The sequence below is a fragment of the Gymnodraco acuticeps genome, unplaced genomic scaffold, assembly GCF_902827175.1.
Source record: "Gymnodraco acuticeps unplaced genomic scaffold, fGymAcu1.1, whole genome shotgun sequence".
NCBI classification, from domain to species: domain Eukaryota; kingdom Metazoa; phylum Chordata; class Actinopteri; order Perciformes; family Bathydraconidae; genus Gymnodraco; species Gymnodraco acuticeps.
The window spans coordinates 693,240-805,936 of record NW_022992122.1 but is presented as its reverse complement, the minus strand read 5'-3'; the positions used below and the strand labels follow the sequence as shown (position 1 = coordinate 805,936).

The window sequence follows — 112,697 nt, the reverse complement described above, 5'->3', positions numbered from 1 at the left end:
TTGGTTGCTCTGGCAGCTCTCCACCAACCAAAGAGCCAGACATGAGTTCCTGCTGCATGTGAACCTCTGTGTTTCAGTCGCTCTGCTGCACAGAACTTGGCATTAAAGCCTCTCTAAGTGGATGTTTATGTCCCGGTGACACGCTGCAGGTCACTGAGAACACATGAAGCAGTTATGGTTCCTGAAGCCACCCTCATATACTATATATCAAACAGCACAGAGTCTCTTTTCTTGTATGGTTCCTGAGCGTAATGCACGGGACACGTGGCAGAAACTCTGTTGATGTAACGCACTCCGGTCTTTAGGATTTGGGAGAGGTGGTTCAATGTGCTGCAGAGAGAAATGATTTATGGAAGGAAGATTGCTTTAAGTCCTTCTGAAGGGGGGGGGGGGGGGGTTCTGTCTGTGACTAACATATGCTGGGAGGAATGCAGACTTACTGACTTAAGGTTAGCCTTTGCAGACCATTTACATGCACAGCAACATATATAACACACACACACATAGAGCGGTGCAGGGACGAGTCCTAAAACCAGGAAGTGAGTCAGCATTTCACCACTTCCTGTTCCCTGGTCTCAGAGCCAATGGGATCTCTCCATAGGATTTTGGAAACTATCTGAACTAGGGTCTGAGGTTGAGACGCATTGAAGACACGGATCACGTTTTGTTCTAGGACATTAAATCATCAGCAGTGACCCCACTGGTGATTTCTGAAGAGTGGACGTGTCTGAGAAACGATGGTTGTTACCAAGTGGCTGAATAGGACTACAGAAGTCGTGGAGGCCGTTGTACGTCATTACGCCGAACACGTGAACACTCCTCTGAGTTAGTTTCTGTTCTGCTTGAGAGCAAGTCCCTGCCTCCTGCAGACTGTTCAAACTAACGCTTCAACTCGTTCCATCTAGAGTCTGTGTGTTTGAATCTGGATCTGAAGTCGGCGTGACGTTGAAGTCGTGCTGCTGGACTCGGCTGTAGCTCCTTTATAGCATAACGTTAGCATTTAGCTTCTGGACATTAGATTTATGATTAGAACATTATAAAAGTAGACATGTGGAGATGATCCTGAACAAAACGTGCAGTCATCAAACAGGTTCCTTTTCCACAGACATTATTTCAAGCTATTCTCCAAAATCCTATGGAAGAAATCCCGTTGCTTTTTTGTCGAGGGAACCAGCAGCTTCCTAACGGGTGAATACGTCATCCCTGCACCGCTCTATAAACATTTACTTATGAATTTGTGTTCAAATGACTGGAGAACATTTCTACATTGGTTTCAATACAGTGTAAAGGGAGAGGAGGGATTACAATTAAAAAGGGTAATTTTTCTGGAATATTTAAACAACAGATTACAAAGAGTCTTAACCATATGTATTTCCCAGAAGAAAACATTATAATTTTAAGGTTTTGGTTTACATTTTTGTGTTGTTGTTTCATCTCGTGTTGTTGGATGTCTACCTTTAGACATGGATTTTATTATGTTAAGTTAAGTCTGGAGATATTTCACCGATATATTATAGGGCGATGTGATTGGATGTATACAGCACATTTCTGAGAGTTCTGCCTTAACATCTGCATTTAATCTGGTTTATATTATTGGAAATACACCCAGTAAGAATCTGTGAAAATGTGCTTGTGATCCTCAAACTCTGCTGGAATATTTCTCGAGATGTGTATCTGCAGATTCAGGACATTTTGAAGTGTTTTTTTTCCAACATGGCTCCTTCTTTTCCCTCATCTCTAAATGTCAGTTTGCATTACAGCGAGCCGAATAACTGACGTGTCTGTGTCTGTGTGTATGCGTGTGTGTGTGTGTGTGTGCGTGCGTGTGTGTGTGTGTGTGTGTGTATGTGTGTGTGCGTGTGTGTGCGTGCGTGTGTGTGCGTGGTGTATGTGTGTGTGTGTGTGTGTGTGTGTGTGTGTGTGTGTGTGGCCTAGCATTACTATACTTGTGGGGACCTACATCTGTTTACACAGTCACGTGTGGGGACTCGCCTCCCTTATGGGGACAAAATGGAGGTCCCCATGAGGGGAATCATTCATTTTAGGGTGAAGACTTGGTTAGGGTTAGGATTAGGGTTAGGGTTAGGCATGTGTTGGTTATGGTTAAGGTTAGGATAAGTCTCCAGGAAATGCATGTAAGTCAATGTAATGTCCCCTGAAGTGATGTATACATGGTATGTGTGTGTGTGTGGGTGTGTGTGAGAGAGTCTGTGTGTGTGTGTGTGTGTGTGTGTGTGTGTGTGTGAGAGAGAGTCTGTGTGTGAGAGAGTCTGTGTGTGTGTGTGTGTGTGTGTGTGTGTGTGTGTGTGTGTGTGGTGTGTGTGTGTGTGAGAGAGAGTCTGTGTGTGAGAGAGTCTGTGTGTGATAGAGTCTGTGTTTGTGTGTGTGTGTGTGTGTGTGTGTGTGTGTGTGTGTGTGTGAGAGAGAGTCTGTGTGTGAGAGAGTCTGTGTGTGTGTGTGTGTGTGTGTGTGTGTGTGTGTGTGTGTGTGTGTGTGTGCGTGTGCATGTGTGTGTGTGAGAGAATGTATGTGTGTGTGTGAGAGAACATGTTTGTGTGTGTGTGTGTGTGTGTGTGTGTGTGTGTGTGTGTGAAATACACCATCAGCATCAGTGAGAAACCTCCACTGATTCCATATTACCCTCATTAGTCTGTAGCCAGCTCCATCTGCATCCTATTACACACACACACACACACACACACACACACACACACACACACACACACACACACACACACACACACACACACACACACACACACACACACACACACACACACACACAGCTCTATAAAAAGTTTCCTGTGTGTCATGGAAAGTTGTTAATGTCTGGGTTTTCTTTCCCTGAGCGACACTGACACCTGCTGCTGATAGAGGGGGAAATGTGAGATATAATTATAATTAAAACAATCTAATAATTAAACCTTATAATGTATTCATGTAAGGATGTTATAGGTAAAGGCGCCTCAAGGTTATGTAACTGTGTAATACTAATTTGACTGAGTTAAAGCTGTATTAAACTGTACGTTTCAATCAATAATCTGTATTTTATTATTAGAATCTTTATAAAACTATCACACCAATGTTAACATACATATTTATACAATTTATAGATATTGTATTATAATGTTAACATTTCTACTTCAAGTTATAGCAACATTTTATTATTATGTTTTTTTTTACATTTAACTTTTTATTTATTGTTATTTATACTTTTATGTAAATGCGTTTATTTTTATCTGCACATTTCTTTTTAATTTATTTTATGTCACTATTTATCTTATTTTTTACTTTAACTTCCCATTTCTTTTTTTTTTGTATTGTTTTTTTTTTTTGTTGTGTTGCCCTCACAAAAGGGACTTATACAGATACAAATTATGTAGACAATACAAAAAGAAAAAGAAAAAAGAAAGAAAGAAAAAAATAATATATATAGGGAATCCCTTTCCCATGCCACCCGTCCCCTCTTCCCACACATCTTGCCATTTCACAGAAAATCCTACATGATGTTTTTTAGCAATCGTCTGAGTTCATCTATATATTATATATATATTATAGCATAACAATTTATAGCATAACAATTTATCCACATAAAATACATTCATTCCTTTTTTTTTAATCTGTTTAAGCTGAATTGCGATTGACTCGTAATAAACCACAATTGCACCAAGGTGTGTGTATATGTACAATCATCATTTACACAAATGATATTACCCGATCAGCAGCTCTTTGAATAGCCTCTAATGTTTCCCCCTTAGCCTTATTAGCCTTATTAGCAGAAGCGATTGACAGCTCTGAAATTAGTAGGTCATGGAAGGATGATATCCATTGCTTAATAAATAAAGTATGTGGGGGTTTCCATCGTATTACTATTATTTTTTTGGCTGTTGTTAGACCAGCGAAAAGCACCCTTTTCTGATGTTTCTGTAGATCAAGAGAAGAATCATCATTCAACACTTGGGAGACAGGGTGTGAACTCCAATAATCTCAGATACAATGTCAATAACCTGTTTCCAGAACGTTCTTACTGCAGTACATTCACAAACCATGTGTACATATGTGCCAATTGTGAGGATTTGCAGTATCTCCCTCCTTCTTCTCTTCTTTGTTTTATGTTTGTTATGTTCGTTCTGTCTGTCTGTGTGTCTGTCTCCCGGGCTGGGTGTGGCTGACCCACTTCTGATTCCCTCCAACTCACCTCCGCAGCTGCTGCTCATCATCCTGATTACACTACTCACCTTCACCTGCTTATATGCCCGGTCCTCTCATCCAGTATTCACCAGTTCGTCGTTTCACCTCGCTGGTAATTCGACTTGGTACATGTAGTTTATGGTAAAACTAACTCTCTGTGTTCCTGCCAAATCTAACCCTTGTGTTCTCCGTCAGAATCCATCTGCCTACTCCTCTGCCTGCCACATCCAGCCACGTTCCTCTTGTCTGAGTATCTCCGTGCTTCCACGCACACCAGCTCCAACCTGTCAACTATCGCCAGCTCTGGATCCCCGGCTTCCCTCGCCAGTGTACCTTCGTGCTTCCACGCACACCAGCTCCTTCCTGTCAACTCTCACCAGCTCTGGTTCCCCGGCTCTCCTCGCCAGAGTATCTCCATGCATATCCGCACCACCTCAGTTGACAAACCCTGGCTTTGGGTTTATTGGATATTAACTCCCTCGTCTGACTCTATATAGGTTTTTGGTTAATAAACCTTTTTCTACCTCAAAAGCTCTGTTTCATCGTCCTGTGTTCAGCATTGTGAGTTCACTCCTGTAACTACCGGTGAGCGTAACACCAATAGTCTGTTGGTTACAGAGAAGGCATATGGGGCTTGGAATCATCCTTAATTGACAGCATTTTCTGGTTGACAGGTAATATCTGTGTATCATTGTATACTGTATCAATTGGTGATTGTGGTTACGCGATGTTAAGGAGATATTATTCCATATTCTCTTCCAATCAATAGTCTGTGTATCATTTTTTAGATCTGCGTTCCATACTGCAGAGATGCCAATATATCCGGTTAATTTATCTTGCAGTTTTTTATATATATATGAAGTAGTGCCGCTCACACTGTTTGGACTTAATATGACCTTAACCAATTGATGTGTTGGCAGAGGTTGATTCCAAGGAACTCCATATGTGCGCATGGCAGTACGTAGTTGTAAATAGAAAAAGAAAGAAGAGCCAGGCACATTATACGTATCTTTCAATTCTTGGAAGGACATCAAGCCGTTGTCGTTGGTTATGTCAGAAAGATAATGTATTCCTCGGGTTTGCCATTGTGGGAATTGGATTGCTTTTTTCCCAATACGTAGTAACAGGTTATGAAAAATGGGTATGTTACTATGCCAATCTACAGACCAATTGCACAATTTCTCTACATGTTTCCACACTTTCACGGCTTGCCCAATAATTGGTCCAAATGTTTGCATACAGTCATATGGCGACATGGCAGAAAATAAGACATCACCAAGTTTAAGGGGATAGACTATACTTCTTTCAATTTTAATCCAAGGTACATTGGTGCTTTCATCAATCCAGTTTTTTAAGGCTCGAAGCGTGAAGGAATAATAATAGAGCTTAACTTCCCATTTCTATATATATTTTCTATATATATTTTATTTTGAAAAACAGCAACCGTCACAACACCAAATTCCCCCTGTGAAATAAAGTATTTTCATCCGGTGATACTTGCACAAAAAGTGTACATTTTAATATTTAAATTACTTATTTGCATTAACTTACTGACGTGAGAAGAAAATGTTTTGTACTTGTAAAACCTATGCTGAATTCGTCTCTGAAACATGATTTATTAGAAAAATGTTATGTGTTTGTTTGATCGATACGTTTTTACTTGCAAAACTAAATGCATTAGTTTGTAGATGGTGTTTTGTATTTGCAAACCACATTGTGTTTGTTAGTGAATCATGAGGCATTTGTAAAACTTGTTTAGTTTGTTTGTGGAGTTATGGCAGGAAATAAGCTCCATACGGCTCTGTCACATTGCTGCTGCTTGCCTGCCCCACCACCACCCCACCACCACCCCAGCTTCCACCTGTAGGCTCGGGGGATGGTTATCTAATCATCACTCAATGTTCTTTGTAAATCTGTGGAGTGATGAGGCCCGAGCCTAGACGCCAAACTCAAACTATATGCTGCTTATAATAAACATATTAAGAAACGAGGGGTTACGTATGGTAACCCTTGTTATATAAGCACAGGCGGAGCCCTCTACTGGACTCTATGGGTACTACCCCTTGATCATATCATGCAAGCATTCATCCACTGAGACTTCTATAGACGTAGCCGGCCTCGGGGCGGGCCTACCTGAATGCTCGCGCATCCCACCGTATAAAAGGAGGCCTCGCCTCCTGACTGTCATCCTACACTTCTCTTCAGCAAGCAGCATAGGACAGACAGGGCCCTGATGTATACACGCGCTGTCGTCCAACAACACAGTTCCACCTCACTGTCCCTGACCGGCTTTCTGGTTAGCAGCCGCTGCACCTCACTCACCTCTACCTCAGTTGTAACCGTGTAGAAGTCCGGGCTGTGGCTGACATAGCACACTCTGACGCGCTTACCTTGCGAAGAGTGTGCTCGGAAAACAGTGCTGAGGGCTCCCACCCTCCACCCATAGGCGGACGGAGAGATTCCTCAGCCCCATATGGGCACACTGTGCACCACCTCCCCCGAGTCCCTAAGGAGCACGGGGAGAGCGCAAGTGCCCCATGTCCCCCAATCAGACACGCTTACCCCGTGAAGAGTGTGTATGGACTATAATGTGGAGGGCTCCCCCCTCCTGCCCTAAAGCAGGGGGAAAGAGTCCTCCAGTCCTGTATGGGCCCAGTGCGCGCCCCGGGACCGGGGCCCGGGAAAGACTTAAGCGCATTAAGCCCGGGGAGGGGGTCAGATGCCCACTGACCCACAGCCCCCCTCCCTCCTCACCAGTAATGTGTTGCCCCAGCAAGCACAGACGATGAAAAGGAGACAGACATGTCCAAGAGATAACATTTTATGAAGGGGCTTTATGCATATGTCCTCCACACTGAAAGTATATAGGCCCTCGTGAGGCGGGTAGAGTCCCCTGTCGACTCCCCTTACATTCCTCCAGAGCGTTGTGCCAAAACTGAAGAAAAAAGAAAATAAGTAGATCCGGGCCAAAAGGGTGAAAATGAAAAAAAGTATCCAAAAATAGTGCCTCATAATGCGGGTAGAGTCCCCTATCAACTCCCCTTGCATTCCTCCAGAAGCACATTTGTCAGTCAACTTTTGTGAGAACCAGGCAAAAGGGGTGAAAATGAAAAAAAGGTATCCGAAAATAGTGCCCCATGAGGCGGGTAGAGTCCCCTGTCAACTCCCCTTACATTCCTCCAGAGGCACATTTGTCAGTCAACTTTTGTGAGAACCAGGCTGGGGGGTCTTGAGGCACAAAATAAGGCCGACCCAAAGTGCATGGTTAGCGGACACTTCACCTCCGTGTTTGCAGACAGCCGTTTTTTTTCTGAGTGCACCCAAAAACCGGGTTTCCGATTTCGAGCAGACTGTAGTCCAAAATGTATGGATGAATATTTTTGACGGAGAGGGGGAAATGAAGCCCCGGACACATTTCCCCTTCTCCGTTGCAACTTACAACGGAGAAGGGGAAAATAGGGCCCGAAGCCCCAAAGGGTTGAGCTTTTAAGAGCCCCTTCTCCGTTGGCACTTAGTCATTTTTTTAAACTTCATTTTTGATTATTTTAAGATATAATTAACCATTTTCCTCACTTTTTTCTTCTTTCCACGGGTGGGTGCGCCTGGCAGGCCACCTAAGAGCACCCAAATTTGGCCTGGAACCTCCAGGATGTCTGGGCTAAGCTCCATAAACTGACAAAATTACCCAGAAATGTCACTTTCCTAGCCCAAAAATATATAATTAAAATACAATTAAATAGTAAAAGGTACAATTGTGCTCCAAATTACCCGGAATTGGATTTACATAGCACCATGATAGTGATTACAAATATTTTTCATGGAAAAAAGTGCTAAAACACCTGATTAAAGCACATGAAGGGCCCCAATGAGCTCCAGAGTATGTGCATTGTTTCAGGGAACCATATTAATGATAGAATACATGCATTTAAATGCAAAAATAATGATTTACAATCATTTTAGGGGGAAAAGTGTGGAGAGAATGTCACTTTCCAAGGCAGAAATAGTGATTAAAATGCGGGGAAACTGTCTTAAATAGGGAAATAGAGTAGTGAATGTAGTGCAGTAGAAGTACATGTAGCATTATCGGAGAAACCCTGAGCAAACGTTAGCATTTAGCTCGTTTTGAAGCTTTGAAACTCTGTCTTTAGTTATTGTTTTATTGAGAAAACACTCGGGGCAAAAATAACATATATTGTACCTTTAATATAGACGGAGGGAAACTACATGAAATGGGTTTGTTCCTTTAAAGGGGTTTTGATACGAATGAAGGTACTTTTGAAAGATTATGAGTGTCTTTAGTCTAAATGATCCTTGCAGAGGCGGGAGAAGTACTCAGATATTGTACTTGAGTAAAAGTAGAAGTACTCAGATATTGTACTTGAGTACTAGTAGAAGTACTCAGATCTTGTACTTGAGAAAAAGTAGAAGTACTCAGGTCTTGTACTTTAGTAAAAGTAGAAGTACAGTAGAAATCCTGCATTCAAAATGTTTCTCAAGTAAAAGTAGAAAAGTATTATCATCAAAATATAGTGAAAGTAGCGACAGTAAAAGTAGTCATTGTGCAGATTGGTCCATTTCAGAATAATATGAGGGATGGGCAACTTGGATGGTGGTGGGGGCCAAATAATGTATGTACTGGCCACCAGGGGGCCGCAGATTCACTTGGAACACAAACACACAAATTCCATGTATTGTATGTAATTATTCACAAAAATACTAACTGACGTCTTCATTGACATTTTACAATCTTTCAGGAAACATCCTCCAATAAGCTCACTAAACAAATATCAGTTCACAGAAATGTTATTTAATTTTTAGAGGTGGCATGTTTGTGTTGAACGGGTTATTTAACAGTGGAATAAAACTTTTTTAAACTATTGGAAAGCACGGAAAATGTGTGTGTATTGAGATTAACCATTAAGATGACATAAACATGAAATCATGAACACTAACCCAGACATTAGTTGTCTAACTTCAACCTCAGACACTTCACAGCCTGTCGCTGCTGACTCACAATAAGGGGAGTGTCAACACAGGCAACTGTCAACTGTCTGCTGTTCCTCAGCGCCACTCCCCCTCCCTCCCGCTGAAATTATGAATGAAAGGCGTATGGTAATCACAGCAGCAATGTGCAATCAGTGCAGGCAGAGGCCCAATTCCAAACCACACCCTACCCACTCCCACTCCGTGACTGAGTGAACTCCATGGAGTGCCACTCGCAGCTTAACGAGGCTCCTCCTGTCAGGTGGAGGGAGTAAACACAGCAGCAAGCTTTGGGACAAACTCCCCTCTCTCCGCAGAAACAGGAAATGCCGTAACTGTATGTAACAACGGTTTCAAATCAGCATCTCTTAGACAAAAAATACAAATTAATAACTAAAATAAAACTCTAAACATCTTTAGATACGTTGAGAGCGGTCAGGTAGGGCAGCAGGTGAAGTCAGGACTGACTCGCTGTTTGAGGGCTCGATAATCCACTCCCCCTCAACACTCGTTGGTTTGGAACAGCAGTTAGTGTGGCGGACCCTCCGTGCGAACGCGCAAACGGAGGGGTAGTGTGTCAGGCAGTGGTCACCAACCAGTCGATCGAGATCGTGGTGCGGGTAGATCGCGCACCGTTAAAAAAAGTAACGATAGAAAGAAAAGTAAAACAATAAATATAATAATATTTTTTTCTTAAATAAAGTTTTTAGATGTAAGCCTATCATCCACCACCCCGTTAGCAGGTGCCACTTGATTGACGTATCTTTGAGACATTCCCTGTCGCTCCCGAAAATAATAGACTGACTTCAAGTGATGCTGTATATTTTTGAACTCACTGCACTTATGGTAGATACCAACTACAACAAAATGAACATATTTTAATGTGATTTAATTGTAATACACGTTTCAAAATGATGCCAGAATAACAACATACTGATACCGGTTAGTAAAAACCATGAATTAATGCTTTGACAAGTCTGCAGACAGACGGCAGGCGAAACACCTTTTACAATGCTTGTTTTCTGAATGGAGATCGGATCAATCAGGCTAAACTAACGTTGTATATGCTCCGACCACACTCACAACAACATGATACAGACACAGATACAACAGTGACTGTATTCTCCATGACACAGGCAGTCTGTGGTTTGTACTTGTTTAACTTTCATCTAGTTTCTGAACAGATATGAGGAGCTGTGAGCTCTGAGTGCTAACAGCTAACAGCTGCTGTTTTGGTTTTCTGGTTCAACGTCAGTGACGGCAGGCTGAGATCCTCACCGCTGATTGGGTACCGTGCGAACGCATCATTCGCATTGTGTCCGGTGTGAACGCACCAATGGTCTATGCACGGATAAATAATTTTGTTAGAATTTTGAATTTGTAAGAATTGTGTTAAAATAACTAGTTTTAATGTTAATGTTAAATGTTGCATGCAGCTTCAGTGGATAAGCTTCACAGTTAAAATGACACTTTCTGTTATCTGCTCTCTGCAAGATGTTGTTTTTGTCTTTGTTGTTGTTGCTGTCAACAAAATAATGTACTCATTCACTCAAACAAATGGAAAATAAGCTACATACCTAAATATTTAGGATTGTAATGAAGGAAAGAATGGAACTTAAAATTATAGGTATGATGTAAATATATATATTTATCCTTTTTGACTTGTTAGTTATGTTGTGTCCTTGGTTTAATCAAATGGGAAGTAGCACCAAATGATTTGATGTAATTCAGATGCAATTAGCCGACATAAAAGGCCTCAAATTGGAAGTACTGTCTGGGCCGTCTTTTTCACTCAATTCGGCAATAGGTAGATCTCGCCTTTCACGACGGCCGAGATCGGGGATCTTGGGCTTGAAAAGGTTGGTAACCACTGGTGTAGGGTATGGTTTGGAATTGGGCCAGAGCCTCACCTGTCATACTCCATATGACATATTATGTCCGGCAGTGGCTCAGTCAGTATAGGGGCTTGGTCTGTGAGCCTATGCGTGATTTGCTCCCAGAAGGAGAGGTGGATTGTTTGTTTGTGAATCTCTTTTGTTTCGTCCAACCTATAGTTTTTGTTTGTTCATAGTCCCCCCCCCGAACAGCCTTGCTGTCTGGGGGTTTCCCCCGACCCGTGTGTTTTTCGTTTTGATGGATATAATGGCAACGAAAACTGGAATGGCTTTATCGACTGCGTCACGGATCACGGACATTGATACATTACAGCGGAGTGTGGAGAGGGACGGGAAAACTGTGAATGAACAAGGAAAGGACAATGACAACGAAAATGCGAGCGGACAAAATGGAAAAACAGGAGTAGGAAAACAAAAAGAGGTGAGAGAGGAGTTGGAGTGGGTGGTGGAATCTATCTCTGTTTCTTACCGGGTCTTGATAGATTGAGTGGGGAAGTTCATGAGATCTTTCTAGAGGGTTATCAAGAATAACTTTTATCCAATGACCTTCTCCCTCTCTGTCTGTGTCTGTGTATTCTCTTGTTCCGATTAACCCAGCCAAATCTTTGTTCTTGTTTTGTATCTATATCTACGCCGGGATCCGGAGTTGAGGCTGATCCTCTTGCTGTAGTCCTGTGTCCTGGATCCTCTATCCTGAGTTCTGGATTAAGTCGTGGACTTCGGGTCGTGGCTGAACCTGTCTCTGCGGTCCTGCCTTGGGTCTCGTCATGCTGCTTCCCTGATGGCTTCCACAGGATTGTAGCTGACATCCTCGTGGATTCATCTTCTTCATACAGACACATGCATTTCCTAACATTCGGTCTATATGCTGTCAAATGTATTATCTCTTCGATTTACACACGGCATCTATTGCACGTCTGTCCGTCCTGGGAGAGGGATCCCTCCTCTGTTGCTCTCCCTGAGGTTTCTCCCATGTTCCCTTTAAACTGTGGGCTTTCTCTGGAAGTTTTTCCTTGTACGATGTGAGGGTCTAAGGACAGAGGGTCTAAGGACAGAGGGTCTAAGGACAGAGGGTGTCGTTTTTCTCATACTGATATTCTGAACAATCTGTGCTGTTGTATTTGCTGTAAAGTGTCTCTACTGTAGGGTAATTTTATTATATGTACAGCACTTTGGCTCGACCAAAAATCGTTTATAAATGTGCTATATAAATAAAACTTGATTTGATTTGATTTGTGACTCAGACATTGTTTGCTTGCAGGAGACACATTGGGATGAGAGGTGTGTGGAGGATGTAAGGAAAGAGTGGATGGGAGAAGTGTATGTAAATAATGGGAGTGTGGGTGCTAGAGGGGTGGCAATATTCATTACAGCAGGGGTGGTAACGAAGATAAGGAAAGTTGAGGATGATGGTGTTGGGAGAATGTTTGAGTGTATGGGGGAAACTTTTAGTTTAGTAAACGTTTATGCACCGAATGAGATAAGGAGGAGGAGGGGTTGGAGGGTAAATGTGGGGGAACTGTATGATTGTGGGTGATTTGAATGTATGGTGTTCGAAACTGGATGTGTCTGTTAATATGGGTTTTAATAGTGATTCATCACGTGGTGCTCTCAAAACAATAATGGGGACAAATGGGATGTTGGATGTGTGGAGGGAAAGGAATAGGGAGTGGGTTTGGGAATCAAGTGGTGGGAGGGATATTAAAACAGAGTAGATTTAGTGTGGAGTAATTTAGGGGAGAAAATTGGCAGAATTGAGTATATAGGCCTTTCCATGAGTGATCATAACATCTTGAGTTTCTGCATTGGAGCAGTGATAAAAGGAAGAGGGTGGTGCCTTAATGTCTGTCTACTGAATGATGATGGATATAAAGTATGGAACAAATGGGAGCTCTGAATGGTGAGGATGTGGGGTTGTGTTGGGAGGGATTTAAAAATGAAATAAAAGGGATAGGTATAGGATTTTGTAAGAATAGGAATAAAATGGAAAGAGAGAAAGAGAAAATGGTCCGAATCAGACTGCAAGGAATCTGGGTGTGATCCCTAGATAACAACCTGTCCTTCACTGCAAACATCGCTGCTACAACCCGCTGCTGCAGATACACGCTTTACAACATCAGGAAGATACGTCCCCAGCTGACACAGAAAGCCACGCAGGTTCTGGTCCAGGCTCTCGTCATCTCACGCCTAGACTACTGCAACTCCCTCCTGGCTGGTCTACCTGCATGTGCCATCCGACCTCTGCAGCTCATCCAGAATGCAGCGGCTCGTCTGGTCTTCAACCTTCCTAAATTCTCCCACACCACTCCGCTCCTCCGCTCCCTTCACTGGCTTCCGGTAACTGCTAGAATCCACTTCAAGACACTGGTACTTGCGTACCATGCTGCGAATGGATCTGGCCCTTCCTACATCTAGGACATGGTTAAACCGTACACCCAGCACGTGCACTACGCTCTGCATCAGCCAAACGGCTCGCTGCACCCGCACTGCGAGGGGGACCCAAGTTCCCATCAGCAAAAACACGTGGGTTTGTTATCCTGGCTCCGAAATGGTGGAATGAGCTCCTCATTGACATCAGGACAACAGATAGCTTACACACCTTCCAGACTGAAAACTCATCTCTTTCGACTCCACTTCGAGCGATAGAACTATTAACAAAGCACTTATATACTAATAAAGGACTGGCTTATCTAAAGCCAGTTGAGTAGCACTTGAAATGTTTGGCTCTATGAAGCCTGATGTACTTTATGATTCTGTTTTCTTCAAGGTTGTGTCTTCCTGGTCGAATGTACTTATTGTAAGTCACTTTGGATAAAAGCGTCAGCTAAATGCAATGTAATGTAATGGTTAGGGAAGAGTTAAATGTAGAGGCTAAAAGGGTAGGAATAGAAATAGGGAGAGATCTAGATGAATATAGTCGGTTGAAGGATGAGCTGGGGGAGATAGAGAAGAGGAAATGTAGAGGTGCTCGTCATCAGCTAAATGCAATGTAATGTAATGCTATAGTTAGAAGTAGAGCTGTTGAGGGAGAGAAAAGTAAAGGGGTTTTTTGGCTTTAGAGAAAGTAAAGCAGATAAAGAACAATATAGAACAGGTTGAGGGAAAAGGAGGAGAAATAATATCAGATTTTGTAGGGGTTGCCGAGAGAGTTGAGGAGTTTTATAGGGAGTTATTTGAGGCTGAGGAGATTGATAGGGAGAGCTTGACGCTCCGCTTCTGAAACGCGCCCGGTGGGGTTTTACGCTGTAGGAGGTCGGAACAAAACCGCGGCACAGACGGACCCGGTGAAATACACGGGTAAATATAATGTATACGTGAAATAAGTTCTTTAGAGACAATGGATGGCGAGGATAGGACGGATCTGAGGTGAGGCAGATCTCATCTCTGCCATTTGTTTCAATGCCATGCGATCTACCCCCACACTACCTTTGCGATTGACGTATTAGGCACCCCTGCTATAGGGTTAAGTGAGGCAGAGCTCAACCCTGCCTCACTTCTCATCGCCCCCATGTAGTTGTAGCGGAGCTCGGCAAATTTGCCGATTTGGACTACAAAAAGCGATTGGAATCATACAGAAATCACATTTACAACACAGATCAGTGGAGACATTTATTATTATTTATTTTTTTCCTTTAGTTTTTTTGTCATTACATTGGAGTATGACAGGTGAGGCTCTGGCCCAATTCCAAACTATACCCTACACCTTCACACTACCCCTCCATTTGCGCGTTCGTGCGGAGGGTCCGCCACATTAAGTGCTGTTCCAAACCAACAAGTGTTGAGGGGGAGTGGGTTATCAAGCCCTCAAACAGCGAGTCAGTCCTGACTTCACCTGCTGCCCTACCTGACTGGTCTCAACGCTGAGTGTGTCCATCAGGGAACAAGCTGTTTACAAACAGTTCCAGCAAAGCCTCGTTAAGCTGCGAGTGTCACTCCATGGAGTTCACTCAGTCACAGAGTGGGAGTGGGTAGGGTGTGGTTTGGAATTGGACCTCTGCCTGCCCTGCCTCCCCTGATTGCACATTGCTGCTGTGATTACCATACGCCTTTCATTCATAATTTCAGCGGGAGGGAGGGGGAGCGGCGCTGAGGAACAGCAGACAGTTGATAGTTGCCTGTGTTGATACTCCCCTTATTGTGAGTCAGCAGCGACAGGCTGTGAAGTGTCTGAGGTTGAAGTTAGACAACTAATGTCTGGGTTAGTGTTCATGACTTCATGTTTATGTCATCTTAATGGTTAATCTCAATGCACACACATTTTCCGTGCTTTCCAATAGTGTAAAAAATGTTAATTCCACTGTTAACTAACCTGTTCAACACAAACATGCCACTTGTTGCCATCTGTGAACTGATATTTGTTTAGTGAGCTTATTGGAGGATGTTTCCTGAAAGATTGAAAAATGTCACTGAAGACGTCAGACTTAGTATTTTTGTGAATAATTAAATACAATACATGGAATGTGTGTGTGTGTGTTCCAAGTGAATCTGCGGCCCCCTGGTGGCCAGTACATACATTTTGTGGCCCCCACCACCATCCAAGTTGCCCATCCCTGCTGTAGGAGGTCGGAATAAAACCGCGGCGCAGACAGACCCGGTGGAATCCCGGCGTTAGGCTCGCTGGTCTCATCATACAACGGCAATGAAAAAGCACCAGGGGAGGCAGCCATAACCTCTGCCGGTTCTTGTTGCTACTGTTATTCTACACAGAGACGGTAGACGCAAACAACAAACTAGACTTTAGAAAAAGTAAAAAAAGTAATAGAGATTTCTGTCCAGAAGGATAGCATGGACTTCATCTTCAATCAGGTAAGACCACAATTGTATTGAAAATGGGATCTTACTGAGAACAATCCAATATTTAAATGAAACTACATTTTTTCGGGTATCCTTTTGTTGAACGGTCTGTTTAAAATGAATCGAAACATCAGACCAAAAAAGCTTTTGAAAATAACAGAATATTTCGATTAAGCTCAAAATATAATATTTGTAAATCTGACTCTGAAAGTGTCAGTGCCTCACCAGCCATGAACCTCACCGCACGTCACTGAATGATAGATAACAGGGCAGGTTCTGTGACAGCTTGTTTTCATCTGATTAAAAAAAAACAATGTCTTGGCTTTTAGAATATTAAACATGTTTCGCCAAATTCAGATGACAAATTGAACTTTGAAACTTGTAAAGGCATAATTACAAGCTGTAACTTAACGTCACAGCAGGCATAACAACATCCGGTGTTTCTTGTGAGTGTTTCCCCGGGAAATAAACACAATACACACAAACGCATCAAAGATTCGTTCGTGGTATTTGGCTGCCCGACGAAATCATGTACGCAGCTCAGGACGTAACTAGGAGTCTAGTGGACGTTATCAGTACTACAAGTAAAAACAATGTAAACAAATTAAATTAATTACATTGTTTATAAATTGCCCCCGGACCGCCAATTGCCCATCCCTGGAATAGACGATAGGAGCTGATTTCTGAACTATTCGACTGCAGCCGTAGTGTCTCTACTTTAAAGAGTCCTCTCCTGCTGATGTTCAGGTGTATATCAGTATGTAGTGTCTCTACTTTAAAGAGTCCTCTCCTGCTGATGTTCAGGTGTATATCAGTATGTAGTGTGTCTACTTTAAAGAGTCCTCTCCTGCTGATGTTCAGGTGTATATCAGTATGTAGTGTCTCTACTTTAAAGAGTCCTCTCCAGCTGATGTTCAGGTGTATATCAGTATCTAGTGTCTCTACTTTAAAGAGTCCTCTCCTGCTGATGTTCAGGTGTATATCAGTATGTAGTGTGTCTACTTTAAAGAGTCCTCTCCTGCTGATGTTCAGGTGTATATCAGTATGTAGTGTCTCTACTTTAAAGAGTCCTCTCCAGCTGATGTTCAGGTGTATATCAGTATCTAGTGTCTCTACTTTAAAGAGTCCTCTCCTGCTGATGTTCAGGTGTATATCAGTATAGAGTGTCTACTTTAAAGAGTCCTCTCCTGCTGTTGTTCAGGTGTATATCAGTATGTAGTGTCTCTACTTTAAAGAGTCCTCTCCTGCTGATGTTCAGGTGTATATCAGTATGTAGTGTCTCTACTTTAAAGAGTCCTCTCCTGCTGATGTTCAGGTGTATATCAGTATGTAGTGTCTCTACTTTAAAGAGTCCTCTCCTGCTGATGTTCAGGTGTATATCATTATGTAGTGTCTCTACTTTAAAGAGTCCTCTCCTGCTGATGTTCAGGTGTATATCAGTATGTAGTGTGTCTACTTTAAAGAGTCCTCTCCTGCTGATGTTCAGGTGTATATCAGTATGTAGTGTCTCTACTTTAAAGAGTCCTCTCCAGCTGATGTTCAGGTGTATATCAGTATCTAGTGTCTCTACTTTAAAGAGTCCTCTCCTGCTGATGTTCAGGTGTATATCAGTATGTAGTGTGTCTACTTTAAAGAGTCCTCTCCTGCTGATGTTCAGGTGTATATCAGTATGTAGTGTCTCTACTTTAAAGAGTCCTCTCCAGCTGATGTTCAGGTGTATATCAGTATCTAGTGTCTCTACTTTAAAGAGTCCTCTCCTGCTGATGTTCAGGTGTATATCAGTATAGAGTGTCTACTTTAAAGAGTCCTCTCCTGCTGTTGTTCAGGTGTATATCAGTATGTAGTGTCTCTACTTTAAAGAGTCCTCTCCTGCTGATGTTCGGGTGTATATCAGTATGTAGTGTCTCTACTTTAAAGAGTCCTCTCCTGCTGATGTTCAGGTGTATATCAGTATGTAGTGTCTCTACTTTAAAGAGTCCTCTCCTGCTGATGTTCAGGTGTATATCAGTATGTAGTGTCTCTACTTTAAAGAGTCCTCTCCTGCTGATGTTCGGGTGTATATCAGTATGTAGTGTCTCTACTTTAAAGAGTCCTCTCCTGCTGATGTTCAGATGTATATCAGTATGTAGTGTCTCTACTTTAAAGAGTCCTCTCCTGCTGATGTTCAGGTGTATATCATTATGTAGTGTCTCTACTTTAAAGAGTCCTCTCCTGCTGATGTTCAGGTGTATATCAGTATGTAGTGTCTCTACTTTAAAGAGTCCTCTCCTGCTGATGTTCAGGTTTATATCAGTATGGAGTGTCTCTACTTTAAAGAGTCCTCTCCTGCTGATGTTCAGGTGTATATCAGTATGTAGTGTCTCTACTTTAAAGAGTCCTCTCCTGCTGATGTTCAGGTGTATATCAGTATGTAGAGTCTGTACTTTAAAGAGTCCTCCTGCTGATGTTCAGGTGTATATCAGTACGTAGTGTCTCTACTTTAAAGAGTCCTCTCCTGCTGATATTCAGGTGTATATCAGTATTTAGTATTTTTAGCACCTCTTTTCACCCTCTGTCTGAAACCAGAGCCCAGTCTGCTCTGATTGGTTAGCTGATCGGCTCTGTTCTGATTGGTCAACAGCTTAAGATGTCCCGCCCCTTAGCCTAACAAATGGGGGCTCGTCCGGGAAATCTATTTTCCTGAGCTAAAAACAACCAATAATTGAGAAGTCATCGTAGGTGTTGTACATAGGCTGAAAAATGGGTTTTGACTTACAGGACTTTATTGAAAGTCCAAGTGTTGATAAGTTGTATTGCTGTCGCAAAGATGACATGTTATGTATTGCAGCTCACTTTAACATTTCAGTAGACAAGTATAAAGTAAAAAAAGAGATGAGAGAGAAAATCCTGCAAAAACTAGAGGAGTTAAAGATTCTTGTAATCCCAAGCATGTCAACTCAGCCTAGGGCTGAAGTGTCTATTGAAGATGATAGGGAAGGTGTATTAGCTACACCTAGAGTTGACAAGTTTAGTCCTGAAGCTCCTCCTGCAACGCTTCCTAGGTTTGAGGCTTTCTCTCCGGGTAGCTTAGGTGCAAGTAGTAATGCCAAACTAAAAGTTTGTCTTGCCCGTCTTCAGCTGGAGTTCCAGGAGAAGGAAATGGTGCGTAGAGCGGACTATGAACACAGACTGCAGATTCGCAAGTTAGAAGCTGAGAAAGAAATCACGTTAAAGCGGCTTGAAGTTGATGCCCTGAGAATCTCTTCAGAGCAGACCTTTGAGAGGTCAATACCTTCGCATACAGTCTCTCACTCTGGGCCTGTTGCTGATTGAGGAACCTGCAATTGACTGCAGTGTTTAGCAACTCACGCTCCTGGTATTGTGTGACCCTTTTGAAAGTGTGTGTGTTGAGAGGTGGAGGAGTTAGGTAAGTCTGGGGTACCCTGTACATTTCTCACCACGTAGCTAACTAATGTTTAGACACACTAGGTTAGCGGATTGTTGCCACCCCTGTATATTGTTTTGTCAAAGTCTTCGTAGTTTAGTTAGTGAGGGTTTTTGTTTGAGTTTTGGTTTCAAAGGATAGATGTAGAGATAGGCCTGGTTTTGTTATGCTTGTTTCTTTTGTTTGGTGCAATCCTTTGACTCCTCCTCCTCCTCACCAACTAAGGTTTCAGTTATATGTCTGTTCGGTTCTGGGTTTACAAAATAAACCTTTTGTAAACTGTTACGCTGACTCCCTCATTTTTTATTGGTTGTATGTTATTGTCTCCGGTCCCCTAGACCTTAGTGGGGACGTAACAAATGGGTAACAAAATAAATCATCAGTTTCTCCGAATACTCCTTCCACCATAAATATGATATTTTATATCACAGGTATGTTCTTGCTCCTCAGATCCTGATCTCACCAGAATGCGTGACTCCACCACGACTGCTTAACACCGCATTGCGTGGTGGAGTCACGAACTTTGCTACATTTACGTGTCTGCACCACGCAAACAACCCCAATGTAAAGTGAATGAGGCTCCTTTGTCGTGGTGCACACACGCATTTCTACAACGTCCAGCAGTGAGCTTTTATTCTATAAAACGTTTTTAAAATCTACTTTATAGCTTGTATAACTATAGCTTTATAACTCACGGGAGGCTTCTTTTATTTTATTTGTATTTTTCGTCAGAATGTATTATGGCAACCCTGTCTCCTAAAAATTACGTTCCGACAGAACTAAACTACATTCTCAAATACATTTATTTTCTACATATCTTCTAGAAACATATTTTCTCCCACGTTACGTTTCTTATGAACGTATCTTAAAGATGTTTATTTTCTACATATCTTTGCCATTTATTGTCTTGCTTATAATAATGATAATAGTCATTCATAAATATCATTTTAGAGCACACATTTGAAATCAGTAGGCGAGGCTGTAATTTATCCAGCTGTTACTCTCATGAGCGAGGCAGAAAATAATAGTTTTAACAAGCCAAAAAGCTGCTGTGTCGTTTATTGCACCTCAAACATTAAAACAAATCCAGATACCCCCGAAGCTTTTTTCTTATTTGAAAGAAGACCTTAACCTAAAGTATTCTTTAATGTGTTAATAAAGGTTAATTAGTTTGTCTGTTTTGCACATCCTCATATTAATATCTTTGTACATCCTGCACTAAACTGTTTTATTGTAGATCACTTGCAGTATCTTCTTGATTTTTTATATTCTATATTTCTATCACAGACCTTCTACTTTCCCCCTATGAAAGTATGTACTCTTAATATTTTTTTCATCAAATAACATTATTCAACAAAAATAATTCAATAACGTGCTTTAACCACTAGGCGGTGCACACAAGGTACACACAGCATACTAATAATAACTTTGTATTATTAGTGTAGGACACTTATGTATGTATAACATCTGAAGATGTGTAGTTTTATTCATGTGTTTACATAATTTTACAGGATATTGCTATACTATTTCTCATGTTTTACTTCTACACATTAATATCTGATTTGTAAAACATCACAGACAGAAAGGTATATCCGTCATTTAATGGTAAGCTAATGAAATTGTGATTCCATAGTTGTATCTCCCATCCCCCAAATCCCCTGACTATAAACTCAGTATTTACATTCTTATATTCAAAGAAAATCAGTAATATCTTTAAAAGCTACAAGTCCTTTTATATCAGCTGTGCACCTTTATGGTGTAAATACAGCCTATCTACCAATTGGATCAAATATAAAAGTCAGCCGAATTAGTGTTGATACTGCAAGGAGACGTATTGTGTGAAAAGAAATGCAAGATGTTGTTTAATTGCTGATATATTTATGATCCACGTCACGTTTTCAGTTCCTCATGTTTGTCCAGAAGTCTTCTCATCAGGGCTCTATAAATAGAGAACTACGGCAGATATGTAATATTGAATGCAGCCGAACCGTGTATTACAATGCCGTTATGTGATGACTTCCAAAGACAAAAGCAAGCACACTCGGAATAAAGTATTTTATTTATTTTTTTTAATGTTTTGGGATATCATATCGCATTAACATCATATGGCATTAACATCATATCCCAACATGCATTGCGGCTAAAACATCAAATCAACGAGCTTCAAGCTGAGGATCTTGGGTAATCTGTTCAGTGGGTGGTTTGTGGTGTGTATCGCTCGAAATGTCCCTTATAGGCCTTCATCTGTTTCCGGTGACTTTATTTACGGCTAAAAAGCCCAACATTATAGAATTAAACGAATAAATAAAAACAAGGATAATTGTGTGTTATTGTTGAGTAAATAACAGTGTGTTATTTAGAAAAGAATAACAAATTAGAAGGAAAAAAAGATTTTAAAAAATACAGATTTCAGTATTTTGAGGCTCTGAGCCATTTATTTTCCTCACAGACGGCAAAAAAAGTCAGACATTATACGATTTAAAATAAAAACAAATAATTAAAAAGATAAAACACTGGCATGTAATTTACGTTAGAATAAATAGAATGGTTTTGAATAATATATGAGAGTAACATCTACGTCACTTTACAGCCCCGCCCACTTTAGGTGAAACCAACGCTGTCATTTGAACGGCGATCAAGCCTGAAGCCACAGAGATCTTCTGTTACTGTCCTTTCTTCTTAGAGGAAGTACAGAAACATGTAACTCTGGATTTGTTTTAATGTTTGAGGTGCAATAAACGACACAGCAGCTTTTAGGCATCAGGCCACGCCAACCAAACACAATGCTGTAACCACACCTTCAGAACCCAATCCACTCATTTATGCTTTAAATAACTCTACCTGTACAGGCTTGCATCTATCTTGTAGTCCAATACTAACTGCACGATATTTACTGACACTGAGCTGTGAACATATAACACTGTGCAGACGTGCAACATTCTGCTGCAGTAGAATTCACTATTTGATATAACACTAACATTCCTGACAATAGACCTCAATAGTCATCTTTATGGTGAACATGCCTTTTTAATAACATTTTTTAATGGAACATTCATAAATCAAAATAAATATAACTTAAATATACATGACCTCTTAAATTAAAATAAAGTGAACATTAACACCAATATTATCATTTATAAAATGCTATAACAAAATAAATAACATAAGCAGCAGATTGTTTTATTAAATATACCAACTACAAAATAAGCGGGTATTAAAGTGTAAACGGACAACAAAACGGAAATGGAAGTGAAAAGGCCTGATGGTGGTGCTAAATCAGAGCCTATTACCTGTTCTCAGTCTTGTTCTCATCATGCATCTTGTGTGTAGTGATCCAATATCGTTACCATAGCCTTGCCCTTTAACAGTTATTACGAGCCCTGGCTCAGCCTTACTCACCAAGAGCCCAGCGCCTAGCCTTCTTACAGGCAAAGTCACTGATCAAGTCCTTGAAGTCCAGCTTTCTAGCCAACTGGACAGCATGGCAAGACTGCAAAGCCTTATGGGGGGACAGGGCTGCTGAGCCTAGAGATTGATCTGTTGGTCCTGGCACCAGGGGAGGGACAACTGGTTTAGTATGAATAGCGGCTAAAATGTACCTGCATTTATTAAATGTCAGCTAAAAGAGGAGTGAAATGAAAAACCTCTGAATTTTCGGTGAAGATATTAACAGTACGTAAAGGTGGGGTAGGTCATTTTGAAATTTTTGAATTTGAAAATACACAACAAGAACAAATCTGCCACTTCCTTACAGAGCCCCTCCTCCAACACACACCAACGCGCACATGACCAATGAGGGCACAAGATAAGTTTGTGCCCAGATGGAAGGCTGACAGGCAGGTAGGCCATCCAGTTACTTTAGCCGGCTCAGATGATTGGTCGTGCTTTTTACAGCGCTACAGCTTCCACAGATGACGTTTTTTTATGGATTTTTTGTCAAAGCACTTCAGATATTCATTGCTATCGGGATGTTAAGAACATTCCATGGAATATAACAACAAGTGTATCTCGAGCCGGTTTGTCAAACTTACCTACCCCACCTTTAATGTCAGCAAAACATTACAATTATTATTTACAATGGACTACGATTAGCTAACAGACTAATTACCACCACTCATGGACCACACCCACCTTTTCTTTTGAAAAACTGGTTAACATACTATCGCCCTTCCCTCTCTCTTGTCTTTCTCTCCTTTCTTTTCTTTCTTGAAAGCCTGACTTTGTTAGTCGTTGAGACATCGTTCACACGTAAGTACTAGCATCCCTCCTCACATGCTTTCACTCTCTGCTAAAAAGGGCCGGTGCCGCACAGCGTTTGGAGGCCGGACCAAACCATTACATGTAAATAGAGTTTTTGATGCTTTGGATAATTAACTTTTGGAAGAAAACAAGTTAAATGAATCGTAAGTTTAGTGAGTACATCATCAATATGACGTTATATTAATGTTAATTATTGATGATTGATGAAAGGTTACTTTTCATCAAAAAAAAATTTTTCTTAATGTTCTAAAAATGTTTGGGGCCCCGGTCAGTCACGGGCCCTTAGAATCGTCCTAACTTTTCACCCCTGAATGTGTGCTCTAAAATGATAGCCTATTTATGAATGACAATTATCATTATCATAAGCAAGACAATAAATGGCAAAGATATATAGAAAATAAACGTATTTGAGATACGTTCATAACGAACGTAACGTGGGAGAAAATACGTTTCTAGCTAAACGTAATTGAGAATGCAGTTTAGTTCTGTGGGAACGTAATTTTTAGGAGACAGGGTTGCTATAATACATTCTGACGAAAAATACAAATTATTATGAATACAAATAAAATAAAAGAAGCCTCCCGTGAGTTACTACAAGCTATAAAGTAGATTCAAAAAACGTTTGATAGAATAAAAGCTCACTGCTGGACGTTGTAGAAATGCGTGTGTGCACCACGACAAAGGAGCCTCATTCACTTTACATTGGCGTTGTTTGCGTGGTGCAGACACGTAAATGTAGCAAAGTTCGTGACTCCACCACGCAATACAGTGTTAAGGAGTCGTGGTGGAGTCACGCAATCTGGTGAGATCAGGTTGGTTCTTGCTCCTCAGAGTGGAAACACCCAGTTACGGAATGAAGAATCCCTGGGGAAATCAGGGAGGAGGAGGAGGAGGAGTCACTGTTCAGGTATAAAGACTACACCTGTCTCCTTCTGTCTGAATCCCTTTGGAGAGTTTTGCTCTTCTTGCAAATGGATCTTCTCCAGGTGTGGGGATTCTTCGGCTTCATCTGCTTCACCGCAGCCGCTAACACAACACACAGGTAAACACACACACACACACACACACACACACACACAGGTAAAACACACAGGTAAACACACACACTTAAAGGCTCTCTCTGAGGTTTATTTTCGCCAACAATTGATTTATCTTTAGTTTTCTTTAGTAATGTATTTCATGCTGTTTGACTGATTTTGAATGTGACTCCTTTAATGAGAAACTCAATTAAATTAAATGACATTTTTTCTAATTAGTCGACAAAACCATATGTGCTTTAGTCGACTGTCCATATCTTCAGACGGGGGAACCCATTTTCTGTGAAAAACATGAGGATTTATTCTGTGAGGTTTTAAATTAGGTTAATTGCATATTGTGTTTTTTTCATTCCTGTATTTGTGTTAGTTTTACGCTTGTATGAATTGTTATTAAGTGCTAAATAAATTAAATATATTCTCATTTTTTTATTATTCCTTAAAGAATTGAAAATGCTGTGCACTCGTTCCTCTGGATAATCCTCAGGAGTGGAGTGCACCAGTTGGGTGTAAACTGGGCATGACTCTACGTCCGACGTAGAACCGAAGGTTTAGACCAAACTAAAGTTATGACTAGTGCACCACTTACGGCACGTCCACACGGCAGCGTCGCGTTGAAGCTTGCCGGTGGGCATGTATGGCGTGCGACCAACAACCAATCACATTAATCTCCCGTCCCAGACACACAAGCATGCGGTTTGATCGGCTAGCGCTTGTACTGGCATCTAATTTGATTGGCTGCCGCTTCCGTCGACGCTTGAAAAGTTGAACTTTTCTCAACTTTCTAAACGAGCAACGGAGGCAAAGCGAAGCGATGGAACCACAACGCAGTTCGGCAAAGCGTGACGCCACCCCATTCAAAGTGAGTGGGAAGCGTCTCCGTTGAAGTGTGGACACACGTCAGCAACGCGTTGAAGCTTGCCAGTGGGCGTGTCTGGCGTGTGACCTTTTACGCCTAGTTCCATAGGCTACTAGGCGTAAAAGGTACATCCGGGTGCAACGCATACAGGGCTTGAGTCTAAGTGGTGCACTAGTCATAACTTTAGTTTGGTCTTAACCTTTAGTCTTAAGCAGGCGTACATCGGAAAGACAGACTCGTATCCATAGTAACGTAAAACAGGCAAGAAGGAAAATAACGATGGCAGTGCGCCTTGTTTACATTGTTAACAATGGAAGGGCATTAAGACGGTAAAGAGTCGTCCGTGATCGAACAAACCCACTGGACATCTATTCGGACAGTGAGCTGATAGAAAGGTTTCGTTTCGGCAGACAAGCCCTTTTAGAATTAATCAAGGAGATCTCCCCTCACTCCAGCCTGGATCAGACAGAAACGCTGCGCTCTCCCTAACCTTGCAGGTGCTGATTGCGCTCAGATGTTACGCTAACGGGCTGCTTTGAATGGAGAAGTTTGTGTGTGTGTGTGTGTGTGTGTGTGTGTGTGTGTGTGTGTGTGTGTGTGTGTGTGTGTGTGTGTGTGTGTGTGTGTGTGTGTGTGTGTGTGTGTGTGTGTGTGTGTGTGTGTGTGATTAATTCTAAAAGGGCTTGTCTGCCGAAACAAAACCTCTCTATCAGCTCAATGTCCGAATAGATGTTGTTACAGCCGCTGGCTTCCTGGTGCTATTAACTCTGTTTGTGTGTGTATGTAAATGAGCTGTGCGGTTCCTGTGATGTCATTGGATGTCCTGCCCTCGTTTCCGAAGAGTGTTTTTATACAGCCCTTTTCAGTTACGTATACCAGTGGTTCCCAAACTTGTTGTGCCCAAGGCACACCAAAGGACAAGTAAAAATCTCAAGGCACACCTATTGTGCAAAATAGCCCTTATAACGCGTGTTATCACTCATATCATGTAAAATATCTGTAAATGTGCATAATTATTTACTAATGCCAAATAAAATGTGACAAAGACAACTATATTACTCATGAAATATTTATTAACGAAATATTTCAAAAATTAATTTGAAACGTTATCAAATTAGGCTTCATCAAAGCAGCAACACACTCATTTAAACCAGACAGGTCACAACATTAAAAATGAGGCAAAGGAAACTCAGCAGAAATTCAGCACAGAGAACTGTCAATGCAAGGAAGCTGCATTGTCCATGGTCCTGAACTACACATTATAAATGTAACATTTCAGCAATCAGCATTGAAACATGTGCTATTGTAAATATGTTTGCCGATTTACAAATTAGTGAGATACATGTGCCTGTCGAGGCGCGCAGAATGTTTTAATCCTTGGTGGCACTGAGGAGAGGGCCACTCACAAGTCCTGTTCAACAGAGAGCCGTGACCTCCTGTTGTTCTTCATGTAAATCAGAGTAGAGAACGCCAACTCCAGAAATGGGGTCGTTACTAAAAAAATGTAATATATTACATATTACTTTAAAAAAAAGTAATATATTACACTACTTCGTTACTATCTACATAAAGGAACTCGTTACTCGCCGAGCACGTACGAACTGCGCATGCGTGAGTGGCAATAACTCTCCTTACCAGCAGGCGGCGGTAGTGTGTATTTGTCATTCAAACAGGCAACAACCGGAAGACAGAGAAGAAGAACAGACTGCGTGATATAAACAAACAACAAATAGGGTGTGCGGTAGCTTCACCTTAGCATGTGTTCTTTGCAGGTGTGTGTTGAGGTTTGACCACGTGGTGTTTCCAGCAGTGGATAACAGCTTCTGGCCTGGACACAGTTTGCACCTCACCGTCACATTCCTGTCTATTCTTCGGACGAACTCAAAGTAATGGGCATACCTCCACCCCTCGAAAGTTATCGCTGACTCTGCCATGTTTATGCAGCACTGCACGTGGAGATGTGGACGCGCAAATCGCGCAGATTACGTACATATAAACCTACAAAGTACTGATATAGTACATTAAATAATTATGTTTGTGTAGTTGTATATTGCAATAATAATGTATGGTTGTCACAAAATCCCACGGCACACCCGGACTTGCCTCACGGCACACCAGTGTGCCGCGGCACACCGTTTGGGAACCACTGACGTATACCACTTTGGAAGTGAGGTTTTTGTTTCCCTTTTGTGCATTATTCTATAGGCAAGGCAAGTTTATTTATTTAGCACCTTTCAACACAAGGCAATTCAAAGTGCTTTACAAAAAACGAAAGACATTAAGAAAATGGCATTTAAAATCAGTCATTAAAAAGAAAAGCTAATAAAATCAACATTAAAAGAAAAAATACATGGATCAAAGTTACAGTGCAGTTTAAGATGTGAATAGTTCAATTAAAAGTAGCGGCAAAAAAAAAAAAACTGTAGCCTATAACTTGTAAAACTCCCTTTTGGAGTTCTCTTTCTGTTGATTGTTAGCAATCGGTATTTGGCACTTTGTTTATGCCAGGCTGCCCGCCTTTATTATTTTGCTACCACATACTAAATACATATAATAATTACCAATTCCACACTAGTGTATGTTGTTTCTCTCTACCCCTAGAGAGGGGCGTAACAGGTTTTTTCGATCACGGACGACTCTTTCTCGTCTTAACCTGTTAGGCCCACGAGCCTGTTTTTCAGGTCTCAGGCTCGAAAATGACATTTCCAGAACAAATGACCATATCTTCTAAAAGGGGAAAATGAATCATCTTTTTTGTAAAAAACTGTAAATTATAGTGTTCATCCAAAGATTATTTTTTACTTATAGTGAAAACTAACCTTGGATGATGGGTTAGTAGACTAAAAGCTTTAGGAATCCAAAGTACAACATATAATAAGTACCCTGTATCAAGATTGATGCAAAACAAGTGACATTTTACCTTTTTAGAGAGATTTAGCAACACAAAAAACCCACTTCTGAGATCATTTGGGTGGATTTTCCATATCTCTGGCCCCCTTGGTCGATTTTGCCGATTGACATCTCTTTCTAACCGTCAGAGCCAATGGAATCGAGGGAAAGTTCCCCATACACACACAGCTTAACAAATAAGGAGTGAGATAGACGAGTAGAACAACCGGAAGCTGCACTAACCTCTGGTGGCTACCATTAGCAGCAAATTTTTCTTCTCCGATTTTTGCATACAAATTGAATTATAGATTATCAATAATTTTTTCAAAGTGACAGACACATTGCTATAACCTATGGATTAACCTTCAGCCGCGTTTGTTCTCGTTTTAATGGCATTGAACAAGACTTTGATCAGAACAACAGCTAAAGTGAGCATATCTCCGTGTTTTGCTACCTAAAGCTACTTGTGTGTTGTCTGTATTTGCTTCCCCTGTCACGAGTTCTGATCGCTCAGTGATGATCCTTATATTTCTATAATCTGTGGACTCTCAGGATTTTATCTTGTTTGTGCAGATCCAATAAGTATATCGATCGGTATGGCTAGAGTTCTGTGCTAACGGCCTTAAGATTGCTTCGCTCGTGGCTAATTCAGAGGCTCAGCGTTAGCTTTGTGGTTTTTTGTTGAAAAAAAAAAAAAAAAGATCAGTTAGCTGAGTTTCTTCCCATTACATGGATATAAAACATTCATACTTTATTACATCTTAAGAAGTCCTCAGACACTTTTGCTTGCAGATTTTTGTGGTTTCGGCCCCTTCGGCGGGTCCGTGGGGCTTAAGAAGAATGCCCTTTCATTGTTAAATGTCACGATCACAGGTACAGATCAGAACCCAATAGCACGACTCAGATACATCAAGTTTTTAGCAAAGTTCAGTTTATACAGGTCAGGGACAGGCAGGGTCAAAACCAGGAAATATGTCAGACAGGCAACCAAAACCAGACAGGGAGCAGGCGGGAACTCGAGATCCGTATACAGGCAGGGTAAAAAACCGGGCAGGACAAAAATCTAGGGTAGAGAATAACACACTGGAGAGCTTGGCGGAAACGACAAGACAATCTGGCAAAGGACAAGTGATAGTGAGGTGGTATAAATACTGTGGGGTGATGAGGGAATGAGTAACAGGTGAGGGGGAAGGGCTTGGAAAACCAGGTGAGGGAAGTGAGCTGATTACAAGGGCCTGGAGGGAGGCGGGATCTGAAATGACAGGAGAGTTAAGATGAGCCAAACCAAACAAACAACAATAGATGTGTCTAACTTGTGACAGTTACGGCCAGTCCACACAGCGGCGTGCGTTGAAGCTTCCAACGCTTCTGCCCATTCACTTTGAATGGGGTGACGTCACTTTTAGCTGAACTGCATTTTGGGAAGCGACGTGGAGCGTTGCTGGCGTTGCTCGCTTCAAAAGTTGAGCAATGTTCAACTTTTGATGCCTCGGCAGAAGCGTCAGCCAATCGAATCATATGCCAGTACAAGCTCTAGCCAATCAAACCGCGTGCTTGTGTGTCTGGGGCGGGAGATTCATGTGATTGGTTGTTGGTCGAGTGTCAGACACGCCCGCCGGCAAGCGTCAACGCACACCGCTGTGTGGACGGGCCGTTAAACATGTAAACAAGGCGCACTGCCATCATTATTTTCCTTCTTGCCTGTTTTACGTTACTATGGATACTAGTCTGTCTTTCCAATTTACGCCTGCTTAAGACCAAAGGTTAAGACCAAACTAAAGTTATGACTAGTGCACCACTTAGACTTAAGCCCTGTATTCAACATTGCGTTGCGCTTGGGTTTTTACGCCTATGGAACTAGGCGTAAAAGTTACACCCAGGCGCAACGCATACTATTAAGTCGAAGTGGTGCACATAGTCATAACTTTAGTTTGGTCTTAACCTTCAGTTCTACGTCAGACGTAGAGTTACGCCCCAGTTTACGCCCAGTTTACGCCCAGTTTACGCCCAGCTGGTGCACTCGACTCCAGATGACTGTTCATGACAATAAATAAAATAATATAAAACAATAATAATACAATTAAAAAATAAGTATAAACTAATTAAATTAAAATTAAATAAAACAAATAAATGAATAATTAAAAACAATAATGATAAACTGAGGGAAAAAAATAATAATTAAAAAATATATATATGAATAATAAGAAAAAATAAGAAAATTAATGAAAGAAAAAAAATTAAGTAATGATAATAATATTTAAAAAAAAATATATATATATATATATATATATAAAATGTAAAAAAAAGCAAACAATTAAAAAAATATATAATAATGTGAAGAAAGAATAAATACAAATAAAGTGAAATATACGTGTTGTGTAACTTGTGTCTCAGCCCGGAGGCCCCAGAGACCCCGGAGGCCCCAGAGACCCCGGAGGCCCCGGACCCCTCCTACCTGCTGTTGGTCCCCCGCTTTCTCCGCCCCGGGGTCGCGACCACGCTCTCCGTCTCCCTGCTGACCCGCTCCTCCTCCGTCAACGTGTCCGCTGTCATCCGCCACAAAGACCTCATCTTCAGCTCAAACTCCACCATCGTCTCTGGAGGTCAGACCCTTTTCAAATCATTAACATTAGACAATTATAAAAACGTAATTATACTTGTTCTGTCTGTTATGTGTGATTGCACCATTGGGAATGTTTGGATCTTCGCTGTACTCTGAGTAGGGACAATAAAGGAATCTAAAAGACAAGTTTTAATTAGCTTCGTAAGTGTAATTAATTAAATAAATGTGCTTTAAATTCTGGTTTAAAGGGTCGACCCAGCTGCTGACTCTGCCACCTGTAAGTATGACACATTGTTTATTTACACCTAGGGGAATTTATTTGGTGACCATTTTTTAAATTATTATATAAATTAAATTAAATAATAAAGTAACAGTTGCTCCATTCTAGAAATAAAATAAGGGTTAACCCTCCTGTTGTGTTCGTTTCCCCCCCCCCCCCCTTACTTTGGTGTTCGCGGTCAAATTTGACCGGTCCTGTTTTAACTGCTATAACACAAAAACCATTAATCACCAAATGTCATTTAACACCCTTTCAAACTGTACGTATTGCATCAGACTACTGGTATACATGAAACACTGCAGTAAATATATGCAGAATAGACACTGAACATGTATTGCGTGTGCCAGGTGTGATCCATGTGGGGGGATGGGCACATAAGAGTGGGAAATGTATCAAATCTTCTGTGTGTGTGTGTGTGTGTGTGCCAGATGTGATTCACATGGGAGGATGGGCACATAAGGGGGGGAACACATCTAGAGTGTGTGTGTGTGTGTGTGTGTGTGTGTGTGTGTGTGTTTTATCTGATCCGGATGGTTACTAATTCCTTCTCTTTATGGCGGTCATGTTTGACCGGGAACACCATGGGTGTTACAAAGTTGACTAAATCATCCAAAATTCAATGAAAGTGGTGATCAGCAATTGTATATGTTCAAATGCCTACTGTGAAGGATATCATGAAGTTTTAATGCAATCGAATGTAAAACTAAAAAGTTATGATTGATGAAAGTAGTAAATCGGTCAGATTGGACCCGAAGACAACAGGAGGGTTAAAAGATGAAAACATTTTATGAACAAAATAAGTTAAAGTAAGAATATGCAATAAAATATATAATACAAACATTTACATAAATGGAGTTAGTAAACATTTGGAAATTCAAATTCAAATTTAATTCAAATTTTTAAATAATAATAATCTTAACGTGAAGAAAATAAAGTATGACTAAATGTAATTAAAGAGGCTGAAGTTTAAGGAGCTTTTATTGACAAATCCAGCTCTCACAGTTTAGACAATTTAGGAATACAAAGCTCCCTTTTATAATTTCTATTATTAAATAAATTAAGTCAAAGTCAACTTTATTGTCAATCTTTCAGTTTGTGTGTAGAGACAGAGAGATCGAAAAACCGTTCCTCACAATCCCGAGGAATACAAAATACATGTATATAAAAAAAATATATACACACATAAACAGACACATTTATACATATGCACACATTAAAAGACATAAATAATAGTCAATATATATACAAAATAACAAAATAACAGTCACTTCAAAATGAACTGTCAGTTGATGAATTATTCTCCAGAGGTTTAGGGGATATCTCTTCTTCCTGGTTGAGTTGTTTGGATGTGTCCTCTCCTGCAGATCCCAGAGAGCGAGTCCAGTTACTGGAGCACGTACCAGCTGGAGGTCAAAGGTCACCGGGGCAGGGAGGAGGTTTTCTCCAACTCCTCTCAGCTGCACTTCAACCCCAAAGGCTCCTCCACCTTCCTCCAGACGGACAGGAGCAGCTACCTGCCGGGACAGGTGGTGAAGATCAGAGCCGTCTCAGTGCTGCCTGACGGGAAGCCCCTCCAGAGACCACTGAACATCACCATCAACGTGAGGACTTACTCACTACTCACTTAAAGTAAAATAAAGTAGAAATGTGCAAATATCGATATTTTTTCAGCAGCAGGTGTTGTGTTTTTAAAAGGGAAGAAAATAATATAAAACTTTATTTGAAATGTTCTTATCCTATTTTTGTCCTGCAGAATCGACATGATTTTGTCCAAAAACCTCCCCATAGATATACCAACACCAGATGTGATAAACGGACCCGGTACATTCAGTCTTCTGATTGAATGCACCTCTCCTGGTCATAGTCAGGAGGAGTAAAAGACACTGTTCTCAGTTTTAAATCTTGATTTCATTTCTCTGTTCCCTCGTTGCTCCAGGACCCCCGGGGGAATCTGCTCCGTCAGTGGCTGGACGTGGAGGGGGTCCTCGGGGTCGTCTCCACAGAGTTCCAGCTCTCTGAAAACCCTCCTCTGGGGCAATGGTGCATCGTCGCCACCATCAAAGTGAGTCTGGTTTTATCTCAACACTGGCTCTCAGATGCCCCTTTCACACCAACGCAGTCCCGTTCTAACTCCGTGCTAGAGCTTTTCTGGTTCGGAACCGGTTCTTCTTTTCAGCCCCCGTTGTGTTCACAGCCCCCCAGAGCCCGACTGGTGCTGCCGCTGCTGCGTCATGACGTCACCGTTTACGTCGCTGATTTTCTCCCCAACGGCGCTCACTACAACAACAACAACAACGGGGGACTGCGTCGGGTCAATGATCGTGTTGCTTCTAATCATACGAAGCCAGATTGAATTAAATAACAACTTCTCCAACCTTATACTTTTCTCCAGAGTGCCGTGGTTCATTGTTTATTAATGTGTTTCAGCGACATTTACCGACCGCTGCAGAGCTGCTCTTCCACGGGAGTTTAGTCTACTGTTAACTCACAGCAGCGGCTGCTGTAAAGTCTTCACTGTATGACTGTCACACAAGCAGCTGATACATATCCCCAGTTCCCCTAAGTGAATGTGTGTCAGTCTGAATTGACGCTGTTTGGCATCACAACGCTGTTATGAAAGTTTCTCTGGTATAAAATGGGTGATGTTAGCATAGCAACCGAAGCTAAACTGACTACTTGTTGTTGCTATCCTATTGTGGCATAAACCGTTTTCTACAGGCGCATTTTACCGACGTATTTTCCATTATGATTCTACTTGTGATAGTCGGACACGACAACCTGTGCAGCCCATGTATTGATTCCATCTGATAGCTGCTATAATACAAAACAACACGTCTACCTCTCTCCACAATGATCAATAACAGCGAACCGATGGTCAAAGTAAGGTACAAATAAACAGAATCACACGAAGCCTGGTTAGTGTTGCCTGACTTTATAAAGTGTGTTTTTTAATAAGTGTGTGGTTGCGTTCTGGTCACTTTGCTCAGCGCTACTGCTTGTTACACTTTTATTTGCCGTACTCGCCTTTAACTGTTAGCTCAGGTTAATCTCGCCCCCCTCCGACGTATGCGGTTCTTGCTTCTAGACCGAAAAAAATGTGGTGCTTGAAACGAACCGGATTCCGGAGCTTAGAGGCGGCTCCGCTGCGGTGTGAACAGGAAAAACTGGTGCGCTTCAGGCTCTAGCTCCGAACCGGCCCTGGAACCGCGTTGGTGTGAAAGGCGCAAGAGAGGGAGAGTGTTAGGCTGCAGTGGATCTGCAAGAGGGTTTTTTCTAGCTGAGAAAAAGACAGAATAAATGGATTTAAAGAAAAATCTTAAAGCAGTTTTTTAGGTAATGATATAAACAAACAAAATGAACAAACCTAAAAGCAGTTTTTTTTCAGTGAATAAATTAACAAATACATGAATAAAAACAATTTGTGAAGCAGTTTTTTTAGGTATTGATATAAATAAGTAAATCCTTTTTAGTAGTGTTTTTTTTCAAGGTGATTAAATTAATAAAATGTTTTAATTGAAAATGAAAAACAGGGAATTTTATGAAGAAATTAATTTAAAAATAATTAATAATCTGAAAGCATTTTTTAAGGTGATTAAATAAACAAATAAATGATTGTTTTTGTTTTTTATCTGAAAGCTGTTTCAAGAAAAACTAAATAGGAATTAAAAAACAGATCCCTGCCAGTGAGCCAATATTCACCAGAAATGTAATACATATATATATATACTATATACACATCCGACTTACACACACACACACACACTCTAAACATACACACTGACATGTGTGTAAAAAGTGTATATTTCAAAATATGCAGTGTTCATAATGGGACCTTAATAACACATGTTTATCGTCTGTGTGTTTACAGAGGGTCTCAAGTGAGAAGTGTTTCCATGTGTTATATTACGGTACGTACACTTTCTATATTTCTACACTGAATTCTTGATGAAATATTTGTTTTCCTGTTTGTTTATCTGTTGTGTGTCTTCTTGCAGATCTGCCGAAGTTCGAGGTGGTGACAAACGCTCCGAGTGTTATCCTGCGTGGAGAAACCCTGCGAGGCTCCGTCACAGCAAAGTGAGGACGTTTTCATATTTCATATTTACACAGAGGTGGGAGAAGTACTCAGATCGTGTACTTTAGTAAAAGTAGAAGTACTCAGATCGTGTACTTGAGTAAAAGTAGAAGTACTCAGATATTGTACTTGAGTAAAAGTAGAAGTACTCAGATCTTGTTCTTGAGTAAAAGTATAATTACTCAGATCTTGTTCTTGAGTGAAAGTAGAAGTACTCAGATCTTGTACTTGAGTAAAAGTAGAAGTACTGAGATCTTGTACTTGAGTAAAAGTAGAAGTACTCAGATCGTGTACTTTAGTAAAAGTAGAAGTACTCAGATCTTGTACTTTAGTAAAAGTAGAAGTACTCAGATATTGTACTTGAGTCAAAGTATAAGTACCAGAGTGTAGGAATACTCTGTTACAGTAAAAGTCCTGCATTCAAAATGTTCCTCAAGTAAAAGTAGAAAAGTATTATCAAAATATAGTGAAAGTAGCGACAGTAAAAGTACTCAGATCTTGTACTTGAGTAAAAGTAGAAGTACTCTGATCTTGTACTTGAGTAAAAGTAGAAGTACTCAGATCGTGTACTTGAGTAAAAGTAGAAGTACTCAGATATTGTACTTGAGTAAAAGTAGAAGTACTCAGATCTTGTACTTGAGTAAAAGTAGAAGTACTCAGGTCTTGTACTTGAGTAAAAGTAGAAGTACTCAGATATTGTACTTGAGTAAAAGTACTCAGATCTTGTACTTGAGTAAAAGTAGAAGTACTCAGATATTGTACTTGAGCAAAAGTAGAAGTACTCAGATATTGTACTTGAGCAAAAGTAGAAGTACTCAGATCTTGTACTTGAGTAAAGTACCAGAGTGTAGGAATACTCTGTCACAGTAAAAGTCCTGCATTCAAAATGTTCCTCAAGTGAAAGTAGAAAAGTATTCTCATCTAAATATAGTGAAAGTAGCGACAGTAAAAGTAGTCATTGTGCAGATTGGTCCATTTCAGAATAATATATATGATATGTTTTATAATGATTGATCATGAAAGTGTTCTCAAAGCTGGTGAAGGTGCAGCTAGTTTGAAGTACTTTGTATACTGCAGGGTAGCTGGTGGATTTACTCCAGGTGGAACTAAAGTCTGATTCAACACTTGATTAGATTTCACATCATTCATCCAGATCTGTGAAGTAACTAAAGGGATTAAATACATGTAGTGGAGGAAAAGTACGAGTACCTCAAAATTGTACTTAAGTAAATGTACTTTACACTTGTGTGTGTTTCCACCCTCAGGTACGTGTATGGAAAGCCCGTTCAGGGACACATGAATATAACGTTTATTCATAAGTTCAACCGTTTCCAAGATGCTTATACCGAAGAAGGAAAAGAGGTGCGTCATTTTATTAAAACATCCTGAGAGAAATTATATTCATAATATATTCATTATAATATGATTTAAACAAACAATTTCTACAGCATCCAGTGATTAAAAAAGAGGACTAGATCAATTTTAAATTGAATGTATTGAGTTGTTTGTATTATTAGTATACATAAATACGAAGCCCCTAAAGGAACATGGAAAAAAAAATCTCATGCGCACGAGATACTTTCTTATGGTTGGACACATTGAGCTGCCCGATTATTACGCCATACTATTAGTTTTATGAAGAAGATGTCCGGTCGCCAGGGCGTGTGTGTGTGTGTGTGTGTGTGTGTGTGTGTGTGTGTGTGTGTGTGTGTGTGTGTGTGTGTGTGTGTGTGTGTTGTGTGTGTGTGTGTGTGTGTGTGTGTGTGTGTGTGTGTGTGTGTGTGTGTGTGTGTGTTCATATCACCTCTGGAGTATCAGAAGATATATGATAATGGTGTTTGTTCCGGTGCACTCCGACAGCATTTAGCACTACATCGAGATTAAGATTAAACACATTTCTTTCACTTGGGAATACACATATGGAGTTAGCCAGATGTGTGTAAATTACTGTGCATGGTCATTTGAAAACAAATGCCGTTGTCGGACACACACATAGGCAAGGCAAGGCAAGGCACACACATACACCGAACACATCATGTAGCATTTCCCTCCGAATAATGGTCGAAGACTTGACTGATGATATGAATTTATTGAAATCTCCAATATCAAAGTAAGAGCTTGTGCCTCTTCGGGGGGTGCTAACACTTAACCATAAATGACAACGTTATCCTTTACTTTCTCCGTCTTTATATGTAGATATGACTTTTTTCCGTTGATCTACGCTCCTTTTCTCCGTCATGTTACATTAAGTAAAGTTAAGTTACAAAAACAATGTAATATCCTTTTCAGTTTCACAGAAAACTGGTTATTTACACATCATGCACCCTGGTGACCGGACATCTCCTTCATCAAACGAGTAATAGGGCAGTTCGATGTGTGTGTGTGTGTGTGTGTGTGTGTGTGTGTGTGTGTGTGTGTGTGTGTGTGTGTGTGTGTGTATGTGTGTGTGTGTGTGTGTGTGTGTGTGTGTGTGTGTGTGTGGTGTGTGTGTGTGTGTGTGTGTGTCCTAGCATTAATATACTTGTGGGGACCTAAATCTGTTTACACAGTCACGTGTGGGGACTCGCCTCCCTTATGGGGACAAAATGGAGGATCATTAATTTTAGGGAGAAGACTTGGTTAGGGGTTAGGCATGTGTTGGTTATGGTTAAGGTTAGGATAAGTCTCCAGGAAATGCATGTAAGTCAACGTAATGTCCCCTGAAGTGATGTATACATGGTGTGTGTGTGTGTGTGTGTGTGTGTGTGTGTGTGGTTAAAATGTAACAGCCTCGATCTCTATTCAGCTGTTCTAATGAAGGTAAACACAGTGAAGGCGGTTCGTAAAAGACAAAGCCCTCTCCGCACAGATAGCAGATACTGTGAGTCTGTGAGAGTCACCGACATGAATTCATAGATCAAGGCAGACTGGTTTACAGACTCTCCTAGTTCGCGAAACCGGTGCTTAAACAAATAGCTCTACACCTCTGGCCGTCATGTCCCTAAAATGAAGTCTGAGTTTGAAATGTATCTCAAATAATGTATGCACTGCCATTTCCCCACATCAACATAACAGTCTGCAATGAAACGGTTGTCTCCTGTGCGCTCCACTTCCTACTTGGCGCATCGGTAACTCTCTCATGCGCACGATAAAGTATCTTGTGCGCACGATAAAGTATCTCGTGCACACCATTTTTAAAACCTTTAGGGGCTCCATACATCAAATATGAGTTGATAAACCATCCCTTTGATGTGGGGTAAATTAAGAAGGGAATTCATAATAAAAAAAACATTTTAATAACTGTTTTTTATATGTTTAACAAATATATATATTTTTAAAACAGTATAAATAGTTTAAAAAATACATGCGTTATTGTACGTCTTAAATCTGTTGTATTTAACGTTGAGGAAAAATAAAAAATAAATGTACACATTTTTTATAATATTGGACATTTTAATAAAAATAATAATCATGATTAAAAAAATTATAAAGACATGTTTTTCAAATTAAATCAATACAAATAATTACAATATCAGTTTAATTCATTTGATATAAAGTGAAAATGGCCTCACTGCTGCTTTGTTTCAGATTGACGGGGAGGCGGACTTCCTGTATGAAGTTCCCGACTACAGCTACCGTCCGAGGAGCACACGACAGTCAGAGATGTTCTACCTGAGATATATGGAGGATAGTTTAGAAATCATTGTTAACGTCACTGAACACCTCACAGGTAATCAGTTACACCTACTGGAGTAGATATACCTATATAATGATGAAGAGAACTCTGAACGTGAGTCGAGCTCATCTTCTGCCATGGAGGAGGAGAGGACGCCTCTGGATACACCTGCTATTCATTCATAAAATCTGTATATAAGTTCATTCTACATAAATCAAATTATCATAGTGACATCCCGGATATATATATATTATATATCCAGCTTTGAAAATGTTTCGTTGTGCATATTATTGTGCAAATAATATCATTTTCAAAATCAGTTTTTATGTTTTTTTGCGCGATTTCGGGTCCAACATTTACATATAGTATGTAAAAAATAGCTTTTTGAACATTAAACCATGGAGACACTATATACTGATATACACCTGAACATCAGCAGGAGAGGACTCTTTAAAGTAGAGACACTACATACTGATATACACCTGAACATCAGCAGGAGAGAACTCTTTAAAGTAGAGACACTACATACTGATATACACCTGAACATCAGCAGGAGAGGGACTCTTTAAAGTAGAGACACTACATTACTGATATACACTGAAACATCAGCAGGAGAGAACTCTTTTAAAGTAGAGACACTACATACTGATATACACCTGAACATCAGCAGGAGAGGACTTCTTTAAAGTAGAGACACTACCATACTGATATACACCTGAACATCAGCAGGAGAGGACTCTTTAAAGTAGAGACTACATACTGATATACACCTGAACATCAGCAGGAGAGGACTCTTTAAAGTAGAGACACTACATACTGATATACACCTGAACATCAGCAGGAGAGGACTCTTTAAAGTAGAGACACTACATACTGATATACACCTGAACATCAGCAGGAGAGGAACTCTTTAAAGTAGAGACACTACATACTGAATACACCTGAACATCATCATAGGGACTCTTTAAAGTAGAGACACTACATACTGATATACACCTGAACATCAGCAGGAGAGGACTCTTTAAAGTAGAGACACTACATACTGATATACACCTGAACATCAGCAGGAGAGGACTCTTTAAAGTAGAGACACTACATACTGATATACACCTGAACATCAGCAGGAGAGGACTCTTTAAAGTAGAGACACTACATACTGATATACACCTGAACATCAGCAGGAGAGGACTCTTTAAAGTAGAGACACTACATACTGATATACACCTGAACATCAGCAGGAGAGGACTCTTTAAAGTAGAGACACTACATACTGATATACACCTGAACATCAGCAGGAGAGGACTCTTTAAAGTAGAGACACTACATACTGATATACACCTGAACATCAGCAGGAGAGGACTCTTTAAAGTAGAGACACTACATACTGATATACACCTGAACATCAGCAGGAGAGACTGAGGAACACTAAATACTGATATACACTGAACATCAGCAGGAAGACTTAGTACTACATACTGATATACACCTGAACATCAGCAGGAGAGGACTCTTTAAAGTAGAGACACTACATACTGATATACACCTGAACATCAGCAGGAGAGGACTCTTTAAAGTAGAGACACTACATACTGATATACACCTGAACATCAGCAGGAGAGGACTCTTTAAAGTAGAGACACTACATACTGATATACACCTGAACATCAGCAGGAGAGGACTCTTTAAAGTAGAGACACTACATACTGATATACACCTGAACATCAGCAGGAGAGGACTCTTTAAAGTAGAGACACTACATACTGATATACACCTGAACATCAGCAGGAGAGGACTCTTTAAAGTAGAGACACTACATACTGATATACACCTGAACATCAGCAGGAGAGGACTCTTTAAAGTAGAGACACTACATACTGATATACACCTGAACATCAGCAGGAGAGGACTCTTTAAAGTAGAGACACTACATACTGATATACACCTGAACATCAGCAGGAGAGGACTCTTTAAAGTAGAGACACTACATACTGATATACACCTGAACATCAGCAGGAGAGGACTCTTTAAAGTAGAGGACACTACATACTGATATACACCTGAACATCAGCAGGAGAGGACTCTTTAAAGTAGAGACACTACATACTGATATACACCTGAACATCAGCAGGAGAGGACTCTTTAAAGTAGAGACACTACATACTGATATACACCTGAACATCAGCAGGAGAGGACTCTTTAAAGTAGAGACACTACATACTGATATACACCTGAACATCAGCAGGAGAGGACTCTTTAAAGTAGAGACACTACATACTGATATACACCTGAACATCAGCAGGAGAGGACTCTTTAAAGTAGAGACACTACATACTGATATACACCTGAACATCAGCAGGAGAGGACTCTTTAAAGTAGAGACACTACATACTGATATACACCTGAACATCAGCAGGAGAGGACTCTTTAAAGTAGAGACACTACATACTGATATACACCTGAACATCAGCAGGAGAGGACTCTTTAAAGTAGAGGACACTACATACTGATATACACCTGAACATCAGCAGGACACTACATACTGATATACACCTGAACATCAGCAGGAGAGGACTCTTTAAGTAGAGACACTACATACTGATATACACCTGAACATCAGCAGGAGAGGACTCTTTAAAGTAGAGACACTACATACTGATATACACCTGAACATCAGCAGGAGAGGACTCTTTAAAGTAGAGACACTACATACTGATATACACCTGAACATCAGCAGGAGAGGACTCTTTAAAGTAGAGACACTACATACTGATATACACCTGAACATCAGCAGGAGAGGACTCTTTAAAGTAGAGACCACTACATACTGATATACACCTGAACATCAGCAGGAGAGGACTCTTTAAAGTAGAGACACTACATACTGATATACACCTGAACATCAGCAGGAGAGGACTCTTTAAAGTAGAGACACTACATACTGATATACACCTGAACATCAGCAGGAGAGGACTCTTTAAAGTAGAGACACTACATACTGATATACAACCTGAACATCAGCAGGAGAGGACTCTTTAAAGTAGAGACACTACATACTGATATACACCTGAACATCAGCAGGAGAGGACTCTTTAAAGTAGAGACACTACATACTGATATACACCTGAACATCAGCAGGAGAGGACTCTTTAAAGTAGAGACACTACATACTGATATACACCTGAACATCAGCAGGAGAGGACTCTTTAAAAGTAGAGACTCTACATACTGATATACACCTGAACATCAGCAGGAGAGGACTCTTTAAAGTAGAGACACTACATACTGATATACACCTGAACATCAGCAGGAGAGGACTCTTTAAAGTAGAGACACTACATACTGATATACACCTGAACATCAGCAGGAGAGGACTCTTTAAAGTAGAGACACTACATACTGATATACACCTGAACATCAGCAGGAGAGGACTCTTTAAAGTAGAGACACTACATACTGATATACACCTGAACATCAGCAGGAGAGGACTCTTTAAAGTAGAGACACTACATACTGATATACACCTGAACATCAGCAGGAGAGGAACTCTTTAAAGTAGAGACACTACATACTGATATACACCTGAACATCAGCAGGAGAGGACTCTTTAAAGTAGAGACACTACATACTGGTACACACCTGAACATCAGCAGGAGAGGACTCTTTAAAGTAGAGACACTACATACTGATATACACCTGAACATCAGCAGGAGAGGACTCTTTAAAGTAGAGACACTACATACTGATATACACCTGAACAACAGCAGGAGAGGACTCTTTAAAGTAGAGACACTACATACTGATATACACCTGAACATCAGCAGGAGATTACTCTTTAAAGTAGAGACACTACATACTGATATACACCTGAACATCAGCAGGAGATGACTCTTTAAAGCAGAGACACTACATACTGATATACACCTGAACATCAGCAGGAGAGGACTCTTTAAAGTAGAGACACTACATACTGATATACACCTGAACATCAGCAGGAGAGGACTCTTTAAAGTAGAGACATTACATACTGATATAGACCTGAACATCAGCAGGAGAGGACTCTTTAAAGTACTACATACTGATATACAACTGGACATCAGCAGGAGAGGACTCTTTAAAGTAGAGACACTACATCCTGATATATACCTGAACATCAGCAGGAGAGGACTCTTTAAAGTAGAGACAGTACATACTGATATACACCTGAACATCAGCAGGAGAGAACTCTTTAAAGTAGAGACTCTACATCCTGATATACACCTGAACATCAGCAGGAGAGGACTCTTTAAAGTAGAGACACTACATACTGATATACACCTGAACATCAGCAGGAGAGGACTCTTTAAAGTAGAGACACTACATCCTGATATACACCTGAACATCAGCAGGAGAGGACTCTTTAAAGTAGAGACACTACATACTGATATACACCTGAACATCAGCAGGAGAGGACTCTTTAAAGTAGAGACACTACATCCTGATATATACCTGAACATCAGCAGGAGAGGACTCTTTAAAGTAGAGACAGTACATACTGATATACACCTGAACATCAGCAGGAGAGAACTCTTTAAAGTAGAGACTCTACATCCTGATATACACCTGAACATCAGCAGGAGAGGACTCTTTAAAGCAGAGACACTACATACTGATATACACCTGAACATCAGCAGGAGAGGACTCTTTAAAGTAGAGACACTACATACTGATATACACCTGAACATCAGCAGGAGAGGACTCTTTAAAGTACTATATACTGATATACAACTGGACATCAGCAGGAGAGGACTCTTTAAAGTAGAGACACTACATCCTGATATACACCTGAACATCAGCAGGAGAGGACTCTTTAAAGTAGAGACACTACATACTGATATACACCTGAACATCAGCAGGAGAGAACTCTTTAAAGTAGAGACTCTACATCCTGATATACACCTGAACATCAGCAGGAGAGGACTCTTTAAAATAGAGACACTACATACTGATATACACCTGAACATCAGCAGGAGAGGACTCTTTAAAGTAGAGACACTACATCCTTATATACACCTGAACATCAGCAGGAGAGGACTCTTTAAAGTAGAGACACTACATACTGATATACACCTGAACATCAGCAGGAGAGGACTCTTTAAAGCAGAGACACTACATACTGATATACACCTGAACATCAGCAGGAGAGGACTCTTTAAAGTAGAGACACTACATACTGATATACACCTGAACATCAGCAGGAGAGGACTCTTTAAAGTAGAGACACTACATACTGATATACACCTGAACATCAGCAGGAGAGGACTCTTTAAAGTACTACATACTGATATACAACTGGACATCAGCAGGAGAGGACTCTTTAAAGTAGAGACAATACATCCTGATATACACCTGAACATCAGCAGGAGAGGACTCTTTAAAGCAGAGACACTACATACTGATATACACCTGAACATCAGCAGGAGAGGACTCTTTAAAGTAGAGACACTACATACTGATATACACCTGAACATCATCAGGAGAGGACTCTTTAAAGTAGAGACACTACATACTGATATACACCTGAACATCAGCAGGAGAGGACTCTTTAAAGTAGAGACTCTACATACTGATATACACCTGAACATCAGCAGGAGAGGACTCTTTAAAGTAGAGACACTACATACTGATATACACCTGAACATCAGCAGGAGAGGACTCTTTAAAGTAGAGACACTACATACTGATATACACCTGAACATCAGCAGGAGAGGACTCTTTAAAGTAGAGACACTACATACTGATATACACCTGAACATCAGCAGGAGAGGACTCTTTAAAGTAGAGACACTACATACTGATATACACCTGAACATCAGCAAGAGAGGACTCTTTAAAGTAGAGACACTACATACTGATATACACCTGAACATCAGCAGGAGAGGACTCTTTAAAGCAGAGACACTCCATACTGATATACACCTGAACATCAGCAGGAGAGGACTCTTTAAAGTAGAGACACTACATACTGATATACACCTGAACATCAGCAGGAGAGGACTCTTTAAAGTAGAGACACTACATCCTGATATATACCTGAACATCAGCAGGAGAGGACTCTTTAAAGTAGAGACAGTACATACTGATATACACCTGAACATCAGCAGGAGAGAACTCTTTAAAGTAGAGACTCTACATCCTGATATACACCTGAACATCAGCAGGAGAGGACTCTTTAAAGTAGAGACACTACATACTGATATACACCTGAACATCAGCAGGAGAGGACTCTTTAAAGTAGAGACACTACATCCTGATATACACCTGAACATCAGCAGGAGAGGACTCTTTAAAGTAGAGACACTACATACTGATATACACCTGAACATCAGCAGGAGAGGACTCTTTAAAGTAGAGACACTACATACTGATATACACCTGAACATCAGCAGGAGAGGACTCTTTAAAGTACTATATACTGATATACAACTGGACATCAGCAGGAGAGGACTCTTTAAAGTAGAGACACTACATACTGATATACACCTGAACATCAGCAGGAGAGGACTCTTTAAAGTAGAGACACTACATACTGATATACACCTGAACATCAGCAGGAGAGAACTCTTTAAAGTAGAGACTCTACATCCTGATATACACCTGAACATCAGCAGGAGAGGACTCTTTAAAATAGAGACACTACATACTGATATACACCTGAACATCAGCAGGAGAGGACTCTTTAAAGTAGAGACACTACATCCTTATATACACCTGAACATCAGCAGGAGAGGACTCTTTAAAGTAGAGACACTACATACTGATATACACCTGAACATCAGCAGGAGAGGACTCTTTAAAGCAGAGACACTACATACTGATATACACCTGAACATCAGCAGGAGAGGACTCTTTAAAGTAGAGACTCTACATACTGATATACACCTGAACATCAGCAGGAGAGGACTCTTTAAAGTAGAGACACTACATACTGATATACACCTGAACATCAGCAGGAGAGGACTCTTTAAAGTAGAGACTCTACATACTGATATACACCTGCACATCAGCAGGAGAGGACTCTTTAAAGTAGAGACACTAAATACTGATATACACCTGAACATCAGCAGGAGAGGACTCTTTAAAGTAGAGACACTACATACTGATATACACCTGAACATCAGCAGGAGAGGACTCTTTAAAGTAGAGACACTACACACTGATATACACCTGAACATCAGCAGGAGAGGACTCTTTAAAGTAGAGACTCTACATACTGATATACAGCTGCAGATGTAATTCACAGTGAGGAGACTGAAGTCCTCTTTTATTGTGATTTGTTGATTCCAGTATGTTTTATCTTCTAATATATTTATATTGTTCTATTTTTAGGCCAACAGATTCATAGATGAATAAAGGATTCATTATTTAAAACATGTTGTTAAAACAGCAGAATACAATCTCATGATGAAACCAATGAGTTCCCGTGGCATCGCCCCAAATTGTTGGCTCACAGGGTATCAAGTTAATCCATATATATGTATTTTTTAGTAACCGTTGAGTTTTATTGTTCCTAAAGCTCTTAGGCTCAAAGACAATCAGTGTTTTATTGTCTTACAACTAATTAAATGAACTTTTATTTTTGAAACCCTTTAATAATAATAATTCCTTACATTTATTATAGCGCTTTATCAATGACTCAAAGCGCTTTACATATACACACATTACACATATATGATACATGCAATGGTCAGATACTGTGGACAATACCCACAGGAGCAAGTTCAGGTGAAGGACACACCGGCTTTACAGACGCAGCAGCGGCGGGTTTTGTTTTGTTTTTGTTTATTAATCTGATTTTAACGATGCGTTTCCTTGTTGTTTCAGGCCTCACATACAGCAGCACGACAAACGTGTCGTTGGCAAAGTACAAATATGAGAGTTCATTTCAGGACCATCCAATAATACTGCGGCCCTCTCTGATGCTCCCTGTCACGGTGAGGAAAACTAATCATTTCGTAGTTTAAATCTATTTAAAATAATACACTTTAAATATTAGTTTACTGTATAAACTCCATTTCCCTAATTTAGTTTGTAATATTTGTTTTTTTTATGTTGAAACTTTCAAACCCGAGCTCATATAGCCTACATAGATTTCTTACAAAATAACATCTATGAAAACTTGTATTTTCAGATAAAAAGCTATAATGAGCTTCACCTTTCCCCTATTTTCATTTCTCAGTACAAAAAGCATTTTTATAATTCCATATTATGTGATGTACCCAACATTTATTTAGTTCAAAAGGCATATTGTCAAAGGTTGTCTTTGTTTTATAGCTGAAAATCTCCACGTACAACGACGAGCCGCTGTCAAGGGAGGATCAGAGAAAGACTGTTAAGGTGTCGGTGATGCAGCGAAAGCGAAATCCATGGAGCTGGATGTTAGACGAGAGAGAGATAATGAGACGTCCACGATTAGAGAAAGAAGAGAAGATGGTGCTCGAAGAAATGGAGTTCCCCGTCCCAGCAGACGGGTTAATTCCCCTCAACATCCAGATAAAGAACGACACTGAAACGCTCAACATTGATGTGAGATTATGTTTTTATCACCTTAAAACTTGCCCTTTAACAATGACTCTGTCTTCAGTCTAACCAGTGCAACGTTAAGTCAAAGTCAACGTTATTGTCAATCTTTCAGTTTGTGTGTACAGACCGAGAGATCGAAATACCGTTTCCCATAATCCAGAATACAAATATATATATATATGCACACATCAAGACATAAATAAAAGCACAACAATCAATATATGCTAAATAACAGTCACTTCAATATCTTTGAGTCTAAAATGAAAAATGCAAAAATAATTATTGACTGATATTGAGTGGCGTATCATCTGCATAGAAGCTTAACAAAAACGTTTTTTTTAAAATAGATTTCTGGAGCAAATTAAAATCGATTAGAACCAGTGCTTGAATTGGAATGAAAAAGGTGCCAGTACTCTAAAATCAGCAACTTTTTCAAGTCAATTTTATATATACAGCCCACAAACAAGAATTTGGCTACTATAATGCTGGTGGGTTTGTCTCTTTACTACTGTATATTTTAGAAAGGTTCACTGTACTTAACATTTTTTATGATAGGCAGCGGATATGGCTAAAGCTCAGTAAGGTCAATATTAACTGAAAATATAGCAATCAAAGTCTAGATCTTCTGCTGAAGACACATGAAGCAGAGACCTTCCTTTCAGGTGAGAGCCCCTCTGGTGGTGTTCAACATTAATGACAAGGAAACAAAGCTCTGGTCAGAAGCATTTTTTATACAAAACTTTAACAAAATTAAGTATTTCTGTACATTTTGAATGCAATCTAACTTTCCAACTCAGAAAACGAAAAACGAAAAAGTGCCAAAAGTCTTCTCACATGGCTGAGCTGCTTTGCAATATACTTCACCACTGAAGAATACAAATATGTATAAAGTAAACTATGATGCAATCTAACTTTCCAACTCAGAAAAATGATAAAGAGCATGAACAAAGAACATGTAAAAACAAATGCAAAATTTGCACAATCTAAAATGAGAAACTGTAACTGCAAGTAACAAAGTCTGAGCCATGGTAAAGAGTTACATTGAACACCAAGCTGATCAGATAACTCCCTGGTTGGTCTGAAGTCCTTCTATCTCCAGGATCTGTACAAATCGGCACATTATGCCAAAAGTCTTCTCACTGGGTGAGCTGCTTTGCAATATACTTCACATTGTTAGAAAAGGCTCCAGAAGGCCTTGGGGACATCAGTATCAGGGGCTGGAGCTGGACAGGCTCTTTCATCAGCACTTCTCCTTCCCTTTGCCAGCCAGGACCTCACATACTGTTCCGGATTGAACTGTCCTAGTGATGGTCCATTACATTTAATGAAAACCAGGCTGGACAGTCGGCTGACAGAGAGAGCATTCCTTTTTGCAGTAAGGATATCGTTCATGCAGCTGAATGCCCGCTCACACTCACTAGTGGAGACAGCGATGGTTCGGACTGCTTTCAGTAGAGGCTCCATGGCAGCAGGTGTACGGGATGCCCTGGTTTCCTTGTATTCGCGAAAGCCCTGAACAGTCTCTCTTCTGTCCACTTTCAGCACTTCGCACAAACGTAGCACCTCTACGTCCCCATACTGTACGTCTAACTCCTCTTCAGGCCAACTTCCAGGATGGATAACTTTCATGTCCTGGATTAGCTGATTGTCCCGGGCCTCCCGGCCATGTAATGGGATTTCTCTTGTGCTGACATGAGAGGAGGTTGTGGAAGTCATTCTGTGTCTCAGATTCTCTACCATACTGCGGAAAAACTGACCTGCATGAATCTGTACAAGCCTGCCATTCTCACGCAGGGCAACACCCTTGAAGGACTTCTCAGCTAGAGCTGTATGAACTGTAGTCATGTGTGGGCCAGGCATGGTGACCATGGATTCAAAAACTCGTATTTCTCGAGTTAAGAGCCTATCTGCTGTAGGCAGTGTCATCTCTCTTTTTTGGAGTTGCAGAGAGAGGTCGCTGAGCTCTGTGAGCGCATCGTACATCAGTCCCAGATTGCTGACAAACGTTGCAGATGTGAGCACATCATCCAGGCCCTTGTACTTTGCTCTGTCTCTGGAATCCCTGCTCGTGTCGTTTGCAGCATTTGTGAAGTGATCATGAAGCACTCGGTAGTTTTCCCAGACTGCTCTGACGCTCCTTTCACTTGAAGCCACCCAGCGGATGGACAAAACACGCCCTATCACCAGGAGACGCTGTCCGACTGCTTGCGCACACTGCGCTAACTGCCTCTGATTTTTGGGGGAGGCATGGAACAAGGAATAGAGTTTGTCAAAAAAGATCTGGAAATGATTGAGCCCTGAGACCTCCTTGACCACATCCCCAACTGCCAGCTCTAGACGATGATTGGAGCAGTGCCACACAAACAGGCTTGGGAATTTACTACACAACTGGGTAGCAACGCCTGTTCTCTTCCCTAGCATGACTGAAGCCCCATCACATGCAAAAGAAACGAAACACTGACCTAAAAAGTCCTCGTTAAAATCTCTTCCAAGACACTCCATTAACGCCTTTGTGATGTCATCAGCCGTTGTTCCATCCAACTCGATCAGCTCCCAAAAAAAACGTTTCGGGCTCAGCATCAACTAATGCTGAGCGTAGACACACAACAAGCACCGTTTTACCACTAATAGTGGTAGATTCATCGACCAAAACACAGAGTTTTCTTTGGTTTTCTGTAATGTCTTTTGCCATTTTTTTTTCTTCAGCTCATGAGCTATGTGGTCGATGATTTCGCCACAGGTTTTATTGGAGTGCAAAACCCTGCCACGTTCAGCCCATTCAGTTTCTGTACATTCAAATCAATTGGCATGTCTGTGAATGGCCGGCTATGTTTGCCAATTTTATATGCCGTTCGAAAAACTCTGATAGTGGTGTCTAATTCAGATTTATGCATAGACTGCACTTGATGTTGAATAGTTTCACGTGAAGCAGATGTAAGGATGTCAGCAGCTTTTACATGGGCTTGTGATTCTTTATGTTCTTTGATTTTTTTTCTCAGGCTAGCTTGTTGTTTGCCCTTGTCAACTCCGAAATGAGACACTGCACACTCACCCCATTCAGTTGACAGTTTCAGTCCTTGTCCAGTGTGTATTCCCAAATATTTGACATCTCTGCATATCCGACATCCTAGCTTCTTATCTTTAAGAAGGAGCCATGCATTGGTCTTGCAAAAATATTGCACCTGGTCCGTTGTCCAGCAGTCAGGTGCATCGCTTTGCCCGGTGTTGGTGGTGGCAGTTGCGCCAGCAGCAGCAAACTTTAGAGGCTCTGGAGGAGGCGGCGGAGCTAATGCTAATGCTAATGCACTAGAACTTGGAGCAGGAGGATCAACCAAAGAAAGCTCCCCATCAGACACAATTTCCAACACAGGCACAGCATTCTCTGTATTTGAAGTTTCTTCCGGCGACAACCGCTGTCTTTTTGCACTTTTATTAATCCACGCTAACGTTTTAGAAATGCTAATTTGTGACGTGACTTGCTTTCCTTCTCTCGGGGGCGTGCCTGCTCTGTTCTATCACTCTACATAGCCACCCACTGGGTGGGAGTTGCACTGCATAAACACAACACACGTGCATCTAGGTATGTAAATTGTAAAGCATTAAAACATGGTTTTACTAACAGTTTTCAGTATGTTGTTACTTCGGCATTATTATTATTATTATTATTTTGAAACGTGTATTACTATTAAATCACGGTCAAATAGGTTAATTTTGACATAGTCGTTTCCACCACAGTATTTACATGGAGAAGATAAGCCCCGCCCCCTCTCCAGCACGTTCTGTTTGAATGACAGGAGTAAACAGCTGACAGCCGCTGTGAAACTCCAGCGGTTAGAGCGATGAGAATGTCCGTTCGGCACCTCATGACGCATCTACTGAGTACCGGGCGGCTGTATATATATATATATGGATGTATAATAAGAACGGCGGGAGAGTGTTGAGTACTGGCACGGTGCATGAGTACCGGAGTACCGCCAGCATACCGGTACTGAGCAAGAAGTGCCGGTACTCCATGGGTCAGAACCAGAAGTGCCGGTACTGCGTACCGGTGAGTACCGGCCCAATTCCAGCACTGATTAGAACGTTTAAATAATGATTTGGATCAACCTTTTCAGACCTCATCTTTTTCCAATCCTTTGCTTCCTGTTAGCAATATGAAGGTCAACCAAACAGGCATCACACGGACGATTTAGTAGAGTTTTTAACGTGTAGTAAGTTATGTAGTTAAGCGCTTTGAGCACCAGGAAAAGCACTATATAAATAACATGTATTATTATTAGTAAAGCTATGGAGCATTTTTTGTTTTATGCAAAAGCAACCTTTTTGTTAATCACCTGCACAAGAAGCTCAGGTGACACGAGTACAAATTATTTTCAACACAGATGCAACAAATTAACTGGGATGTGTAAGTCAGCCGCAGACAACAAAATAACGTCAGCAAGATTTTGTAGCACCATGAGAGAAAACTAGACACTAGTTCAGATATTTATGTTGTTTGTTTGTTTGTTTGTTATCGTGAAATGTAAACGTGAAATTAGAGACCGAAGCCTCCACAGTCACATGCATTCCGGGGGCCAGAGCGGGCGACGTTGAGGCGCATCTTAAACTGCTGGCTAAAAATAAACGTAAATACAGTAGGATCGTTATTCACGTCGGTGGTAATGATGTTCGTATACGCCGATCAGAATGCACCAAACTTAATGTGGAGTCGGTGTGTAGTTATGCTAAAACAATGTCGGACACCGTAATCTTCTCTGGTCCCCTCCCCAATCTGATCAATGATGACATGTATAGCCGCATGTCATCATTTCAGCGCTGGTTGTCTTGGTGGTGCCCAGCAAACAATGTGGGCTTCGTAAATAATTGGACAGCCTTCTGGGGAAAACCTGGTCTGATTAAGAGAGACGGCATTCATCCTACTTTGGAAGGTGCAAATCTCATTTCGGCAAACATTTCAGGGCTTTGTGGACTTAATCCATGACAAACTGGAGTTGAGACCAGGAGGCGGAGTCGCAGTCTTACACGCTTCTCTGCGCTCTCTCCTAGGCAGTCATCCATAGGAATCCCGAACCCAATAAAATACCCAATATTAGCGGTGTGTGTGTCTGCCCAAGGACAAGTTAAGGTAAAACCTAATAGAGGTGTCATACATAATAACCTAATAAAAGTAAATGTAACAACTACTACAGTGCAACAAAACAGGAATATTAAATGTGGTCTCTTAAACATAAGATCTCTAGCATCTAAAGCAATATTGGTAAATGATTTAATATCAGATTATAATATTGATATATGCTGTCTCACTGAAACTTGGTTGAGACATGAAGAATATGTCAGCATAAATGAGGCCACTCCACCCAGCCATATCAATACTCATATTGCCCGAGGCACGGGCCGAGGAGGTGGAGTTGCAGCAATCTTTGACTCAAGTTTACTTATCAATACTAAACCAAAATTAAATTATACCTCCTTTGAAAGTCTCGTTCTTAGTCTTACGCATCCGACCTGGAAAACTTTGCAGCCAATCTTATTTGTTACAGTGTACCGTGCACCAGGTCCTTATTCAGAATTCTTATCTGAATTCTCTGAGTTTTTATCAACTTTGGTTCTTAAAACAGATAAAGTAATTATCGTAGGTGACTTTAATATTCATGTTGACGATGATAAAAATAGCCTTACTGTTGCATTTAACTCTATATTAGATTCTGTTGGTTTCTGTCAGGGTGTAAATAAACCAACCCACTGCTATAATCACACTCTCGACCTTGTTCTGACTTATGGTATTGAAATTGAGCAACTATTAGTCGAACCGCATAATCCTGCTTTATCCGACCATTTCTTAGTAACTTTTGAAGTACTGTTACGAGACTACAAAGCATTAGTCAAAAGCTCCTGCAGCAGAAACCTATCTGTTAGTGCTATAGCCAAATTTAAGGAAGAGATTCCACCAATACTTAACTCGATAGCATGTCTGCATGTAAGGGAGGAAACGTATACAAAATGTACACCACCCCAAATTGATCATGTTGTTGATAGTGCTACAGATGCGCTGCGAATAAAATTAGACTCTGTTGCTCCTTTGAAAAAGAAGAAAATAAAACAACATAGATTAGCTCCATGGCATAATGCCCAAACCCGCAAAATAAAGCAAAAGTCGAGACAACTTGAAAGGATATGGCGTTCCACTAAACTTGAAGAATCTCGTTTAATTTGGCATATTACTCTCAATGAATATAAGAAAGCACTGCGTAAAGCGAGAGCAGCTTACTACTCTTCATTAATAGATGAGAATAAGAATAATGCAAGATTTCTTTTCAGCACTGTAGCCAGGCTGACAGAGAGCCACAGCTCGATTGAGCCTTCTATTCCCATAGCACTCAGTAGTAATGATTGTATGTGCTTTTTTAAAGATAAAATTGTTACTCTTAGAAACAAAATTAATGACCTCTTGCCTTTGACCAGTATAGTGTTATCAACAGCTCCCGGAAACGTAAGTTCTAATATTACACTAGATAGTAAACTAGAATGCTTTTCAGCCATAAACCTTGAACAATTAAATTCAATGATTCTCTCTTCTAAACCATCAACGTGTATGTTAGACCCAATTCCAACTAAGCTGTTGAAGGAAGTTTTTCCATTAATTAGCACTTATTTATTAAATATTATGAATATGTCTTTATTATCAGGCTATGTTCCACAATCATTCAAAGTAGCAGTGATAAAACCGCTTCTTAAAAAGCACAACCTCGATCCAGAGGTTTTAGCCAATTATAGACCTATTTCCAATCTTCCGTTCCTCTCAAAAATTCTTGAGAAAGCGGTCGCAAAACAGCTGTGTGATTACTTAAAAAACAATGATTTATTTGAAGATTTTCAGTCTGGCTTTAGAACACATCATAGCACAGAGACAGCTCTGGTTAAAGTCACAAATTACATTCTAATAGCCTCTGACAAGGGACGTGTCTCTATTCTTGTTTTGCTCGATCTCAGTGCTGCATTTGATTCTATTGATCATGATATCCTATTGCAAAGACTAGAGCACTTAGTTGGCATACAGGGAACTGCTTTAGACTGGTTTAGGTCCTATCTATCTGAACGCTCTCAGTTTGTACGTGTCAATGATGAATCTTCCACGCAAACCAAAGTTAGCCATGGAGTGCCACAGGGCTCAGTGCTCGGACCTATTTTGTTCACATTATATATGCTTCCGTTAGGCAATATTATAAGGAATCATTCTGTACATTTTCATTGTTATGCGGATGATACTCAACTATATTTATCAATCAAGCCTGATGAAATTAATCATCTAAATAAAATTCAAGACTGCCTTAAGGACTTAAAAACGTGGATGACCTTAAACTTTTTGATGTTAAACACGACCAAAACTGAAGTTAATGTACTTGGCCCGAAGAATCTACGAAACAAATTATCTAAGGATATACTTAACCATGGATGGCATTAATTTGGCCTCCAGTGAGACTGTAAGGAATCTTGGTGTTATATTTGATCAGGATTTATCCTTTAACGCCCACATAAAATCAATTTCAAGGACCGCCTACTTCCATCTACGTAACATTGCAAAAATCAGGCATATCTTGCCTCAAAACGATGCAGAGAAACTAGTCCATGCATTTGTTACTTCAAGGCTGGATTATTGTAACTCTTTATTATCAGGGTGTACCAAGAAGTCAGTCAAGTCGCTTCAGCTGATTCAAAATACTGCAGCTCGTGTACTAACCAGAGTTAGGAAAAGGGACCACATTACTCCTGTTCTGGCTGCCTTACACTGGCTCCCTATAGAACACAGGATAGAATTTAAAATTCTTCTTCTCGCCTACAAAGCCCTTAATGGGCAGGCGCCATCTTACCTTAAAGAACTCATTATACCCTACTGTCCTACTAGGGCATTGCGTTCCAAGAATGCAGGGTTGTTGGTTGTTCCTAGAGTCTCTAAAAGTACAATGGGAGCCAGAGCCTTTTCTTATCAAGCTCCACATTTGTGGAATCAGCTTCCAGTTTGTGTTTGGGCGGCAGACACCCTATCCGTTTTTAAGAGTGCGCTTAAGACCTTCCTTTTTGATAAAGCTTATAGTTAGGGCTGATTAGATTCAGCCCCTAGTTTTGCTGATATAGGCTTAGTTTGTCGGGGGACATCTTACTTCTTCCTTCTCTCTGTCTATACCTGTGTACTCTCATGTTCCGATTAACGCAGCTTCCCCAAATGTCTTTCTTTTTGGTGTCTGTATACGCCGAGATCCGGAGTCATGGATGATCCTGCGCTCCTCTGTCCTGGATCTTGAGTCGTGGCTGTGGTCCTGGATCATAGGTCCTGGATGGATATCCTCGTGGATTCATCTTCCTATTATACACACATGCATTTCCAAACATTTGGACTACCTATGTTGCAAATGTATTATCTTTTCAATTTACACACGGCATCTATTGCACGTCTGTCCGTCCTGGGAGAGGGATCCCTCCTCTGTTGCTCTCCCTGAGGTTTCTCCCATTTTTCCCTTTAAACTGTGGGTTTTCTTCGGAAGTTTTTCCTTGTACGATGTGAGGGTCTAAGGACAGAGGGTGTCGTATTGTCATACTGATATTTTGTACAAACTGTAAAGTCCACTGAGACAAATGTAACATTTGTGATATTGGGCTATATAAATAAACATTGATTGATTGATTGATTGATGTTATCAGGCGTCTTTTGAGGACAGCCATTCCACTCTACAGCTGTACAGCAGCTACAAATCGCCCAGTCACTCCTACTTGCAGATTAAAACACCTGAACCTCCACAGGTAAATATGAAACGTCTGGTAACATAATGTAAATACTTGTGTACCTAAAAATCATTCAATATGTCATATAAACATATCCTCTTCCTCAGGTTGGTTCCCCCTTGGAGCTTCACATTGACAGCAACTTTCCCATTTCTGAGATTCACTACATAGTAAGTACAACGTTATAAACACTCAAACAATTCATATGTATAGTTCTTCTGAAGTTTATCTATTTATTTCATACTTATTTTAAAATAGTTTTATTATTTTGCTTCTAATCGTGTCTTACTGCACCGTTATACACCAAAGAATATGCATAGTGTGTAAAGGTCTTTGACAATAAATCTTGATTCTGATATTGTATTCTATTTATTTATATCAGTAGAAATTGTCTGAGGCTTAAAGGTAGACTCAGGGCAACTGTAGAATAAACTTTATGTCACATTATCTAAATTGGATTTGTGTGATATTGTCTGATTTCATAAAAAATATTTTGTTGCTTTATCCTCACATATTTTACACCGCTATTTCATTAATAATATGTTTTAGTTTCTGCATTTATTATCTCATAAAGCACTTTGCAAACGTCATTTTTATCACTACATTCTGTTAAGTAACAATATGTCTGTCATCTTGTTTTGGTGTTTTTCTGCCCCCTAGTGGCCTAAAGAAAGTCAATGAATGCAGTTTTGATTTGAAAATAGATAATGGCGGTTCTGACGTCTACCTTCTGTGTTTAAAGGTGATGTCCAGAGGTCAGGTGGTTTCTGCTGGGAAAAGCTCTGGTGTTGCAGTCCTGTTCCCAGAATCCACCTGGGCTCCTGTGGCCTGCATCATCGTTTACTGTGTGCATCCCAGCGGAGAGATCGTTAACAATGTCATTAATTTACCCATCACACAAACTCTACAAAACCAGGTGAGATATCATCTCAGGTGTTTAAAATTATGGTTTAAAAAAGGACAAAGTGATACTTAAGTTGTGTTATTCTTGTATTGTGAGTAAATGTGTTATCAAGTTAGTAAAACCAATGCACAGTAAAGTGAAGCTAACGTTATCTAGCTTTGTATTAGCAAGTTGGTTTCATTAGCCTTAACTTTTAGGTAATCTGAAGCCAATTAAATGCTTGAAAAGATGGCATATAAGAGTCTAATGGTGCGTTCACACCGGACGCGATGCGATTTTTGGGGGCGGCGCTATTACATGTAAAGTTAATGCAAATACGCGGATAGACGCAAATTCGCTCCGACGGCGCGCATGACGCGGTTGACGGCCCCTACACATGGCGGCGTGCGTTACCGCTTGGCGGTGGGCGTGTCTGAAGCTTGGGGATTTTTTACGAACAACGCGACCAACAACCAATCACATGAATGTCCCGCCCCGGACATACAAAGCAAAGCATTCATGCTACATCCATGCTGGCTAAATATACTGTCTATGTTTGCTAGCTGTCCATTCAAACGAAGTACACTGGATATAAACTCCCCAAACAGGCGAAAACCTACCAGTTTCACCCACTGTCTCTGCCACCTCCCCCCATGCCTGGCTCCTCCGGTTTGTATCCCTGTATGTAAAGAGGGACTGGTCATATAGTACCGCCACGATCTTTTTCTCCTCCATTTTTTTACATATGGGAAATAACTGCGGTCTGGCTCTCCCAACATACACGCGGTTTGATTGGCTAGCGCTTGTAATGTCAGATTTGCATACGCGGGATTTGATTGGCTGACGCCTCCGTCGAGGCGGCAAAAGTAGAACATTGCTCTACTTTTGCAGCGAGCACCGCGAGAGAAGCTACGCTTTGCTCCCACAATGCAGTTCGGCGAATCGTGACGTCACCCCATTCAAAGTGAATGGGCAGAAGCGTTGAAGCGGCAACGCACGCCGCCGTGTGTAGGCTCCGTGATAGTAATGCCGCAGCGCGATTGAGGTGATTGGAGGGGGCCACGACAAGCGTTCGAGTTACATTTTTTCAACTCGAACGTCAAATTTGCATGACGCGATCTCAGCCTGCCGTTAAACCAGAAAACCAGAACATCAGCCATTAGCTGTTAGCACTCAGAGCTCACAGCTCCTCATATCTGTTCAGAAACTAGACGAAAGAGAATAAACATGTACAAACCACAGACTGTCTGTGTCATGGAGAATACAGTCGCTGGTTTATTTATGTCTGTAGGCCGTTGTTGTGAGTGTGGACAGTCGGAGCATATACTGCGTTAGCTTAGCCGATCTCCATTCAGAAAACACGCATTTTAAAAGGTTTTGCGCCTGCCATCTGTCTGCAGACTTGTCAAAGCATTAATTCATGGTTTTTACTAACCGGTATCAGTATGTTGTTACTTCGGCATCATTTTGAAATGTGTATTACAATTAAATCACGGTAAAATATATTCATTTTGTTGTAGTTGTAGCTCCCGAGCAGAGTTGGGTGTAACGCGTTACAAAGTAATATTGTAATAATATTACTTTTGTTGGTAACGGAGTAGTGTAAAGCGCTACTTTTATAATTCAGTAATCACACTACAGTTACTAACATTGCCCCGACACGCGTTACTTCGTTACTTTTATAAAATCAGTCATAATCACACTGACAGACGAGAGGGGTTTCCACCGCAGGTTTATATTTACGTAATCTGCGGGACTTGCGCATCCACATCTCCGCGTGCAGTGCTGCATAAACATGGCTGAGTCAGCGATAACTTTCGAGGGGTGGAGGTATGCCCATTATTTTGAGTTCGTCCGAAGAATAGACAGGAATGTGACGGTGAGGTGCAAACTGTGTCCAGGCCAGCAGCTGTTATCCACTGCTGGAAACACCACGTCAAACCTCAACAAGCACCTACAAAGAACACATGCTAAGGTGAAGCTAATAGCTAAGGACCCCCGAACCCAGAGTGAGGATGTTGTGAGTGTGCCACCGACGACTCCGAAGCAGCAACAATTAGAATTTGGAGGACCGGTAACCAAAGCAGAGATGGACAGGCTTGTAGCATCCTTCATAGTAGAGGAAATGTGGCCCATGTGCACAGTGGAATCACCATCGTTCAGAGATATACTGCGCAAAATACAGATAGCAGGAGACAGAGGACAGCCACGGTCAGATAGGAAAACATTCAGGAGCTATTCTGGATCAGTCTTATGGAAACTGAACTAAAGAGAACATTTGAAACTTTAGCAGTCTGCGTGATCTGCCTGTAGGGAGGGGCGGGCCGGCCCTGCGAGTAAAGTAACGAGTAAAGTAACGAATTACTTTATGGAGAGTAACGAAGTAGTGTAATATATTACTTTTTTTTTAGTAACGACCCATCTCTGCTCCCGAGCCAGCGCGTCTTGTTTGAATGATGCGAGTAAACAGCTGACAGCCGCGGGGAAACTCGAGCGATTAGAGCGAAGCGAATATTCACATCGCGTCCGGTGTGAACGCAGCTTAAGTATAATATATCTGACTGTTTTATGAAATAAATTGTCGTCTAGTAGTTACTAAATTGGTTGCAAACTACGCTTTAAGACTTTGTCTGGTGTTAGTGGCATATAACTTTCTTAAAAAGGTAGTTTTAATGGATGAGGTCCTTTGTTAAGATGTTAAGGGGAAATAAGCACATTATCAGGATCAAACTTGTATTTGAGTTCCTACTAAAACAGGTGTGCATGCTTAAATATTGAAATTATAATAATTCTCAGACTGTCACTCTGAAACTGTGTAATTGCTCAGTTTAGGCAAATATCTCCTTAAAATATCCCTAAAAAGCAGATGTTTACAGCATCTAGACTCACTGTATATGCCTTAAAGTTATATTTTATTTACGGCCAAAAAACTGAATTATATAACTTGTCAACATTTACCATCTATTAAAACCACTTTTCTGTGACAAAACCTGATGGTTAAGTTGCTTAATGTATTGTAGTTGCACTGATGGTTGCATAAAGTGGGGAATGATTATGTGTGGGGTGTCATTAAATCATTAAACCCCCTCGTCTTTAACCATTTAAATCCATCTTTTACTTCCTTTGCCTCCTGAAATGTAAACCTTTAACACATACAAGACTACAAATACAATGTAACAGAGTACAAGGCAATCAGAGTATAACCCTATATGTTTTAAATGATGATATGATCATTTGACACGACAATGTGATGATGGTAATTTGTTCATTGGCAGGTGTCTCTGAGTTGGAGTGAATCAAAGAGGGAGCCGAAGGAGGAAGTCACTCTGAAGGTGAAAGTGGCAGAAAAACAGTCTCTGGTCGGGATCCTGGTGGTCGACAAGGCCTCAAAGTTATTGGGATCTAACGACATCACCATGAAGACGGTAAGGATTCTGAACAAAGTATTTGTACTCCACTACTTCCCACCTCTGAATAAGTGCTCTCCCTGTATTGTTGCTCTTAGTGGGATACAACAGTAGCTGCTATATCTTTGTTCATATCTTTCCCATTCACAGGTGCTGAAGGAGATGAAAGAGTACGGCGTTTCAACGGCCGACAACCACTATGGGGAGATGACAATGGGAGATCCGTACTCCGTCTTCAAGGTTAGCCTCCTTAGAGACACAACACAGTATTAAAGGTGTCCTATCATGCTAAATGCATTTTTGTATGTCTTCTCTACATCAACATGTGTCCCCGGTGTGTCCCCGGTGTGTCCCCGGTGTGTCCCCGTGTGTCCCCGTGTGTCCCCGTGTGTCCCCGGTGTCAGGAGACTCACAAAGTGAAAATAAAACCCTCTCTTTTCTCCTCCGTACCCACATCTCTAAAAATGGGGGAACAACGGAGCTGATCCAAATTTGCTGCGTCATGACAACATTATTAAAATGTGGGCGGGCTTTACACCCACGGGCCAATCAGAAACAATGAGACGTGTTCTGGAAGTAATATGGTCTGTGTTTACATTAGCATGCTAACACTCAGAGCTAACCTGTGCTGGAGAGAGTGTGTGTGAAGAAGCAGGAAATCAAAAGGAACTCACCTTGTGGTAAACCTGAGAGAGAGAAAGAGTTTGAGCTCCATGCTGTTTCAGAGAGAATCCTTGATGTGGTTTGGAACATGATATGTAGTTTAATCATGGCAGCATTTAGCTGAGTTTCTTCCGGTAGAATTCTCCTGAATGAGCTCTCGTCTTTTTATTTTTATTTATTTTTTAAAGCTAGGGACCCTGAATCCGCTCTTTAGTAACAGGCTGAAATGGAGGGATATGTGAGAGTATAATGGCTGATCTGTTTGGTATTTTGAGCAAAACACTTCATAGACATGTTTTTTATATATCTGAGACCTATTATATATGCCTAAAAATAGTATCATAGGATACCTTTAAAGTCTAGTATCCAATCACCCTTAATCATGTTTTGTGTTAATTTAGTCTGGCATTATAAACTCTCCCTAGCTTGTCATTATTTTTGACAAAGTATAGTATAGCATAGTGTGTTATCTAATTGCAGAGTGAAGTTGAGCTAATGCTAGCTTGTCATTATTTTTGACAAAGTATAGTATAGCATAGTGTGTTATCTAGTTGGTAAATCCACTGCAGAGTGAAGTTGAGCTAATGCTAACTAGCTTAATCATACACCGATCAGAAGCTTGACAATTGTTAAGGAAAAAGGATATTTAAAAAAAATCAATGTTAATCAAAATCCTTTATACCTGACAAAGTGACATTTTAGTGGTTATTCTAGTTTTGTGAGGAAAGTAACTTAACCGTCCACCAATAAGAACATTGGGAATTGTTTGGAAATAGTGGAAGTTAGAGGTGAATTTGTGGGGGGTTTAAATAATAATTACTTGTTATTATTACCATCTAAATTATCTGACAGACACTGTGTGCATCCTGATAAAATAACTATCTTTATGGAAACGTTTTAGCTACGATCACAACACGTTCTCCAAATTAAACACTGGAATCCTTATTTTGTGATACCAAAAATATTGGCTATTGTTTAGTCAGTGTTAGGGCCAAAAGTGACCTGGTTAGGATTAAGCATAACCAAGATGGTAATCATGGGGGGGGGGGAGAAACAACGTTGGCACTACAAGATATTTGATTCCTATTGACGCTAGATTGGGCCTTGACACTTGTAAGTAAAGCTTTGTTGTTTTAGACATTGACAAACTAAGACCCCGAATTCGATATCACAAAAGTCTTCCGTCCACACGGAATCGGCTCAAGAAACGTGTCCGTCCACACGAGACCGCTCGACCCGCTGGAGACGCTGTAGTACATATGCCGGGCCTGTAAGTGGCGCTATACTTCCACCACAAAATACACCAAAATCAGCGAATAAGACCCCGAGCATGGTTGCCATGGTTGCCCTTCTGGTTATTCTCTGCGGTGGATTTAGCATCATGTAGTTCTCCATGTCCACTTGTTGCTGATGGTTGTGGTAGAGGAGCTGTAGATGTTGCACTAACATCTGTATCATGGTCAGTAGCGTCTGGAGCACGAAAGCAACGCTGTGATCCGCCATTGTTGTTGTTGTTGGCGAAACACATCAGCAATGACGCGGGGGTGAAAAGCAGAGGTGGGGAGAGGCAGGGCTATGGCTTCATCGTTATCAGGAAATGGTCGTATAGGGCGTACACACGGAGCCGTTTGGCCCCCCAGAGCGTTTCATCCGCAGATCCACCTTGGGATGCGTTATCTTTTGAGGGCTCCATTACCGTGTTTCCGTGTCGGCCTCGTGTGAACGAACCGTCTCTATATGATAGAGAACTGTAGCGGATACAACACGTTTCGTCTCTGTGTGGACGGAGCCTAAGATAATAAAAATAAAAACAAGCTGAAATGTAATATTACTAGTTATTTGAGTTAAGATGAAGCAGCGGCAAACATAAAGGTCTTCAGTCTTGATTTTTAGAAGAAGTAGCGCTGTATATCAACCTTGATGTTACTAAGTGTTTAATGTATTTCTGCAGACATGTGACCTTGTGGCATTGACTGACGCCACTTTAAACATGAGGAATCCGAACAGGCCTGTATTTCGTAAGTTTTAACAATCAATGTCAATCAAAATCTTGCATTTAAAAAGTTGTGTCCATCTGATTCTAATACAAACAATCCTCATCTTCTAAACAATAGACGAGTTTATGGAGGGAGGCAAAGATGACGATTCAAATATGGATCATGGAGTGGAGCCACAAGAGCGCTGGAACTTTCCGGAGACCTGGATCTGGATGGACACATACACAGGGTAAAGCTTTTAGAAAAATAATGAGCCGTGCAGGGATGTTGTATTTCTGTGTTAACCCTGAAGGCAGCATCTCCCTGGTCCAATGGGATTCCTCCATGTGATTTTAGATTATTGCAGAAAATAATGCTTCAAACAAACGTTTATGATACTTAGACGTTTAGTTCAGCAGATATTCTCCACATATGAACACCAATTTATGACTTCTGAAGTAAAAAGCTAATGTTGGGCTATAAAGGAACCACAGCATGGTCACATGACTTCACATCACCACCGCTAAGCTAAAGGTGGCTAATGTTGGGCTATAAAGGAACTACAGCAAGGTCACATGACTTCACGTCACCACCGCTAAGCTAAAGGCGGCTAATGTTGGGCTATAAAGGAACTACAGCACGGTCACATGACTTCACATCACCACCGCTAAGCTAAAGGTGGCTAATGTTGGGCTATAAAGGAACTACAGCACGGTCACATGACTTCACGTCACCACCGCTAAGCTAAAGGCGGCTAATGTTGGGCTATAAAGCAACGACAGCACGGTCACATGACTTCACGACACCACCGCTAAGCTAAAGGTGGCTAATATTGAGCTATAAAGGAACTACAGCACGGTCAATCAATCAATCAATGTTTATTTATGTAGCCCAATATCACAAATGTTACATTTGTCTCAGTGGACTTCACAGTTTGTACAGAATATCAGTATGACAATACGACACCCTCTGTCCTTAGAACCTCTGTCCTTAGACCCTCTGTCCTTAGACCCTCTGCCCTTAGACCCTCTGCCCTTAGACCCTCACATCGTACAAGGAAAAACTTCCGAAGAAAACCCACAGTTTAAAGGGAAAAATGGGAGAAACCTCGGGAGAGCAACAGAGGAGGGATCCCTCTCCCAGGACGGACAGACGTGCAATAGATGCCGTGTGTAAATTGAAAAGATAATACATTTGCAGCATAGGTAGTCCAAATGTTTGGAAATGCATGTGTGTATAATAGGAAGATGAATCCACGAGGATATCCATCCAGGACCTATGCTCCAGGACCACAGCCACGACTCAAGATCCAGGGCTCGCGATGCAGGACACAGGACCGCAGGATCATCCATGACTCCGGATCCCGGCGTATATAGACACCAAAAAGAAAGACATTTGGGGAAGCTGGGTTAATGGGAACATGAGAGTACACAGGTATAGACAGAGAGAAGGAAGAAGTAAGATGTCCCCCGACAAACTAAGCCTATATCAGCAAAACTAGGGGCTGAATCTAATCAGCCCTAACTATAAGCTTTATCAAAAAGGAAGGTCTTAAGCGCACTCTTAAAAACGGATAGGGTGTCTTCCGCCCGAACACAAACTGGAAGCTGATTCAACAAATGTGGAGCTTGATAAGAAAAGGCTCTGGCTCCCATTGTACTTTTAGAGACTCTAGGAACAACCAACAACCCTGCATTCTTGGAACGCAATGCCCTAGTAGGACAGTAGGGTATAATGAGTTCTTTAAGGTAAGATGGCGCCTGCCCATTAAGGGCTTTGTAGGCGAGAAGAAGAATTTTAAATGATATCCTGTGTTCTATAGGGAGCCAGTGTAAGGCAGCCAGAACAGGAGTAATGTGGTCCCTTTTCCTAACTCTGGTTAGTACACGAGCTGCAGCATTTTGAATCAGCTGAAGCGACTTGACTGACTTCTTGGTACACCCTGATAATAAAGAGTTACAATAATCCAGCCTTGAAGTAACAAATGCATGGACTAGTTTCTCTGCATCGTTTTGAGGCAAGATATGCCTGATTTTTGCAATGTTACGTAGATGGAAGTAGGCGGTCCTTGAAATTGATTTTATGTGGGCGTTAAAGGATAAATCCTGATCAAATATAACATCAAGATTCCTTACAGTCTCACTGGAGGCCAAGTTAATGCCATCCATAGTTAGTATATCCTTAGATAATTTGTTTCGTAGATTCTTCGGGCCAAGTACAATAACTTCAGTTTTGGTCGTGTTTAACATAAAAAAATGTAAGGTCATCCACGTTTTTAAGTCCTTAAGGCAGTCTTGAATTTTATTGAGATGATTAATTTCATCAGGCACATGACTTCACGTCACCACTGTTTAGCTAAAGGCTGCTAATGTTGGGCGTAATGACGTTTAGTCTTCACATTTTGGGTTAAAACAATAGTGTCATATGTTAACCATTATTTCTATATTTATTAAAACATTATTTGTCTGTGTTTCGCAGCGATTCAGATTCTGCAAATATTACTCTGACTGCACCTGACAGCATCACAACGTGGGAAGCCACCGCCTTCGTCATGTCTGAGAACCTCGGCCTGGGCATCGTAAACATGCCTGCTAAGGTATTTAATTCACTATAGTACAAGAATAAATAATGATTCCAAAAATACAAGAGTAACCTTCTTAAAACCAATGTTTGTCTTTTCATTTAAACTTTTTCTTTGTTTTGGATAAGGGATGTCAATCGATTCAAATGCATGATGTTCACAGTTAACTAAATCCCAATGTCTTCATCTGTTTTGAATGTAGGCCTTAATTGGGATATTTTCCAAATCTTTGAAAACTTGATCAATTTGGGAGTGGACAAATATGATTGCTTTATACAAAATGTATATTTATTATTATTGCAACAGTCCTAGCTTTGACAACCCTGTTTTGAAACGATCATGGATGTCTATAATTGTTATTTTTCTGACTTCACTTCAAATCACTTTTTGACTCTCTGAATTCCTTTTATTATTATTTGGAGTAAAAAAAGGCCATAATATAAAAAATGTAAGTATGTGTTTTGGTAGAAATTCCTAATATTATGCAATTTTCAATGTGGAAATGTAATTATTATTAGTATAAACCATGCATATTGCAGTTGTTAGTGTTTTTAAAGCCTAATGAGTTCCCATGTGACCCTCCTGCAGCTCACAGTGTTCCAGGATTTCTTCCTGTCCTTGAACGTGCCGTCGTACATCATCCGAGGAGAGGAGCTTCTGCTGGAGATCGTTCTATTCAACTACCTCTCTCAGGACCTGGAGGTCAGTTGGCTTTTTCATCCCAAAAAAAAGACTGAATCCTTTGCAAATTAGATATCTGAGCATCAGAGAGGGCAACAGTACACACATCCTTTACTCAAGTGCAGATACTGTAAAAATACTCTGGTAAAAGTAGAAGTGCTGACTAAACTTCTTTACTCAAGTTAAAGTAAAGAAGTATAGAGATTCGAAGTCCCTCCCTTTCCGGTGGACCTCCATGGGACCTTATTTCGAATAAATTATGTAATGAAGTCAATGGCGAGAGAAAAGTTATCTTTTGAATTGTGCCACGAATTACACATATGATGTTTGTCAATTTAAAAGATAATTTAGCAAGTCAAAAAAAAGGAAATGTGCCGTAAAACTGTGAAGTAACACTTTTTTTTAATGAAAACGCTCAATGAACTACATCTCCGGTCTCGCAGAACAACACGTCACCAAGATGGCCGTCACTACTGTCTTGCTAAACAAGGGATTGTCTACCCTCACTATCACCACAATGAAACACGTCCTGAAGAATGTCATGCAAAGCTGCCTGCCTGCCTTCCTTAGATTCTCTCTGAACTGCCTGTACTTTTTAATGTTTAATGTCAACCATTTGTGCAGATAGCGTGAAGTAGAAAAGATCGCAGATGCTAATGGAGCGTTAGCATTTCTCCCCCGGGCTTAAATGGTGTATTATAGAATGATCACACCGGTGTGACAGTACTCTTCAAAGAGTTCACGAAATATGACTACTACTCTTACTGTTTAACATTTTGGGTTACTTGATGTTATTTCATATTAAGGCTAATAAAAATGACAAGGCTAAGGCTGTAATGCTAACTAACGTGCTAGCTAGTTAGCTAACTTGATCCAGCCACTCCTGGTCCTTTCATCAGACAGGAAGCGAAAGAATGAGCAAGACCCATTGCTGGTATGATAACAGCCGGGTACTAAGCACACAGGCATCTTGTTAAAGTTATCTTATCTTAGCCAGCGCCATATAGATAGATTATATCTATATGGCGCTGATCTTAGCTATCTCTTAGTGGAGGAAAACAATTGTGACATCACTTACGACTCTGAGATTTATAGTCTTTCTAGTTGCGTATTTTTCATAGTCTTATATTTCAACAGTTTTACGACAAACTGACTTTTTTTACATGGACATTTAAAAAAAAAAAGATTGACAAACATCTGTGTAATTCATGGCACAATTCAAACGGGATCGAAAGATAAGTGTTCTCTCGCCATTGACTTCAATACATACTTTTTTCCGAAATAAGGTCCCATGTGTTCCACCGGAAAGGGAGGGACTTCGCCTCTCTATGGGCTTCGAAATGTACTTTAGTAAAAAGTATGGGAGCTGCAGCACAAGCAGTAAATAAAATAGATTATTATTTGGAACACAGATGTTTTTAAGGTATGGTGGATTGCTCTAAATACTATAATCCCCTTGAGCCTCAGCTGCTGTTGCAATGGATAGAAAGCCAATTAGAGCTGTATCAAATACAGATAGTTACTGAGTTCATACATTTTTACTTAAAAAAATACTTTCTGCACATTTAGAGCAACCAGGCTCTTCCTCAGCATTCCTCTAAATATCATGTATTTTTCGGACTCGTAAACACATTTCGATGAGCAGCATTGATATATATATATATATATATATATATATATATATATATATTCTATTATTGTTTATTAAAAAGTTAAATTGCAGCAGGCCTTAATCGCTGCCGACCACGTTTATTTTTGTGTTTTTAAACATTTTAGATTTAGGCCACTCAATTGATTTGTACTACTCAGACGTGAAGATACATCTTCTTAAAATCTCTTGGCGGTGTGATATTTCCGTGTGTACAGGTGTTGGATTACATGTTTGAGGAGTGAATGTGGTTCTCAGGGTCAGAGATTTGATGTTTTTCAGGCGTCAAGTTGTTCTTATCTAATGTGGCATCAGTGATTTACTACTGAAGACATTATTAGAAGACAACCGTTATTCTCTTTAAATAGTTAACAACATAAAAGCTTCTTAAAGTAATCAGAATCAGAAACAGGTTTATCACCAGGTAGGTTAACACATACGAGGAATTTGACTTGGTGTAGCGTAGGTGTTATCCCTGAACAAATACATTTCATTTGGGTGCCAGACAGAGGAATATGTACGATAGCCAGCTGCTTAAACACGCAGAAACAGAGGGATAGCCCGGTGACCTAGCTACTGAAGTTTACAAAGGAAAACATAATAATCAAGCAATTCACTTTCAACATAAAAGGTCTGTATTTTTAACCCCAAATAATAATCAGTACATTAAACAAACAACTCATGTCACAGACCATTCATCTGGATAACTTAAATCCCACAGATACAAAAACACAAACAAATAAGGCAGGTTAACTCACAAAACATCTATTACTTATTTGACACCGAGAACCTCCGATTGTTTAAATTATGGGGATTGATTGTGAGTGGGGGAGAAGTATTTTTCCAGTCCAGAGTGTGGTGTGTCGGTGAAGAGTGCAAGAGGAGGGGAAATGATATTGGTGTAGTGAGAATAACTTATCTGAGGGTGACAGGTAGATCACCGGATTGCAGGTTTTTAACTGGGAAGGGGAAAGTTAAATGTTTCCCCAACAGCTCCTGAGTTCAGTGGAAACACTCCCAAAAATAGCCTGATTTCTCTGATGAAGTCCATAAGAATCCACTTTCTTCCTTGCTAGATCCGACTTCCTCTTGTTTCTTTCTCCTTTTCTTTTGAATGACATGCTGTCCTCCTTTTAACAGCACACAGGTGCCAATCATTTCCTTGATTGGTTTCCTCCGGCTTCTCTCAGGGGTGGCTTGATTAGCCACTCCCCTTTTTCTCAGGGAATCTGTAGGAGTGTGTTTACTTTTTCCCCGTCCTGCTACAGTGGTGCATACATAAAGTAAAAAACACAGATAGCGAACTATATTAATAACACTATAATAACATTACAAAAAATATATAGTAGATTAGAAATTAAAATAAAGCACCCAAAAAAGCAAGAAGTCGGTCTTGAATTTGATATTTTCCTACAACAACATGGCTCTGTTGTGTCCTCAACCTCCCTTTCGTATTGTGTGTTTCATGTGATCTGGGTGGGTCTTCCTCTGTCTCTTTGTCTGCAGGTCAGGGTGATTGTTGCCGAGAACGACACCTTTGAGTTTGTGTTCCCGGACAATGGAGAGCTTCCGATGCCAAATGTTCGCAAAGTGTCCCTTGGGAGTCAGCGCGGCGCGTCTCTCCTCATTCCCATCAGGCCGCTGGTCCTCGGGGAGATCAGCGTCTCCGTGAAAGCTCTGTCAGCGGCGGCGTCTGACTTTGTGACCAAAACGGTGCTCGTCAAGGTGAAAATCAAAGAAACAGGAAGTAAAATAATGTGACTGCAGTGAAGAAACTCCACAATGAGATGATTGAGGTCCATTGACGTACATTTTGTAGTATATAGAGCCACAAAATCTGCAAAATGTGTACGTTTAAAAGAAGCTTACCCAAATCACACAGTGGAAGTCAGAAATGAGAAGTGAAATAATGTTGTTTCAATGGAGGGATTTCAAAATGAGATATTTGAGAGCCATTAAGTTACATTTTGTGGTTTAAAACAGTAAAAATAAACTAAAAGAGGAAGGATAAGAGCTTTTTCAAAGATGCATCATTGTGTGACAGCTTATGCAAATCCCAAGACATGTGTGTTTCATATTGATATGAGCAGAATCAATTAGATCTGAGGCTTTTAAATGAAAGTGAAAGAAGCTGTGAAGTGAGCAGAAAGATGTAAAAGCTTTGTTTATCAGATCTGTCAACGTGTTAGTCTCAAAACTCCTGATCTCCTTTCACAGCTCTGCTTTTTCCCAGAAGTCTTACTCACCCCGTTTGTTTGTGTCTGGGGTGTTTTCTTGCGATGTTTCCTCTGCAGGCTGAAGGTCTCGAGCAGTCGTTCTCCTCCTCGATGCTTCTTGAGGTTTCTCCGTCTCAGCCGAGTGTTTCCAGAGAGATCAGATTCTCCTTCCCGGCAGACGTTGTTGAGGGCAGCGAGAGAGCCACTGTAACCGTCGGTGGTATGTAAACACACACAAAAACACTTGAGTCACGACCTGCTGGGAAACAAACACAGATCCATGAGCATCTGAGGTCTTTGGATTCCTGTAAAATACAAGACTTCAGTTGAACACTTGATGAGTTACGATATACCTTGATCCAACATGGTGGTGCAGGTATGAGTCCTTAAACCTGGGAATGAGTCAGCATTTTAGCTCTTCTTATTCCCCTGTCCTTCAGCTTTTTATGTCCTAGGGTCCTTTTGGATTGGAAATAAAATAAATGCATATCTTCAAACAAACTTGCGGTGGATGAGTCCCAAAAAAAAACATTGTTTCAGGGATGAGTCAATAGAGAGCTGCAGGAATGAGTCCCTAAACCCGGAAATGAGTTAGCATTTTAGCACTGACGAGACTTTTAACTTATTGTTCTGCTGGTGGATTTGAAAATGGTGGTGACGTGAAGTCATGTGACCGTGCTGTAGTTCCTTTATAGCCCAACATTAGCCTCTAGCTTAGCGGTGGTGACGTGAAGTCATGTGACCGTGCTGTAGTTCCTTTATAGCCCAACATTAGCCTCCTTTAGCTTAGCGGTGGTGACGTGAAGTCATGTGACCGTGCTGTTGTTCCTTTATAGCCCAACATTAGCCTCCTTTAGCTTAGCGGTGGTGACGTGAAGTCATGTGACCGTGCTGTAGTTCCTTTATAGCCCAACATTAGCCTCCTTTAGCTTAGCGGTGGTGACGTGAAGTCATGTGACCGTGCTGTAGTTCCTTTATAGCCCAACATTAGCCTTCTTTAGCTTAGCGGTGGTGACGTGAAGTCTAGTGACCGTGCTGTTGTTCCTTTATAGCCCAACATTAGCCGCCTTTAGCTTAGCGGTGGTGACGTGAAGTCATGTGACCGTGCTGTAGTTCCTTTATAGCCCAACATTAGCCTCCTTTAGCTTAGCGGTGGTGACGTGAAGTCATGTGACCGTGCTGTAGTTACTTTATAGCCCAACATTAGCCACCTTTAGCTTAGCGGTGGTGACGTGAAGTCATGTGACCGTGCTGTTGTTCCTTTATAGCCCAACATTAGCCTCCTTTAGCTTAGCGGTGGTAACGTGAAGTCAATGTGACCGTGCTGTAGTTCCTTATATAGCCCAACATTAGCCTCCTTTAGCTTAGCGGTGGTGACGTGAAGTCATGTGACCGTGCTGTAGTTCCTTTATAGCCCAACATTAGCCTCCTTTAGCTTAGCGGTGGTGACGTGAAGTCATGTGACCGTGCTGTTGTTCCTTTATAGCCCAACATTAGCCGCCTTTAGCTTAGCGGTGGTGACGTGAAGTCATGTGACCGTGCTGTAGTTCCTTTATAGCCCAACATTAGCCTCCTTTAGCTTAGCGGTGGTGACGTGAAGTCATGTGACCGTGCTGTAGCTTATTTTTTACCAATGGTGTGTAGTACTGTTATTTGGAAAAGCTGAATGTAAATTTAACGCAATTGTGAAAAGATAATGACTTAAGATAAAACGAAACCAGCTGCAGTTAGGACACATATATTGAATTAGTAGAAAACTTTACAGACAACACAACCCTGCAGTTTGTTAAAAATACGGTCTCCAGCGTGTCTCAAACATTAGACACGCGTGTGCTACACATCATACATTATAATTACCAGATAGATGTCCACCTGTTGAAACTCAAAGCTTTGCAGGAAGTTAGCTGTGACATCATCCCTTCCTGTACGCTCTGCATGATAGTTATAACAACAGTGTTAGTGATGTTGGGGGTTAAGTGAGGGCTCAGCAGGAGGAAACAGCTGGTTGTAGTTTGTTGTTTAATCTGTGGAAGCATGACATCAGATGTGACATCAACTCAGCTTCATGTGGGCCCTGTGCGCTGCAGAAAGTGACATTTTAGTGATAAAAAACATGATGTGGTGTTTTATATATAGATTTACAGATTCAGTATGGTATAAAACTGCACAAATCATACAAACATATAATTTTTTTGTGAAATGTAGTAAAGGAACATGTACAATATGTATTTCTGATGTAAAGTGGAGAAGAAGGAGAAATGAGCATAACGTTTAAATATAGTGAAGTCAAAATAGTACAAACATATTTTAAATCCATTGTGTTTGTCCCTATCATTGTTTTAATTATCCTATTTATTTATTTGTGGTATAATAAACATTTGTGTTCAACATGTAAGAAGTAGAAAGTACAGGTATTTGGGTTCAACATGTAAGAAGTAGAAAGTACAGGTATTTGTGTTCAACATGTAAGAAGTAGAAGTACAGGTATTTGGGTTCAACATGTAAGAAGTAGAAAGTACAGGTATTTGAGTTCAACATGTAAGAAGTAGAAAGTACAGGTATTTGAGTTCACATGTGAGAAGTAGAAAGTAACAGGTATTTGAGTTCAACATGAGAGAAGTAGAAAGTACAGGTATTTGTGTTCAACATGTAAGAAGTAGAAAGTACAGGTATTTGTGTTCAACATGTAAGAAGTAGAAAGTACAGGTATTTGAGTTCAACATGTGAGAAGTAGAAAGTACAGGTATTTGTGTTCAACATGTAAGAAGTAGAAAGTACAGGTATTTGTGTTCAACATGTAAGAAGTAGAAAGTACAGGTATTTGGGTTCAACATGTAAGAAGTAGAAAGTACAGGTATTTGTGTTCAACATGTAAGAAGTAGAAAGTACAGGTATTTGGGTTCAACATGTGAGAAGTAGAAAGTACAGGTATTTGTGTTCAACATGTAAGAAGTAGAAAGTACAGGTATTTGAGTTCAACATGTAAGAAGTAGAAAGTACAGGTATTTGTGTTCAACATGTAAGAAGCAGAAAGTACAGGTATTTGAGTTCAACATGTAAGAAGTAGAAAGTACAGGTATTTGTGTTCAACATGTAAGAAGTAGAAAGTACAGGTATTTGTGTTCAACATGTGAGAAGTAGAAAGTACAGGTATTTGAGTTCAACATGTAAGAAGTAGAAAGTACAGGTATTTGTATTCAACATGTAAGAAGTAGAAAGTACAGGTATTTGAGTTCAACATGTAAGAAGTAGAAAGTACAGGTATTTGTGTTCAACATGTAAGAAGTAGAAAGTACAGGTTCAACATGTAAGAAGTCAAAGTAAAAAGTCGTCAGAAGAATAAGTAGTGGAGTAAAGTACTGATACCGGAAAAATGTACTTGAGTAAAGTAACAAAGTATTAGTGCTCCACTACTTCCCACCTCTGCATATGGGGTGCGGTATATTCACATTAGCATTCTGGGCTTTCTGGATAACCCTGATGGATGTTCTCTCTGTGATGAAGGGGATATTCTCGGCCCGTCCATCAGCGGTCTCGGTTCTCTGATCAAGCTGCCGTACGGATGCGGGGAACAGAACATGATCAACTTCGCTCCGAACATCTTCGTCCTGCAGTATCTGAGCGCTGTGGGGCGGGCGGACCCCGAGACCACCACCAGAGCCACTGACTTCATGAAGAAGGGTAAACATGGCTAACACTGACATCACATTTCAATTAGCTGACACTTAAATCAAATTTACAATAAGAGCAATCCACCATGAGGACACAAATCTAAAGAAAGTAAAAATAATAAAATTCAATAACGTGTTTTAACCACTAGGTGTCCCTTTCTATCAGCTGTGCACCGTTATGGTGTAAATACAGCCAATTGATCCAATTGATCCAATTGGATCAAATATAAAAGTCAGCCGAATTAGTGTTGATACTGCAAGGAGACGTATTGTGTGAAAAGATGTTGTTTAATTGCTGATATATTTATGATCCACGTCACGTTTTCAGTTTTGGCGGCAGTTCTCCTGTTTGTCTAGAAGTCTTCTCATCAGGGCTCTATAAATAGAGAACTACGGCAGATATGTAATATTTAATGCAGCCGAACCGTGTATTACAATGCCGTTATGTGATGACTTTCAAAGAGAAAAGCAAGCACACACCGAATAAAGTATTTTTTTTTTTTTAAATCTTTTCGGATTTCACATCACATAAACACCATATCCCAGCGTGCATTGCGGCTAAACCATCCAATCACCGAGCTGAGGATCTTGCCTATGTCTGTTTTCGGTTATGACGGATGTATTTTGTTATACACACATTCCTTTACATTTAAATTTAAATTTACATTAAAGTATTTCGTGAGGCCTTCTAAAATGTTTTTTTTCTTTTAATGTTTCTTTTATTAGCTTTTCTTTTTAATGACTGATTTTAAATGCCTTTTTCTTAATGTCTTTCATTTTTTGTAAAGCACTTTGAATTGCCTTGTGTTGAAAAGTGCTATATAAATAAACTTGCCTTGCCTTAAATATAACTACGTGTTACTTTCCCAATTGGCTAGGGGAACAAAAGGGAAACGACACGACCAGAGTAGTATTGGTATAATTATAGGTGATTTATTTGTAATAGCAGCGGTAAACAAAATGGCAGGCAGGCAGCCTGAAACAAACAAAAGGGCCAAAAGGGCACAGGTTGACAGATAACCAAACTAAGGGAGGACTCAAAAGGAGTCTAAAGGCCTACAGGGAAAATAAATACTAATAAACTAAATAAAGAACGAAACAAAACCTCACTTCAAGAGTGGTACAACTAACAAAGGGAGTCTACACAAAACACACAGCTAACCTAAAGGCAACAGTCACAAATCCTAACGATACTCTAAACACTAACTAACCTACTCGACACTCTGCTAACACACAATATCACACGGAGATAAACACACAAGATGAACCACAGAATGAAGAGCAAAATGCGAGAGGCGTCTGTTCACTCAACAGAGCCTCCAGAGTGGTGATAGTCCGCAGCCTTTGTACTCCTCCCCAGCAGGTGTGCGCCGGCTGTGCGCTGCGATTTGGACGACGTCGATCCAATCACCATCTTCAGAGGCGGACCAGGAGATGGGCAGCCAATGATGTTGGGGCTACCACACAGCTCATTTGCATAATCACACACACGCACACAGCTGCAAACAATCCCAGACAGATTAAGGAGCAGACTAACAGCAACCGTAACACTACGGTTCTAGTTGAAGAGTTTGTAAATTAACATGAACGCAAGCTGTTGCCTGGCAACGCAAATCGCGCAACGTCACGTCCGTTATTTTACAATGACACGCATGGATTAACATCGCTTTAATACATTAATGTAGCCTTTGTTTATGCTAAAAGAGGTGTCGACCAGCTGGGGCAACAAGAAAATCGGCGAAATCGAGTGTGACTATTAAAAAATAAATCATTATTATATTAATATTGACTATAACAACCGACCGTCGGGGTAGCATTTGCTCGTGACATCTTCACGTCTCCCAGCATGGTAAATCGTCACATGTTCACGTCTTGCCGTGATACCGGGTTGAATCTAACGTATGCACCAAATTATTGCTATGTGGTAATAAACCTGATTGTGATTGTGATGTTCTGCAGGTTACGAGGGAGAGCTGTCCTATCAGAGAGACGACGGCTCCTTCAGTGCGTTTGGAGACAGAGACTCCTCTGGAAGCACCTGGTGAGTCTAACGTTCTTTATACCTTTACTCTGATATTAAAGATCTCCTATCATACTATTTTTAGGCATATATTATGGGTCTCATATATATGAAAATATATTAAAAAACATGTCTATGAAGTGTTTTGCTCAAAACACCAAACAGATCATGCATTTTAGACATCCCTCATATCCCTCTGTTTCAGCCCTGTTAGAGAAGTGCTGATTCTGGGTCAGTAGCTTTAAAAAAAAAAAAAAAAGGTTAGCTCTGAGTGTTAGCATGCTAATGTAAACACCGACCATATTACGTCCAAAACAGTCGGGCATTGTTTCTGATAGCAACGTTTCTGATTGGGCCGTGGGTCCACATTTCAGATATTACGTCATATCGGACGCAAATCTGGATCAGCTCCGTTGTTCCCCGTTTTTAGAGATTTGGGTACGGAGGAAAAGAGAGAGGGTTTTTGACACACCCGGGACACGTCTTTATGTATTAATGACATAAAAAAGTGGATTGTGCATGAAAGCAGACCTATATAATCTGTATAAAAAAAATGTCTTGATCTTCAATCTCAGGATCCATGTATCTGTGATCCTCTCCAGAATGGAAGTAGTCATCACATACAGAGCATCAACTAGTTCCTGAACAGTGTCCTTCACATGCTGATATCCAAGAGAGGGAGTCACAAGATGGAGGAATAGAAAGCAGTATTCAATGTTTACTTCAGATTAGCTCCACGTCAGAAATGAGCATGCTTGATGTCTCTCTCCATAGAGGCTGAATCATCATGTTAATCACATAGCTATCATCTGCCTCAAACAGTCCTGATGCTCTTCTAGGTAATCACACATCCTGTCATGTTCACAGCTACAGTTGATACCTTTGATATCATGTTACTCTCAGATTGGAGGAGGACATTCAGTGTTTTCCCAACCATCCTCTCTCTCCCCAGGCTCTCAGCGTTCGTGCTGCGATGTTTCCTTCAGGCGCGGCCCTTCATCAGGATCGACCCCCATGTGCTGCAGAGAGCTGCTGTTTGGCTGAGGGCCCAGCAGGGGAGGGATGGGAGGTACCTGGAGCCGGGGAGGGTGATTCACTCCGGGCTACAAGGAGGCCTCGATGGCCCCGTCTCCCTCACTGCCTACGTTTTAATCGCCCTGCTGGAAGACAGCGACATCAGGGTGAGAGGAGAAACACTTTCTTGTCAGTATATTTGAATATCAGTTGATAACGGTTTCTCCTTCGGGCTCTCGCAACACGCTCACGATGCATAGTTCTTTTGGAAAACATATTTTTCTTTTAGCCTATTTACCTCGTTAACCTAAATAATACTCATTACATTGACACATGCATTATTTTTGTGAATAAAATAATGGTTGTTGGTAATGTGTTAGCGACCCCCACAGATGTATGATTTCACTGCTTTCATAGGAGCTCATACCCCTCCTTAGCTCCCATTGGCTCCCACATAACCAGTTGCGATCCAAGAGTCTGTGGGGGCCCTAGGCAAACATTCACTGGGGGCCCCACAAACCAGTTTTTCATCACCACACACAACCGGCAGCTGATATAAGATGTTGCATGCTTCATCACACTGTGTCCTCATGTTTCTGCTGGTACCCTGCTCCTTGTCTTGCAGGCTGACTACAGCACTCAGGTATCTTCTGCTCTGGAGTTCCTGGAGACTCGTCTGGCTCTCGGTGTTTCCAGTAACTACAGCCTCAGTCTGCTTTGCTACGCCCTCGCTCTGTCCAACAGCTCCACCGCAGAGACGGCTCTGAGCCAGCTGATTGGACGAGCTGAGATGAGAGGTACCATATATGTGTGTGTGTGTGTGTGTGTGTGTGTGTGTGTGTGTGTGTGGCCTAGCATTACTATCCTTGTGGGGACCTAAATATGTTTGCACAGTCACGTGTGGGGACTCGCCTCCCTTATGGGGACATAATGGAGGTCCCCACGAGGGGAATCATTAATTTTAGGGTGAAGACTTGGTTAGGATAATTCTCCAGGAAATGCATGTAAGTCAATGTAATGTCCCCTGAAGTGATGTATACATGGTAGCTGTGTGGTGTGTGTGTGTGTGTGTGTGTGTGTGTGTGTGTGTGTGTGTGTGGTGTGTGTGTGTGTGTGTGTGTGTGTGTGTGTGTGTGTGTGTGTGTGTGTGTGTGTGTGTGTGGGTGTGTGTGTGTGTTGTGTGTGTGTGTGTGTGTGTGTGTGTGTGTGTGTGTGTGTGTGTGTGTGTGGTGTGTGTGTGTGTGTGTGTGTGTGTGTGTGTGTGTGTGTGTGGTAGTAGTAGTATTCCAGTCTTTGACAGGCCCTTAATTTTTTTTTAAAGTTGAAAATTAAATACAAAACTACATTTGCAGGAATATGACGGGGAAAAAATTGGCCTCCTCACTCTTTCTCTCCTCTGTGAATAGACGGTGTCCCGATGTGGTCTTCGTCTGACGCCGGCGTGTCTTCATCGTGGCAACCTCTCTCCGCCGACATCGAGATGTTGTCGTACGTTCTGCTGACTCAGCACAAACTGGGCCTCATCGCAGACGGGATAAAGATCATGAAGTGGCTCGGCACTCAGAGGAACCACCTGGGGGGATACGGGACCACGCAGGTGAGATACTAAACCTCAGAAAATATCAACACCATCAGCGAGTTCATCCACTAACGAGTACTCGGTGTGTCAAAGCCTGATATATCTTCTTCTTCTGTTCCATTAAACTCTGCATATTGTCCATAAACTATTCAAAACTAGGGGTGCACCGAATGGGAAATTCTTGGCCGAAACCGATACCGAAAATAGGAAACAGTTGGCCGAAAACCGAATACCGAAAGGCCGAAAATGATTAATAGAAATATATATATATAATGTATACATTTTTTACCAATGTTGTTCAGCTTCCTGATTATGGAAATAGACATGATTATGGCAAAACTTAACTTAAATAATAATCACTATTATGGGTCCATAAAACATTTATTCAGCACTTTTGAATGCATACAGTACATTTATATATGTCATGTATTATTGCTAAAAAACATTATATCGCAGTCTTAGTGTCGCCAACTCGTTTCTAATATGCAAAGACAACAAATGCGTCTATGATGTATTTTCGATCAGACGAGATCTCTCTCCCCCGTCTGTGTGCGAGGGGGCGGGGCAGTTTACACACACGCAGCTGCTACATGCAGCGGAGCACACTGCGGAGATGGCGGAGAGAACGCTCTCCGAGGTGTGGTTAAACTTTACCTGTCTCGATGTGGAAAATACTTGTTACCATAAGTGCAATAAGAGTTTAGCATGTAAGCACGAGCAATTTGTCTAAACATTTAGCAAAAGTGCACCGCATGCAGACGGAGGAATGTACCGGGCTCGACCGTCTTTCTAGCAGCTCTGTAGCTCCATCACGAGTAACGTTTCCACGTCAGGTGTTATGTATGCTAGCAGCAACACACGGAGTTAACTACATTATACAAACATGGGTTAATGATTAGAGGAAACTGAGTTATTTAGTTTGTTAAAATGTCAGCTATTCTGTTTACAGTCTGTCATCAGATTATTTAATACGATTTGTTAAAGGCTCAAGGCAATCTCAATGACAAAGGTCAATGCCCCCCCCCCCTGTGAGCCAGCCGCGAGCATGGTCGCCGCGTCTTTATTACGTCATCACAACAACACGTTAGGTTACCAACGTAAGCCTGTTCTGACATTCGGCCGAAAGCCGAAAGGGCCTTTTTAACCATTTTCGGCCGATAATTTTCGGTGGCCGAATATTCGGTGCATCCCTATTCAAAACACATCGTTGTTGCACCGTGAACACACACTGTAGTTTATTTCGACTTAATCACACACACACACTGTACTGCTGCCACAACTACTCACAGAAGCACAACATATAGATTAGTAGTAGTAGTAGTAGTAGTAGTAGTAGTAGTAGTAGTAGTAGTAGTAGTAGTAGTAGTAGTAGTAGTAGTAGTAGTAGTAGTAGTAGTAGTAGTAGTAGTAGTAGTAGTAGTAGTAGTAGTAGTAGTAGTAGTAGTAGTAGTAGTAGTAGTAGTAGTAGTAGTAGTAGTAGTAGTAGTAGTAGTATAGTAGTTTCCACTCCCACTGCTATTTATTTAATTTTGTACTTTATTATTTGTCCTACTTGTTTGTTTCTTTGTTTGGTCACAGCATGTAAAGCAGCCTTGGGTCCCTTGAAAGGCGCTATAGCATTTGTATCTATTACTATTATTATTAATCCGCCGCTGAAATGAGTCCCTAAATAATAACTGGGGCACGAAATATGGATTAATACGCCACTGAAAATAGACCCTAAAATATACTCTCTTGAGCTCCAAATTATTTACATTTTTACCAGATGATGGATTTTGGTCTGGATCTGAAGTTATCCAAGAAACCAGCTGAGCAAATGTAGACGGGAAACGCAGGTTTCTTAAAGTGAAACCGCGGTTTTTATGGTTTCAATGAGCGACAGAACGATTTGTGTCTTGGGAGGTCTGGATCTTAACTTAGCAAAGTAGAGAAAGACGAGAACACTGATTATTTTTTATGTGAAACGTCTTCAGGGTTTTTAGAGTCAGAAGATGACACATGGTGCGTTGAAGGCCTAACAACACACACGTGTTTCCTCATGAAGGACACGATACAAACATCTCCAGTAAAAACCAAATGAGCCTTCCTGGAAAATGAAAGGGAGAAATTCCCATCCGTGTCACTGCAACAGGAGTCTGTGGTTTGTGTCATCAGAAGGAACATGTGGCCGTCTGGGCATGTGGTGAATGAAAGGACAATTAACCCCACACACACACACACACACACACACACACACACACACACACACACACACACACACACTCAAATGACAGATGCTACATGCTCAGATCTAAATATTGTGTCAGTGGCTCCGTTGAATGAAGCTTCTTCTCAGGCTTTGTCGGCCAAAAAATGACTCTATTTGTCCTCAAATAACAGATGCACAGATGTGGGCATAAACACACAAAATGACACAGCTGTAAGCAGGAAGTGAGCGGTGGGAATCAAAGCTAAAGTCTGTCAGCGGCTGAAGATTTTTGGAGCAGATGTGTCATGTGTAATGGTGTTTCCTCTCTCTCAGGACACCGTGGTGGCTCTGCAGGCTTTGTCCACGTTTGCAGCTGGAAGGTCTCACGACATTGACCTCGTCGTCACGGTGGAAACAAACGGCTCGACCCCCGGCGTCTCCTTCAACGTCAACCAGGAAAACTACCTGCTGCACCAGAGCCAGGAGGTACACAAGAGTCAGCATTTTAGCACTAACTGTCCCCTCTTCAGTGTTTTTTTTTTTACATTACATTGCATTTAGCTGACGCTTTTATCCAAAGCGACTTACAATAAGTGCATTCGACCAGGAAGACACAAACTTGAAGAAAACAGCATCATATAAGTACATCAGGCTTCATAGAGCCAAACATTTCAAGTGCTACTCAACTGGCTTTAGATAAGCCAGCCCTTTATTAGTATATAAGTGCTTCGTTAGTAATTCTATCGCTCGAAGTGGAGTCGAAAGAGATGAGTTTTCAGTCTGCGCTGGAAGGTGTGTAAGCTATCTGCTGTCCTGATGTCAATGGGGAGCTCATTCCACCATCTTGGAGCCAGGACAGCAAACCCACGTGTTTTTGCTGATGGGAACTTGGGTCCCCCTCGCAGCGAGGGTGCAGCGAGTCGTTTGGCTGATGCAGAGCGGAGTGCACGCGCTGGGGTGTACGGTTTAACCATGTCCTAGATGTAGGAAGGGCCAGATCCATTCGCAGCATGGTAAGCAAGTACCAGTGTCTTGAAGTGGATTCTAGCAGTTACCGGAAGCCAGTGAAGGGAGCGGAGGAGCGGAGTGGTGTGGGAGAATTTAGGAAGGTTGAAGACCAGACGAGCCGCTGCATTCTGGATGAGCTGCAGAGGTCGGATGGCACATGCAGGTAGACCAGCCAGGAGGGAGTTGCAGTAGTCTAGGCGTGAGATGACGACGAGAGCCTGGACCAGAACCTGCGTCGCTTTCTGTGTCAGCTGGGGACGCATCCTCCTGATGTTGTAAAGCGTGTATCTGCAGCAACGGGTTGTAGCAGCGATGTTTGCAGTGAAGGACAGGTTGTTATCTAGGGTCACATCCCAGATTCCTTGCAGTCTGAGTCGGGGAAACAACAGAGGTGCCGATGTTGATTGTTAGGTCAAGAGTGGGACAATCTTTTCCCGGAAGGAAGAGCAGCTCAGTCTTGTCAAGGTTGAGCTTGAGGTGGTGAGCAGACATCCACTGAGAGATGTCAGCTAGACAAGCAGAGATGCGTGCAACGACCTGGGTCTCTGAGCGGGGAAAGGACAGAATTAGTTGGGTGTCGTCAGCGTAGCAGTGGTATGAAAAACCATGCGGGCTAATGACCGATCCGAGCGAGTTTGTGTACAAGGAGAAGAGGAGGGGACCAAGAACAGAGCCCTGAGGGACCCCTGTAGTTAATTGACAAGGGTCGGACTCCGACCCTCTCCAAGTAACCCTGTAGGTGCGGTCTTTGAGGTATGAGGTGAGGAGGGAAAGTGCAGAGCCTGAAACTCCAAGTTCTTGGAGAGTGCGAAGGAGGATCTGATGATTCACCGTGTCGAATGCAGCAGACAGGTCCAACAGGATTATGGTATACCCCACTGGTGAATTTAAAAACGGTGGTTTTTAACAAGTGTCTAAATGTGTCAGATGACTAAACGACATCACGCCCAACATTAGCCACCTTTAGCTTAGCGGTGGTGATGGGAAGTCATGTGACCGTGCTGTAGTTCCTTTATAGCCCAACATTAGCCTCCTTTAGCTTAGCAGTGGTGACGTGAAGTCATGTGACCGTGCTGTAGTTCCTTTATAGTCCAACATTAGCCTCCTTTAGCTTAGCGGTGGTGACGTGAAGTCATGTGACCGTGCTGTAGTTCCTTTATAGTCCAACATTAGCCTCCTTTAGCTTAGCGGTGGTGACGTGAAGTCATGTGACTGTGCTGTAGTTCCTTTATAGTCCAACATTAGCCTCCTTTAGCTTAGCGGTGGTGACGTGAAGTCATGTGACTGTGCTGTAGTTCCTTTATAGTCCAACATTAGCCTCCTTTAGCTTAGCGGTGGTGACGTGAAGTCATGTGACCGTGCTGTAGTTCCTTTATAGTCCAACATTAGCCTCCTTTAGCTTAGCGGTGGTGACGTGAAGTCATGTGACCGTGCTGTAGTTCCTTTATAGCCCAACATTAGCCTCCTTTAGCTTAGCGGTGGTGACGTGAAGTCATGTGAATGTGCTGTAGTTCCTTTATAGTCCAACATTAGCCTCCTTTAGCTTAGCGGTGGTGACGTGAAGTCATGTGACCGTGCTGTAGTTCCTTTATAGTCCAACATTAGCCTCCTTTAGCTTAGCGGTGGTGACGTGAAGTCATGTGACCGTGCTGTAGTTCCTTTATAGCCCAACATTAGCTGTATTATATCCCTCAGCAATCTGTAATATTTTGTTTAATTTCAGATTGAAACCATGGAGATTCTGAGCCTGCAGGTGTCTGCTGAAGGTCAAGGACTCGCCCTGATTCAGGTACCAACACATAGAGGTTTAAACTATTGTTAACAAAAAGAGATTCATACCACAAAACCAAAATGAACAGAGAAATAAATGAATCAATCTATAATGCAAACGATGTGCAGATAACAAGGGTTGTGTCACTCGTGCTTATCAGGAATCAACACACGACTGCTTAGAAAAAAATCTAATTCTGACAAAAAAAGTCAAATCCCGAAATGTTTTCAAAGTCTTAAAAAAAGTGAAATAAATCTAATTCTGATTAAAAAAACTCAGATTCTTAGAAAAAAGTCAAATATTTTGAAAAAAAATTGTTGAAAAAAGTTCAAATTCTTAGAAGAAAATAAAATCCTTAGGAAAAGTTCAGTTATGAAAAATGTTGAAAAAAAAGTCAAATTAAAAATCGCGAAAAAAGTTTTTAATGTTTTAATAATTTCTTCAGTATGTGTACCTGAACAAACTGCAGTCACATGACCTCCTCTCACGATTGTCTTATAGTCAGTGATCCTCAACTCATAGTATCCTCTTCTGCAGTGTGTACGTTTCTCGTTAAACATAATCACATTGTCCTCTGCTGTAATTGCACTTCTCCCTCAGCTGAACGTGTTCTACAACATCAGGAGTGACGGGACGGTGAGGAGGAGGGGGAGGCGAAATGCCGAAGATCACGAGGCGTTTCATCTGAACGTGGAGCTGTTAGATCCCGAGATGAACTCTGCACAACTGTTGATCTGCAGCAGGTGAGACTTGTCGTGTGAAATGATCATATAATCATTTAAAACATAGTCTTATACTCTGATTGTCTTTTACGCTGTTAAATCGGATTTTTAGTCTTGTATGTGTTGAACAGAGACACATGTTAAGGGTTTACATTTCAGGAGGCAAAGGAAGTGATAAAGGTGGGGTTTTAATAAAGGGAGGTTTAATGGTTTGATGATGGGATGGAGGAGCAGCTGTTTCCTCTCATGAATACCTCTGAGGGTGAAGCTGCTCTGTTCCTGCACTTCAGATCCATTTCACTTTATATTGACTTTCTTTATTACTTTATTAAATAGAACAAAAGACAAACTTTGTCCATAAATCATTTATCAGTTTCTCATGCTTGTCAGGAATCAACACACCAATTCTTAGACAATTATCAAATTCTAAGAAAAAAATCAATTCTCAAAAAGTCAAATTCTAAGAAAAGTCAAAACCCCTAAATTTTTTCAATTCTTATAAAAAAAAAAAAAAGAATTCTTAGAAAAAAATTATAATTCTTAAACAAATCTAAATCTAAGAAAACAGTTGACTTTTTGAAACAATAATCAAAATCCAGAAAACAGTTTTTTTATGTTTTAATCATTTCTTCACTATGTGTACCTGAACACTGTACTACTCTCAAAAAGTCAAATCACGAAATATTTTTCTAATCTTATGAAAAGTGAAATAAAATACAAAATAAAATCCTTGGAAAAAGAGTCAAATCCTTGATTGGTCATCTGTGTATTTCAGTTCTGGGTTTCTGGGTTCTTTTTGCGATTAGAGGTAATGAGAGTACTGTTTTGCATTCATCCAGTTGCCTTGAATAAAGGTTATTTTCAGTTCAAACCTTCGTCGGTCTGCACTTGGGAGATGCTCAACCCTAACACATTGCAGAAAGTGGGTTTTAAGATGCACAATTGTGTCAGTGCTGATTCCTCACTAACCAGGTGTTTAATTGATTGATTGATTGATTGGATTTCTGCAGCCTGTCGGAGTCTCTGGGTTTTAACTCCACTGGGATGGTGCTCCTGGAGGTGGGTTTGCTGAGTGGCTTCGCCCTCAAGCAAAACGGCCTGCAGACCGATGACTTAATAAAGAGCGTGGAGACGCAGCCGGGGAAAGTCATCCTGTACCTGGACTCTGTGAGTGTTTTCTGTGACACACTGCAGCACACACACACTGCACTCGTGATGACGGAGAGATTCAATGCGTAAATGTGTTTCCAGATGACGGCTGAAGAGAAGTGTTTCACCATCCCTCTGGTCCTGGAGTATAAAGTGGGAAAGGTCCAGGAAGCAAGCATGGTCATCTACAGTTATTACGAACCAAGTAAGAGCATTCACTATACAGACACTACATGCTGATATACACCTGAACACCAGCAGGAGAGGACTCTTTAAAGTAGAGACACTACATGCTGATATACACCTGAACATCAGCAGGAGAGGACTCTTTAAAGTAGATACACTACATACTGATATACACCTGAACATCAGCAGGAGAGGACTCTTTAAAGTAGAGACACTACATGCTGATATACACCTGAACATCAGCAGGAGAGGACTCTTTAAAGTAGATACACTACATACTGATATACACCTGAACATCAGCAGGAGAGGACTCTTTAAAGTAGAGACACTACATGCTGATATACACCTGAACATCAGCAGGAGAGGACTCTTTAAAGTAGAGACAATACATGCTGATATACACCTGAGCATCAGCAGGAGAGGACTCTTTAAAGTAGAGACACTACATGCTGATATACACCTGAGCATCAGCAGGAGAGGACTCTTTAAAGTAGAGACACTACATACTGATATACACCTGAACATCAGCAGGAGAGGACTCTTTAAAGTAGAGACACTACATACTGATACACACCTGAACATCAGCAGGAGAGGACTCTTTAAAGTAGAGACACTACATACTGATATACACCTGAACATCAGCAGGAGAGGACTCTTTAAAGTAGAGACACTACATACTGATATACACCTGAACATCAGCAGGAGAGGACTCTTTAAAGTAGAGACACTACATACTGATATACACCTGAACATCAGCAGGAGAGGACTCTTTAAAGTAGAGACACTACATGCTGATATACACCTGAACATCAGCAGGAGAGAACTCTTTAAAGTAGAGACACTACATGCTGATATACACCTGAGCATCAGCAGGAGAGGACTCTTTAAAGTAGATACACTACATACTGATATACACCTGAGCATCAGCAGGAGAGGACTCTTTAAAGTACAGACACTACATGCTGATATACACCTGAGCATCAGCAGGAGAGGACTCTTTAAAGTACAGACACTACATACTGATATACACCTGAACATCAGCAGGAGAGGACTCTTTAAAGTAGAGACACTACATGCTGATATACACCTGAGCATCAGCAGGAGAGGACTCTTTAAAGTAGATACACTACATACTGATATACACCTGAGCATCAGCAGGAGAGGACTCTTTAAAGTACAGACACTACATGCTGATATACACCTGAACATCAGCAGGAGAGGACTCTTTAAAGTAGAGACACTACATACTGATATACACCTGAACATCAGCAGGAGAGGACTCTTTAAAGTAGAGACACTACATACTGATATACACCTGAACATCAGCAGGAGAGGACTCTTTAAAGTAGAGACACTACATACTGATATACACCTGAACATCAGCAGGAGAGGACTCTTTAAAGTAGAGACACTACATACTGATATACACCTGAACATCAGCAGGAGAGGACTCTTTAAAGTAGAGACACTACATGCTGATATACACCTGAACATCAGCAGGAGAGAACTCTTTAAAGTAGAGACACTACATGCTGATATACACCTGAGCATCAGCAGGAGAGGACTCTTTAAAGTAGATACACTACATACTGATATACACCTGAGCATCAGCAGGAGAGGACTCTTTAAAGTACAGACACTACATGCTGATATACACCTGAGCATCAGCAGGAGAGGACTCTTTAAAGTACAGACACTACATACTGATATACACCTGAACATCAGCAGGAGAGGACTCTTTAAAGTAGAGACACTACATGCTGATATACACCTGAGCATCAGCAGGAGAGGACTCTTTAAAGTAGATACACTACATACTGATATACACCTGAGCATCAGCAGGAGAGGACTCTTTAAAGTACAGACACTACATGCTGATATACACCTGAGCATCAGCAGGAGAGGACTCTTTAAAGTACAGACACTACATACTGATATACACCTGAACATCAGCAGGAGAGGACTCTTTAAAGTAGAGACACTACATACTGATATACACATGAACATCAGCAGGAGAGGACTCTTTAAAGTAGAGACACTACATACTGATATACACCTGAGCATCAGCAGGAGAGGACTCTTTAAAGTACAGACACTACATACTGATATACACCTGAACATCAGCAGGAGAGGACTCTTTAAAGTAGAGACACTACATACTGATATACACATGAACATCAGCAGGAGAGGACTCTTTAAAGTAGATACACTACATACTGATATACACCTGAGCATCAGCAGGAGAGGACTCTTTAAAGTACAGACACTACATGCTGATATACACCTGAGCATCAGCAGGAGAGGACTCTTTAAAGTACAGACACTACATACTGATATACACCTGAACATCAGCAGGAGAGGACTCTTTAAAGTAGAGACACTACATACTGATATACACATGAACATCAGCAGGAGAGGACTCTTTAAAGTAGAGACACTACATACTGATATACACCTGAGCATCAGCAGGAGAGGACTCTTTAAAGTACAGACACTACATACTGATATACACCTGAACATCAGCAGGAGAGGACTCTTTAAAGTAGAGACACTACATACTGATATACACATGAACATCAGCAGGAGAGGACTCTTTAAAGTAGAGACACTACATACTGATATACACCTGAACATCAGCAGGAGAGGACTCTTTAAAGTAGAGCCACTACATACTGATATACACCTGAACATCAGCACGAGAGGACTCTTTAAAGTAGAGACACTACATACTGATATACACCTGAACATCAGCAGGAGAGGACTCTTTAAAGTAGAGACACTGCAGACTGATATACACCTGAACATCAGCAGGAGAGGACTCTTTAAAGTAGAGACACTACAGACTGATATACACCTGAACATCAGCAGGAGAGGACTCTTTAAAGTAGAGACACTACATACTGATATACACCTGAACATCAGCAGGAGAGGACTCTTTAAAGTAGAGACACTACATACTGATATACACCTGAACATCAGCAGGAGAGGACTCTTTAAAGTAGAGACACTACATACTGATATACACCTGAACATCAGCAGGAGAGGACTCTTTAAAGTAGAGACACTACATACTGATATACACCTGAACATCAGCAGGAGAGGACTCTTTAAAGTAGAGACACTACATACTGATATACACCTGAACATCAGCAGGAGAGGACTCTTTAAAGTAGAGACACTACATACTGATATACACCTGAACATCAGCAGGACAGGACTCTTTAAAGTAGAGACACTACATACTGATATACACCTGAACATCAGCAGGAGAGGACTCTTTAAAGTAGAGACACTACATACTGATATACACCTGAACATCAGCAGGACAGAACTATTTAAAGTAGAGACACTTCATACTGATATACACCTGAACATCAGCAGGAGAGGACTCTTTAAAGTAGAGACACTACATACTGATATACACCTGAACATCAGCAGGAGAAGACTCTTTAAAGTAGAGACACTACATACTGATATACACCTGAACATCAGCAGGAGAGGACTCTTTAAAGTACAGACACTACATACTGATATACACCTGAACATCAGCAGGAGAGCACTCTTTAAAGTAGAGACACTACATACTGATATACACCTGAACATCAGCAGGAGAGGACTCTTTAAAGTACAGACACTACATACTGATATACACCTGAACATTAGCAGGAGAGGACTCTTTAAAGTAGAGACACTAAATACTGATATACACCTGAACATCAGCAGGAGAGGACTCTTTAAAGTAGAGACACTACACACTGATATACACCTGAACATCAGCAGGAGAGGACTCTTTAAAGTAGAGACACTACATACTGATATACACCTGAACATCAGCAGGAGAGGACTCTTTAAAGTACAGACACTACATACTGATATACACCTGAACATTAGCAGGAGAGGACTCTTTAAAGTAGAGACACTAAATACTGATATACACCTGAACATCAGCAGGAGAGGACTCTTTAAAGTAGAGACACTACATACTGATATACACCTGAACATCAGCAGGAGAGGACTCTTTAAAGTAGAGACACTACATACTGATATACACCTGAACATCAGCAGGAGAGGACTCTTTAAAGTATATACACTACATACTGATATACACCTGAACATCAGCAGGAGAGGACTCTTTAAAGTAGAGACACTACATACTGATATACACCTGAACATCAGCAGGAGAGGACTCTTTAAAGTAGAGACACTACATACTGATATACACCTGAACATCAGCAGGAGAGGACTCTTTAAAGTAGAGATACTACATACTGATATACACCTGAACATCAGCAGGAGAGGACTCTTTAAAGTAGAGACACTACATACTGATATACACCTGAACATCAGCAGAATATGGCCCCTTTAACAACATAACATGCTGCCCCAATAACATGACTCAGGCTCATATTTAACCTCTGACCTCTGACCTCTCCCCCTCTCTCTCTCAGGACAAAAGACAGTGAGGACGTATCGGTCCGAGTGGAGAGGAAACGTGTCGACCTGCACTTTGTGTGGAGAGGACTGTGATCAGTGCAGACCTCAGGAAACTGATGACGGCAACATTTCCTCCAGCGGCGGCCATAACCTCCTGATGAGCAGCTCATATCCTGCTCTGCTCCTCCTCCTCTTCATCACCATCTTCGGCGTGTAAAGAAAAGTCTGAAAATGTTAGTTTCCAAAAGTAAACTGTGTAAAAAACAACTTGTTTTAAAAAAGAATGCATTGGTTACAGTCTTCTGATAACATACTGTACACATATTAACTTTGATAATGCAGTGAACATGAAATGATCCTATAGTTATATATTTGTGTATGTTAACATTTAAATGAGTAGTGTATTTCCAAACAGTCTCGTAGTGCTAACAACACTAAGCCTTTTAGCCTCCTTTAGCTCTTGTTATGGTTGTACGATACATTTTGGTTTCATCTCCTTTCCAGCAGCATGAGCAAGCTGTTTTCATACAAACAGATGTACAAAATCACTTTTCAGACGCAGAGACTTCCAGGTGAACATAGCCGAGCATTTAGCAGCTAAATAGGTGGAGACCAAAAACAGAGCTAATTACATTCATCAGGCGAACACTACACGACTTTATTAAGATGATCATGTTGTTTTTTGTCTGATACAAGTGCAAGTAGATACCTTTTGTAAGCCGACTTTGTGTTTGTTAGATTGCTTTTGAGTCTTGTGGGGTATTGTTCTGGGTTGTGATGACATAAAGCATCATGTTGCTGATCAATATGTGTGTGGTGTCTTTGCTTCTTAAGCACACACATATGTTTAAGCCAACTACTCCAAAATGTTGTGGCAATTTAGCACTCACAACATGAAAGAACACAACAGGTATAGTTGAGCAGTAATCATACAGCATAGCCACTGCTATGAACACACACACATTTTCCCTATGCAGCCTACCACACAAATGTCACATGTTTATCTTTCTGAAAGCTATACTCGTAAATGTTTAAACGTCATCGTCCCATGACATCTTTAGGATTAGTTAACTAACAAAGGTCAACTGTTCCCATACCCGAAGGCCTTCTCTGAACTTCCTCCCACCTCGAAGTCAGCTCACTTGAAATGAATACATCTATTGATAATTTCTTTGCAGGAATGAAATCTCTCTTGATTACTGACACGTGTTTCATGTGTATTCCTCCTCTAAGTCTCTGAGATCTCTGGACGGGTCGTGACCCGGGTTCAGACCCAGCTGTGAGGACAGTAGCAGCTTTACACTTCAACACTCGTTATCAAAGATTGACTCTGTGCACATTAACCTCGGAGTCGCTTTAATCAGACAAGACTTAAAGCCCTCCCATAAGTCTGCATAGCCATGGAGCAGGAGAACTATAAACCCCTGAGACAATCAAAGGGATGGAGGCATACAAACGACACCGCGGCACCACTTCAAAGCTCCCGCGCTGATGGACAGCTTGGACTTTAGAGGAGTATTTAACCCACCTGTGTGAGGGGAGCAGGTGGGATGGATACCGTCTTTACCGAGTGTTATGGCCTCAGATGTTCTGCTTCGTTAAATACGACCTGCTCTCGACACCCTGCAGGTCGCCTTTCTCTCAGAGAACGAGTCAGCATTTGTTATCAGTTTGGAGTCCTTAAACTGTAACGAAGAACTAGTTTTGAGGGAGCCCATTTCCTGCCACTTGAACACATCACAAAGACCACAGCCAACATGAGGAGAAAACTCTTCATAGCAACAGTTGTCTATACTCAAAAACAGAACGTAAGACTGTAGATATACAACATGTTGGTATGATTTAAAGATTAAAACAAGCCCGCAGCGAGGCTCCGGTGTTATGCTGTGTTATGCATGCCCGCCAAAAAGCAAATTGACATCGTTTCCAAACCTAACTTTGCCGAACAGATCATTGACCCCCCCCCCCCCCACCCCATCGTCAGAGTTGTGTAAAGGCCGACGGACAATGCTGGGTTGCGCAACCTCTGCTCCCCACCAATTTCATGTTGATGTGAAATATCTAAGTATTAATGGATGGGACGGGTGGCGCAGTGGTCTGTGCATCCGATCATCAGATCAAGGGGGGTGCTGGGGAACTCCAGTTCGAAACCCGCTCCTGCCGCCACTGCGTCAGGCCGTTGTGTCCTTGGGCAAGACACTTCACCCGGATTTGCTCCTGTGGGTATTGTCCACAGTACATGTATAATACCAATGTGTACCAATGTGTGTTCTCGAGGCGTGAAGATGGACGGTGTGGCGCAGTGCGCTGTGCAATGATCATCAGATCAGGGGTGAAACCCGCCGCTGCTGCGTCTGTAAAGCCGGTGTGTCCTTGGGCAAGACACTTCACCTGAACTTGCTCCTGTGGGTATTGCCCACAGTATCTGACCATTGCATGTATGATATATGTGTAATGTGTGTATATGTAAAGCGCTTTGAGTCATTGAAAAAGCGCTATAATAAATGTAAGGAATTATTATTATAATGATCAGATAAGACGGAGACTGTAGTTTGTTCAGTAGGTTTTCGTGCATGTAAATGATCTGCAAAGGCTAAAATCCCTGTGTTCCCTCCAGAGGAAGAAATAACAATATGAACCTGAACATGAGAGAATTAGGGCTTCTTATGGAAATCCATGCAAACATTGAGACACAGATGTGAACGTGCGAAATGCAGGACCAAAAGTCTGAGGTTATCTAAAGTCAGTAGACGTCATGCTTTTGGGAAAATGAACTTCTGAACAAACGTTCACATCAAACCATCCAATATGTATTGAGATATTTGAGCGTTGAGCGAAGTGTTGGAGGGACTGACCAACATTACCGTCCATGGAGACATTTTGTAAAAACACAAACTTGTTCTGCGTAGCATGCCAAGCTGCAAAAACACAAGTGTTAAAACTCTCACTTTCCCTCTGATAGGAGTGTTTGGATCCCACAGTGAACCCTCTCTCAGATCCGAGTGCAAACACCAGGCAGGAAAACACATTTCCTGCTAACGGCTAACGGCTAACAGCTAACAGCGGCTACATGTAAACACAGCAGAGGTGGGAAGTAGTGGTTTACAAATACTTCGTTACTGTACTTAAGTACATTTTTCTGGTATCAGTACTTTACTCCACTACTTCCTTTTCTGACGACTTTTTACTTTGACTTCTTACATTTTGAACACAAATACCTGTACTTTCTACTTCTTACATGTTGAACTCAAATACCTGTACTTTCTACTTCTTACATGTTGAACTCAAATACCTGTACTTTCTACTTCTTACATGTTGAACTCAAATACCTGTACTTTCTACTTCTTACATGTTGAACCCAAATACCTGTACTTTCTACTTCTTACATGTTGAACTCAAATACCTGTACTTTCTACTTCTTACATGTTGAACTCAAATACCTGAACTTTCTACTTCTTACATGTTGAACACAAATACCTGTACTTTCTACTTCTTACATGCTGAACACAAATACCTGAACTTTCTACTTCTTACATGTTGAACTCAAATACCTGTACTTTCTACTTCCTACATGTTGAACCCAAATACCTGTACTTTCTACTTCTTACATGTTGAACTCAAATACCTGTACTTTCTACTTCCTACATGTTGAACCCAAATACCTGTACTTTCTACTTCTTACATGCTGAACACAAATACCTGTACTTTCTACTTCCTACATGTTGAACCCAAATACCTGTACGTTCTACTTCTTACATGTTGAACACAAATACCTGTACTTTCTACTTCTTACATGTTGAACCCAAATACCTGTACTTTCTACTTCTTACATGTTGAACTCAAATACCTGTACTTTCTACTTCTCACATGTTGAACACAAATACCTGTACTTTCTACTTCTTACATGTTGAACACAAATACCTGTACTTTTTACTTTTGACATGTTGAACTCAAATACCTGTACTTTCTACTTCTTACATGTTGAACACAAATACCTGTACTTTCTACTTCTTACATGTTGAACACAAATACCTGTACTTTCTACTTCTTACATGTTGAACCCAAATACCTGTACTTTCTACTTCTTACATGCTGAACACAAATACCTGTACTTTCTACTTCTTACATGTTGAACCCAAATACCTGTACTTTCTACTTCTTACATGTTGAACTCAAATACCTGTACTTTCTACTTCTTACATGTTGAACCCAAATACCTGTACTTTCTACTTCTTACATATTGAACACAAATACCTGTACTTTCTACTTCTTACATGTTGAACACAAATACCTGTACTTTCTACTTCTTACATGTTGAACTCAAATACCTGTACACTCTACTTCTTACATGTTGAACTCAAATACCTGTACTTTCTACTTCTTACATGTTGAACACAAATACCTGTATTTTCTACTTCTTACATGTTGAACACAAATACCTGTACTTTTTACTTCTTACATGTTGAACTCAAATACCTGTACTTTCTACTTCTTACATGTTGAACACAAATACCTGTACTTTCTACTTCTTCCATGCTGAACACAAATACCTGTACTTTCTACTTCTTACATGTTGAACCCAAATACCTGTACTTTCTACTTCTTACATGTTGAACTCAAATACCTGTACTTTCTACTTCTTACATGTTGAACCCAAATACCTGTACTTTCTACTTCTTACATGTTGAACCCAAATACCTGTACTTTCTACTTCTTACATGTTGAACTCAAATACCTGTACTTTCTACTTCTTACATGTTGAACCCAAATACCTGTACTTTCTACTTCTTACATGTTGAACTCAAATACCTGTACTTTCTACTTCTTACATGTTGAACTCAAATACCTGTACTTTCTACTTCTTACATGTTGAACTCAAATACCTGTACTTTCTACTTCTTACATGTTGAACTCAAATACCTGTACTTTCTACTTCTTACATGTTGAACCCAAATACCTGTACTTTCTACTTCTTACATGTTGAACTCAAATACCTGTACTTTCTACTTCTTACATGTTGAACCCAAATACCTGTACTTTCTACTTCTTACATGTTGAACCCAAATACCTGTACTTTCTACTTCTTACATGTTGAACTCAAATACCTGTACTTTCTACTTCTCACATGTTGAACACAAATACCTGTACTTTCTACTTCTTACATGTTGAACTCAAATACCTGTACTTTCTACTTCTTACATGTTGAACTCGAATACCTGTACTTTCTACTTCTTACATTGTTACAGCCGCTACTTTCGTTATGCCATTAACTCTGTTTGTGTGTGTATATGTAAATGAGCTGTGCAGTTCCTCTGCTGTCATTGGCCGTCCCGACCTCGCAACATCCGCGGTGATTGGACGGACGTCACCCAATCCCCGCCCGCTTCTGCAACGTCATCCGTGGGAGGAGTACAAAGACCATGCACGGACATCATTCGGGAGGCTCTGTATTGTGTGACAGACGCCTCAAGCCTCTCATTGTGATACTGCCATCTTCTGTGATTCCTTAGACTGCCTAGCAGTGTGTTCAGTAGGGTTTCTGTGCGAGCACACTGATTAGCAGTGTGTCGTAGTGTTCTGTGTTTAGTATAGGGTTTGTGTGTGTGTAATAGGGGTGTAACGGTTCACAGAAGTCACGGTTCGGTTCGTACCTCGGTTTGGAGGTCACGGTTCGGTACAGCAAGAAAAAGCAAAAAAAAGTCCCAAATGCATAATTCCAGGTTTGTTGTTATTTATGATTGAACAGTAGTGCAAGTTTCAGTTTAAAAATATAGAACTCTTTTTTGAATAATGAACTGTATTAAACAGTTAAAAACAAACCTTACACAGTACACTCAGATGGCCATATTATCTATATGGCTGATGTCAAACTAAAAGGTTTCATCAAGCTGTAAAACTAAAAAGAATGTCTTGAAAATATGACATCATAAATAATAAGAAAGTGTTTCAAGAGCGCGAAGTCGTTGAAAAACATATGCCAAAAGCTTCCGTTATTTATTTTGGTCTCACGGCTTTCATTTCTATTGGTTTATAAAAACAGCGGGGATCAGCTGCTGCTGTCTTTTCCCGGGCTCCGGTGATTGGCCAATCTGGTGATGCCTTCTGATATGATTTAGCATGTTTGGCGTGTGTTCCCATTAGCATACCGCACCGCTGTAGAACAACGCCGACACACCGTCCTCGTCCGATCCACCACTCGCACACTCCATCGTTATTGTAGTCCACAGGGAACCCGACATGTTCCCACACAGCTGATTTAAAAGAAGCAGGTGGTTCTAGCTCCTGTGTGTTATCTGAAATCACCAAACTAACTTTTCTTCTTCTTGTATTTTGTTCGTTTTGTTGTTGTGTTTCTTCTTGTTCTTCATGTGTTGTTTAAGGGCGGCTGGCAAACAGCTTTTAGGCGCAATACCGCCCCCTGGATTATATATAGTGTAGTGGATACTGCCCTGAATGACACTTTTTTCCCACTCATAAAAAAAAAGGCGTATTCGTCGTGTGACTGCGTGTGCCGAACCGTGACGTCCGAACCGTGACGGTACGGGACGAATACGGATACCGTTACACCCCTAGTGTGTATTGCTTAGATCCAGGTTGCTTAGCTCCTGTAGAACAGCATTTAGGATTATTGACATTGTGAAACAGCTTAGACCCAGGTTAGCTTAGCGCCTGTAGATCAGCATTTGTGGAAGTATTGCTTAGACCCAGGTGATTAGCACCTGTTGACCAGCCACCGCTGTGTTCCCACACCGCCTCATTTTGTTTAGTGTTTTGTTCCACTTTAGAAGTGAGGTACTTTCTTTCTTTTGTATCATATTGTGCAACTCTCTTTTGGAGTTCTCCTTTTGTTAAATCGTAACAGTTTGGTCCGTTGTTGGTCCAGGCTGTTCGTATATATTATTGTGTTCATTGTTTTGGTTACAAATAAACCACCGGTAACATATACCAATTCCAATCTGGTCGTGTCGTGTCCCTTTGGTCCCCCTAGCCCAATAGGGAACGTAACATACATGTTGAACTCAAATACCTGTACTTTCTACTTCTTACATGTTGAACCCAAATACCTGTACTTTCTACTTCTTACATGCTGAACACAAATACCTGTACTTTCTACTTCTCACATGTTGAACACAAATACCTGTACTTTCTTCTTCTTACATGTTGAACCCAAATACCTGTACTTTCTACTTCTTACATGTTGAACTCAAATACCTGTACTTTCTACTTCTTACATGTTGAACCCAAATACCTGTACTTTCTTCTTCTTACATGTTGAACCCAAATACCTGTACTTTCTTCTTCTTACATGTTGAACCCAAATACCTGTACTTTCTACTTCTTACATGTTGAACCCAAATACCTGTACTTTCTACTTCTTACATGTTGAACCCAAATACCTGTACTTTCTACTTCTTACATGTTGAACTCAAATACCTGTACTTTCTACTTCTTACATGTTGAACAAAAATACCTGTACTTTCTACTTCTTACATGTTGAACTCAAATACCTGTACACTCTACTTCTTACATGTTGAACCCAAATACCTGTACTTTCTACTTCTCACATGTTGAACACAAATACCTGTACTTTCTACTTCTTACATGTTGAACCCAAATACCTGTACTTTCTACTTCTTACATGTTGAACCCAAATACCTGTACTTTCTACTTCTTACATGCTGAACACAAATACCTGTACTTTCTACTTCTTCCATGCTGAACACAAATACCTGTACTTTCTACTTCTTACATGTTGAACCCAAATACCTGTACTTTCTACTTCTTACATGTTGAACCCAAATACCTGTACTTTCTACTTCTTACATGTTGAACACAAATACCTGCACTTTTTACTTCTTACATGTTGAACTCAAATACCTGTACTTTCTACTTCTTACATGTTGAACACAAATACCTGCACTTTTTACTTCTTACATGTTGAACTCAAATACCTGTACTTTCTACTTCTTACATGTTGAACACAAATACCTGTACTTTCTACTTCTTCCATGCTGAACACAAATACCTGTACTTTCTACTTCTTACATGTTGAACCCAAATACCTGTACTTTCTACTTCTTACATGTTGAACTCAAATACCTGTACTTTCTACTTCTCACATGTTGAACCCAAATACCTGTACTTTCTACTTCTTACATGTTGAACCCAAATACCTGTACTTTCTACTTCTCACATGTTGAACCCAAATACCTGTACTTTCTACTTCTTACATGTTGAACTCAAATACCTGTACTTTCTACTTCTTACATGTTGAACTCAAATACCTGTACTTTCTACTTCTTACATGTTGAACTCAAATACCTGTACTTTCTACTTCTTACATGTTGAACTCAAATACCTGTACTTTCTACTTCTTACATTGTTACAGCCGCTACTTTCGTTATGCCATTTTACTGTTTGTGTGTGCATATGTAAATGAGCTGTGCAGTTCCTCTGCTGTCATTGGCCGTCCCGACCTCGCAACATCCGCGGTGATTGGACGGATGTCACCCAATCCCCGCCCGCTTCTGCAACGTCATCCGTGGGAGGAGTACAAAGGCCGGGCACGGACATCATTCGGGAGGCTCTGTATTGTGTGACAGACGCCTCAAGCCTCTCATTGTGATACTGCCATCTTCTGTGATTCCTTAGACTGCCTAGCAGTGTGTTCAGTAGGGTTTCTGTGCGAGCACACTGATTAGCAGTGTGTCGTAGTGTTCTGTGTTTAGTATAGGGTTTGTGTGTGTGTATTGCTTAGATCCAGGTTGCTTAGCTCCTGTAGAACAGCATTTAGGATTATTGACATTGTGAAACAGCTTAGACCCAGGTTAGCTTAGCGCCTGTAGATCAGCATTTGTGGAAGTATTGCTTAGACCCAGGTGATTAGCACCTGTTGACCAGCCACCGCTGTGTTCCCACACCGCCTCATTTTGTTTAGTGTTTTGTTCCACTTAAAAGTGAGGTACTTTCTTTCTTTTGTATCATATTGTGCAACTCTCTTTTGGAGTTCTCCTTTTGTTAAATCATAACAGTTTGGTCCGTTGTTGGTCCAGGCTGTTCGTATATATTATTGTGTTCATTGTTTTGGTTACAAATAAACCACCGGTAACATATACCAATTCCAATCTGGTCGTGTCGTGTCCCTTTGGTCCCCCTAGCCCAATAGGGAACGTAACATACATGTTGAACTCAAATACCTGTACTTTCTACTTCTTACATGTTGAACCCAAATACCTGTACTTTCTACTTCTTACATGTTGAACCCAAATACCTGTACTTTCTACTTCTTACATGTTGAACTCAAATACCTGTACTTTCTACTTCTTACATGTTGAACCCAAATACCTGTACTTTCTACTTCTTACATGTTGAACTCAAATACCTGTACTTTCTACTTCTTACATGTTGAACCCAAATACCTGTACTTTCTACTTCTTACATGTTGAACTCAAATACCTGTACTTTCTACTTCTTACATGTTGAACACAAATACCTGTACTTTCTACTTCTCACATGTTGAACTCAAATACCTGTACTTTCTACTTCTCACATGTTGAACACAAATACCTGTACTTTCTACTTCTCACATGTTGAACACAAATACCTGTACTTTCTACTTCTTACATGTTGAACACAAATACCTGTACTTTCTACTTCTTACATGTTGAACCCAAATATCTGTACTTTCTACTTCTTACATGTTGAACACAAATACCTGTACTTTCTTCTTCTTACATGTTGAACCCAAATACCTGTACTTTCTACTTCTTACATGTTGAACCCAAATACCTGTACTTTCTACTTCTTACATGTTGAACTCAAATACCTGTACTTTCTACTTCTTACATGTTGAACCCAAATACCTGTACTTTCTACTTCTTACATGTTGAACTCAAATACCTGTACTTTCTACTTCTTACATGTTGAACTCAAATACCTGTACTTTCTACTTCTTACATGTTGAACTCAAATACCTGTACTTTCTACTTCTCACATGTTGAACACAAATACCTGTACTTTCTACTTCTTACATGTTGAACCCAAATACCTGTACTTTCTACTTCTTACATGTTGAACTCAAATACCTGTACTTTCTACTTCTTACATGTTGAACCCAAATACCTGTACTTTCTACTTCTTACATGTTGAACACAAATACCTGTACTTTCTTCTTCTTACATGTTGAACCCAAATACCTGTACTTTCTACTTCTTACATGTTGAACCCAAATACCTGTACTTTCTACTTCTTACATGTTGAACTCAAATACCTGTACTTTCTACTTCTTACATGTTGAACCCAAATACCTGTACTTTCTACTTCTTACATGTTGAACTCAAATACCTGTACTTTCTACTTCTTACATGTTGAACTCAAATACCTGTACTTTCTACTTCTTACATGTTGAACTCAAATACCTGTACTTTCTACTTCTTACATGTTGAACTCAAATACCTGTACTTTCTACTTCTTACATGTTGAACTCGAATACCTGTACTTTCTACTTCTTACATTGTTACAGCCGCTACTTTCGTTATGCCATTAACTCTGTTTGTGTGTGTATATGTAAATGAGCTGTGCAGTTCCTCTGCTGTCATTGGCCGTCCCGACCTCGCAACATCCGCGGTGATTGGACGGACGTCACCCAATCCCCGCCCGCTTCTGCAACGTCATCCGTGGGAGGAGTACAAAGGCCGGGCACGGACATCATTCGGGAGGCTCTGTATTGTGTGACAGACGCCTCAAGCCTCTCATTGTGATACTGCCATCTTCTGTGATTCCTTAGACTGCCTAGCAGTGTGTTCAGTAGGGTTTCTGTGCGAGCACACTGATTAGCAGTGTGTCGTAGTGTTCTGTGTTTAGTATAGGGTTTGTGTGTGTGTATTGCTTAGATCCAGGTTGCTTAGCTCCTGTAGAACAGCATTTAGGATTATTGACATTGTGAAACAGCTTAGACCAGGGGTGCCCAACCTTTTTTTAACCGAGAGCTACTTTTAAAGTTGCCAGTCTGCCGAGATCTACCAGTCCAAATAAAGAGGCGTAGTTACTGACAGCCTACTACCAGGTAAATACACACTTCTACTTGTATAAAACTGACCTTTGTACGATGAATACTTCATAAAATACTGCAGATCCTTTATCTTACCTCTTTCTAATCTACACACATACAAGTATTCAACTGAAGTTACACAACAGTGTTGTTGATACGGAGTTGGAGTTTATTCACACGTCACTACAGTGGGTGATGTTTTCAAGAAACATTGAACAGTGCTGCCACATATGACACAGGGAAAAAAGAAAATACTCTGAACCCTTTCTTTGCCATTATATAAAAATAGTGTTGCTTCAAAAGTATACATTAGGCTTACTAATAAGACAACTCAGATCTGAAGCTACACAGGAATCTGCTGCCAAAGTGCAATAAAAAAGACAAAATTAATAGAATCAAATCCTTTTTTGTTGCATTTTAGTAGAGTATAAAAATAAATGCCTTTAAAATAGGATGCCAGCAACACTAGTTTCTTAACCTGAATTGATAATAGACTATAATCAATTTAAACAGAACAGATCTTAATGTTTGCATTCTTATACCATTGTGTACAATAATTATAATGAATAAGTTCAAACAAACTAAAACTTACAGCTGATTAATAACGGTATCTAACTTGAGTTTTTATTATATCAAAAACCTGTTGAAATGCTACTGTTATTTTTACTGTCCCCCAAAAGCGCGTCGGCAGCCTCCAGGAAAGCTTCTTTCACAACTTCGCCGTCTTTGAAAGACTTCATGTGTTTCGCAAGAACGTGCCTGACACGATAAGATGCTCTGGTAGCAGCCTTGCTCTTGTTGTTGGGCCTGGTGGAAATGGACTGCTGTGCATTTAGCTGTCCTTTCAGGCCCCTCCCCTTTTGGAGCGTAGGGCAGAATTAGGAGGGAATTCCGTCTCGTAGCGTTTGTGCACTGTTTTGAAATGCCGCTCCTAAATTACCCTTCTTCGATAAAGCCACGCTCGCATTGCAGATGAGACAGATGGACTTTGAATTGGAATAGATACACAAATAATCATCCTCCCACTCGGAGTGAAAAGTATATATGTTGGGCTTTTTTGCTTCTGCCATAATTGCGGTCTTGTGTGTGTGCGGACTGTCACTCCTGTTGACACGGACAACGTCAGCGAAATAGTGCTCACTGCCCACCAGCCACGCCCCGACACATGGGGTCACGCCGGCCAATCACAAAGCTTTGATGCGTTCAAGTGCATTATTCTGGCACGGGAAGATTATGTTATAGGACATTAACGATAAAACAGAATGTTGTCGTTCTATTTTTAGATACATCTCGCGATCGACTGGGAATATCCCCGCGATCGACCGGTCGATCGCGATCGACTGGTTGGGCACCCCTGGCTTAGACCCAGGTTAGCTTAGCGCCTGTAGATCAGCATTTGTGGAAGTATTGCTTAGACCCAGGTGATTAGCACCTGTTGACCAGCCACCGCTGTGTTCCCACACCGCCTCATTTTGTTTAGTGTTTTGTTCCACTTTAGAAGTGAGGTACTTTCTTTCTTTTGTATCATATTGTGCAACTCTCTTTTGGAGTTCTCCTTTTGTTAAATCGTAACAGTTTGGTCCGTTGTTGGTCCAGGCTGTTCGTATATATTATTGTGTTCATTGTTTTGGTTACAAATAAACCACCGGTAACATATACCAATTCCAATCTGGTCGTGTCGTGTCCCTTTGGTCCCCCTAGCCCAATAGGGAACGTAACATACATGTTGAACTCAAATACCTGTACTTTCTACTTCTTACATGTTGAACTCAAATACCTGTACTTTCTACTTCTTACATGTTGAACTCAAATACCTGTACTTTCTACTTCTTACATGTTGAACTCAAATACCTGTACTTTCTACTTCTTACATGTTGAACCCAAATACCTGTACTTTCTACTTCTTACATGTTGAACTCAATCCCTGTACTTTCTACTTCTTACATGTTGAACCACAAATACCTGTACTTTCTACTTCTTACATGTTGAACTCAAATACCTGTACTTTCCTACTTCTTACATTTGAACTCAAATACCTGTACTTTCTACTTCTTACATGGTTGAACCCAAATACCTGTACTTTCTACTTCTTACATGTTAACTCAAATACCTGTACTTTCTACTTCTTACATGTTGAACACAAATACCTGTACTTTCTACTTCTTACATGTTGAACTCCAAATACCTGTACTTCACTTCTTACATTTGAACTCAATCCTGTACTTCTACTTCTTACATTGGCTGAACTCAAATACCTGTACTTTCACTTCTTAGCATGTTGAACTCATACCTGTACTTTCTACCTTCTTACATGTTGAACTCAAATACCTGTACTTTCTACTTCTTAGCATGTTGAACCAAATACCTGTACTTTCTACTTCTTACATGTTGAATCCAAATACCTGTACTTTCTACTTCTTACATGTTGAACTCAAATACCTGTACTTTCTACTTCTTACATGTTGAACTCAAATACCTGTAACTTTCTACTTCTTGCATGTTGAACTCAAATACCTGTACTTTCTACTTCTTACATGTTGAACTCAAATACCTGTACTTTCTACTTCTTACATGTTGAACCAAATACCTGTACTTTCTACTTCTTACATGTTGAACACAAATACCTGTACTTTCTACTTCTTACATGTTGAACTCAAATACCTGTACTTTCTACTTCTTACATGTTGAACACAAATACCTGTACTTTTTACTTCTTACATGTTGAACACAAATACCTGTACTTTCTACTTCTTACATGTTGAACTCAAATATGTACTTTCTACTTCTTACATGTTGAACTCAAATACCTGTACTTTCTACTTCTCACATGTTGAACACAAATACCTGTACTTTCTACTTCTTACATGTTGAACTCAAATACCTGTACTTTCTACTTCTTACATGTTGAACACAAATACCTGTACTTTCTACTTCTTCCATGCTGAACACAAATACCTGTACTTTCTACTTCTTACATGTTGAACTCAAATACCTGTACTTTCTACTTCTTACATGTTGAACTCAAATACCTGTACTTTCTACTTCTTACATGTTGAACTCAAATACCTGTACTTTCTACTTCTTACATGTTGAACTCAAATACCTGTACTTTCTACTTCTTACATGTTGAACCCAAATACCTGTACTTTCTACTTCTTACATGTTGAACACAAATACCTGTACTTTCTACTTCTTACATGTTGAACCCAAATACCTGTACTTTCTACTTCTTACATGTTGAACTCAAATACCTGTACTTTCTACTTCTTACATGTTGAACCCAAATACCTGTACTTTCTACTTCTCACATGTGAACTCAAATACCTGTACTTTCTACTTCTCACATGTTGAACTCAAATACCTGTACTTTCTACTTCTTACATGTTGAACTCAAATACCTGTACTTTCTACTTCTTACATGTTGAACTCAAATACCTGTACTTTCTACTTCTTACATGTTGAACACAAATACCTGTACTTTCTACTTCTTACATGTTGAACTCAAATACCTGTACTTTCTACTTCTTACATGTTGAACACAAATACCTGTACTTTCTACTTCTTACATGTTGAACACAAATACCTGTACTTTCTACTTCTTACATGTTGAACCCAAATACCTGTACTTTCTACTTCTTACATGTTGAACTCAAATACCTGTACTTTCTACTTCTTACATGTTGAACTCAAATACCTGTACTTTCTACTTCTTACATGTTGAACACAAATACCTGTACTTTCTACTTCTTACATGTTGAACTCAAATACCTGTACTTTCTACTTCTTACATGTTGAACTCAAATACCTGTACTTTCTACTTCTTACATGTTGAACTCAAATACCTGTACTTTCTACTTCTTACATGTTGAACCCAAATACCTGTACTTTCTACTTCTCACATGTTGAACTCAAATACCTGTACTTTCTACTTCTTACATGTTGAACTCAAATACCTGTACTTTCTACTTCTTACATGTTGAACTCAAATACCTGTACTTTCTACTTCTTACATGTTGAACCCAAATACCTGTACTTTCTACTTCTTACATGTTGAACTCAAATACCTGTACTTTCTACTTCTTACATGTTGAACTCAAATACCTGTACTTTCTACTTCTTACATGTTGAACTCAAATACCTGTACTTTCTACTTCTTACATGTTGAACTCAAATACTTGTACTTTCTACTTCTCTCATTCTCCAAACAGCTGGTTCCTTTAGTCTGAATGTGTGTTTGATGCGTGATCATTATTCTTTAGAGTCATTGCGTGCCTATTGATTTGAACACGATCCGTGTATCCATCATTTCCTGGTCTTCTCTAAAGAAGAGGGACCAATGGAAACGTTGTCATGTTGCCGTTGTTCAGCATGGAAACATTCATTAGCTAACAATGACATTATTGTTCTATTGATATAAAGGGAGGTCAGGTACTCTTTAAAGCAGCTGCTAGTTATGGGTACTTTTTACTGAAGTACATTTCAAAGCCCATACTTCTTTACTTTACACCTGAACATCAGCAGGAGAGGACTCTTTAAAGTAGAGACACGACATACTGATTGATAATGTCTGTGTTTTTTGATTGGGTCAGTCTGAAAGGGCCCAAATGTATGAGAATGAGTTTAACTTTCACTTCTGAACAAAGAGGAAATGTTCACAAACACAGTGCTGTGTTTTGGCTGATATTAGATGTTGCTCCCCAGAAGATGAACTCTACTGAGTTTGGGAGTGGAGTTTTGTTTCCTTTAATACCACTGTGAGTTTTGGGGAAATATCAGATTTTTAAAAACATATTGTCAGACTATGTGGTTCTAATTATTCATGTCCACCTCTATAATTATTAAAGAATACTTGGTTTAAGACTAAAAAAAACAACATAATTAAGAAATAGGCCTACGCTTTTTTCTGGTTTTTAATCTGTCCTGGACTATTATTATTAAATATGCTATCTGTGTAGAAAGGTAACATGTCAATAACATGTTTTATTTTGTATTTGGGTAAACTGATCCTTTAATACAGGGGTGGGGAACCTCCGGCCCCCGGGCCGAATACCAGACCATTGAGGTAATTTATAAACACAGGCAAAAAATAAAGAAATCTAGACTGCACATTTTTTTTTAAAGCGAGTGCCTGTGTTTCCTGGCCAAGGTCAGGGTCCTTGAACACAACATGAGCCTAACCTGTCATCACGTGGTATATGTCTCGTCTGACAGGGGTTTAGCGGTGTATTGCTGACGGAGAGCACCAGAACGTCACTCCGGCACTTCCAAAAATTGCAGTACCCATAAGGAGCCGTACGCATGCCGCAGTTTCTGCGTGTCTGTGTCTTTAGTTGAAAGCCCAGTGGCGATCTGTTCATCTGTCATACTGATCATACAGTCAATAACTTTGTTGTTATTAGCATCTGGTTAGCTAGCTATGCTAACGAATATAAGAAGCTTTTTCTACAACCAGTGAGGTAAAGGCACATCTTTATATGATCATTATAGTTATACAAAAATAAGAGAATAAAGTAAACAGGTATAAAATACTATATGACAGTAAACAAAAGTTGTTATTAATAAACAAGAATACAGTTTGAAAGGGGAGTGATTTGTAAAATGTCCATAAATAAAAAGAAATCTGCTTACAGTTCTGTTTCATCTGGCTGTTGAGAGATGTATCCAGAGATCTCCTAATGTTGCTCTCAAAGTGCACCAGATTGATGCTTTCAACTTCAACATTTAAAAAAAAAATCTTCCCGGGGGAGCATGCCCCCGAACCCCCTGGAGGTTAGGTCCCCCCCCCCCCATTTAAATCACGTCCATATGGATAGGAGTCTAAATACATTTGCAGACATCTTGTGTCCACATCTTTCTGTTTTGGTGGTCATGCCACAACCGTGCACGTGCATGGATGCGCGAGTCATGGTGAGATATCTGGATTCAGAGGTTGCTTTTTCTTTGCACAGAATGAAAGAAAGGCCAAATTAATGGGCTGTGATTTTTAAGCAGAGGTCAATAATTTGTACGGCCCTCGGAGGATGTTGAAGAAATTGAAATGCCCTTGCGAAGAAAAAGGTTCCCCACCCCTGCTTTAATATCTGGTCACATACGTTACTTTTACTTTACGTATTTGGTCGTTTTAAAAATAGTTAATATGAATAATTGTTCACTAATTTCAAAGTCATCTGTCAATTTTACAAGAATACAATAAAAGAAAGGTTAAATAAACTCGGCTTTTAATCTCCGTGTAGAAAGGTTCATTTTTTCAACAGCAGATGGCGATAACTAACCAATGATTCAAACCAGAGGTGGGAGAAGTACTCAGATCTTGTACTTGATTAAAAGTACAAGTATTCAGATCTTGTACTTGAGTAAAAGTAGAAGTACTCAGATATTGTACTTGATTACAAGTAGAAGTACTCAGATCTTGTACTTGAGTAAAAGTAGAAGTACTCAGATATTTTACTTGAGTAAAAGTAGAAGTACTCAGTTCTTGTACTTGAGTAAAAGTAGAAGTACTCAGATCTTGTACTTGAGTAAAAGTAGAAATACTCAGATCTTGTACTTGAGTAAAAGTAGAAGTACTCAGAGCTTGTACTTGAGTAAAAGTAGAAATACTCAGGTCTTGTACTTGAGTAAAAGTAGAAGTACTCAGATCTTGTACTTGAGTAAAAGTAGAAGTACTCAGATATTGTACTTGAGTAAAAGTAGAAGTACTCAGATCTTGTACTTAGTAAAAGTAAAAGTACTCAGGTCTTGTACTTGAGTAAAAATAGAAGTACTCAGATATTGTACTTGAGTAAAAGTAGAAGTACTCAGATCTTGTACTTAGTAAAAGTAGAAGTACTCAGATCTAGCACTTGAGTAGAAGTAGAAGTACTCAGATCTTGAGTAAAAGTAGAAGTACCAGAGTGTAGGAATACTCTGTTACAGTAAAAGTCCTGCATTCAAAATGTTCCTCAAGTGAAAGTAGAAAAGTATTCTCATCAAAATATAGTGAAAGTAGCGACAGTAAAAGTAGTCGTTGTGCAGATTGGTCCATTTCAGAATAATATATATGATATGTTTTATAATGATTGATCATGAAAGTGTTCTCAAAGCTGGTGAAGGTGCAGCTAGTTTGAATGACTTTGTATACTGCAGGGTAGCTTGTGAATCTACTCAAGTACTACACTAAAGTACAGTACTTGAGAAAATCTACAGTACTTAGTTACTTCCCACCTCTACATGTTTCTCATTCAGTAAAAATACAACTCTCTCCTTTCTTTCCCCTCTCCTCCTCTGAGTGAACTAAAGGAGTTTCTCTTTTTGCTTTTATCAGATTCTGATCCAACAGAAACACATCCTGAGTGAAACCAGATGTTTCTTTTTTTCTCTCTCTCTCTCTCTCTCTCTCTCTCTCTCTCTCTCTCTCTCTCTCTCTCTCTCTTGAAATATGGTAGCTCCAGCGCGGTGCAGTGGTGACCTTGTTGCATTGTTTGATGGTCCGTGAGTAAGAGATATCAAAAGTACACACATCCTTTACTCAAGTAGAAGTACACATACTCGTGTTTAAAAATACTCTGGTAAAAGTAGAAGTACTGACTAAACTTCTTTACTCAAGTCAAAGTATAGAGGCTTTGAAATGTACTTCAGTAAAAAGTACCCATAACTAGCGGCTGTTTTAAAGAGTACCTGACCTCCCTTTATATTAATAGAACAATAATGTCATTGTTAGCTAATGAATGTTTCCATGCTGAACAACGGCAACATGACAACGTTTCCATTGGTCCCTCTTCTTTAGAGAAGACCAGGAAATGATGGATACACGGATCGTGTTCAAATCAATAGGCACGCAATGACTCTAAAGAATAATGATCACGCATCAAACACACATTCAGACTAAAGGAACCAGCTGTTTGGAAAATGAGAGAAGTAGAAAGTACAGTATTTGAGTTCAACATGTAAGAAGTAGAAAGTACAGGTATTTGAGTTCAACATGTAAGAAGTAGAAAGTACAGGTATTTGAGTTCAACATGTAAGAAGTAGAAAGTACAGGTATTTGAGTTCAACATGTAAGAAGTAGAAAGTACAGGTATTTGAGTTCAACATGTAAGAAGTAGAAAGTACAGGTATTTGAGTTCAACATGTAAGAAGTAGAAAGTACAGGTATTTGGGTTCAACATGTAAGAAGTAGAAAGTACAGGTATTTGAGTTCAACATGTAAGAAGTAGAAAGTACAGGTATTTGAGTTCAACATGTAAGAAGTAGAAAGTACAGGTATTTGAGTTCAACATGTAAGAAGTAGAAAGTACAGGTATTTGAGTTCAACATGTAAGAAGTAGAAAGTACAGGTATTTGAGTTCAACATGTAAGAAGTAGAAAGTACAGGTATTTGAGTTCAACATGTAGAAGTAGAAAGTACAGGTATTTGAGTTCAACATGATGAGAAGTAGAAAGTACAGGTATTTGAGTTCAACATGTAAGAAGTAGAAAGTACAGGTATTTGAGTTCAACATGTAGAAGTAGAAAGTACAGGTATTTGAGTTCAACATGTAAGAAGTAGAAAGTACAGGTATTTGAGTTCAACATGTAAGAAGTAGAAAGTACAGGTATTTGAGTTCAACATGTAAGAAGTAGAAAGTACAGGTATTTGAGTTCAGCATGAGAGAAGTAGAAAGTACAGGTATTTGAGTTCAACATGAGAGAAGTAGAAAGTACAGGTATTTGGGTTCAACATGAGAGAAGTAGAAAGTACAGGTATTTGAGTTCAACATGTAAGAAGTAGAAAGTACAGGTATTTGAGTTCAGCATGTAAGAAGTAGAAAGTACAGGTATTTGGGTTCAACATGTAAGAAGTAGAAAGTACAGGTATTTGTGTTCAACATGTAAGAAGTAGAAAGTACAGGTATTTGTGTTCAACATGTGAGAAGTAGAAAGTACAGGTATTTGAGTTCAACATGTAAGAAGTAGAAAGTACAGGTATTTGTGTTCAACATGTAAGAAGTAGAAAGTTCAGGTATTTGTGTTCAACATGTAAGAAGTAGAAAGTTCAGGTATTTGTGTTCAACATGTAAGAAGTAGAAAGTACAGGTATTTGGGTTCAAAGTGTAAGAAGTAGAAAGTACAGGTATTTGTGTTCAACATGTAAGAAGTAGAAAGTACAGGTATTTGGGTTCAAAGTGTAAGAAGTAGAAAGTTCAGGTATTAGAGTTCAACATGTAAGAAGTAGAAAGTACAGGTATTTGGGTTCAACATGTAAGAAGTAGAAAGTACAGGTATTTGGGTTCAAAGTGTAAGAAGTAGAAAGTACAGGTATTTGGGTTCAAAGTGTAAGAAGTAGAAAGTACAGGTATTTGTGTTCAACATGTAAGAAGTAGAAAGTACAGGTATTTGAGTTCAACATGTAAGAAGTAGAAAGTACAGGTATTTGTGTTCAACATGTGAGAAGTAGAAAGTACAGGTATTTGAGTTCAACATGTAAGAAGTAGAAAGTACAGGTATTTGTGTTCAACATGTGAGAAGTAGAAAGTACAGGTATTTGAGTTCAACATGTAAGAAGTAGAAAGTACAGGTATTTGTGTTCAACATGTAAGAAGTAGAAAGTACAGGTATTTGTGTTCAACATGTAAGAAGTAGAAAGTTCAGGTATTTGTGTTCAACATGTGAGAAGTAGAAAGTACAGGTATTTGAGTTCAACATGTAAGAAGTAGAAAGTACAGGTATTTGTGTTCAACATGTAAGAAGTAGAAAGTACAGGTATTTGTGTTCAACATGTGAGAAGTAGAAAGTACAGGTATTTGAGTTCAACATGTAAGAAGTAGAAAGTACAGGTATTTGTGTTCAACATGTGAGAAGTAGAAAGTACAGGTATTTGTGTTCAACATGTAAGAAGTAGAAGTTCAGGTATTTGTGTTCAACATGTAAGAAGTAGAAAGTACAGGTATTTGAGTTCAACATGTAAGAAGTAGAAAGTACAGGTATTTGTGTTCAACATGTAAGAAGTAGAAAGTTCAGGTATTTGGGTTCAACATGTAAGAAGTAGAAAGTACAGGTATTTGAGTTCAACATGTGAGAAGTAGAAAGTACAGGTATTTGTGTTCAACATGTGAGAAGTAGAAAGTACAGGTATTTGTGTTCAACATGTAAGAAGTAGAAAGTACAGGTATTTGGGTTTCAACATGTAAGAAGTAGAAAGTACAGGTATTTGAGTTCAACATGTGAGAAGTAGAAAGTACAGGTATTGTGTTCAACATGTGAGAAGTAGAAAGTACAGGTATTTGTGTTCAACATGTAAGAAGTAGAAGTACAGGTATTTGAGTTCAACATGTAAGAAGTAGAAAGTACAGGTATTTGAGTTCAACATGTGAGAAGTAGAAAGTACAGGTATTTGTGTTCAACATGTGAGAAGTAGAAAGTACAGGTATTTGTGTTCAACATGTAAGAAGTAGAAAGTACAGGTATTTGAGTTCAACATGTAAGAAGTAGAAAGTACAGGTATTTGTGTTCAAAATGTAAGAAGTTAAAGTAAAAAGTCGTCAGAAAAGGAAGTAGTGGAGTAAAGTACTGATACCAGAACAATTTACTTAAGTACAGTAACGAAGTATTTGTACTCCACTACCCACCTCTGCTGTGTTTACATGTAGCCGCTGTTAGCTGTTAGCCGTTAGCCGTTGTGTTTTCCTGCCTGGTGTTTGCACTCGGATCTGAGAGAGGGTTCACTGTGGGATCCAAACACTCAGTACTCGAGATGAGGGGGGATGGCATCCCCCTGAAATAAAAACGGTCAAAATCATCCCCCTTCTAAAACTGCCATTCCCCCTTTCCATCCCTTTATGTAATTGTATCAATAAACGTGGCACTGGTATTACTGCTATTTCAACATTAATTTTGCGCATTTTGAGTAAAATACTGTGGGCGAGGGAGCACGCACACACGCAATGACATTTTTACAGAGTCACTGACGCTATACTATGCGAGTGCCCTAGAGGGCGCCAGAGCGCCGTGATGCGCCTGTTTGATCGACGCCAGAAGCGCAGGTAACGGTCATCACCATGGCCAAGCGACCAGGAGGACAACGCGATCTCAGGGACTTCATATTTAAAAATACTAAAAATAACATTTCAGGTAAGTCAATAATCAGTAATCTTAGTCATTACTCATTACTTTATTCACCAAAGGTGGAATCTATGGACATAAGCAGCAATAACAACTTAGTTTGGAGTTTAGCTACGTGTTTCTCTCGTGTTAGCTAGCTGGTAAGACTCAAAACTGTTGATGAAATGATACCACCAGCACCAGAAGAGCTGAAACCCCTCCTTCAAGCAGTGAACACTCTGGTCATCTCCACAGCTGAGTGTGAACGTGGGTTTAGTCAGATGAACATTTTAACCACAACTAGAAGCTCCCTAGAGGTAAAAAGCATGTCAGGTTGCTTTTCATCAAGTGTGTTGGCCCTCCACTGAACAAGTTCAGACCAGAGGTATATGTCAAGACTTGGCTTCAAAGCCATTGCTTAGCTAACAAATCCGAAAGCAAGAGCCAGAAAAATTGAGACCAAAACAAATGATTAATGAAAATCTTTGGAAAGCTTCTATGAGATGGGGGAGAGTGGAGATGGGGGAGATGGAGATGGGGAGAGTGGATATGG

General features: G+C 40.4%; 2 protein-coding genes across 3 annotated transcripts in view; one reads left to right on the top strand and one right to left on the bottom strand.

Annotated features, from left to right (window-relative positions):
- Positions 1 to 24,462: 24,462 nt before the first annotated feature.
- On the top strand, positions 24,463 to 90,842 carry LOC117537813 (CD109 antigen-like). Of its 2 annotated transcripts, none has more exons than XM_034203184.1 (33): positions 24,463 to 24,589; positions 30,724 to 30,932; positions 31,141 to 31,169; positions 32,537 to 32,773; positions 33,109 to 33,234; positions 35,041 to 35,080; positions 35,168 to 35,249; positions 36,513 to 36,609; positions 38,815 to 38,956; positions 46,763 to 46,872; positions 47,213 to 47,464; positions 56,159 to 56,257; positions 56,347 to 56,409; positions 56,982 to 57,155; positions 60,398 to 60,547; positions 60,680 to 60,769; positions 63,144 to 63,210; positions 63,307 to 63,418; positions 65,647 to 65,764; positions 66,338 to 66,451; positions 69,585 to 69,803; positions 70,373 to 70,514; positions 73,799 to 73,975; positions 75,925 to 76,006; positions 76,938 to 77,166; positions 77,625 to 77,796; positions 78,406 to 78,596; positions 81,100 to 81,252; positions 83,498 to 83,563; positions 84,146 to 84,288; positions 85,278 to 85,434; positions 85,519 to 85,621; positions 90,051 to 90,842. In XM_034203184.1, the coding sequence occupies exons 1-33, from the start codon at positions 24,519 to 24,521 to the stop codon at positions 90,251 to 90,253; spliced, it is 4,419 nt and encodes a 1,472-aa protein (XP_034059075.1). In that variant the 5' UTR covers positions 24,463 to 24,518; the 3' UTR covers positions 90,254 to 90,842. The 2 variants fall into 2 exon arrangements, with proteins under 2 accessions (XP_034059075.1, XP_034059076.1); XM_034203185.1 differs by having other exon boundaries at positions 24,484 to 24,589; positions 30,742 to 30,932.
- A 14,829-nt stretch (positions 90,843 to 105,671) lies between these two features.
- LOC117537812 (CD109 antigen-like) overlaps positions 105,672 to 112,697 on the bottom strand; it is a 49,587-nt gene continuing 42,561 nt past the window's right edge. Inside the window, 1 exon segment of the mRNA XM_034203183.1 lies at positions 105,672 to 105,676. Within this exon segment, the coding sequence (XP_034059074.1) occupies positions 105,672 to 105,676 (5 nt within the window).

Coding starts and splice junctions, on each gene's coding strand:
- LOC117537813 (XM_034203184.1), top strand. CDS start 24,519: ATGGATCTTCTCCAGGTGTGGGGATTCTTCGGCTTCATCTGCTTCACC. Junction 32,774..33,108: donor CACTGAACATCACCATCAAC/GTGAGGACTTAC, acceptor TCGTTGCTCCAG/GACCCCCGGGGGAATCTGCT. Junction 63,419..65,646: donor TGGATGGACACATACACAGG/GTAAAGCTTTTA, acceptor TGTGTTTCGCAG/CGATTCAGATTCTGCAAATA.